At 52.7% G+C, this 135,178-nt stretch overlaps 5 protein-coding genes across 7 annotated transcripts; 3 read left to right on the top strand and 2 right to left on the bottom strand.

Annotated features, from left to right (window-relative positions):
* Positions 1-10,107: 10,107 nt before the first annotated feature.
* Positions 10,108-52,571, top strand: DOCK6 (dedicator of cytokinesis 6). 2 transcript variants are annotated; one of them, XM_065873254.1, is made up of 49 exons: positions 10,108-10,151; positions 17,277-17,364; positions 17,978-18,153; positions 18,392-18,460; positions 18,710-18,839; positions 19,793-20,005; positions 21,299-21,384; positions 23,111-23,177; positions 23,277-23,426; positions 24,346-24,426; positions 24,542-24,695; positions 24,860-24,987; positions 25,096-25,189; positions 25,702-25,864; positions 28,909-29,026; positions 29,098-29,168; positions 29,391-29,529; positions 29,624-29,725; positions 30,420-30,506; positions 30,922-31,153; positions 31,404-31,565; positions 32,253-32,416; positions 33,090-33,194; positions 35,686-35,781; positions 36,561-36,701; positions 39,662-39,775; positions 39,969-40,139; positions 40,489-40,628; positions 40,716-40,885; positions 43,035-43,195; positions 43,468-43,650; positions 43,760-43,886; positions 44,191-44,275; positions 44,440-44,536; positions 44,671-44,805; positions 45,366-45,518; positions 45,700-45,858; positions 45,974-46,074; positions 46,755-46,947; positions 47,048-47,191; positions 48,316-48,447; positions 48,544-48,558; positions 49,867-49,992; positions 50,109-50,198; positions 50,526-50,762; positions 51,128-51,271; positions 51,353-51,459; positions 51,726-51,887; positions 52,328-52,571. In XM_065873254.1, exons 1-49 carry the CDS (start codon positions 10,108-10,110, stop codon positions 52,368-52,370), a joined length of 6,249 nt encoding a protein of 2,082 aa, XP_065729326.1. In that variant the 3' UTR covers positions 52,371-52,571. The 2 variants fall into 2 exon arrangements, with proteins under 2 accessions (XP_065729326.1, XP_065729327.1); XM_065873255.1 differs by lacking the exon at positions 33,090-33,194.
* ANGPTL8 (angiopoietin like 8) lies at positions 25,964-27,615 on the bottom strand. The gene is made up of 4 exons (XM_065873256.1): positions 27,305-27,615; positions 26,962-27,123; positions 26,322-26,431; positions 25,964-26,240 (listed from the first exon to the last, which is right to left on the bottom strand). The coding sequence occupies exons 1-4, from the start codon at positions 27,599-27,601 to the stop codon at positions 26,213-26,215; spliced, it is 597 nt and encodes a 198-aa protein (XP_065729328.1). The 5' UTR covers positions 27,602-27,615; the 3' UTR covers positions 25,964-26,212.
* A 3,758-nt stretch (positions 52,572-56,329) lies between the features above and the next one.
* KANK2 (KN motif and ankyrin repeat domains 2) lies at positions 56,330-75,769 on the top strand. 2 transcript variants are annotated; one of them, XM_065874463.1, is made up of 11 exons: positions 56,330-56,366; positions 56,828-58,039; positions 67,210-67,410; positions 67,470-67,581; positions 68,606-68,845; positions 69,480-69,567; positions 70,121-70,340; positions 71,152-71,294; positions 73,907-74,107; positions 74,187-74,276; positions 75,716-75,769. In XM_065874463.1, the coding sequence occupies exons 1-11, from the start codon at positions 56,330-56,332 to the stop codon at positions 75,767-75,769; spliced, it is 2,598 nt and encodes an 865-aa protein (XP_065730535.1). The 2 variants fall into 2 exon arrangements, with proteins under 2 accessions (XP_065730535.1, XP_065730537.1); XM_065874465.1 differs by having other exon boundaries at positions 67,210-67,383; positions 67,479-67,581.
* Positions 75,770-84,917: 9,148 nt separating this feature from the next.
* Positions 84,918-90,094, top strand: SPC24 (SPC24 component of NDC80 kinetochore complex). Its single transcript, XM_065874695.1, has 5 exons — positions 84,918-85,099; positions 88,216-88,360; positions 88,530-88,634; positions 88,807-88,883; positions 89,872-90,094. The coding sequence occupies exons 1-5, from the start codon at positions 84,940-84,942 to the stop codon at positions 89,976-89,978; spliced, it is 594 nt and encodes a 197-aa protein (XP_065730767.1). The 5' UTR covers positions 84,918-84,939; the 3' UTR covers positions 89,979-90,094.
* A 9,118-nt stretch (positions 90,095-99,212) lies between these two features.
* LDLR (low density lipoprotein receptor) lies at positions 99,213-134,513 on the bottom strand. Its single transcript, XM_065874261.1, has 18 exons — positions 134,302-134,513; positions 123,414-123,536; positions 122,389-122,511; positions 120,385-120,771; positions 117,859-117,981; positions 115,544-115,666; positions 113,634-113,753; positions 113,051-113,176; positions 111,351-111,522; positions 111,037-111,264; positions 107,724-107,842; positions 107,271-107,410; positions 105,728-105,869; positions 105,465-105,617; positions 104,504-104,623; positions 102,093-102,170; positions 100,630-100,787; positions 99,213-99,976 (listed from the first exon to the last, which is right to left on the bottom strand). The coding sequence occupies exons 1-18, from the start codon at positions 134,366-134,368 to the stop codon at positions 99,941-99,943; spliced, it is 2,538 nt and encodes an 845-aa protein (XP_065730333.1). The 5' UTR covers positions 134,369-134,513; the 3' UTR covers positions 99,213-99,940.
* Between the last annotated feature and the right edge of the window lie 665 nt (positions 134,514-135,178).

Genomic DNA, 135,178 nt, shown 5'->3' on the forward strand with positions numbered 1-135,178 from the left:
CTTACATCTGCATCCTCACCTCGTGTTCCCGGGCCTGGCTTTCAGAGTCTGCCAGGGGTAGCCTCTGGCCCCTCATCTGCAGCCTTTCTAACACCCGAAGACCCAACAGGCATCCCTTGACACCGTTCGTGTGTTGAATATGGGCAGGTGTGACTGCTGGCACCAAGTATTTAAAAATAAAATGAAGTCTGGCCATTTTTCATCACAAAAATAATCTGTGCTTATGATGCCATTTATATGAAATATCTGGGGTGGGGGAGGGATGGACTGGGAGTTTGGGATTAGCAGGTGCAAACTATTATATATAGGATGGATAAACAACAAGGTCCCACTGTACAGCACAGGGAACTGTAGTCAATATCCTGTGATAAACTGTAATGGAAAAGAACATGAAAAGGGATGTGTACATGTGTATAACTGAATCGTTTTGCTGTATACCAGAAATTAACGCAGCATTGTAAATCAACTACACTTGAATAAAATAAATTTTAAAAAAAGAAAGAAAGAAACTAATAAGGACCTGCTATATAGCACAGGGAACTCTACTCAGTACTTTGTAATGGCCTTTATGGGAAAAGAATCTGAAAAAAGAGGGGATATATGTATACATATAGCTGATTCATTTTGCTGTACACCTGAAACTAACACAAAATTATAAATCAATTATACTCCAATAAATTTTTTTTTAAAAAAAGAGAAATACCTAGAATAGGCAAACTGACAGAGACAGAAGAGAGAATAAAAGTTACCAGGGGTGGTATCAGGGAAGTTATTCCTAATGGGTGCAGAATGTCTGTTTGGGGCGATAAAAAATTTTGGAATTAAATAGTGGTGATGGTCGCATGACATTGTGAATGTAATTAACACCACTGAACTGTACACTTGAAAATAGTTAAAATGGCAAATTTTGTGTTATATATATCCTACTACAATTTAAAAAGAGCATAAAAAAATAACCTATCCTTAGTGTAAAAACATCCAAACGCTGTAAAAATTGATAGCCACCTAGAAAAAGAGAGTCCCCCCAACTTATTTTTGGAGCTCAATAAAGACCCATCAACTCTTTATTCAAGATTCAGTGAAATGAGAAAACGCTTGTGTCTGGGGTCTAAAGATCTGGGTGCCAGACCTGGCACTGCCCCTCACTGACTGTGGGATCCTGATCCATGCTTGGCCTCAGTATACCTGAATCTTATCTGCAAAATGGGCTCAAGGAGAGTTTCCACGTGAGGATGTGCAGGAATAGATGCCCTTATACACTGCTGGTGGGAATGTACAATGGCACAGCCACCTTGGAAAACAGTCTGGCAGTTCCTCAAAAGGTTAAACATAGAATTACCATCTGACCCATTTAGATATGCACCCAAGAGACATGAAAACATACGTCCACTCGAGTACTTTGCTGACTTTTCCTTTTTGGGAGGGTGGGGTACTTCTCGCAACTTGTGGGATTTTAGTTCCCCGGACCAGGGATCGAACCTGGGTCCTTGGCAGTGAGCTCGGAGTCCTAACCACACACAAGTACCTTGTACTCGGATGTTCAGAGAAGCACTCGTTATTCACGATAGCCAAATGGTGGAAACAACCCAAAAGTTCATCCACTGATGAATGGATGAACAAATTGGGGTATATCTAAACAATGAAATACTTATTATTCAGCCACATAAGGAATGAAGTTCTGACACACGCTACAACAAGGATGGACCTTGAAAACATTATGCTAAGTGAAAGAAACCAGATGCAAAAGACCACATGTTATTTTATTCCAGTCATAGGAAGTCCAGGATAGTAGGTTAGTGGTTACACAGGGCTCAGGGGATGGGCACAGGGGACAGGAGACAAGAGGGTGAGAGGTAAGGGTACGGGAGTTTCTGAGTAATGAAAATATTTTACAACTGACCATGATGAAGTTTGCACCTATCTGTGAAAATACTAAAAACCACTGGAGTACACTTTACATGAGGCATTGTGTGGTATGTGAATTATATCTCAATAAAGCTATTTTTAAATTAATTTAATTTATTGAAGTATAATTGATTTACAATGTTGTGTTAGCTTCAGGTATACAGCAAAGTGATTCAGTTATATATATATTCTTTTTCAGATTCTTTTCCCTTATAGCGTATTACAAAATATTGAGTATAGCTCCCTGTGCTATACAGTAGCTCCTTACTGGTTATCTGTTTTATATACAGTAGTGAATTTGTTTTTTAATTTTTATTGGTGTATAGTTGATTTACAATGTTGTGTTAGTTTCAGGTGTACAGCAAAGTGAATCAGTTATACATACACATATATCTACTCAGTAGTGTGTATATGTTAATCCCAAACTCCTAATTTATCCCTCCCCCACAGTAAAGCTATTTATTTACTTACTTACTTATCTTCTCCAGGTCTTAGTTGCGGCATGCAGGTACTAGTTCCCTGACCAGGGATCAAACCCAGGCCCCCTGCATTGGGAGCATGGAGTCTTGACCACTGGACCACCAGGGAAGTCCCAAAGCTATTTTTTTTTTAAAGTATAGTTTTTGCTTCTGAGCTGGAGGTAAGGAGAAACTGCAGGCTGAGGGTAGCCCGAGGTCAGCTGTCCATCCACAGGAGTGCAGAGAGAAGCTGTGGAGAGAAGATACCCACAGCTCAGCCCGAAAGGCTGAGGTCAGGTCAGCCCATCCCTGAACTAGTAACTATTTCCTCTGTGGCCTTAAAGAATACAGGCTGAGACCTTGCTTTGTGGCTTGAACCCTTGGAGCAGGTTCTTGTCATGGACCCTTCCCTGCAACGTTGGAAGTTTTTCCTCATGGGTTTTTGGAGGAAGCACAGTGGCTTCTGTTGCTCTGAGGTCTGGCCCTGCCCCCCTGGACACGACCCCCTCTCCTGTCTGCATCGCTCCAGGTGGCCTGGTAATCCCAGGTCCTCTGAGATTCTCTTCTTTACCCATGGCACCTCTGTACCCTGGGGTGGCTTTGTCTTAACTGGACCTCTTTTTTTTTTTTTTTATTAATTTATTTTTTGTCTGTGTTGGGTCTTCATTTCTGTGTGAGGGCTTTCTCTAGTTGCGGCAAGTGGGGGCCACTCTTCATCACGGGCCTCTCACTGTTGCAGCCTCTCTTGTTGCGGGGCACAGGCTCCAGACGCTCAGGCTCAGTAGTTGTGGCTCATGGGCCTAGTTGCTCCGTGGCATGTGGGATCTTCCCACACCAGGGCTCGAACCCATGTCCCCTGCATCGGCAGGCAGATTCTCAACCACTGCGCCACCAGGGAAGCCCTGGACCTCTTTTTAACTTAACGACTTCTTTAAAGACCCTATCTCTGATTGACACATACACACTACTATATATAAAATAGATAATTAATAAGAACCTTCTGTATAGCACAGGGAACTCTACTCAATACTCTGTAATGACCTACATGGAAATAGAATCTAAAAAAGAGTGGATGTATGTATATGTGTAACTGATTCAGCTTGCTGTACAGCACAAAACTAACACAACATTGTAAATCAACTATATTCCAATAAAAATTAATTTTAAAAAACAAACAAACACCCTGTCTCCAAATACAGTCCCATTCTGAGGTCCTGGGAAGTAGGGCTTCAACATATGAATTTTGGAGGGAATTCCCTGGTGGTCCAGTGGTTAGGACTCTGCACTTTCACTGCTGAGGCTGCCAGTTCAATCCCTGGTTGGGGAGCTAAGATCCCGCCAGTCATGCTGAGCAGCCAAAAGAAAAAAGAGAAAAAAAGGATGAATCTCAAAGGAAAAAAAAAAAAAAGTCTCTATACTCAGTCACATAAACGCCACCCGGTTTCCTGAATGTCTCTCCTCTGGGCCTCTGTTCATGCTGTTCCCATGGCCTGGAAGGCCCTTCACCTGCCAGACTCCAGCACAGCCTGTTAAGTCTCAGCTCAGATACCCCCTCCTCTGAGAAGCCCTCCGGCTGGGTCAAACATTGCATCAGGGCCCCCTCAGTGCCTCAGTGCCTGGCATTCCCCCCACAACAGCTCTGATTACTGGGTCATCATTATCCGCTGTCCTGCCAGTGAGCTCCAAAACTCCGAAACAATCCCTCAGATTCCCTCATGCTGGCCTTTTGTAGTCAGCCCCAGGCAAAATACTGACCTGCTCTCTCATGCTAGAGATCTGTTTTCTGAGAATGTTATATATTTGGAATCGTACGGCATGCAGCCTTTTGAGCCTGGCCTCTTTCACTGCAACATAAAACATTTGGGCGTAAAGCTTTGCTGCCTGTATCAGTAGTTTGTTCCTTTTTGTTGCTGAAGAATATTCCATTGTACGAATGGACCCAAGTTTGTTTTATATTCACCCATCATTGAAGGACAATTGAGTGTTTCCAGCTATTGGTGATTATGAATAAAACTATTGTAAATAATGACGCACAGGTTTTTATGTGAACATAAATTTTCATTTCTAAATTCACAGCAGTGGGATTGCTGGGCCGTACAGTGATTGCATGTTTAGTGCTTTAAGAACCACCAAACTGTTTTCCAGAGTGGCTCACCATTTTGCATTCCCACTATTCCCAGCCAGGGTTCTTGGCCTCCTTAATCGATAGAAATTGATAAGAGGCCAGACAAGAAATTCAGGCAAGGCTTTATTGGGGCCCCTGTTGTAGCAGGAGGGAGCAAAAACAAGTAACAGGTTCCCTGGAGGGGTGGCTTAGGCGGTCTGTCCACCCCCATGCTGGTGCTGTGTGGGTTTTTGGCCTTTTTGTATCTTGTCCATAATTTGCCCCAACTGCCCATGCATGCAGTTATTTTTAGTCCCTTATCGTTTCTTTGTATTTTGTTGCTGGAGGAGGCGTTTGTCCAGGTGCAAGCACGGTAGCAAAGGGTCCCAGGTCCCGGCCTGTCTCACCACCAGCAGCATCTGAGAGGCCCAGTTTCTCTGCATCCTCATCTACACTTGGTATTGTCGGTATTTTTAGTTTAGCCATTCTAATAAGCGTGAAACGAGTCTTTTAAGGCTGGCATCATAGCCAAGGTGCAGGACTTGAACCCGAGCATCGGAGCCCGTAACCACTGCAAGGTGCCGTGGTAAAGATACAGGAAGTTGCTGGCCTGAGAAAACTTGTTCCACCTAGAAGATAGAGTTTTGTGGAAGTCATTGCCGCCTGCTCCAAAAAGTTGTGCTAAGGAGGAAATGCCACAGGATGGAGGGCAGGGCTTTCATGCAAGAGGTGGCTCTGGGTTCAAGTCCTAACTCCACCACTTCTCAGCTGGGTCGCCAGAGTCTTTCTGAGCCTAGTTGGCTCATCTGGTGAATGTGCCTCAGAGGTTCCATCTCACAGAGCCAAGGTGTCCCCCGGAGCCCTGGTCGGTCGGTGAGAAAGTTCTTGCAACGTGTGCCCCAGTTCCTTACAGCCAACTCACACTTGTGCTTCAATGGTGGGACAGGTGACACAGGGAACTCGAGAGGAGAAAAGGTCACTGTAGGGGCCAGTCCGGACAGGAGAATCAGATCTTCCTGAAACAAACCAGAGGGTGCCCCTGTCTTGCTATGCACCCCTCCAGGGCTCCCCACTGCCCGCTGGGCTATGCCCAGGCCCCCACTGGGAGGTCCTGCCGGACCTGATCCCACAAACTCACCACGCTTGAGTCTCATCCTCTCCTCCCTGTGCTCCACACGGGTGACTTCTACTTCTCCTCTCCATCTTTGCCTTGCTGGTCCGTCTGCCTAGAACTCCCTGCCTCCCCAACTCAGCCTGAACTTCAGGTCTCAGCACTGACATTACCTCCTTCCCATGCCTGGCATACAGCAGGCGCTCAATAAATGTTGCTGGCGTGAATGAATGAGGTGGGGAAAGGAAGGGGGAGCAGTCTTATGGGGCAGATGAGGGAGTCTGTAGGCCACAGGGAGGAGCTTGGCTCCTTCCTGCAGCAATGGGGAGCCACAGCAGGCTTTAGGCAGGGAAAGGCGTGTTGTAGGGGGACCTTTTTGTGCTGTGGGCCCTCATCAGTGGAAGTTTGTAAGTGCCTAAAATAAAACACCTCAGATGGTAAAGGAAACCCATTACAAACCCATTACATGCGATACAGTTATCAAAATATGCTTTAATTGTGATGGAATTTGTACATCTTTCCTCACACTTAAATACCGAGGCCCGGTAGCAGCTCTAATGACTGTTAATGTTAGAAGCAGGGGCAGGCGTGAGTGATGCAAGTTTTTCCCCTCCAAATTCATGGACCTCCCCCCCGACTTCTATTTGTGGACCCCTTGGGTATCTGGGACCCCTGGAGAAAAAATCCCAGACGTTGGAATGTGACAAGAGCACTGGAAATGAGCAAACTGGACAGAAGTGTCACCAGGAGGGATAAGAAGTGATTACCAGGGACGTGGATTAGCATCCACACAGAGAAGCGTCTGGAGGCTTGGCCATCTGTTCAAAGAAAAACAGGAAGCCTGTGGCCTGCCCCTCTGGCCTCTCTGGGCCCAGCCTTTGTCTTTGTGACTTAAACTCCCAAAGGCAGTCCTGGACACCCTGAGCTGGCTCCCAGCTTCCTCCCCCGGCTCCGGAAGCGGCAGGAAAAACAATAGGACAAAGGCAGCATCTCCCGGGTTCTGTGCTCTCCTGACAACATCTCATGGGCACCGAACATGGGCCCACAGGGTCGGCTCTGAAGGTAACATCCCCATTTCACAGGTGAGGAAACTGAGGTCCAGAGAGCCCCACCCCCACCCCATCCAGGCACTTAGCCTGGCTGTGGCCAAGCCAGCATTGGAATCCAGGTCTTTTTGGACTCCAAGCCCTGCCTGTGATCATTCCTACTCTGAACTCACCACCTGGACCTGTGCAGTCCCTCCTCCTAGGTCCGCAAGCTGCTGCCATCAGACCCCACAGGCTGTTCTCCCACACCAGCCAGAGGAGGCCAAAGTCCCCACCAAGCTCAGCCTCTGTTTGAGCAGCTGCTGGGGTCACCCCAGCCCCGCCTGGCTGAGTCAGGCCTGGTCGTATCCTGGAGAGGAACTGCCTTGTTAATCAAGTCTGGCGGGCACCAGGGTGGGCAGGTAGCTGGAGCAGGACCTTTATTTGGAGGGTTCCTTGAAGAAGTTTTTCCACTAAGACAGGGCTCATAGCCCCCACTGGATCCTGTGTGGAATCAGCTCCCACAAGGGCCTGGAGCTTAGTGCTGACCACACCCCTCACTGAGCAGATGAGGAAACAGAGACTCAGAGAGGTTGAGAGATTTACCCTGGGTCACACAGCCTGGTCTGGATTGGGATCCAAGTGGTATTTATTTTATTATTTTATTTTTTATTTTTGGCCATTCCTGAGTGTCACTTGGGATCTTAATTCCCCGGCCAGGGATCGAACCAGTGCCCCCTGCATTGGAAGCGCAGAGTCTTAACCACTAGACCGCCAGGGAAGTCTCCCAACTAGTATTTATTTATTTATTTTAAAATATTTATTTATTTATTTATTTGGCTGCATTGGGTCTTAGTTAAGGCACACAGGATCATTGTTGTGGCATGTGGGATCTTTCATTGCAGCGTGCGGGCTTCTCTCTAGCTGTGGCGGGTGGGCTCCAGAGCACGTGGGCTCAGTAGTAGCAGCGTGTGGGCCCTCTAGTTGTGGCCCACAGGCTTAGTTGCCCTGAAGCATGTGGGATCTTAGTTCCCCGACCAGGGATTGAACTCACGTCCCCTGCATTGGAAGGCAGATTCTTAAACAGTGGACCACCAGGGAAGTCCCCAAGCTGGTATTTAGAGACAACCACTTTGGAGTCAGGCTCCCTGGGCCACAGATCTGGAATGACAGATCTGACACTGATTCGTTGGGTAAAATGGCACAAGTCACTCTGCATCCCTGAGCCTCAGTTTCCTCATCTGTACAAGGGGTATGGTGATGGCACCCACACGTGGGAAGGAGAACAGCATGTACAAAGGCCCTGAGGTGGAGTTGCGCCCTAGTCTTTAGAGCCACATGGAAGAGGTGGGCAGCTGGAGTGGAGTGATTAAGGAAGACAATGGGAGGAGGGGATGGCAGGGAGGTGACAAGGTCAGATCATGCAGGGCCTTGTGGGCCACAGTGAGGACTTTGGCTTTTACTCTGAATGAGGTGGGAGCCATGAAGGATTCTAAGCAGAGGAGGGAGCTGATCTGCTTCGGGTGTTCCCAGGCTCCTTCTGACCATCGAGGGGAAAACAAACTGTGAGGGGTAAGGGCGGGAGCTGGGAGACCAGGTGTGATGGGGGCCGGACTGGAAATAGGCAAAGAGGAGTGGAGAAACCCGCCAGTCTTTGTTCATCTTCACGTTTCCTGCCCAGCAGCTACCAGCAGCCGGAAAGGCGAGGCAAGGACTTTAGCCTGGGAGGCTGCAGGTTGCAGCAAGGGTGACCCGGGGTGGGGCACACCAGGGCGTGATGAGCAGGGTTACACCTGGCATCTCCCGGGCCAAAGTGGCTGGACCACTCGGGAAGGTGCGTGGGCTGCTGACACACGTGTGCACATGTCCATGCCAGGCTGGGAGCCACCCTCCTGTGCCCTCAGGAGCCTGGGGCCCCACAGTCCAGGCCTCCCTCCTGTGGGCTCAGGATCTGACACTGATCTACTGGGCACCTGGGGCACGTCACTCTGCTTCTCTGGGCCTCAGTTTTCTTTCTTTTTTTTTTTTAAAGATCTTTTTTGGTGTGGACCATTTTTAAAGTCTTTATTGAATTTATTACAATATATATTTTTAAAATTTTACTTATTTATTTTTATTGTTTGCCGTGTTGGGTCTTTGTTGCTGTGTACAGGCTTTCTCTAGTTGTGCTGAGTGGGGGCAACTCTTCATTGCGGTGCATGGGCTTCTCATTGCGGTGGCTTCTCTTGTTGCGGAGCACAGGCTCTAGGAGCACAGGCTTCAGTAGTTGTGGCACGCGGGCTCAGGAGTTGTGGCTCACGGGCTCTAGAGCGCAGCCTCAATAGTTGTGGCCCACTGTCTTAGTTAGTCCGCGGTGTGTGGGAGTTTCCCGGACCAGGGCCCCGCCGTGTCTGGCAGGTGGATTCTTAACGACTGCACCACGAGGGAGGTCCAAATTTGTTACAATATTGCTTCTGTTTTATGTTTTGGTTTTTTGGCTGAGGCATGTGGGATCTTAGCTCCCCGACCAGGGATCGAACCCTCACCCCCTGCATTGGAAGGCGAAGTTGTAACCACTGGACCACCAGGGAAGTCCTGGGCCTCTGTTTCCTCATCTGTAAAAGGGGGGAATAATGACAGCACCCATACACAGGAATGGGAACAGCACATGCAAAGGCCCTGAGGTAGAGCTGAGCCCTAGCATTCTTCAGCTCCAAGTTCCTAGGACCTTTTCTAACCAGGGCTAGAAGGGCCATCAGGAGGAGGCACCTGGGCATGCAAAGCCTGGGAGGTGAGCGAGAAATTGGCATATGCAGATGCTGAGTGGGGGCTGGAGAATCCACTAAGACTGCTACCTTGGGGCTGGTAGAGGAACCTTTGGGGAGAGATTTTATACCACTTACTGGCCAAGACATCCGCACATCCTCCCTGCACTGGAGGCCAGCCTCCCAGACTGGCTCACTCAGGTCCCACCACCAGGTCCTGTGTCACATCTCCTAGCGCCTTGGAGCCCAACTGGATTCCTCTGCCCTCACCCCAGACTGGGGCACATCCCATGGAGACCCCTAGGTAAGCGCCTGAACATCCCTGTGCCTCAGTTTACTCATCTGTAAAATGGCGGAAAGGATAGGTCCTCCCACATATCAGAACTACAGGGCCGTGCTTAATAAACGCTCGAGATTATAATTATTATGGTGATTATAGTGATTGCTAGCCAAAGGGCAGAAAGAGCAGCCCCCGGGAGGAAGTCCGAGGCCCCCAGCCTCAGTCCCGTATCCTCTCCTCCCCTGCCCGCCTCAGTTTCCCCAGGCCAGCCTCGAGAGCGCAAAGGCTGCCGGGGGGACCCGCGCCCCCTCCGGCCGGCAGGGGCAGCACGGAGCGGCCCGGGACACCCGGAAGGGCCCCGCCCCCGGCCCCGCCCAGCCCGGGCTGCCCAGAACCGGGAGGCGGCGGTGGCGGCGGCCACGGCGGGGACGGTGCGCGCGGCTGCAGCGGCGGGGCCGGCGGCTGGACGCGCGGAGCGCCATGGCGGTAGCCGAGCGCCGCGCCTTCGCGCACAAGATCAACAGGTAGTGCGGCCGCCGGGCCCCCTCCCGGGCCGCCCCCACGTGTCCGAGCCCCGCCCAGGGGCGGCCCGGCCCTCCCTCTTCTGGGCGCCCCCCATTCAAGCTCCTTCCGCCTTGGCCAGCTCCGGCCCGCTTCCTCCGGCCGGGGGCGCAGGCGTGGGGAGGTGGGGAGGGCGGGGGCGTTCCGGGCTGGGGGTCGCGGAGGGGCTGCGGGCGCAGTGGTGGCTGAGGTCTTCCCTTGGAACCGGTGGGACGCGTGGGGGCGTGCCCGGGGGCCTTCCTGGAGGAGGCGGCGCGGGGAAAGCGCTGCCCGGCGCCCTCCGCGCCTCCTACCCATCTCCTGGCCCTTCCCCCGGCCCCCTAGCTCCTCAAGCGTGGGAGTTGGGGGGCTTTTTCCGTCCCATCTTCTGGGCCTGGTGTGGGGCAGGGACGCATCAGGCGCCGAGATTTGGGAACAGGGATGGTGCTCCTGGCGGCCTTTGAACCCCCTCGGGAAGTTTCCCGTGATCTTCTCCCCGCGAGGGTCCCGTGCCCAGCTGTCTGGGGGGCAGGGGACAGCTGTGAATGTCCCCCCGCCCCCAGCCCTGCTTCAGGCTCTCCCAGCACCGGCTGGACGCTCTGGAGATGGATGGTGATTGAATGGAAGGAGTGGGGGCGGGGGACGGAACCAGCTGGTGGGCAGACGGGGGGAGGGGACAGGCGCCAGGCGCTGGGGGATCCATTTCCGTGGCCACTGGTGATTGTAAGAGATTGGCCAGGGAGGGGGATGTCAGACTCTGGGGCTGAAGAGCCTTTCACCCATTCGGGTCTTTGCCTCCAATAGTGGGTTCAGAATCTGCTGGGGTGGGGGGTGTTTCTCTCGCAGCGGGGCAGGGGTGGGGTGGGGTGGGGCGGGAGGCGGGCAGGGACCTCCCCTGATCACCCCCAGGTGAAAGAGTCAGCCCTGCCCTGACGGAGACACAAGAAAAGATCCCACCCCTGGGGGCAGATACAGTGGGGGAGGCAGAGGAGAAGCTGGATAAAGTAGATTATATGTTAGTGGTAAGTGGTATCAGGACATACAAGGCAGAGAAGGGAGATGGGGAATGTAAGGACTATTTTAGATCTGGGAGGCGGGTCAGGAAGGCCTGGAGGAGAAGGTGGCATTTAAACAAAGATCTGATGGAGGTGAGGGAGGGGTCCGTGCCGGGACATGGGGGAAGAGCAGTCCAAACACAGGGAAGGGCAAATGCAAAGGCCCAGGGGCAGGAGCAGATGTTCACAGAGCATCTGAAGAAGCCAGTCAGGCTGGAGCAGAGTGAGGAGGGGGGCAGGTTGTACAGGGCTTGTGGGTTGTGGGGGAGGAGTTTAACTTTTACCCTGAGTGAGGTGGGGGCCATGAAGAGTTCTGAACAGAGGAGGGACATTGTGACCTGGTGTCTGGGGCATAGTGGTTGGGCAATTTTTATGTTCTGTTATCTCTGTGTCTCTGAATCGTTCCTCTCTCTTGGACCTTTGGTGTTTCTGAGCTTGGGGAGGTTATTGCTGTTTTTTTGCTTCTCAGTCCCTATGTCCTTGGGTCCTGGCGTCCACTCAAGTGAGAAAGAGAGGCCCTGGGTTTCATCCTGGGGAATGGATACTCTATAGAGTTCAGGGTAAGAAAAGCAGAGAAAGATCCTGGGGCCCCAGTGAACCACAAGCAAATGGCTCAAGTCTTCCAGCCACCCCCTGACAAGGTCTCCTCAGCAGACTGGTGGGCACCCAGGTATCTACATGCTCAGACCTAGGCCTGTATTCATCTGCTTGTTCATTCAACTATTCATTCCACAAACGCCATATTAATCTGAATATTAGGCAGTCCCCCAGTTTCCTAATGAACAGGTCCATTTAAAACAAAGATTTGGGGGGACAACTTAAAAATACAAACTCGGGAATTCCCTGGTGGTCCAGTGGTTAGGACTCGGCGCTTTCACTGCAGGGGCCCGGGTTCGATCCCTGGTCAGGGAACTGAGATCCTGCAAGCCGCGAGGCATGGCCAGAAGGAACAACAACAAACAAACTCTTATGAATGTACACAACACGCACAAATAGTATTGTATACAGCATAATGTTCTTTTTTTTTTTTTGACTTGTACTCTTTAAAATAAAGTCCAATCTGGAATGGTGATAAGGACCAGCACTTTTTTTTTTTTTTTTTTGGCTGTGTGGCTTGGCTTGGCTTGCGGGATCTTAGTTCCCCGACCAGGGATCAAACCCATGACCCCTGCAGTGGAAGCCTGGAGTCCTAACCACTGGACCGCCACGGAATTCCCATGACCAGCACTTCTAATGTGCTTATCGCATGCTGGTCCCCATCTGAGATGTCACTAATTGTCACCAGAGCCCGTTGACATCAGTATAACTATTGAAATGAAAACCCAAAGTGGTTAGGTCACTCTCAAGGGTCTCTTGGGGGGAAGTAGCCCAAGAGTGTGTGGCTCCAGAGTCGAGAACAGTCTTGGAAACCGTGCCTCTTCCTGCCCTCTCCTATCCGCAAGGATGTCCATTCATTCTTCCCAGCCTTCTGAGAGCAGTGTCATTATTTTGCCCCTCAGTTGTCTGATGTGGGGCAGTTTGCCGTTCTCATTTAAAGAAATGCTTTGTTGGAGGGGTGGGAGCACAACAAGACATACATTGACGAAATTCCAAAAGTACCTGTGGGATTTCCAGGAAATATCTTCCTCCCACTCCTGTCCCCAAATGTATTTGCAGACGTGAGCTTAGGCGTAGGTGATTATTTTTTACCTTTAAAAAAATTGTAACAGATGACATGTATACAGAAAAACGCTAAGTTTAAGTAAGGAGTAATCATGAAACAAGTGCCAGGGGAAAAGTCACTTGGATCAAGACGGGCTGTCTTGGGAATTCCCTGGCTGTCCAGTGGTTAGGACTCCGTGCTTCCACTGCATGGGGCACAGGTTCAATCCCTGGTCGAGGAACTAAGATCCTGCATGCTGTGTGATGCCGCCAAAAAAAAAAAAAAAAGACAGGGGCCATCTCTACCTTCCCAAGCCTCCCCACTCCAGCAGGCCCCCCTCAAGGTCATCTGCACTTGATTCTGCCCCTCAGGGAACGGCCATGCTGGTGGCAGCTACTGTTTCTTCCTCACTTACATTATGGTTTCTCCATCCAAGTTGGCTTCCTATCTGCAGTGGGTTGGCTTTGTCTGTTTAGAACATCTCATAAACGGAACCACACGGGATGTCAAGTCCTATGTGGCAGTGTAATGTCGGCAGCATCTGTGCCGCCGCCTGTAGTCCGGCTCATCCTTTTTCATTGCTGCGTACTATTCCCCCTGCTTCTTGTGCGTTCTCCATCTTTGGTCAAGGAACTTGTGAGTTGTTTCCCTTTGAGGCTGTCATGATCAGAGCTGCCATGAACATTCGGCCATGTATTTCCTCCTGAGTATCTACGCCTCAGCGTGGAATTGCTGGATTGGCATATTTTCAACTCTGCCTGTACATTTACAGATGGTTTTCCAGAGGGGTTCCCCCAGCAGTAGATGAGGGTTCCCATGGCTCCGCATCCTTGCTGGCACTCATATTATTTGCCTTTAAATTTTTCTGTCAGTCCAGGAGGGGTAGGGTGGGATATGAGGAGGAATCTCTTCATGGTTTTATATTTACTCATTTTCTTCCCTCGCTCTTTACAGAAGTGGGAACACAGCATCAAGGCTTAAGCCATTCTTCTTTCTGGTTTTGTCATCCTCCTCCCCTGTGAGGGTAGTCCTCTGTTAATCTGGCCAGCCCTTGGGGGAGGTACACAGTCTCACATGAATTCCCAGTGATGCCACTGCTTCATGTTTCCCCTCTGAGCATGTCTTTAGTATCACATAGGGTTGTGGAGTTTTCACCTTAGAAGGATTTATCTCACCAATAGCTAAAACCCACCACCTGATCTTTGCAGTTTCCCTCATTGAATGCTGAGATCCCTTCCTGAGAAAACCCACTAAATTCAGCTCAGCTGAGCATTTTAGAACATCTGAAGCAGATCTGATGTGGGAGTGAGAAAGAGAGAGGGGTTGACGATGACTCCCAGGTGCGGGTCCCAAGCATCCGAGAGTGGGGCTGCCCTTAGTGAGACAGAGAGGATGATGGGAGGGCAGGTTACTGTCATGGGGCAGATTTGAGGATCTGTTGGTGTTTAGATGGTGTTGAAGCCTCGAGACTGGATGGGACTGCTCTTCGGAGTGGGGAGCGGGTGAGTGTGGACAGGGAAGGGGCAGGTTCTGGAGCCCCTGTTCTTGGCCCTGCTCCCCATCATGGAATGCCTAGTGCTAAAGGACTTTGACCTCCAGCTGACCAGGGTTCAATTCTGGGCACCGCTGCGTTCTGCTGTGTGACCCTGGGTGCCTCACGACCCCTCTCTGAGCCTCACTCACCTTTGGTATACAGAGCAGGGTCAGAAATTCCAGTTTCCCAGGATGCTCTGTGAGGCAACGTGGTGACAGCTAGCTTTAATTGAGCACTTACTATGTGCCAGGCCCTACACTCAGAACAGCTCAATAAGTCGTGGGTACTGTCCCGAGCCCAGAGGTCCAGAGAAAAGATGTCATTCACCCCTGCTCGCCCAGCTCCAAGTGCAGAGCTCTGTGACTCAGTAAACTGGCTCCCGTGGCCACACCGTTGTGGACCCAGCCTTCTCCCACTCTGGGGGCCTCACTCTAAGGCCCGTGGCAAAATGAAGCTGGAGGCTCAGCCCTCCCCACCCCCGTCCCTGCTCTGGGGCAGCAGCTGCAGAACAGCTGGGACCAGGGCACAGACAGGTTCCCTGATACGGCATCTTTCGTAAATCACCCCCAATCCTCCTCTGTGTGCCCATGCTTCCAGAGGAAGTGGCCTGGACTTGGGGAATTTGAGGACAAATCCCTAATTTTTCCTCCCCCCAAGCATCACCTGGCTTGCAGGATCTTAGTTTCCCAACCAGGGACTGAAGCTGTGCCCTCAGCAGTGAAAGCACGGAGTCCTAACCACTGGACCGCCAGGGAATTCCACAAATCCCTAATATTTAACATTCTTTGAATTTCCTACAAGCTTCCCTTCCCCGCTTCCCTACACCTCCCGTCCAATAGAAGCAAGACTCTGAGACAGTTGACAGGGAAAAGAAATAGAATCCAGGGACAGAGAAGGAATGAGGCTGGGGTCTCAAATTGGAGGCCCCACATTGGATCAGGGTCGCGGCCAAGTTTTGTTTGACCCACACGGATTTGAGTTCGGAGGCTCACAGGCAGGGCTGAAGCTCCTAATTATCCCCACTCCACACCTGTCTTTCCTGGGCCCACCTCACACATCCGTTGCATTGGACGCTTGTGGGCCACATTTGCAATCCTCCACATAGCGCTTTATGGGGCACAACTTTTTATTTTATTTTTTTAAAATGTTTATTTATTTGGCTGCTCTGGATCTTAGTTGCAGCATGTGGGGTCTTTAGTTGCGGCATGTGGGATCTAGTTCCCTGACCAGGGATCGAACCCGGGCCCCCTGCATTGAGAGCACAGAGTCTTAGCCACCGCACCACCAGGGAAGTCCCAGGGGCACAACTTTTTATTAAGAAAATTTCCAAGCATAAGAGAAAAGAGGGAAGCAGGAGTGATTGAGGCCTGAACCCCTCAGCCATTGCCTTGCCTTCCTGATTTTAAGAGAAACTGAGGCCCAGAAAGGTTGTTCCACCTGTCCAAAGCCACACAGCTAAAAGATAAGGGGCTTACCTCCAACTGACAGTAGATTTAGCAAGTTGGACCAAGAGGGAGATTGGAAGGGATTCACTCATTCCATCAAAAAAACATTTATTGGGCTTCCCTGGTGGCGCAGCGGTTGAGAGTCTGCCTGCCGATGCAGGGGACATGGGTTCGTGCCCTGGTCTGGGAAGATCCCACATGCCGCGGAGCGGCTGGGCCCATGAGCCATGGCCGCTGAGCCTGCGCATCCGGAGCCTGTGCTCCGCAACGGGAGAGGCCACAACAGTGAGAGGCCCACGTACCGGAAAAAAAAAAAAAAAAAAAAAATTTATTGATGGGAATTCCCTGGCAGTCCAGTGGTTAGGTCTTGGCGCTTTCAGTGCCGTAGGCTGGAGTGTGATCCCTGGTCGAGGAGCTAAAATTCCACAAGCCATGTGGCAGCCAAAAAAAAAAAAATTTATTGAGCATCTACTATGTGTGGGATCCAGTGCTGGGGACAACACAGCCCTAGTCCTGTTTTCACAGAGACCCCAGGGAGCAGGGATTTCCAGGCCCAGAGAACAGAGCCCAGCCTCAGAGCCTTTGCACTCGCTGTTCCCTCTGCCTGGCACACTCTTCCCCCAGATAACTGCATGGCTCCCTCTCCTTCCAAGCTCAGCTGAGGGAATTGAGAGCTTGGGGAATCCCTGCCCCTGTAGGGTTTGTTCGAAATTCCCGTGCTGGCCCCCTCCGCTGTGGGTCTTGCCCCTTCACCCTCATCCTCTGGGACTCTGAAGGTCAGCGTAGATGCAGGTGGCCCACGAAGGCCACGGCACCGACCTTGGTGGCTGGGTTGTGCTCTCTAAGAGTCATGCTGGCCTCTTACACACAGTCAGCCTCAGTCTCAGACTCCCTGAGAAGGTGGGTGTGTGGCATGCCCACTGAATGCCAGGCCCCCTGCTCAGCTTCACTGGTCTGTGAGAGCAGGGCAGCTACAGATGGATAAACTGAGGTTCAGAGGCAGAAGTGACTTGTCCGGCAAGGGTGGAACGGTTCTTACGTTCCTGATGAGAGGCAGAGGTCCTCCAGATGAGGAAGTAGAGGCCTCTCTCCAGACCTGGAAGCCAGTCCTGGTGGGTCAGGACTCAGAGCCCGGGGGCCAGGGGGAAGAAGGACGCGCAGGAATCAGTGGCCCTCAGGCCCTGCCCAGCAGCAGCCCTCTATCTGTGCTTGCAGGAGGAAAGGGGACGATGTATGCGCCACAGCCTTGGGGCCCACACGCTGAGATCTGTGGCTCCTGAAGCCTGGGTTCTCTTGGCCCGGGGCCTGATTTTTTTTCTTTCCATAGCCTGGATTTTCCTCTCATGGAATGAATTTGTCAGCTCTGAAGCCCTGGTTCCCAGGGCCCCGCTGCCCAAGTTCTGCCCCCAACTACCCCCTTCCTGTCCCCACAGGACGGTGGCTGCCGAGGTGCGGAAGCAGGTGTCCCGGGAACGCAGTGGCTCTCCCCACTCTAGCAGGCGCTGCAGCAGCTCCCTGGGGGTGAGTGTTTGGGAGCCCCCCCCCCGCTGCTGTGGGGAACCTGAGGCTGGGAGGGACCCAGCTGTGGCAGGGAAGGGGGTCCCTGTCCTGGCCCAGCACTGTCCCCATTCCTGTCCCCAGTGAGCGTGAGTGGGAGGGTGGTGGACTCCCCCTCTCTGCAGGGAGCAGCCCTGTGGGTGGTGGTGGGGGGGGAGAAGTTCAGCCTGCTGTGGCCCGCAACTCCTGCTGCCTGGACCACCCAGCTGGGGATGGTGGGGAGGGCGGTCTGGGGGATGGGAGGTGCTTCTGGCTGCAGTGGGGAGGGGTGGGGCTCTCTCACCCCAGGGCCTGAGGAGTTGTCTCTTTCTTTGCTGCAGTCCACAAACCTTTCCTTCCACCATGAGTTTCCTGCCCCTCCAGGCACAGGGTGTGATTTCCTGCCTGGAAAGAGGGTCAGGGCCGGCCAAGCCGGGGTGGGGGTGGAGTGGCTGAGGTCACTGTCCTCCAGGGCCCCTCCAGCTCCAACACTCTCCCTGGCTCCCACTGCCCTCTTGTTTGTTCAAGGCCAGCCCAAGTCCACACTCACCCTCCAGCCCCCCGGGGCATGGGTCACAGCCACTTTGCTCCAACTCAGGTCCCACTGACTGAAGTCATTGAGCCGCTGGACTTTGAGGATGTGCTCCTGAGCCGGCCGCCAGATGCAGAGCCTGGGCCACTCCGGGACCTGGTCGAGTTTCCAGCTGATGACCTGGAGCTGCTGCTGCAGCCCCGGGAATGCCGCACCACGGAGCCTGGGATCCCCGAGGATGGGTGGGTTCAGCCCCACACCCTCCCTGTCTGTAACTCCACTTACCTCTGTGCCCCCCATGAATACCCCCTTTCAACTCTTGGCTCCACTGTGTGACCTTGGGCAAGTCCCCTGCCCTCTCTGAGCCTCTACCTCTGTATCTCTGAAACAGACAGAAGGACAGGCCCCACCTCACAGGCCACTGGAAAGATTAACACTGGGCCCTGCCTCTGTTTATTACCCTGATTGTATTTTGTGCAGAAAGCTGGATGCCCAGGTGAGGGCTGCCGTGGAGATGTACACGGAGGACTGGATCATCGCCCACAGGAGGTGGGTCTGGCTCGGGGGCAGCTCAGGGTAGAGAGGCCAGGTCTGAGCCCAGAAGAGCCCATTGTGTGCTGCCGATCCTCCTGTTTATCCACCCACCGTCCCTTTAAGGGTAGCCAGACTTCTCCGGCAGAGCGCTGGGAGGGTGGATGGCCTTGCAGGCATCATCTGGACCTTGGAGGTGTGTCAGCACATCCGGGAGCCCTGGGGAGCCCTCATTCCTGATACCCACCAAGCCCCGCCTCCTCCTAGGTACCAGCACCTGAGTACAGCATACAGCCCCATCACCCTAGAGACGCAGCGAGAGAGGCAGAAGGGCCTCACCCGCCAGGTCTTCGAGCAGGACGCTTCTGGGGATGAGAGGTCCAGCCCGGACGACTCGGTGAGGAAGCCCTGGGCAGGGGTCACTATGAGCATATGTACATGCATGGGCTGCGGCCCCAGCTCTCAAATGCATATGATGGGAAATGACCCAAACAGCCTTGAACCCAAAAGGAAATGTATCAGCCCTGTAAGTGAAAAGTTAAGGGTAACAATTATAAGCATTTATTAAGGGCTTAGTGTGTACTAAATGTTTTATACTTGTCCTTATCTTTCATCCTGTGAGATCGGGCAACACCCATTTTACAGATAAAGACAGAAGTTCCCTGGTGGTCTAGTGGTTAGGATTTGGAGCTTTCACTGCTATGGCCTGGGTTCAATCCCTGGTTGAGTCTTGAGCCTGTATTTCGTCAACCAATATTTATTGAGTGTCTACTTTTACCAGTAATAATCATGTCAAGAATTATTGTTTCCTTGTTACTATTTATAAATGTAGATGGGGAAACTGAGGCCCTTAGGGTTGGGATCAGAGACCCAGGGTCACAGAGCTGAGCTGGGATTTGAACCAAGGTAGTCTGCTTCTGACCATAGCTGAGTCTGGGAGGTCAGGCAGGGTCCTGGGCCATTGACAGCCCCAGTGAGAACTCTCCCTCCCCTGGCAACAGTGAGCAGAGTCCCAGGGAAGGCTCTCATTGGCCCAACCCAGGCATATCCTGACCTTGGAGCCAATCCCTGGGGTTGGTACCTGTTTTGTTCTGATTGGCCAGACAAGGGTCATGTGATACCCAGACTGGGACGTAACCTCCCCACAATAGTAAAGGAGGGGGCTTCCCCAGACAGAAGGTTCTAGAAAGAGAGTCAGCAGAGCCCTCAGGTGACCCTTGTAGTGGTGACCCCAGCCCCTGGCCCTCAGCTTCCCCATCTATAGGTTGGGCATGAGGACAGTCTCACCTGAGTAGGATGGAGATGCATTCAGCTGGCACTCAGCACTTGCCCATTCTCTACTGCTGGCAGGATGACCCCCGGCACTCCTCAGGCTCCCCAGACGACACCCCACGAAGCAGTGGTGCCTCTGGCATCTTCGACCTGAGGAACTTGGCAGCTGACTCATTGCTGCCCTCACTGCTGGAGCGCGCGGCCCCGGAGGATGTGGACCGGCGCAATGAGGCCCTGCGGCGGCAGCACCGGTCCCGTGCCCTGCTCACCCTCTACCCGGCGCCCGACGAGGTGGGTGCCCACTAGCCTGCACAGGCCCTGAGGTCAATACACATCCAACTGACATGTATCACAGTATATGATCCCAGCAAGATTTCCTGGGTGCCTGCTGTATACCCTGCAATGTATACTTTAATTCAATGGCTTCTATTGGGTGCCTACTATATACCCCTATATTTTTCCACCCAGCATTTATTGGGCACCTACTATATACTGCTATATTTACTTAACCAATATTTATTGTAAGCCTACTGTATAGTCTTTTCTTTAATCAAACAGCATATAATCAACCAATATTTATTGGGTACCTACCGTGTACCCTATTTTTTATTTGATGACTTATTATATATACCCCTATATCCATTCAGCATTTATTGGGCACCTACTGTGTACCCTATATTTTTATTCAATGACCTTTATTTATTATACATACCCTTATATTTATCCACCCAGCATTTATTGGGCATTTACCGTATATTCATATTTATTCAGTCAATGTTAACTGTATGCCTACTGTATAGCCTTCTATTTAATTAAACAGCATTTGAACAACTAATGTTTATCGAGCACCTACCATGTGTGTCTATATTTATCCAACTAACTTTTATTAGGCACCTAGTATATACATCTGTGTTTTATTTCAGCCATTTATTGAATGCTTGCTGTATACCCCAATATTTTGTTCAACTAGTACTTATTGGGTGTCTAGTACACGTCTCTATATATGTCCAGTCAGCATTAATCAAATACTTTCTGTATATGTCTATTCAACCACTTTTTAGTAGGTACCTACTACATACTTCTGTGTTGATCCAACCAAGATGTTTGAGTGCCAGTTATATAGCAGGCACTGGGGATACAGCCACGAACAAGATAGAGCCAGTCTTTGCTCTCTGAGTTCACAGCCTAGGGGAGGAGAGATACCAGGAAATGACAACCCAGAATAGTACCATGATGAGGTGTGTGTCATTGTCCCTCACATGGCCCACAATGTCCCAGCCATGTGGGCTGGCCCATTGCAGCAGGGCCTGTTGAGCATCTGGAACATCAAGTGGCTCTGAGTGAGGGAAGGCTTTCTGGAGGAAGTTCCAGCTAAGGTGCGACCTGACGATGAGCATGTATCGGCCAGGCAAGGAGGAAGGGAGAAGAAGGGCATTCCAGGTAGCGGGAACAGCATGTGCAAAGGCTCAGAGGCAGGGGACTGAAAGAAGTTTAGTCAGCCTGCGGGTAGAGCTGGTCTCAGGCCACACACTCCAAGCCCTTCCTGGAGGATGTGTTCCCAGCTGCCCCTTCGGCTCTTGGCAGGATGAGGCCGTGGAACGTTGCAGCCGCCCGGAGCCACCCCGAGAGCACTTCGGACAGAGGATCCTGGTCAAGTGTCTGTCGCTTAAGTGAGTGTGCTGACCCGTCCCTCCCTTCAGACATGGGAGGGGACCATGTGGCTTATGGTGTGGCACACACTTGGCGCTCACTACTCGAGCTATGCCGTTACTGTGTGCAGCCCTGAGACCTATGAGGACGCCCGTGGGCTCTCAGGCTGGAAAATAAGACTCCCTTTTTCATTATTCAAAACCGCCAATCCTAAGCTCCAGTTGTGTGTCAGGCTCAGTTCTCAGCCCTCCATGTGTATTAACACTGACCTTCACCACAACATGCGATGTGGGTGCAGGTGGGAAACGGAGGCACAGGGTGGAAAGGTCATTGTACCCAAGATCACGAGTTGTGAGGCCAGAGTCTGGCCCTCGCCCAGGCTGCTGCTAGGACCCAGGCTAGAGGGGGCGCTGGTGACCCTGGGCCTGGCTTCTAGCTGCCTAAGGCCCCCTCCACATCGCCCCCTGGGAGCAGCCAGCGTTCGTGGGAATGGAGCTGAACAGGATGTGGCCTTGGACCTGAGCCCGGCCCTGCCCCTCCCCAACTCTCAGTTCCTGCCTGGATGAGGGCAGGAAAGGGAGGTCCCATCTGGCCTGAGGCCCGGGTGGGCCTCCTGCCTCAAGCACAGGGGCTGGGAACTGGCTCTCTGAGCTCATCCAGTCATTCAACAAACACTCGTTAAGCGTCTGCTGTATGCAAGGCCGTGTAACTGTGGGATGACCACACAGGGCTCTCTAGGTGGGGGATCCAGCACAAACAGAGGCCAGGAGATGTCTGGAGAGAGGAAAATTGAGGCCAAGAAGTGGGCGGGACAGGGCCACGCAGGGCAGTGAGGAGCCTCAAGTTTTAAGTTTTGGTTTTTTTTTATTCTTACTACCTTCTTTTTTAAAAAAAATATTTATTTATTTATTTGGCTGCATCAGGTCTTAGTTGCGGCATGTGGGATCTTCTTTGCAGCATGCAGGATCTTCGTTGCAGCATGCAGGATCTTTCGTTGTGGCACACGGGTTCTTAGTTGTGGCTCACAGGTTTTAAGTTGTGGCACGCAGGCTCTCTAATGGTGGTGCGGGCTCAGTAGTTGTGGCGCGTGGGCTTAGTTGCCCCGCAGCATGTGGGATCTTAGTTCCCCGACCAGGGATCGAACCCACGTCCCCTGCATTGGAAGGCGGATTCTTAACCACTGGACCACCAGGGTAGTCCCAAATTTTAAGTTTTAAGATGTTTCCTTAGGAGGCACGTGGATGATGAGTAGAAATGAGCAGGACAGAGTAAGACAGGGAGGCAGTTATGGGGGCTGTTTAGGTGATCGAAGATGGGACTCAGCCCAGGATGGCAGAAGCCGTAGAGGACACCTCAGGGAGCGGAGGCAGGGAGGCCCAGGAGTCGAGAATTTCAAGATGGGATTCGGGGGGGAGGGATTGATGTGCCAAAAGCTGCCTCCATGCCAACCGAACAAGGGCCGTGGTTTCAGCAGGAGGGACTCTGTGTGAGTTACTTATTGAGGGAGGAAGGCGGGCGGAGGAGGTGGGGTAGGTAATCTCTTGGTGCCTTAGTTTCCCCTTTGGCAAAATGGGACAGGTCTTTCCTACAAGCCCTTGAATGGTGCTCCTCTGTGACCCAGTGGGAAACAGATGCCCCCCGCCCCCACAAAGCACCAAGGCTGGGCTGGACCTCAAGAGGGAGTGGGGTGTATGGAGGAGGGAGTGTCAAGGTCATCCTCTGCCAGAGAACCCCCGTTTACTGCAGGTTCGAGATAGAAATCGAGCCCATCTTTGGCATCTTGGCCCTGTACGACGTGCGGGAGAAGAAGAAGGTAGGAACCCCTTTCTTCCCTTTCCTCACAGTCCCCCTCCTCGCTGCAGGGTAGTGGGCTTCCTGGAAGTGGTGGCCCAGCTGCCTCTTGTGCCCCCAGATCTCGGAGAACTTCTACTTTGACCTGAACTCAGACTCCATGAAGGGGCTACTGCGGGCCCATGGCACCCATCCTGCCATCTCCACCCTGGCCCGCTCTGCCATCTTCTCCGTGACCTATCCCTCGCCCGACATCTTCTTGGTCATCAAGGTACCCACTGGGGCTGGCAAGGGGGTGATAATGGTGAAGGCTGCAGGCGAGGTCCCCACTCTCATGAAAGAAGACAGACATGTCACTAAGAAGGGTGATCAGGGCTGTCATGGGGGAAGTACAGGCAGCTGGGTGAGAGCCCAGAGGAAGCTTCTGACCCAACCCAGGTGGGGAGAAATCACCAAGGGCTTCCTTGGAGAGGTTACAGCTCAGCCGACACCCATGAGTGGGCAGCCTGGGGAGAAATGGCATCCCGGCACATGTGGGTGGATGTTTAAAATTTTTTTTAGTTGAGAGTTTTTCAGTTTATTAGAGGAAGAAAGACCTAGTTGGCACATTCGTATGGGATTTTCTTTTTCCAGGAGTGAGTTCAAATTTCCTTCCCCAAAACATTCAATTAGGTTATGTTAATGACATTAATTGAGCACCTTGAGGCAGGCACTGCTCCCAGTCGGTTAGGCTTCACAGGGGTTCTGGTCTTTGGTCCTCACAGCAGCCCCGGGAGGTGGGAGATGACATGGGGCCCATTTTACAGTTGGGGAAACTGAGGCACAGAACTGGGTAAGGAATGTGCTCAAGGTCCCATAGCCCCTGAGTGGTCAGGATTGGAGTCCAAGCTCAGAGCCATGCTTGATGTGGACTCTGTTTATACTAACAAAGAAAGATGTAAATGTGGGGGAAAAAATGGAGTCTTGGGTTTGGGGCCGGGTTTAAAAGGTGGGGAGGGTGTAGCTGGTTGCCCAGGCTGAGAGCTAGCACTCAATCCCAAGGACAGTGGGAGCCATGGTTGGTGTTGGAACCGAGAGCCCTAGCTGGATGGAACGGAATGTATGGGAGGCTGTGAGGGTCAGGGAAGTTGGGTGTGGCTTGGGGAGGTCGCAGTCCCAGCAGTGCCTCACTGGCCTTGTCTGCCCCTCAGCTGGAGAAGGTGCTGCAGCAGGGGGACATCAGCGAGTGCTGCGAGCCCTACATGGTGATGAAGGAGGTGGACACAGCCAAGGTAAGCGTGGGAAGCTGGGCCAGGTAGTGAAGGGGTCCCCAGGCAGGGCAGATCCTGGATTCAGAGGGCCTGGGGCACTGAGATTGCGGGGTGTGTTTCCGGCGTCTCCCCACAGAACAAAGAGAAGCTAGAGAAGCTGCGCCTGGCGGCTGAGCAGTTCTGCACCCGTTTGGGCCGCTACCGCATGCCCTTTGCCTGGACGGCGGTGCACCTGGCCAACATTGTGAGCAGCGCGGGCCAGTCGGACCGGGACTCGGACTCGGAGGGCGGTGAGGAGGCGGGGCCGATGGGCCAGGGGCGGAGCTACCGGGGAAGGGGAGGGGCGCCCTCTGCTGGCCGGACTTGGTACCAGACCTGAGTCCGCACCGTCTCTGCCCATCCCTGCCTCTCTCTCATTTCTGTCCCTCTCCATCACTGTCACTGTCTCCCCTAGAGCGCCGACCCACTTGGACTGACCGCCGCCGTCGGGGGCCCCAGGACCGGACGAGTAGCGGGGACGACGCCTGCAGCTTCTCCGGCTTCCGCCCAGCCACGCTAACTGTCACCAACTTCTTTAAGCAGGTGCCGTGGCTCGGGGGGCAGGGGGCTAAGGGCTACCCCCCTGTGGCTGCCCGGGCCCCGGGGACCCCAAGCCGCTCAGCCCTGGTTCACCAGGGCGGGTCCCTGCAGGAAGCTGAGCGGCTCAGTGACGAGGACCTCTTCAAGTTCCTGGCTGACATGCGGCGCCCGACATCCCTGCTGCGGCGCCTGCGGCCCGTGACCGGTGCGTGGTGCGCGCCCTAGACGAGACGTGTTACTCATACAGTCGCTCAGCAAACCCACACTTAGCACGTACTGTGCCAGGCCCTGGGGACCATGATAGGCAAAGCCCCGACTTCACTGGTGGACCTTCTAATGGGGCCCAGAGATGAGAAACAGAGTAAGATAGGACTTCCCTGTGGTGGTCCAGTGGCTAAGAATCCACGCTTCCACTACAGGGGGCACTGGTTCGATCCCTGGTTGGGGAAGATCCCACATGCCGCGGGGTGCGGCCAAAAAAAAAAAAAGAATAAATAAGACAGATAGATAGTGGGTCACACGGGGAATGTGGTGGGCAGAGCTGATCAAATATGAGGGCAAGACATGGGAGTTGAGGCCATCTTTCAGCCTTAGCACCTGAAGGATAGTGCCACCAGAGGGTGTTGTGGGAGAGTCAGAGCCCTGATCCGAAGCCCAGAGAGGTAGGGCCCGGCTCGAGGCTCCCAGGCATGTGCAAACTGACTACCCCCTCCCCAGCCCAGCTCAAGATTGACATCTCCCCAGCCCCTGAGAACCCCCACTTCTGCCTCTCCCCGGAGCTGCTTCATGTCAAGCCCTACCCAGACCCCAGGGGTCGGCCCACCAAGGAGATTCTGGAGTTCCCCGCCCGTGAGGTCTACGCCCCCCACACCAGCTACAGGTACAGCCTCTGGGGCAGCCGTGCACTTGAATAGGGGCATTCAGGCATCGTGCAAAGTGAGATGCCCTTTCCCCGACACTCACAGACACTGGCCTGAGATGCCACTGCTCTGCTTTAATGGGGGATGGATAGGAATGAAGGGGCGTGTCCTTCCTCCACCCCTCCTCGACGGTCCGTGTCCTCTGCCTGCGTCCCTGCCTGCTTTCGTTTCTGCTCCATGGCCGGAAATGGGGCCCAGCGCCCTGGCCGACCTCAGCAGACAGGCAGCTCCTCCCTGTGCAGGGGCCGCATGGGGCATGGCAGCATCCCTCGGTGCGTGACTGGTCCTCAGTTCCACCCAGACAGGTCTCAGGCTGGGAGCGCCGCCGTGTGGAGTCTGGGAGGGAGGTGAGGTTCAGCCAAGGCGCAGGGGTCCCCATCCCGCTGCCTGGCACGCCCAACCCCCCACCAGGCACACCTCTCCTGAATATCTCTCAGCCGCTGCTGCTGTGCCATCATCTCCTGCTTCTGTCGCTGCATGTGGCCCATGAGGGCCCACATGATGTGGCTCTGCTTGTCTGCATGGGCCTGTGGGTCAGGACAGAAACCTCAGCTGGGGGCCTCCTCACCTCCTGTCCCTCGACCCCACCCAGACCCCCCTGCTCCCCACTGCATCTGTGTGACCCGGCAAGTCACTGCCACTCCTTGGCCTCAACTTCCCCACCTGTAAAATGGGGATGAAGCAGGAGTCCCTTTGTGGGGTTGTTATGAGCGTGGATTTTTAGAGGGCATAAAACAGTGCCTGGATACATCATGGGCACTCAAGAAATTCTCTAAATAGTATGCATTTATTGAGTAACTCCCATGTGCCACCCCATACTGAGGATTTTATCTGCACTGAGTCCCTGGCTCTGCTTTGAGAAATCAGTTGTCGCCCTTATTTGCAAATAGGGAAACTGAGGCATGGGAAGGGACATGGGTTTTGCCCAGAGACACACAGAGTAGAGGCCAGGGTGCTGGAAGGCTGGCCTTTGGGGGGTCTCTGGGACAAAAGGTTCAGAAATGAGGTCTGGTTGTGAATCAGGGTCTTGACTCCCCCAGGGCTGGGAACCCCTTACCTTTAAGGCCTCAAATTCTTGGCGGGCATGGCCCAGCCAAGCGCCTCTCAGCTGGACTTCCATCCGCTTCATTTTCTTCCGCAGCACCTGCTGTCCTTCGGCCACTTCCCCCAGCGCCTGGGCTGTGGCTTCTGCCTGCAGCTTGAGACCATCCTCTGCCATCTGATCAGTAGATAGTGGATGTCAGTAGGATGACCTACTGGGACTGGCCTGATTTTAACACTGGAAATCCTGTATTCCAGGAACCCCCTCAGTCCTGGGAAAACCTGACAGTTGGTCACCCTAGGCATAACTCTCCCATAGACTCCTATCCACCCCACAACACCCCAACTGCAGCGTCTACCTGCATCTCCAGTAGGCTCGCACGTAGCTCCTGGGCTGCATCCTGGCCCTGGCTGACCTCCTGCCCCAGGAGCCCCAGCGCCTGGCCATAGAGGCTCAGGCTGCGCCCGGCCTCTGTAAGCTGTGCCTCGGTGGCCCTGTACACGCCGTTGAGAGCCTGGCTCAGCTGCAGGGCCCCGTGAAAGAGCAGGGTCAGCTCCTCCTGCTGTGCCGGCTCCGAGCCGCTCATGGGGGCCACCGGGGCAGGCTGGGCCACCATTGCCAGGGCGCACAGCAGACACAGCATGAGCATGGGCATGGCTGGGGGGCTGGGGGTGTGGCCACAGCAACACTGCTGCTGCCTTTTATGCCTTAACACCCCCCTTAACCTCAGGTCAATCGTTAACTGGCCAGCCGGGTGCCCCGTGTTGTGCAAGGACCTGGCGGTGGCACGAAAGTTGCATCAGGCGAATGTCCAGCTGGGCCACGCTGGCATCACACTGGCTGGGGCTCGGGGCCAGGTGTGGACTGGGGACACTAGGAGAGAACAGGCCCAGGCCCCGCTGGGAGACCCTACGGCTCCTAGCCTCAGTTTCCCCTCCTGTGGATAGGCATGACAACAATAACGGCAATAACAGTGAAGCTTTTATGAGTTCCAGTGGTTTGCCCAGAGCTGTCCCACTGCTGTTATAGTAGCTGGTCTCATAATCCTCCCATGAGCCTGTGATGCTAGAGTTTTTGTTGGCCTGGTTAAGAGCTAAGGGAGCAGGTACAGATGGTGGAGACTCTCCCAAGGCCACACAGCCTGACTCCAGGACCTCCACGTACCCTGGCTCAATGCTAACTGCCATTTGTCTGCCTGGATGACTGTGGGCAAGCGCCTCTGTTTCCCTGTGAAATGGAGTGTGATGTGAGTCCCTGCCCGCAGGCTGCTGGTGAGAAATAAATGAGTCATTTCACGTCGGGTGCTTAGAACAGAGCCCAACACACCCAGAGCCAGTCGGTGCCACATTAGTGTTTGGTGCGATTATTGACATTTTTGTAATTTTAGCATCATTGGTATTACAAAGGCTCAGCTGGGGAGGCTTGATGCCCCCATTAGACAGATAGGGAAACTGAGGCCCAGGGGGCAGTTAGGGCTTGAATGGAGTTACCCTGGGGGAGGGAGACAGAACCCTGACCCCAGCCCAGCCCTTGCCTTCAACTCCAGCCTTGGTTTCCCCACCTGAGAGACACGCCATATAATTCTAGTGGCCTCTTCTGGGGGAAGGGGTGGTCAGGCTGCTGAGCTGGGTGATGGGCAGGTCAGCCTGCGCAGGGCTCAGGCCTGGTGCTGGTTGCCTGGGCTACCTTCTCAGAAGTCTGGCCCTCAGCACTCATCTGTCTCCTGCCCTCTGCCTCACTGTGTACCCTCAGTACCCCCGAAGTCCCTCTGTTCCCACCGTCTGCCACACCGTTCCCCCGCCTGTGCTCTGAGGGTGCCCGTCTGTCCTCCATCCTCTGCCAGTCACATCTCCCGCCTGGTGCCCATACGTGTCCCTGACCCGGCTCTCAGTGCCCCAGTGGTGTGGCCACTGTCCCCCGGCTCTCTGTCCCTCTGACGTGGACGTGCCCCTGCCCCCGCAGGAACCTGCTGTACGTATACCCGCACAGCCTCAACTTCAGCAGCCGCCAGGGCTCCGTGCGTAACCTCACCGTGCGAGTGCAGTACATGGCGGGCGAGGACCCCAGCCAGGCCCTGCCGGTCAGTGGCTGGGCCCAGGGGGAGGCGGGCGGGCTGTCCCCCGCCGGCCCCTCATGCCCCCGCTCCCCCAGGTCATCTTTGGCAAATCCAGCTGCAGTGAATTCACCCGCGAGGCCTTCACACCAGTGGTCTACCATAACAAGTATGTGGGGTCGGGGTGGGGGGACTGATGGGGGTACAGTGGGGCAGGAAGGGGCGCCAGGGTCGGGGGAGGGGTGCCGTCTCCTGGAGTGCTAACGCGGGGACCCGAGGCAGAGAGCAGGGACAGCGGGGCCCAGCAGCACTGGGGAAACATGTGGCAGACGGGGCAGGGCAGGCAAGGGGGAGCCCAGCCCCCAGCAGAACCCCCAGCCGGCCCTGCCAGGTCCCCTGAGTTCTACGAGGAATTTAAGCTGCGTCTTCCGGCCTGTGTGACCGAGAACCACTACCTGCTCTTCACCTTCTACCACGTCAGCTGCCAGCCCCGGCCAGGCACAGCCCTGGAGACTCCTGTGGGCTTCACTGTGAGCTCCCCGCCACCACTGCCAGCCCACACCCCCATGCCCGGCCCTCCTGCCCCCTGTCCGGCCCCGTACCTGACCCCCAGCCTCTCCCCAGTGGATCCCACTCCTGCAGCATGGCCGCCTGAGGACCGGCCCCTTCTGCCTCCCTGTGTCCGTGGATCAGCCCCCGCCCAGCTACTCCATGCTCACACCGGACGTACGTGCTCTGGACTCCCTGCCAACTAGCACCCTGTCCCCCATCAGTGCTCCCAAGGCCCCCCTTCGTGCCCTGCTTTCCTTCCCACCAACACCCCTGGGAGCCTTGTCCTCCATTAGGGCCTCCAGGGCCCCTGCCTGCCTCGTCACACCCACCCCCCTTATTAATCCCGTGTGATCTGCTGTCCCCGTGCGTGTCCCTCCCTGTCCCCGACTAGCCCTGCCTCGTTACTGCCCCCTCCCCTGCCTCTGCACTCACTGTTCCATAGTGAGATTCCACTGCCTCTCCGCTGCAGCCCCCCACTTGCAGCCCTGCTTGCCTCCCTAATCACTGTCCCTAGAGCACCCCCTCCCCATGCGAATGTTCTGTCACCCCCCCACATAGCCTTTAATTTGCACCCCGGGGACCTGGAGTCCTCCCATCATGCTATTTCCTGTTCCTTCCCTCCAATAACAGTCACTCTGGGTTTCCATTCTCCCGTGAGCATCCCAGGCTTCCGGCCTGCCCGGTGGACCCCCGTAGCGCTCCCCTTCATCTGCCCCCATCTCTGGGTTGGGCGGGGCCCAGGGGCAGGGTGCCAGGTGGCTCCCCGGGGCGGGGCTGTGCTCAGGCCACAGTGTCGCAATGGCTGAGGCTGGTGGCCTGAGCCGTGGGGAGGGCCGGCCGGTGCCCACTTGGTGTGTCCCTCCCGCAGGTGGCGCTGCCGGGCATGCGCTGGGTGGATGGCCACAAGGGTGTGTTCAGCGTGGAACTCACGGCTGTGTCGTCTGTGCACCCCCAGGTAGGGGGTGGGGCCAGAGCCCAGGAGTCCGGCCCTGGGGTTGGGCAACAGTTTCCACTGACCAGGGAGGCCTGGCTTCGGGCCATTGGACACGACTTTGGTCAGCGGGGCCAGGCTCCAGGGAAGCTGCTGACTCAGGCGGGGGCGGCCCTGCCAGTGGCCGTCCTAGCTGGAGCTTTGGCCTTTGCATGGTCTTTCCTTCCCCCACCCGATTTGTCCCTTGTTATTTCTGTGATCACTCCCCATCTTTTCCTTTTCTTCTTGATCTACCATCTTGTCCCTTTTCTCATGTATTTTCCATTCACTGATCCCAAGCCTTGGTGTCCCAGCCTACTCAGCCTCGCACTCGATCCCCTGGGCCCTTTCTGGACTGGGGGCCCTGGCCTCGCCCTGCTCACCCCTGGTCTCCCACCAGGACCCCTACCTGGACAAATTCTTCACCCTGGTGCACGTCCTGGAGGAAGGGGCCTTTCCATTCCGGCTCAAGGATGCCGTGCTGAACGAAAGCACCGTGGAACAGGAGCTGCGGGCCAGCCTGGTGGCCCTGCGACTCGCCAGCCCTGAACCCCTTGTCGCCTTCTCCCACCACGTACTGGACAAGCTCGTACGCCTGGTCGTGCGGCCCCCGATCATCGGCGGCCAGATCGGTGCGTGGGCACAGCCTCATACCTTAGTTTCCCCATCTGGAGAATGGGCCTTGGGTCCCCTGGTCCTGGGTGACCTCCCATAGCCCATTTATCTCTCTGGTCTCAGTTTTCCAACCTGAAAAATGGCCCCTCAGTCCCCTAGTCCCCTGACTTTTTGATGGCCACGTGAGCCCCTTGGACCCTGAAGTCTCTTCCCTGGGGAAGTAGGAAGCCCTGGGACCTGGAACTTGACCTCTTTTCTGCCCGGCAGTAAACCTGGGTCGTGTAGCCTTTGAAGCAATGGCTCATGTAGTCAGCCTCGTCCACCGGAGCCTGGAGGCTGCCCAGGATGCCCGTGGTCACTGCCCACTGCTGGCTGCCTATGTCTACTATGCCTTCCGACTGCCTGGCACGGAGCCCAGCCTCCCAGGCGGTGAGTGTTGGTGGGAGACCCTGGGGCACGGGAAATACCTGGGAGCAGAGCATCCCAAGCAAAGGGAAGGGCACGTGCAAAGGTCCTGAGGCTGCACAGGCTTTGGTTGATTTGGGCAATTTACAGGAGAGAGAGAGAGAGAGAGAGAGAGAGAGAGAGAAACTTTTTGCCCCAGCCCCAGGGGTGTGGTCTTTGTACACTTGAGTGGCATGTGATTCAGCCAGTCAGCAAGCAGGGACTCAAGCAGAGCTGTCTGGGTTTGAATCTCAGTTCTGCCTACAAGCTCTGTGACTCTGGGCCAGTGACTTGACCTCTCTGGGCCTGTTTTCCCATCTATAAAACGATGATAATAATAGTGCCTCTCACAGGGGTGCTAGTAGTAGTCAGTGGCATAGTAATCCATGCAAAATGCTTGGCACACAGAGCGCTCAATAAAGTTGGGTTTTTTTTCATTTGCTAAATAATTAACGATCAGCACCAAGACTTATAACGTGCCAGGCACCGTTCTCAGTGTTTTTGATTCTCCCCAAAATTGCTGTGAGGCAGAGCCATTACCACACCCATTTTACAGGTGAAGAACCTAGAGGTTCAGAGAAAGTGACTTTGCCAAAGGCAGCTGACTGGTAAGGGGCAGGGGCTCATGAGGGCAGGTGGGCAGGGGGCTGAGCATATTCCTTCTATCATCAGGGGCCCCTCCAGTGACGCTGCAGCCTGCCACGCTGGCCCATGGCCCTGGCCGCCCCGCAAGCCTCTACCTGGCCCGCTCTAAGAGTATCAGCAGCAGCAACCCTGACCTGGCCGTGGCCCCTGGCTCCGTGGATGATGAGGTCTCCCGCATCCTGGCCAGCAAGGTAGGGCAAGGGGCCCCTGCTCTCTCCAGCCTCAGTGGTCATGGCTGCCAGGTGGGCAGGTGAAAGATCTCAGTATTGACAGAGGATAGGAAAGACAGCCAACAGCGTGGATGAAGACCCTGGGTTATTCCAGGGTCTTCCCTGGTGGTCCAGTGGTTAGGACTCCAAGCTCTCACTGCCAAGGGTGTGGGTTCAGTCCCTGGTCAGGGAACTAAGATCCTGCCAGCCACACAGACTGGCCAAAAAAAAATAGACTTGACCCTGGACATTAGGGTTGGGCCCTGGCTGTCACAGGTTGGGAGCTGTGACTCGGACTCTTAGGCTGACCCAAGGACAGGTGACTGGATCTTGAAAAAAGAGCACCATGTACATAGCGCAGTGGTGCATTTCCACGTGTACCCTATGCATGTACGTACACGGGGCACGTATATGCACGCACCCCACGCACATGGGAACGCGGGTGCATGTACTCATGCGTTCCATGCACAGACGTATGCGGGAGGCATATACGTGTGCCCCCATGCACATTTGCGCACACACACATGTTCCAGGGTTGCGTGTGGGTGTCCACGTGGGCACACGTGTGGCCCAGGACAGTGAGCACGCTTGGTGTTTCACGCTGGTTTCCCTGCCCTCTGCCCATAGATGCTACCACTTATCCGTGTATCTCCAGGGTATCGACCGCTCACACTCCTGGGTGAATTCTGCTTATGCTCCAGGAGGCAGCAAGGCGGTGCTGCGACGGGCACCCCCTTATTGTGGGGCCGACCCCAGACAGGTGCCCTCCCTGCCTGCCCCTGCACGTGTGTCACCCCACCTCAGCATGAGCTCCTCCCACCTTCCTGGCTGGGGCTGACTAACCTAGGGGGGCTGCCTGGAGGAGGCAGCGGACACCCCCCCCCCCCCCGCCTTTGTTTGGGGCTGTGAGGAGATGTTGTAGGCAACACAGGGTCATCTTAACCAGCCTTTTGCTGCCACACAGACCACAGCCTCAGGCAGAGACAGAAGGGGCAGGGTGGTATGCAAATAGCATGCAAATGATGTGCACATTCAGCCACTCTAACCTCACTGTCCCGCATGGCCTGTTTCTCTCCCTTTAATCCACTCTGTTCGGGAGACTCTCAACTGTCCCCTTGACACAGCAGCCTGAATGATGCCCAGGGGATGGAACTGAACCTCTGGGCTCCCCAACCCCGTTTCAGGCAGAGCGACCCCTGTGGGCAGCTTCCTTTGCTTTGCCCCTTCCTGGGACCTGGTGTGGGGAGGGGCTTTGCCATCAGACCCTGGATCGGGATCAAGTCCTGGTTCTGCTGTGGGCTCCTCCTGCGCCCCAGGTTCTGAATTTTCAGAAGTGAAGACTTGCTATTCAGTGCAGCGGTCCGAGCCTGGGAGGGAGTTAGGGCATCACAGGCAAGATTTTGTTGGGGAGATAGATCCTCAACCCAGCTTCATCCCTGAGTTACTGGCTAGTCGGGGAGATAGACACCCATCAAACAAACACATGAATATGTAAGTGCAGGGGGTGAAAATACCTGAAAGGAAACGAATTGAAACAGGCCACCAGCCTCCCTCTGGGTGGTCTGGGGAGCCTCTCCCGGGAGGTGACATTTTTGCTGGTACCTGAAGGGTAAGATAGAGCCAGCCAGTGAAGGGTGGGTGTTCCAGATGGAGGGAAAGGCATATGCAGAGGTTGGAACCAAGCTCAGAGGCCCCTGGGCACCAAGGACTGGATTCCCTGCATACCTGGCCCCAGGCCATGTTCCAGCTCTGTACCTGTCACCTAGGCAACCTGCACCGCATGGCAGCCAGGGAACTGTTCACAGCACGAGCAGGGGCACTTTTGGACAGTCTTCTAAGATTTGCTGGGAGTCTGGGTTCATGGGCCTTTCCAGTCCCCCCATGTTTTTAACAGGTCTCCCCACCAGTGCCCTCAGTTCTCTGGGGTGTCAGCTGGGCCTGGAAGAGCACGTAAGAGGTGACAAGGTGGCAGGAGGGCAGGCATTCCAGGCAGGAGGCGGCAGTGAGGCTGGCCTTTGCAGTAGATGGCCCATCTGATGCGGGCTGAGGAGCCCAGGGCGTGTGGCTGGGACTATGGGAGCTGGGGGGGCCCCCACGGCCAAGGCAAGGACCTGGGCAGTTTCCAGGGCCGGTCCAGCTCTGTCACTGGGTCTCCTCTCCCTGTCAGCGGCCTCACCTGACCAGCAAAGGAGGTGGGGAGAGTGGAGCTTGAGCACCTCATGCCCATTTCACAGATGGGGACACTGAGGCCTGGGAAGGCCCCAAGCAAGGCTGGAGCGGGGCCAGGCCTGGAAACTGGGGCTCTCTTGGCTGCTCCCACTGCCTCTCATCACCATCTCACCTCCTCTGTCCTTATCTTTCTTTTTCTTGTTTCTCCTCCTCCATCCTCCCTTTAATCCCTTTTGTCTATACTCTACACCCCTGTCTACACTCTTCCTCCTCCACCCTGGTGCCCTCCGCCTCCTCTGTCCATTCCTGGACTCACGGACTCACACACACTCTCCGCCCTTGTCCCCACTTGACTCACCTCCTCTGACCACGTTCTCTTCTCCGTCTACACTGATTTTACCCTCCCCACCTCCACTCCTCCCATGTCTTTTATCTTTGTCTGCTGGGTCCTGCTCCATCTGATGGGTTCCTGTCCACATTCTTGCCTGTTCCGTTCACCCTGCTTGTCCCCTCCTTACCTGTGTCTTGCTTCTTCTTGTCTCTTCCATCACATTCTTACTCTCTCCATCCGCTCCCACACACTTCTGTCTTTATTAACACGGCTCTCCCCATCCACGTCCCCGCTGTCTGTCCACACGACCATGTCTTTCCTCCATCCACGCCGACTGTCCCTCTCCTCTATCCATACCGCCTGCACCCACTCTGACCCCCCTCGCCATCCCATCCCCTCGTCATCCCATCATAGGCCATCGACCGCAGCTCTAGCCGAACCTCTTCCTACCTCGAGGGCTCCTCCTCGACCCCACCAGCCACCCAGCCGAGACCCACTGTGCAGAAGGTAGTGGGAGGCAGGGGGTGGGTGACTCCATTTTGGGGTCCAGAGCTCCCTTGCCCTCGAGCCCAGCAGGGTCTGGAGAGCCCGGGGAAAGGGCACATTGACTCCTTCTGGCCCCTTTCCTCCTGCATGGCCTCTTGCTGCTCTAATCCCAAGCCCTCCAGCTGCATCCTCCCCTGTCACGCCCTCCAGACGGGGGTACGGGGTGGGCTCCTCTGCTCTCTGTGATCCCTGCCCCTGCCCCCAGCTGCTTCACGAGGAGCTGGCCCTGCAGTGGGTGGTCAGCGGCAGTGCCGTGCGCGAGGCTGTCCTGCAGCATGCCTGGTTCTTCTTCCAGCTCATGGTGAGACGCCCTCCTCCCCGCCCAAGAACAAGGGGCCCCCAGGGGAGACTCTCCTTGGGGAGAGAAGCCCCCTGAGATTGTACCTAAGCCCCCTGAGAAGTAGCCCCAAGAGACCCGCACGTAGAGAGAGATAAGAGATAACCTAAGGGAATCTCTCCCTGGAGAGGCCCCCTGAAAGTTACCTGAAACGCCTTCCACAGTGAGAAGGATCCCCACTACCCACCTTCCCTATAAGACCATTGAGAGACCCCCAACTAGCAAGGAGGCCTCCCCTGCAAGAGAGAGAAGGAAACTGTTGGGATCAGACTTGAGACATCCCCCAAACTCTTCAAGAGGTGCCTTGAACTATTCCTCCTGACTACAGCCGTCCCCCCTCAATCTGGTGGGCCTTCAAGCCCCACCCTCCTACCTACAGTCAGACGTTGACCCCTGGAGACCTGCTCTAGCCCCACCCATACTCTCTCAGCCTCCCACCCCTCTGCCTAGCACCCACTCAAGGCCCCGCCCATGTCCTTCTCAAGCCCCACCCACAACCTGCAAAGTCCCACCCACAGTTCTTGGGCCCTCCCCACAGCTATCAGGCCCCGCTCTCACCCCATAACTACAGGGCTCAATCACCCCATAACTACAGGGCTCAAGCCACATCCAGGATCCCTCATGCCCACCTTTAGCCCACTTCAAGCCACCACTCACAGCCCACCAATCTGCTCCCTTCTGGCAGGCGGCCTCCACCCACAGCCCCTCAAGACCCAGCCCCCACCCTCTTGCCCCACCCCCAGGTGAAAAGCATGGCGCTGCACCTGCTTCTGGGCCAGAAGCTGGACACACCCCGCAAGCTTCGCTTCCCTGGGCGCTTCCTGGATGACATTGCTGCCCTGGTGGGCTCTGTGGGCCTGGAGGTCATCACCCGTGTCCACAAGGTAAGGGGGAGGGGCCTCCATGGAGGGAGAGTGGGGCAGGGGTGCTTAGGGAGGACATAGAGCCAGCCACATGAGGCATCAGTCCTGTCCAGTGCCTCCTGGCTACAAGACCACGAATCCCATTTGCTGAATCAGTCTGTTCACGCAACATCTACTTCTTAAGCACAGCCCTGCGCTGGTAACTAGAGACACAGCAGTGAACAAAACAGACCCAGTTCCTTACCCTCACGGAGCTGACTTTTAGGGGAAGACTTGAAGGACATGAGGGAACAATCTATGTGATATCTGGGGGAAGAGCATTCCAGTCAGGGGAGGAACAGCAAGTGCAAAGGCCCTGAGGCAGGACCGTGCCACTGTCAGAGGAGCAGTGAGGAGGTGAGTGGCTGGGGTGAAGTGAACAAAGTGGAGAGTGGGAGTTGGTGAAGGCAGAGAGGTGACAGGGCAGATGCATTAGCCCTTAGCACAGTATCCGTATACAGTAAGTACTCAGTAAATGGATGTTGATGTTCCGAGACCTTGATGGTTATCCAGGCCCTGGACCATTAATTCCAGTGCTCACAGAAGCTGGGCAGACAGTGATAATAGTAATAAAATTATGCATTTATTGAGCACTTACTGTGTACTTTAATACTTTATTTTTAAAATTTATTTGTTTTTATTTGTTTATTTTTGGCTGCACTGGGTCTCCATTGCTGTGCCTGGGCTTTCTCTAGTTGTGGCGAGCGGGGGCTACTCTTCGTTGCGGTGTGCGGGCTTCTCATTGCGGTGTCTTCTCTTGTTGCGGAGCACGGGCTCTAGGCACGCAGGCTTCAGTAGTTGGGGCATGCAGGCTCAGTAGTTGTGGCGCACGGGCTTAGTTGCTCCGCGGCATGTAGGATCTTCCCGGACCAGGCCTCAAACCCATGTCCCCTGCATTGGCAGGCGGATTCTTAACCACTGTGCCACCAGGGAAGCCCCTACCTAAATACTTCAGATGGATCACATTAAACTCTCGCAACAACTCCATGAAGTTAGGAGTATTGTTTCCTCCATTATACTGTTGGAGAAACGGAGGCAAAGAATGACTGAGTAACAACTTGATACCATATAAGTGGGAATGGGCAGAATGGGGATTTGAACCCCCACCACCAGCTTCAGTTGGGGGAGTAGGGCTTATGGTGGACCAGAGGGCATGTGGCCAGAATGTCTGATTTTTAAAGAGAAGGGGGACTTCGGATTTGATGGGAATTTTCCGGATTTTTGAAATGCTGGTTGGCCCAAGCTGGCCCTTGTGCAATCCCCCACGACCTCTGGGCTGGTCTCAAAGGTTTTAACCTTGTTTCACTAGAGCCTCCCCAGGGGCTGAGTTCCCGGAGGCTGATCCAGATTATGAGGAAACCCTCCTCAAAAGGGCTGCAGGAAGGGGCTTCCCTGGTGCCGTAGTGGTTGAGAATCTGCCTGCGGGGGACACGGGTTCGAGCCCTGGTCTGGGAGGATCCCACATGCCACGGAGCAACTAGGCCCGTGAGCCACAACTACTGAGCCTGCGCGTCTGGAGCCTGTGCTCCGCAACAAGAGAGGCCGCGATAGTGAGAGGCCCGCGCACCGTGATGAAGAGTGGCCCCCGCTTGCCACAACTAGAGAAAGCCCTCACACAGAAACGAAGACCCAACACAGCAAAAATAAATAAGTTAATTAATAAACTCCTAACCCCAACATCTTCTTTAAAAAAAAAAAAAGGGCTGCAGGGAAGAACAATGCCCTTGAGAAGCACCTTCATCACAGCGCTGGGGGGATATCAGTGACGGGCCACAGCGGTTTCATTCCTTCACTTGACATTTATGGAGCACCAACTGTATCAGGCTCCACGCACAAGTCTCTGCCCCACTTGAGGACTCAGAGCTCAGGTGGATTTTGTATTTTGTTTCTTTGGGTTACAGGGAACTGCGGGCCACCGAGGCTAACTTGTGAGGCCAAGAGTAGCTCCCGAAAGCAGGAGGGCAGCTGGGCCTTGAGGCCATGGGAGCCTCCTTCCTTGTTCCTCACACTTGCCAGGCGCTTCCTGCTCCAGGGCCTTTGCACTTACTGCTCCCTCTCTTCAGAACGCCTTTCTCCCCTGGGCTCTTGCTCACCCTTCAGGCTTCTCTTGAAATAGCACCCTGTTAGTTGTCTTTGAAACACATAGAGCTATCTGGAATACTCTTATCCCCCATCCCCCCCACCCCCCATGAGACTGAGAGCTGGACAATCAGCAGGGACCATGTCTATTTTTTTCACAAGACTTGGTACATAATAGATGCTTGTTAAATGATTTCTTAGGGTTTATCAGTTAGGGCAAAGGTTAATTTGCTTGAACATCATCACAAATGGTTTAAATGTGACCAAAGTTTATTTCTGAGCATAGGTGGGCTACGGGGGGCTCCACGGTGTGGGCCTGGCTGTCTCAGTTCATCATGGTACCTGCCACATCAGGCGTTACAGGCTCTGGAAACCGGAGGACCTGCCCCTTCTGTTTAAGTGGCTACATCATTCCTCTCAAATCCCATTGGCCAGAATGTGGTCACGTGATTGTTCTCAGCTGCATGGGAGACTGGGAAATGTAGTCCCTACCCAGCTCTGAACTCTGAAAAAGTGTCCCAATACCTGTGAGAGGATATGGTAGGGGGTCAGCAGCCAGTCTCTGCCATCTGTGTTGTGTTACTCAAATCTGGTGAGAGAATAAAAAAGTGTCCTCAACAGAGCCGGGTGGAGGGTAGACACTAACTGTGGGGAAGGGAAGGGCTAGTCAGAGGGAGGAGGACAACCAGGAAGCCTGGGAGTCCGGAGCCTAGAGACAAGGGCGTGTCGAGGAGACCCAAGGGTTTCGGGCAGTGACACGGCTCTTAGGGGTCACTGGTGGCCTTGGCGAGAGCCAGGCCAAGGGCAGGGATGGAGGCTTGTTGGGGTGGGTGGGCATGGGCTGACAGGCCCTGTTCCCCCAGGACGTGGAGCTGGCCGAGCACCTCAACGCCAGCCTGGCCTTCTTCCTCAGTGATCTGCTGTCCCTGGTGGACCGCGGCTTTGTCTTCAGCCTGGTCCGGGCTCACTACAAGCAGGTAGGGGTGGGCGTGGTGGGAATGGCACACCTGCAGAGACGTGGTGGGAACAACACACCTGCGGGGATGTGGTGGGGACGGCATACCTGTGGGGGACTTGGAGGGGACAGCACACCTGCGGGGATATGGCAGGGGGTGGTGTGGATTGGTGGGCAGAGCAGTATAGTGTCACCCGCTGAACCCTCCCCCGCAGGTGGCCACACGGCTGCAGTCGGCTCCCAACCCGGCGGTGCTGCTGACCCTGCGCATGGACTTCACCCGCATCCTATGCGGCCACGAGCACTACGTGACCCTCAACCTCCCTTGCTGCCCCCTGTCGCCCCCGGCCTCACCCTCGCCCTCCGTATCTTCCACCACCTCGCAGGTGGGCTGGCCTCACATCTGCTTCCTCTTCTTTACCTATGACCTCTTACCTTTCAGCCCTTCTTGTGTGGTTCCCTCATCTCTGTCCATTTTGCAATAGGCCACTGCCCAGGGGACTGACCCCTTACCTCTGACCCTTCACCTCTGACCCTGCATTCTCAGCAGTTTCCTGGGAGGACCAACTTCTGATTTCTCACCCCTAAATCCTAACTCCCAGACTGGCATTCCATCTGCCATTTCTCAAATCTCTGACTTTGGACCCTGTGCCCTGTCATCTCACAGATGAGTTAACCCTAACCTCTCACCTCTGACCCTTGGCCCCTGGTCCCTTGCTTTGTCCCCCTCTCCAGAGCTCCACCTTTTCCAGCCAGGCCCCAGACCCCAAGGTGATCAGCATGTTCGAGCTGAGTGGCTCGTTCCGGCAGCAGCACTTCCTGGCTGGGCTCCTGCTGACGGAACTGGCCCTGGCCCTGGAACCTGAGGCCGAGGGGTAAGCACAGGCCCTGCCTGGCCGTGGGGCGGGAGGAAGGTCCAGGAGCCACACCCACTCTGTCCTGAGCTCCTCACTACCCCACAGGGCGTCCCTGCTGCACAAGAAGGCCATCAGTGCTGTCCACAGCCTGCTCTGTGGCCATGATGCTGACCCCCGCTACGCCGAGGCCACTGTGAAGGCCCGGGTGGCCGAGCTATACCTGCCACTGCTGTCACTGGCGCGGGACACACTGCCACGGCTGCATGACTTTGCTGGTCAGCAGGGCAAGGAGGGGTGGGGTCCCACAATCTGGGGGCCTGATTGATCCCACAAGGCTCAGATCGGGAAAGGTGGGCGAGCATGTTAGGAGTAAAAACATGGGTGTTAGGATCAGAGGAGTGGGTTCAAGTCCTGCTGTGGGGCCCCAAGAAAGCCATTAACCTCTCTGAGCCTCAGATTTATCACCTGTAAAATGGAGACAGTGGTAGCACCAACTACTTCCTAGGATTATGTGAAAATCTGAGGACGTGTAGTACTGGGATATTGTCAGCGTGCGATAAATGGGAGATGAATTATCTTCTAGAAAGAGGTGTGAGGAGGGAAAGGTGGGGAACATCAGTTGGAGCCCTGTGTTCGTTCATTTATATGCACTTTGATTGGCACCACTGATGGACAAGTGTGTTCAGTGGTTGGAAACACAGACCTGGGATTGGTGGGTTGATCCCCTTCGTCATTCGGGGGAAACTCTCAGTTGTTATCTCTTGAATTTTTTTTTCTGCCTCGTTTTCTCTCTCCTCTCCTCCTGAGACTCCAACTACACGTATGTTAGACCTTTATGATCATGTTACAAGTGTCTGCTGTGCTCTGTTCTGGTTTTCATTCTGTTTGCTCCCTGTGCTTGAGTTGGGAAACTTTCTATTCACATGTGTTTGAGCTCACTACTTCTGTCTTCTGCTGTGTCTGGTCTTCTATTAATCCCCTCCATTGAGTTCTGAATTTCAAATTTTATATTTTCCAGTTGTAAATTTTGATTTTGTTGTTGTTGCAGATTCTAGTTCTCTGCTGAAATTCTCCATTTTTTTAACCCATATTTGTGCATCTTTTTTATTTTAAAGTTTTGCTCACTTCAACATTTGATCATTTCTGTGCCTGCTTCTATTGTCTTCTCTCCCTTATCAGTCACCTTTTCCTGCCTCTTCACATCTTCTGATTTTGTATTGTATTTTGGACATTGCATGTAAAAGGAACATCAGGACTGAAGCAATGTCATCTTTTCCCAGTGAGCATTCCCCTTTCTCTCTCTTAGGCAGCTAGGATAAGGGGCTGATCACCTCATTCCAGTCAGGAATTCAGCTAGGTTAAACTGGGCTGGAGCTTTAGTAAAACTCAGTTGACTTTGACCTTTTATTTCAAGACTCTCTGGAGTGAAACCTGTTCTGTATTTCTTGGCAGCAACTCTCTGTCTCTGATGAGACTGTTTTTTTGGGAGGGGGGAGTGGAGAGAGTACTCTTTTAAAATCAGAGATTTTTTTTTTCTTTTTTTTTTTGGCTGTGTTGTGTCTTCGTTGCTGTGCACGGGCTTTCTGTAGTTGCGGTGAGCGGGGGCCACTCTTCGTTGCGGTGCACGGGCTTCTTATTGCAGTGGCTTCTCTTGTTGCGGAGCACAGGCTTTAGGCGTGTAGGCTTCAGTAGTTATGGCATGTGGGCTCTAGAGCACAGGCTCAGTAGTTGTGGCGTACGGGCTTAGTGGCTCCGTGGCATGTTGGAATCTTCCTGGACCAGGGACTGAACCTGTGTCCCCTGCATTGGCAGGTGGATTCTTAACCACTGTGCCACCGGGGAAGTCCAAGATCAGAGATTTTGGAACCAGACTGTTTAGATTAAAATCCTAGCTCTACCATTTACCTACTGTGTGACCCCAGGAAAGTAACTTAACCTCTCTGTGCCTCAGTTTCTTCTTCCACAGAGTAAGGGTGATAAAAGGACTTATGTCATAGGGTTGTTTTGAAGAGTAAGAGTTAATATTGTTAAAGGGCTTAGAACAGTACCTGACACAGGAAATACTATGTAAGCGCCAGTTGGTGCTGTAATAATAGCAGCAGCATTTATTATTGTGGTTGTCACCATTGCCATCATCATCATCATCATCGTCATCTCTACAACGACTGCTCCGGTGCACCAGGCCACGTTCTAAGAGTGGCCAGAGCAAATATAGTCCAGGCCTTTGTGGATCTTAGAAACAGTTGCATGATGCATGTATCTAATTACAAGTACAATAAGTGAGCTCTGGGAGTCAATAACTAGAGACTCCACCCTGGTCTGGGGGGTGGAATCAGGGAAGGCTTCCCTGAGGAGGTGACCTGTGAGCTGAAATTTGAGACAGAGACAGCACTTAACCACGGTCTCATTCTTTTCTCGCCCCAGAGGGTCCAGGTCAGCGGTCAAGACTGGCCTCTATGCTCGACTCAGACACAGAAGGGGAAGGGGACATGGGAGGCACCATCAACCCCTCAGTGGCCATGGCCATCGCTGGTGGCCCCCTGGCCCCTGGCTCCCGGGCCAGCATCTCCCAGGGCCCAGCGACAGTGAGTACCAGCCTTGTCCCCAGAGACCCCATCCAACATTTGATTGTTTTTGTGCCTGCGTCTAATGTCTTTTCTCCCTTATCAATCCCATCTTCCTGCCTCTTCACATGTCTTGTGATTTTTTTTATTGTATTTTGGACATTGTGTGTCCAATAACCTGGTAATGAAATTTATGCAATGAAGTATCAATTGGCCAGTTCTCATCTTAATATGGAGAAAAATGAAAGTCCCCTCTCTCCCTTCTGAGTGCCCTGTCCCCTCTCTGTCCCCAGGCTGCTCGCTCAGGCTGTGCCCTCTCTGCCGAGTCTAGCCGGACCTTGCTGGTGTGTGTGCTGTGGGTCTTGAAGAATGCTGAGCCAGCCCTGCTGCAGCGCTGGGCTGCGGACCTGGCCCTCCCTCAGCTGGGTCGTCTCTTGGACTTGCTGTACCTCTGTCTGGCTGCCTTTGAATACAAGGTTCGAGGGGTGGGCAGGGGACTGGGGTATAGGAGGCAGAAGAAGCAGGACCAGGTTAGCCCACAGAAAAGAGCAGAGTCAACCTCGAACTTATTCTCTGTTCTTGCAGGGGAAAAAGGCCTTTGAACGTATCAACAGTCTCACGTTCAAGAAATCACTGGACATGAAGGCCCGGCTGGAGGAAGCTATCTTGGGCACCATCGGAGCCCGACAGGAGATGGTGCGACGGAGCCGTGGTGAGAGGGAGATGTACCCCATGCACGTCCCTTACCCGGTGCCTCCCAGCCTTTGTACCAGGGGCCCCAAGGCGGGGACCATCTCTGCCTCTGTTTGGCTTACTTCTCCCAGAAAGAAGTCGACGCGTTATCCCCGTACACGTGGGTGTCTATGTTCCCTGTTCACGTCTAACTGCATCCGCTCCGCAAGCATCCACATCACCCAGTGTCCTCACAGGGATCCCATGTGTGTGGGATCCATTCTCATGGTCACGTGTGTCTTTCTGTTTTTGCACATCTGTGAACATGGACCTGTGTGTCTCAGAGAGGAGCCCATTTGGGAACCAGGAGAATGTACGCTGGCGGAAGAGCGTCACACACTGGAGACAAACCTCGGACCGTGTGGACAAGTGGGTGTGGGCAGGAAGTAGTTTGCTGGGGTTAGACCAATGTCCAGAGAACTGGCACCCCCCCCCCCGCCCCCGCCCAGGGCAGCCGAGGGAGGGGAAAGACCTCAGCCGTGGGGTGAAGTCTGGCCCTGAGAGGCCCCCTCAATCCCTCCTGTCCCCTCCAGGACCAAGGATGAAATGGAACACGAGGCCTTGGTGGACGGGAACCTGGCAACCGAGGCAAGCCTGGTGGTTCTGGATACACTGGAGATCATCGTGCAGGTAGGGCTTAATCCAGCACCTCCCTCACCTCTGTCCACACCACAGGGCCTTGTGATCTCTGACTCCAGAATCCCTCTCCTTCCCTGACTCCATAACCACCCCAGTCTCTAACAGCTGGATTTCTGGCCCCCCAGACGGTGATGCTGTCAGAGGCCCGGGAGAGTATCTTGGGCGCGGTACTGAAGGTTGTGTTGTACAGTCTGGGCAGTGCCCAGAGTGCCCTCTTCTTGCAGCACGGCCTGGCCACACAGCGGGCCCTGGTATCCAAGGTGAGTACCTCTGACAGCCACGCTTCTTAAGAGTAACAGTTGGGCTTCCCTGGTGGCGCAGTGGTTGAGAGTCCACCTGCCGATGCAGGGGACACGGGTTCGTGCCCCGGTCCGGGAAGATCCCACATGCCGCGGAGCGGCTGGGCCCGTGAGCCATGGCCGCTGAACTGAGCCTGCGCGTCCAGAGCCTGTGCTCCGCAACGGGAGAGGCCACAACAGTGAGAGGCCCTCGTACCGCAAAAAAAAAAAAAAAAAGAAAAAAAAGAGTAAGAGTCACAACCCATTCATTGAGCAACTGTTGTGTGCTTAGCAGCTCCATGAGGCAGGCAGACACTCCTTAGCTACAGTTTGCGGGGGAGGGAACTGAGGATCAGAGTGGCAGAGTTACTCACCCGGAGTCACACAGTAAGGGCTTAAACCCAGCTCCGACACCAAAACCTGCTGGGCTTGGCCAGAGAAGGCAGAACACAGACCGACGCTTCTGCCCATGTCCCCATCGGGGACCTTCTGAGCCAGAACGGGGAGGGGCTGACTGGTGTCTGTCCCGCCCTGGGGGCCAGTTCCCAGAGCTGCTGTTTGAGGAGGACACAGAGCTGTGTGCCGACCTCTGCTTGAGGCTCCTGCGACACTGCGGCAGCCGCATCAGCGCCATCCGTACGCACGCCAGCGCCTCCCTCTACCTCCTCATGCGCCAGAATTTCGAGATTGGCAACGTAAGTGGGGGTGTGGCGGTGGGGGTGATCTACGGCTCTGGGGAGGGCGGCCGACTAGGGGTCTTGACGCGGTAGACGCACGGCAGGAGGGGAGAGGGGTGAAGTCAGTGGGTCGAGCAGGCTCTGGTGTGAGGGTCCGAGGTCCGCAGTCAGGCATGTTCTTCCTCCCCGGCCCACCCAGAACTTTGCCCGCGTGAAGATGCAAGTGACCATGTCGCTTTCGTCCCTGGTGGGGACAACGCAGAACTTCAGCGAAGAGCACCTGCGACGTTCACTCAAGACCATCCTCACCTATGCCGAGGAGGATGTGGGGCTGCGGGACAGCACCTTTGCTGAGCAGGTGACCCCGCCGGACCCCCGCCCCACCTTCCGCAGCCAGGGTCTTTGCCCTGCCATGCTTGACCCCTGACCCCACCACCTCGGCTCCGTCACTCTTGGCCATTCCCCCGCTCCAGGTCCAGGACCTGATGTTCAACTTGCACATGATCCTGACTGACACGGTGAAGATGAAGGAGCATCAGGAAGACCCGGAAATGCTCATTGACCTCATGTACAGGTGAGGAGGGCCGGTTGGAACCTTCAGCCATTCACAGACAGGTGAGGGGAGAGGAGGTGGTGAGAGGGACAGGTGGGGAGGGAGCAGGTGAGCGTACAGGTAATAAGAGAGACAAGTAAGGATGGACAAGTGAAGAGGGACCAGGAGAGGAGACACGTGAAGATGACCAAGTGAGAGGGCAGACAGGTGAGGGGCCAGGTGAGCAGACAGGTGAGGGCAGGTAAATGAGCAAGTAAAAATGGTGCCAGATGAACAAACAGATGAGGATGACAGAGGAGCACAAGAATAGGTGAGGGGGACAGGTGGGAGAGACAGGTGAGGTGCTAACCTATGAAGGGGTGACAGATTAGGGGAACAAGTGATTTGGAGGAGAGTGAAGGGTATTTAGTAAGAAACTGGGGAGTGGGAGATGGGGGCCCGGGTGATGGAGACAGGGAAGGCAGGGGGCATACAGAAGGGATAGGCCTGGGCAGACCCAGAGTGACACTTGTGGGGGTAATGAAGAGATGGACAGGTAAGGAGTGGGATAAGTTAGGAGACAGGTGAATGGGGTAAAGATGAGGAGATTGGCTGGGGCAGATGGGTGGGGTCACAGGTGAAGGGGATGGACAAGTGAGGGGTGAGCAGGGGGGCAAGGTGAGTCTCCATCCTCCTCACATCCCCCCTCACCTGGGTTCTAGGATTGCCCGGGGCTACCAGGGCTCCCCAGACCTGCGGCTGACATGGCTGCAGAACATGGCGGGGAAGCACGCGGAGCTGGGCAACCACGCGGAGGCTGCGCAGTGCATGGTTCACGCGGCCGCCCTGGTGGCCGAGTACCTCGCTCTGCTGGAGGACAGCCGCCACCTGCCTGTGGGCTGTGTTTCCTTCCAGGTGAGCGGCAGGGATGGGGGGATGGGGGGTGGGGTAGTGGCGGGCAGGGGGTGGCACACGTGGGCCGAGGACCAGGCTCTGATGCCACCTCCCACCCCAGAACATCTCGTCCAACGTGCTGGAGGAGTCCGCCATCTCTGACGACATCCTGTCGCCTGATGAGGAGGGCTTCTGTTCCGGGAAGCACTTCACGGAGCTGGGGCTGGTGGGGCTGCTGGAACAGGCGGCCGCCTACTTCACCATGGTGAGGCCTGGGGCTGGGGCGGCATCGTGTATCTGCTCATGGGCCCGATACCCGCTCCCAGAGACTCAAGGTGAAGCTGCTGCCCGGACCCTTTCTGGGCAGGGAATTTGTGGAGAAGGATTGGGATCCCTCAGAGGCCCCGTTACCTGCCTTTTTCCCCATAAAACCCTTGACACGTGGTCTGGATATAATAAGCCTTGAATACATTTAGTTACCATTTTAAATTCTTTTTTTTTTTTTTTGTGCCACACCCTGTGGCTTGCAGGATCTTAGTTCCCCGACTAAGGGGACTGAACCCAGGCCCCCCTGCAGTGAGAATGTGGAGTCCTAACCACTGGACCACTAGGGAATTCCCTAAAATTCTTTTTTGTTATAAAAAATTTCAAGAACACGTAAAAGAAAGTTGTATCCCCACCACCCCCCATATCCAGCACTCAAATTCAGTGACCACCTATATTTACCATCCTGTTTCAGTTCTTTGCATCAAGCTTCTTTTTTTTTTTCCTTTTTTTCTAGAGGTTTTTTTTTTTTAAATTATTGTTGTTTTTATTATGATGATCACTTTGCTGGAGTCTCAGAGACACAGGCCTTGGGAGTAAGCCAGACGGTAGACACAGATCTCTAACAGTCAGCACATAGCTCAGGATACCTGCCGTGTGCCAGACTTGATGCTGGCCCTGACTGGGGGCCAGCGGCACTCAGGAGCGGCCATTACCATGTGCCGGGAGGCAGTTGGGTGTGGAGGTTTTAGACACCATGCCAGAAGGGCCGGCCTTCAGGTCCTGGCCCCTGGGGAGCCCCTCCACGTCTCTGAAGTTCAGTTTCCCCTCTGAGGAATGGAAAAAGATGATGACTCCTCCCACCAATGAAGGAACGTGGGTAGAGTGTACATGTACACAGCACCGGGTCCATAGTAAGCATGGTGGAGACCACAGAGGATGTTTGTAGGGGCTGAGTGGAAAGGCTGGTACCCCATCTGGGGCAGGTGTGGTCAGGGTGGGCTTCCTGGAGGAAGTGATGGAAGATGGCGCCCTGGAGGGTGGGTAGGAGCATGGAAGGAGGGTTGTTCCAGGCAGGAGAGAAGATCAGGGCTGGTGCTGGAAATCCTGATGTTCCACCCCCAGGGTGGGCTCTACGAGGCAGTGAATGAGGTCTACAAGACCCTCATCCCCATCCTGGAAGCCCACCGCGACTACAAGAAGCTGGCTGCTGTGCACGGCAAACTGCAGGAGGCCTTCACCAAGATCATGCACCAGGTGGGCCCAGGATGCCCTCTCAGACCCTGCCCTCAGCCCCAGCCCCTGGCCCCTGCTGAGCTCAGCTGACCTTGACCCTTCTGTCCCCACCCACAGAGTTCCGGCTGGGAGGTGAGCGGCCACCTGCCTCTGGTCAACAGTGGTCAGGGACCACCAGGGGGCGCTGGAGGAGCACAGCTGCCTGGCCGCGGGGGCTCAGTGGGCGATGACGCACCCCACTACTTCCCCCCGGAGCCCCCCTCCCTGCCCCAGATCTCCAGGGCAGCCTGTGACTCACCCAGCTGGGAGCTCTCCAGAGACACCCCTCCCTCAGGCAGGGCCAGCTTGGTCACTGCCTGGAAGGGGGGGCCTCCAACTTCCTCTGTCTCTGTTTCTTTTTCTCTCTCTTTGTGTCTCTTGGTCTCTTTCCGTCCATCCTCTCCCTGTCTCTGCCTCTCTCCTTGATCCCTCTCTCTGTGTGTCTCTCTCGGTTTCTGTCTCTCCCTGTCTCCCCAGCTTCCCCCAGGATCTCTGCTCATTGCCATTTAATGTCCCCCCTCTCCCGCCTCTCCCCTAGTTGGGTCTATTTTTAGGCATCTCCTAGTTTGGGGAGAATTTTCTGGCCAAAGATGGCAGGAACCCAGAACCAAGGGGGGAGGACTGGGTGGGAGCTGGGCGGGGCGGGCAAGTCCTCTCCCTCCCCGGATCTCCTGTCTCTGCCCATGGAATAGTTCTCATGGGGTAGCATAACCAGGACTCTGGGGGTTGGGGGCTGTGACCTCTGACCTCACCCATGACTTTGTCTCTCTGCCCCCCACTCCCCACCTCCATCTCCTGGTGCCCATCTCACCCTGCCTGGATCTGCCTTGGTGAGTGAACATGGAGCCACCCCCATCCTTCCCGGTGAAAAGTAGCCTACCTGGAGGGAGGGGGTCCTTCTTGGCAAACTTAGATCTGGGAGGGGAGGGGAGGCACTGGAACAAGGGAACCAGAGCCTCTGTCCCAGAGCAAGAAACGGCCACGCCTTCCCTCAGTCACTCACACATATGAGCACCTACTGTATACCCAGACCTATAGGCATTGAGGACCTAGTTATGAGCAATAGAGCCCCAGTTCTCATTTCATATTGAGACCCAGACCCTGAAGAACTGCATGGGTCCTGAGGGAGAATCAGAAAATAGGGGTTTGTGTTAAATGAGAATAAAGATTTGTGGGAGGTAGGAGACAGGCTGGGGGAAAAAGAGTGAGGGTGTGGGCAATTGGCAGTCATGTGGGTCCATGCCCCTGCCTGTGCCTGTGATGTGATGTTCTTAGGGTGTCCGGGGTCCTCCGCCCATGCCCACCTCTTCTGCACGTGGGGCCTGAGGACCCATGTGTCTCTGGCGTAGGGGGACCTCCAGCAGGGCCTCCTGGGCAACAACAGCTTTCCCACAGCCCCAGCGTGTGTTCGGGACATATTTCCGCGTGGGCTTCTACGGCGCCCGCTTCGGTGACCTAGATGAACAGGAGTTCGTGTACAAGGAGCCATCCATCACGAAGCTGGCCGAGATCTCACACCGGCTGGAGGCACGTCCTGGCGGTGGAGGGGTGGACAGGGCACTGGGCTGCCCTGGGGCAGGTTGCCCTGGGACAGGGCACTGGGGCTGCAGCTGTGAGGCTGTGAGTCAGCCCCGTGTTCTCAGGAGTTCTACACGGAGAGATTTGGGGAGGACGTGGTCCAGATCATCAAAGATTCTAACCCTGTGGACAAGACCAAGCTGGACCCCCAGAAGGTGAGGACTCCTTACTATCCCCCCAGGGACCCCAAAATCCTATATTCAGGGAGACTCCAAGTACTGTAATCCTCTGGCCCCTCAAATCCTATATCTCTGGGAAACTCCGAAGCTTATCTCCCTTGGGGACCCCACGTCCTATTCCTCGTGGAATTCCCAAACATCCAAAGGAGATATAGGGAGACCTGGGAACCCCAGATCCAAAGCCCCCAGACCCAAGGAGGCCCAAATCCCCTTTCTCCAGGGATGGGGCCCCTGCGGGAGGCCAGCAAGCCCCAGGTGTGTGTATTGAGGCTGAGAGCCTCACCCCTGAGCCCCGTGCCCCAGGCCTACATCCAGATCACGTACGTGGAGCCGCACTTCGACACCTATGAGCTCAAGGACCGGGTGACCTACTTCGACCGCAACTACGGGCTGCGAACCTTCCTGTTCTGCACGCCCTTCACGCCGGACGGGCGCGCGCACGGAGAGCTGCCCGAGCAGCACAAGCGCAAGACGCTGCTCAGCACAGACCACGCCTTCCCCTACATCAAGACACGAATCCGCGTGTGCCACCGGGAGGAGGTGGGCGGGGCCCAGGCCTGGGGGAGGCCCGGGGAGGGCAGGTGCAGAGACCCCAAAACCAAGGGAGGCCAGGGGCCCCCAAACTCCAACCTCCAGACCCCAATCTGCAGACTCAAACCCCTACCTCCAGACCTTGCTGACCCAAGGCTGGACGAGAACCAGACCAGAGTTATCAGAACCAGACAAAGGCAGCTGAACCTTGACCCCCACCCTGCCAGACCCAAGCAGGCCGGAGCCCCAGACCTGGTTCCTTGCAGCCTCTTGTACCCCTGTCCACCCCCAGCTGGGGTCCAAGCTGCCGTGGGCTGGGTTGGGTCAGCACATCCTCAGGCCCCGACGTGTGCCTGCTCACCTCCACCCCGCAGACAGTGCTGACGCCAGTAGAGGTGGCCATTGAGGACATGCAGAAGAAGACTCGGGAGCTGGCCTTCGCCACCGAGCAGGACCCGCCTGATGCCAAAATGCTACAGATGGTGCTGCAGGGCTCCGTGGGGCCCACTGTAAACCAGGCACGGTCGGTGGGGTATGCAGGCTGCCTGAGGCCCCCGGGGGCCGTGCAGACGTCGTCACAAGCCCCTGTCACCCCACAGGGTCCACTGGAGGTGGCCCAGGTGTTTTTGGCCGAGATCCCGCAAGACCCTAAGCTCTTCAGACATCACAACAAGCTGCGGCTCTGCTTCAAGGACTTCTGCAAGAAGTAGGCCTGACCACCCCCCAGTCAGAGTCCCTCTAACCCCCGCATCATGGCTCTCTGCCTATCTGACTCCCCGGTACAGCCTGTCTATCAACCTGAGCCCCCATTGTAGCCTCTCTGATTTCCATTAAGTCATATCCACCTGCCGGACCCCCATCACAGGCTCCTCTGCATGCCTGACCCCAGCTCGCGAACTCCCCACCTCTGGTCTTGCTTTGTCTTCTGAGTGTCAGCCCCTGAGCATCTCCTGCCATCTGGTCCTCCCTCAGGTGCGAGGATGCACTGCGGAAGAACAAAGCCCTGATTGGGCCGGACCAGAAGGAGTACCACCGTGAGCTGGAGCGCAACTACTCCCGCCTGCGGGAGGCTCTGCAGCCTCTGCTCACCCAGCGCCTGCCTCAGCTGCTGGCGCCAAACACAGCCGGCTTCAGGTGCCTGACCCAGGCCTCCCACCCTAGAGAGGGAGAGAGGGGGCAGGCAAAGCCAGGCAGAGCGTGGGGGCCGTCATACACGTGCACATCAACACGGGTGCTCAGGGCTTTGCACAGTCATGTGACTACTCAGACACGTACACATATTCAAGCTCAGGGCAACCGTCTCTGATCATTTCCCAGGTGTGTGACTTCATTTTTCTGAGCCTCAGTTTCCACATCTGTAAAATGGGCGTGATTCACATCTCCAGTGGTGGATTCTAAGAGAGAATTTCTGATTCCATGGTCAGATCAGAACCAATGTAAAAGGAGCCAGGAAGACCATAGAAGACCTCCTTGGAGGAGGAGGGTGGAGGAAAAGGGGGAGGGGGAGGAGGCTGGGGAGCATTATGGAGTTGGGGGCCCTGTGGCCATGTTGATCCACTTCACTCCTCCCCCAGGAACTCCTTGAACAGAACAAGTTTCCGGAAGGCTGACCTCTGAGCCCACAGGGCCTGAAGCCACACCCAGAGGAACCAGCACCCTGGACTCAGCTGTCTGTGCCTTCCTGACAGTCTCCCCCACTGCCCACTCAGCCATAGGGTGACCACATCGCACATGGGTCTGGGCCCTCTGTCCCTCTGTTCTCGTCTGTGTGCACTGATGCCTCTTACCTTTTCTAATTTAAAATGGTTTTTATAAACAGCCTGTGTGGTGTGGTCCCTGGGAGCTGGGTCCCATGTGCACCCTCTACCTGCACACCCTGATTGTTGATGCACAGACACTGAGAACCAGTTGGGTGCCAGGGACACAGCAGTGACAACGGATGCAAATTTCTGCCCTTGTAGAGCTGACATTCTAGTGGGGAAGGCAACACACAAAGGACAATGTCATATGTGTGCAGGGGGAATAATAGTAACATTTATTAAACTCTCGTTAAGTGCCCAGCCCTGTATAATTGGCTCCCACAAAGACACTGCCCCGTTTATGGGCCTTTCTGCCTGAGGGACCTCTATTAGGCCCCTGCCTCATGGTTATAGAATCATCTTAACACCACTATCAGGCAGGCGGCATTCTTAGCCCCATTTTACAGATGGGGAAACTGAGGCAGCAAGTAAAGTGGAGTTAGGTGGAGTTAGGATTGGAGCCCAGGTCTGGCTGGCCATGGAACCCAGGCCTTAGCTACGGTCTGTGCAGCCTCGCGCTGACCCAGCCCTCCCTTCCCGCCCCGTGGTGGTCACGCCACCGTGTACCAGGCCTGTGCTGGGCGGCTTCCAGCCCTGAGCCGGCGGGGGGTTGGGTGACCTCCCGCAGACGCCGCCGCCACCACCGCCCTCCCTCCAGGAGCTGGATCCCGGCCAGCCCCGCCCTCTCCCGCCCCCCGCAGCGGCCCAGCGGCAGCTGTCGTGGGGAGGATAACGGTGGTGGGACCCTGCCCCGAGGACAGGAAGAGGGGGCGAGGCCGGATACCCCACGCGCGCACACACACCTGCCCGTCCAGGTGCGATCGTGTCCCCCCCCATCCCCCTCAACAGTGGCTGGGCCGCTGGCGACTAGAGGGGCGGGGCCAGCCCGGGGGCGGGGCGGGGCGGAGCTACCGCCGAGGGCCGGGCGCTCGGGCGGCGGCGCGCTGAGGACGCACGGGCGGCGGGACGCTGGGACAGCGGCGGCCGGAGCGCGCGAGGCGAGTAGGACCCGGGCTGGGTCGGGGTTCGAGTCTGGTTCGGGGTTCGAGCGTGGTCCCACCCCACCCACCCCACCCCTAACCCCGGGGCGCGATCTCGGCGGTCTCTACCAGCTGCTGCCTCCAACTCCATCATCTATGCCCAAACTTTCCGGACTTTGAGTGTCTTGGTCCCGCGCCTCTGCCCCGTCCTCATCTTTGACCCTGTCCCTGCTTCTCTCCTCCAACCCCATCCTCCATCCGTACCTCCCTGCCCCTTTGCCCCATCACTGCCTCCCCTCTGCCCCTCTCCCATGTCTCCATCCTCCTTTCTACCTCTGTCCCGCCTCCCCACTCCCCCACTCGGTCCTCCTTCGCCCTCCTCCGCGGCCGGGCCGGAGCCAGGCCCAGGCGGCGGGAAGGCGTCCGGGCGTCCGGCCGGGCTGGGCCTCGGCCTGGCGGCTGGGCCGGCGTGGGGAGCAGCAGCTGTTTGCCATTAGCTGGGGACCCCGCAGGCCCCGCCCCTACCCGGTACGGGGCGGGGTCCTCCTCGCCCCCGTCTTTGAGGCGGGGAGAGGAGCGGGAAGACCCCAGAGACGTCCAGGCTGGTCTGGGAGGGGGGCTTTAGGGAGACCCCGCCAGACATTCAGGCCTGCCCGGGACCCCCCGCCCCTTCCCTGAGCCTCCTCCCACCTGTCCCCTCTTGGAGTGTCCTGTCCCTTTCTCTCTATGTCTCTCTGTCCTATCCCGTGTCCTCCGCTTTCTCCAGGGGTCCTATAGAGGGAGAGGAGTCTCAGCCACAGACACCCACCACCATTACACTTTCCCCCACCATCTGCTTTCTCCACCTGGAGTCAGTCACCGGCCCACGTGGAAGACGGTCAGGTGGCTGGAGACCCTCAGACCTCAGTCTCTCTGCCTGGGAAATGGGCAGAGGAATGTGGCAAGGGGCTTAAGGATGGCTTGGCTGGCAGTGGGGGAATCTACCACGCTTAGGATTCAAATCCAGACCCAGCTAATTCCCCCTTCAGTGACCCTGGGCAAGTCACTGTGTATTTCTGTGTCCCCAAACACCGCATCTGTAAAACAGGGTGATAACTACCCACCTGGTAGGGTTGTCATCACGATCAAATGAGTTGCCGGGATGATGATTACCGTTATTACTGTTATTCGCCTCACACCCTCCACCTCCAGGCTTCCACACCGGGGACCGTTCCTGGTCCCTGCCTCCAGTCTCTCTCAGGTCCCCAGAAACTTTTTTTAAATTCACTTTTATTTTATCAGCTGTGCGACGCATCATGCGGGATCTTAGTTCCCCAGAGATCGAACCCATGCCCCCTGCATTGGAAGTGCAGAGTCCTAGCCACTGGACCGCCAGGGAAGTCCCTGCGGAAAATATTTTTGATCACCTCCCTGTTGTACATGGAATGGCCCTCCAGGCAGCTGGAAAACCAAATTTCCTACAATTGGGTGACTGTGTGTTCCAGGCATTGAAAGACAGAGAAGTGAGGACGGAGACGTGGAGAGACAGGGAGAGAGAAGTGAAGAGAGACACGGAGAGACAGAGACTTGGAGAGACACAGAGAGACGTGGAGAGACGAAGCAAGACGCTAAGCAAGGAGGGTGTGAGACAGGAGAAGCTTGGCTGCCCCTGGAGCCCCGGCCCCGCCTTCATGCCCCGCAGGTGGCCCACCTGGCCCATCTTCCCAGGTACCCACTGCCCCAGCACCTGCAGCTTGCAAAGGGTCCTCTCTGGTGGTGGGATGGGCCGGGACCTCTGCAGCAGGGTGGCTAGGGTTCAGACAGCAGAAAGGACTGGCCAAACTCAGGTGGAGTGTTGGGGACAAAAGTGCCCTGGCCAGCCTCCAGGGCTGGGGTGGGGGGCAGGTTAGTGAGAGGCCCTCCTTGTCCCTCCTCTTTGAAGCCTCTTACTTCCTCCCCCCACCCCCATGACTTCTTGGGCCTCCACCCGGCCTTCTATCCCCGCCACACTGCCCCCCGCACCCCCCCCCCCCCAGCCCTGAGCCGGACGCGTCCTTGGTCGGAGTGGTGGGGGGGTGGGGGCAGGAAGTTCTCGTGTAGCCCGGCAGCGAAACTGTTTATTTTTAGAGAAAATTGTTTCCATAAAGGGAAAAGGCTTTGCTCCTTGCTGCCTCTCCCCAACTTTCCCTACCGCCCCCTACCCGCACCGCCTGGCCTGACCCAGCTCTGTTTTGGGGTCCCCTACCCTGAGCTCTATTCCTCTTTGTGCCCTGTGTCTCTTGTCTCCTCGGATCCTTGCAGGAAGGCTGTCTCCCCACGAGTGCCCCAGCCCTCGGTCCACCTAAGCCCCCATCTGTCCCAGCAGCCAGCTCTTGCCTGGGCTAAGGGGAGGGGGCTCAGGAAAGGTTGGGCCTGTTAGGCTTAGGGCTCCTCCTCGGCCCGGGAGCCTTGTGGAGGCGGGGCTGTGGGAACAGCTGGAGCCTGTCCAGGGGCCGGACAGATGTGCGGGCAGACTGTGAGTTTTGGTTTCTTTGTTCCAGGCTCTGGGGGCTCCCCACCCCTTTCCACAGCCAGGCTGGGTGTGCACCTATGAGAGGGTCCCACGCCCAGGGGAAGGGGGAACTTGCGGGGGGGTGGAGGGGGCAGAGGGGAGAGGTGGCCACATCCCCTCCTCTCCCCCTGCAGATTCCCAACTCGGGGGCGGGGGGGGGGGGGCGCTTCATCACACCCTCTCCCCAGGTAAGCCTCAGCCCGTGCTGCAGGTGGTCTGATTCACAGTCCCCCAAGTGACTCTTGAGGAGCGTCTGCAGGCAGGAGGATGGCCCAAGTCCTGCACGTGCCAGCCCCCTTCCCAGGTCAGGGGTCTCACGGGGAAGAGGGCCCTGCCCTGGGGTTGGAGGTGGGGGAGGGGAGACACGGCCTCGGGGAGGGGAGAGGGCCCTACTTGAGGAGGCTGAGGGTAGGACGCAGCCCTGACCTGAGGGCCTGAAGAGGGACAACTTGGTTCTCCCCTGGAGAGTCTGATGGGAGAGACTGGGTCTTCCAGGGAAGGAGGTTGGTCTGAGTGGGGAGACAGGGTCCTGTCTTGGTTGGGAGGTTGGAGGCACAGCCCTGCCCTGGGAGGGTCTGAGGGGGTGACAGGGCCTTCTTGTCCTGGCCCGGGAAGGCTCGGAGACCGCAGACACAGCTGAGCAGTTGAGCACCCAGTGGGCTCCCATCCTTTGGGCAAATAAGCCTTGACCCTCCCAGGGGCATCAGTTTGCCCCGAGGAGGGGACCGCAGTGTTCAGAGGCGCTGGCCTTTCCTCCCACCCCAGGGACCCCCGGCCCAGCCTCCCCGCCCACCTTCCCCTCCAAGGAGCCCGACCTGCCCTACTCCGTGGAGACACCCTACGGCTACCGCCTGGACCTGGACTTCCTCAAGTACGTGGATGACATCGAGAAGGGCCACACGCTGCGGCGGGTGGCCGTGCAGCGCCGGCCCCGCCTCGGCTCCCTGCCCCGCGGCCCTGGCTCCTGGTGGACGTCCACCGAGTCTCTGTGCTCCAACGCCAGTGGGGACAGCCGCCACTCGGCCTACTCCTACTGCGGCCGAGGCTTCTACCCACAGTACGGCGCCCTGGAGACCCGCGCTGGCTTCAACCCGCGCGTGGAGCGCACGCTGCTGGACGCCCGTCGCCGCCTCGAGGACCAGGCGGCCGCCCCCACCGGCCTGGGCTCCCTGACCCCCAGCGTGGCTGGCTCGACAAGCTCACTGGTGGGCGTGGGGCTGCCACCCCCGACGCCGCGGGGATCGGGACTGTCCACCCCAGTGCCGCCCAGTGCTGGGCACCTGGCCCACGTGCGGGAGCAGATGGCGGGGGCCCTGCGGAAGCTGCGGCAGCTGGAGGAGCAGGTGAAACTGATTCCTGTGCTCCAGGTGAAGCTGTCGGTGCTGCAGGAGGAGAAGCGGCAGCTCACAGTACAGCTCAAGAGCCAGAAATTCCTGGGCCACCCGGCAGGAGCCCGGGGGCGCAGCGAGCTCTGCCTGGACCTCCCCGAGCCCCCCGAGGACCCGGTGGTGCTCGAGACCCGGAGCGTGGGCACCTGGGTCCGAGAGCGGGACTTGGGCATGCCCGACGGGGAGGCAGCCCTTGCCGCTAAGGTCGCCGTGCTGGAGACCCAGCTCAAGAAAGCGCTCCAGGAGCTGCAGGCAGCTCAGGCCCGGCAGGCCGACCTCCAGCCCCAGGCCTGGCCGCCACCAGACAGCCCAGTCCGTGTGGACACTGTCCGGGTGGTGGAGGGGCCGAGGGAGGTAGAGGTGGCGGCCAGCACAGCTGCGGGGGCCCCTGCACAGCGGGCCCAGAGTCTGGAGCCCTACGGGGCAGGGCTGCGGGCCCTGGCGACATCCGGCGGGGCCGAGAGCCCCCCTGTGTTCCGCAGCCAGGAGGTGGTAGAGACAGTGTTCCCAACACCCCCTGCATCCACCAGCAATGTCCACCTGGTAAAGAAGATCAGCATCACAGAACGCAGCTGCGATGGGGCAGCAGGTGAGCCTTAGTGGGTGGGGGCAGATGGTGGAGGGTCCCTCCTTCTTCCTCTGAATGCCGGGGTCCAGCCCCAGCCCTGTCCTTCTACCAGCTCTCAGAGCCTCGGTCTCTCCATCTGTGAAAAGGGGACACTTATGCCGCTGACTCAGTACCTCTAGGTACCATGAGAAGAAATTGGGTGTGTGTTAAGCGTGTGTGCTCATGTCTAGCACATTGTAAATGTCTGGAAAACAGGAGGTATTTGGGGGAGGGTCCCCAAGGCTGTTGGTGGCTGGGCAAAAAATCGTCCCTGATTGGCAGAAACCAATCTCAGACTATGAAAAGGAAATGTGTTGTCCGTGTAACTTAGTGACGGACGGCTTCAGGCGTAGCTGGATCCAGATACTCAAATATCCTCAGGAATCTCTAACTCCCTCTTTCTCTTCCTCTGTGAACCGTGGAGCCTTCTCTCTCAGGCAGACAAAGGTGGCCCCACCACTCCGGGCATCTGTCCTTGCAGCTCAGTGGAAAGGGAGCCCCTCAATCCAGATAGCACCAAGAAAAATCCCACGGGTGGCCCTCCTTGGCTGGCTTGGGTCACATGCCCATCACTGAGCTAATCACTGTGTATCTCACTGCCCAGGCCCAGATCCTGGGGGTAGAGGAGCCCCACCCAAGTCCTGAGGGAGGAAGGGGCTGCTCCCTGGAGGAACTGCTGAGTCCTCATTCCAAGAAAGGGGATGTGGGATGTGCAGAATGGCAGCTGTCCCACCACCGCCGTCCTGAGGCCCCTGGGAGGAGCTGCCAGAATGATTCATAATAATAACAGCTGTTCTTTATCGAATACCAGTCTGGTGCTGAGGGCTCTGATAAGTGTTTCACCTCCAGAGGAGGTTAAGACGGTGGGCTGTGCAACCAGGCAACCTGGGTTCAAATTTCACTTCTCACTGTGTGACCCTGAATGAGAAGCTTCACCTCCCTGGGCCTCAGCTTCCTTATCTGTGAAGTGGCATAATAATGACCCCCACCTCTAAGACTCTTGTGAATTAGTGCATACAGTAAGTGCTTAGCCAGTGCTTGTTACTCCATCTACTAATGATTTTCAGGTCATTTTTTGTTATAGCTGGGGAAACTGAGGCCTGGGGAGAAGCTTCACTTGCCCTGTGTCACACAGCCAGGATCTAAGCCCAGGCCATTCTGAACCTACAGCAAGGCTCAAAGGTGGGGCCCATATCCCCATCCCAGCCTTGAATGTCAGGTGGCCAGAGCCCATGGAGGGACCAGAGGGCACAAGCTGGGGGTCAGGGACCCAGCTGTGTTTTCTTGCTTCCCCGTGTTGTTCCTGGACAGCTCTGGACTCCACCCTTCTGCTCTGTCTATCCCAAACACCCAGCCCTGCGACCCTGGCCCCCAGCCAGAGGCCCCGCCCTGCCCAGCCTCGAGATCTCTTGAGAGGCAACCTCCATTCCAGACATGCCTCTCAGGGCAGCCTTGGGGCCTTCTGCCTGCAGAACACACAGACCTAGCAATGTCCCCACCCTGTGCAAGCTACCGCCCCTGAGAAAGTTCTTCTTTGTGTCTCACTTAACTCCTTCTTGCTGTAGCCAGCCCTAATCTCTGCCTTGCTTGAGTGGAACTGGTGTGTGCTAATTCATTTCGATACCTTCTCATCTGGCAGACATTTACTGAGTGCCTGCTATGTGCCAGACTCTTCTGAGGCACTGGGGACACAGCAGTGAACAAGACAGACAAAAGCCCCTGCGATAAATAAGAGACCACCAAAAACATGTGAAGAAAAATAATTTCAGAGAACACGTTTGGAGCAAATAAAATGGGCACGAGGTGGGTGGTGGTTGGATGGGGTGGCGGCCTGTGTTCAAATTCTGGTTTCCCTGCTCCCTAGCTTTGTGCCCTTGAGCAAGTTGTTTAACCTCTCTGTGTCAAATTTGCAAATTGGGGGTCCTGACAACCTGATGTCACCAGATCAGTGTGATCTTAAATGCATCAGTTGGTGTGAGTGTTCAGTATGGTACCAGGCGCTGGTAGGTTGCTCTTTGAACCAAGATGTGAAAGGAAAGAAGCAGCCGGGTGGCTGCTTGACAAGTGGTTTCTGTTTGTGTATTTGTTTTTCTATTTTTTGGCCACACCACAAGGCATGCGGGGATCTTGGTTCCCCAAGCAGGTATCAAACTCACGCCCCCTGCAGTGGAAGCGTGGCGTCTTAACCACTGGACCGCCAGGGAAGACCTTGATGAGTGTTCGGACCATGTGTTCTTTTAGGTCGGTCAGCTCAATGGGTAGGTCAGGGAGGACTCCCTGGAGGAGGAGGCAGGAAGGAGCCCAGCCTCTCTGACATCTAGAATTTGCTTGCTGCAGCCAAGGGCAGGGAAGGTGAGAGGCAGCCTCCCCCTCAGGCTGGCAAAGGTGGGTGGGGCAGGTAGACGCCTGGAGACCCCATAAAGTCTCATTCACCCCTTACCTTTCAAAGGCACCACAGAGAGATTAGTGGGAGAAGGGGTAGCCAGGCAGGTGCATCCGTGAGATCTCTCCAAGGCTTTGAAATTTCCTGTGCTCCTGTTTGAAACATAGTCCTATGAAAGCAATTCATATTGTTTGTGGAAGGTTTGGAAAGTACAGACGAATCTAGAACACAAAATATAAGCCCCATAAACCCACCACCACCCAGACACAGCTGCTGTCAACACTTTTGCTTCTTTCCTTCTGATATTTATTTATTTATTTATTTATTTTTGGCTGTGTTGGGTCTCATTTCTGTGCGAGGGCTTTCTCTAGTTGCGGCGAGTGGAGGTCACTCTTCATCGCGGCGCGCGGGCCTCTCACTGTCGCGGCCTCTCTTGTTGTGGAGCACAGGCTCCAGACGCGCAGGCTCAGTAGTTGTGGCTCACGGGCCTAGTTGCTCCGCGGCATGTGGGATCTTCCCAGACCAGAGCTCGAACCCGTGTCCCCCGCATTGGCAGGCAGATTCTCAACAACTGCGCCACCAGGGAAGCCCCCTTCTGATTTTTTTTAATGCAGAAAATAATATGTATTTTTCAAGTCTGGCAACATATAGCTGATGGAATTTGTTGTGTTGCTTTATTTTATATTTAAAAGCATTTAGGTAGCCCTTACAATGGGCCAGGGCATTATTTGATGCCCTTTTTGTATTTTAATTCATTTACACCCCCAGCAGCGCTATGAGGTGGGTAGTGTTTTTATCTCCATTTTACAGATGAGAAAACTGAGGCACTGGGAGGTAAAGGAATTTGCCCACAGTTTTCAAAGCCAGGATTTAAACTCTCTGATTTCTTTAATTTAACATTATCCCAGGGCCATTTCATCACATTGTTAAAAATTCTTGGGGGAATTCCCTGGCGGTCCAGTGGTTAGGACTCTATGCTTTCACTGCCAAGGCTGTGGGTTCAATCCCTGATCAGAGAACTAAGATCCCGAAAGCTGCAAGGCGCGGCCAAAAAAAATTCTTGGGACATGCTATTTATTTTTTAACAGCCGGGTGACTCTTTACTGTCAAAGATGCTATGCAAATGTCCTTCTATGGGAACCCTTGATCCCCCCCACCCCCTTTTTTTTGGACTCGCCAAGTGGCTTCCAGGGATCTGAGTTCCTGGAGCAGGGATCCAACTTGGGCCCTCTGGACTGCGGAAGGGCATTTTTAAGGACCATGATGTCTGTTCCCAAATTGCTTTACACACACACACAAACACACACCCTCCGTGTACAGGTTGGCCAAGTGATTTAAATGTGTTTTTTTTTTTTTTTTTTTGTGGTACGCCGGCCTCTCACTGTTGTGGTCTCTCCCGTTGCGGAGCACAGGCTCCGGATGCGCAGGCTCAGCGGCCACGGCTCACGGGCCCAGCCGCTCTGCGGCATGTGGGATCCTCCCGAACCGGAGCACGAACCCGTGTCCCCTGCATCGATAGGCGGACTCTCAACCACTGCGCCACCAGGGAAGCCCCACATTTTTAATGTATACATTTTGATGAGTTTGGCTTCTCAGTTCTGCCTTTGTAGCACTTAAGCAGGTTTAGCCAATGCATAAATGAAAGAGCATGGCTGTGTACCAATAAAACTTAACGTGTGGACACTGAAATTTCAATTTCCTATAATTTTCACGTGTCCCAAAGAGAATCCTTCTTTTGATTTTTTTTCCCAACCATTTAAAAATGTAAAAACCGTGTCCATGGGCCGTGATTCAGCCACCGCTGCTCAGTCATACACCTCCACCCCACTGTAATATCTTTCCTTGCCACCCATCTTCCAGAAGCTTATTTAGATATTTGAGTGTTCTTGAAAACTATGCCCTATGCTTGTTTAATTTCCTAAAATGGTATTGTGCTTCAGGGAAAAAAAAAATCTCATTCTGTTTCTTATTTTTTCCTCTCTACACACTATTTTGGAACTCTCCACCCTGATGTTTATAAATCTGGTTTGTCACTTTTAATGACTGCGTAGATTTCTGCCCTAGGTACGTGCTACACTTTCTTATCTGATCCCCCCCCCCCCCGCCCGCCCCCCGCTTGGTGGGCCCCTGGGTTACTTCCAGCTCCTGGCCGCTTTGAACAGTATGGCGCCATCCTCACATGTCCCCTCTGGTGGGCCTGCTGGGTCACAGGGAATGTACAACTTCACTCCAGATTTTGTCTTATCCTCTTCGGAAAAGGTCTCCCTGTCCACGTTCCCAGCGGCCATGCTTGGGCCTGAAGTGCCCACTTCCCTACATCTGCATTAACATACAGTTTTACCTATCTTTCTAATTTTTTGCCCATTTGACACTGGTGCAAGGTGGTATCTGCTTGTTTTTTTTTTCGTTTTTGTATTTTTTTTTTAATTGGGGTAGAGTTGTTTTACGATGTTGTGTTCGTTTCATATCTCCTTGTTTTAATTTGCATTCCTTTGATTTCTGGTGAGGGTGAGCATCACCATATAAGTTTAACAAGAATCCTTGGTGAGTTGCTTAGTTTTAGCCTTTGTCCATTTTTCTTTGGGTAAGTTTGAGATGTGCCTGGCATATTTCAGAATAGAGGTTGGCAAACTACAGCCTGCAGGGCCAAATCCAGCCCACTGCCTGTTTTTATATAGCCCATGAGCTAAGAATGGTTTTTATGTTTTTAAATGGTTGAACAATGTGAAAAGAAGAATAACATTGTGTGATATGAGCAAAATTATATGAAATTCTAATTTATTAGAACACAGCCACACCCACTCATTTATGTACTGTTTAGGGCTGCTTTTGTACTATTTGCAGCGGACCTTATAGCCCGCATAGCCCAAAATATTTACTATCTGGCCCTTTACAGAAAAATCTTGTTGACTCCTATTCCAGAAAGTAATCCCTTGCCTGTTTTTGGTATTATGACTATCTTCCCACAGCCTGTATTCTTCTGTAGATTAACTTTGTCTAAGAGTTTTTTTTTTTTTTAACCAAATAGAAATCTTCATGTTGATGTAGTTAAACCCATCGTATTTTTCTTTTTTTAATTTTTGATATTTTCTGCTTTATTGAGATATAATTGACATATAACATATCAGTTTAAAGTATACAAAGTAATGATTGGATATACGTACATACTGCAAAATGATTACCACAATAGGTTTAATTAACATCCATCACCTCACAGAGTTACAGGTTTTTTTTCTCGTGATGAGAACTATTAAGATCTCTCTTAGCAACTTTCAAATATACATCAGAGATATTGCGGGTTCGGTTCTAGACCCCCTGCAGTAAAGCGAGCCACACATTTTTTTGGTTTCCGAGTGCATATGAAAGTTATGTTTACACTGTAGTGTAGTCTATTAAGTGTGTGGTAGAATTATGTCTAAAAAAATAATGTACATACCTTAATTAAAAAATACTTCATTGCTAAAAAACGCTAACCATCATCTGAGCCTTCAGCGAGTCATAACATTTTTGCAATAGTCACATCAAAGATCACTGATCACAGGTCACCATAACAAATCTAATAATGATGAAAAAGCTTGAACTATTGTGAGAATTAACAAAATGTGACACAAAGATACAAAGGGAGCAGAGGCTGTTGGAAAAATTGTGCCAATAGGCTTGCTCGATGCAGGGTTGCCACAGACCTTCAGTTTGTAAAATAAATGCAGTATCTTCGAAGTACAATAAAGTGAAGCCCACTAAAAGAAGGTATGCCTGTATCTTATACCTGGAGGTTTGTACCTCTGGACCACCTTTACCCATCCCACCCATCCCCTGCTTCTGGCAGCCATCAATCTGTTCTCTGTATCTCTGAGGTTTTTCTGTTTTGTTTTTGTTTTTTTTTATTCCACATTTAAGTGAGATCACTTCATACTTTTCATATATGGTTAGTGCTCAGAGAGCTTTCTAAAGGGATCTTTCCCCTTCTTGAGGCCACTGACATTCTGCCTTCTTTTCTTCCTGTAGCTTTGTCATTGTGCCTTCCTATTAGTCCTTCGGAGTTTATTTTTTTGCATAAGGTGTGAGGTAGGGATCCAGCCTGATCTTTCTTGGGCAGAGTAAGCTGCTTTCCCTACACCACCCCACAGAGCTCACCCTTGACCACTGATTTGTGGAAAGCCCTCTGCTTTACCCCAAGTCCTTTCAGACAGGGTCTGTGCTGGAACTCCTTTCCTTTGGCCCATTTCTTCTTGCAACCATGCCCTGCTGATTTAATTATTGTGACTTTGGGAATATGTGTTACTCTCTCCTAAGCCAGCTTCCCCATCCCTGCCCATTTCTGTAAAATTAGCTGGCCATGGACTTTTGTTCTTCTTATAAATTTTGGTAACAGTTTGCTCCATCTCCCAGTAGAATAACAATAATAACTGTTAACAGTTTTGTTATTTTAGTGTTGCGGTGTCTGACCTTGAACTTCTCAAGCTGGAAGGAGCCATGCTTTTCCCTCCGGGCAGAACGGGCCATACAGCTGCACCACTTCACCTTTTTTTTTTTTTTTTTTTTCACATTTTAAAAAATTGCGGTAAAATACATATAACATAAAACTTACTCTCTTAGCCATTTTTAAGTGTCCAGTTCAGTGGCAATAAGCACATTCACACTGCTGTCCAACCATCCCCACCATCTGTGTCCAGAACTTTTCCATCTTCCCAAATTGAATCTCTGCCCCATCACACACTCACTCCCCAGCCCCTGGCACTCACCATCCTACTTTCTGTCTCTATGGATTTAACTCCTCTAGGAACCTCATATAAGTGGATTCATGCAGTATTTGTCCTTCTGTGACTGGCTTCTTTCACTGAGCATTGTCTGATTTCCTGAGTAACAAACATCCCAGGTGTTTACATCAGGAGGCCTGAGTTTGGGCAACCGTGAGACCGTGAAGTGGCCCATCTGCCTCCTGATAAATTCCACTCACATAGTGCTTTTGTTTGTTTGTTGGATGTGAATTTATTGACACGGTTTAAAAAACAATCTGGAGATTCATGTAAAAACCCGGTGTTTGCTCTTGGTTCCCCATGGGAGTTGGAGCTCCCCGCTCAGGAATCCGCCTGGCCCGACTGGGCTGGGGCGCTGTCGGAAGCATTCATGGCCAATGTCTTATCCGTTCTACGTGCTTTACTTCTGCTGAGTGTTTACTCCCCGTTCTTAGCTCAAGTTGAGTGTTGCCCATGGACTTGAGGAAGTAGTTACTGTGGATGTCAAAAAAAGTTAACCGTTAAAGGGAATTAAAATGAATTGGTCTGCAGAGCCCCCGGCCTGTTGGCAGGAAGGGGACATCCTGGAGAAGTGGTGACACAGGAGCCACACGTGGCCTGGCCGGGGCAGGGGTTGGGGGAGGAACCTGAGTGGGTTCCGAGACCCGGGCAGCCACTCCAGGTGGCAACTGGACTTTTGTTTCTAGCTCCAGGCTGGTGATCCGGGGCTGGAGCTGTCTGCCAAGCCCACTCCCGTTTGTGCAGTGGGCACCCTTGGGGCCCAGGTCCTATAATGTCACCTTTGTTCTCAGACCAAACTGGGCGGGGTTTTTTCTAATGATGAAAAAATATACATAACATAAAAGGTATCATTTTTGCCACGTTTGCGTGTCCAGCTCAGTGGCATTAAGCTCATTCACTTTGTTGTGCAACTGTCCCCACCCTCCATTCCCAGAACATTTTCATTGGCCCAAACTGAAACTCCACCTGGGGCGGGGGGGTTTAGTTTTCACTTTCTAATAGCCCTTATTGTTTCTTTTTCATGATTATTAAAAGGAACACCCGCTTAATTTCTTTTTTTTAATTTATTATTTATTTTTTGGTTACGTTGGGTCCTTGTTGCAGTGCGCGGGCTTCTCATAGCAGTGGCTTCTCTTGTTGTGGCGCATGGGCTCTAGGCGCGGGGGCTCAGTAGTTGTGGCTCGTGGGCTCTAGAGCACAGGCTCAGTAGTTGTGGCACACGGGCTTAGCTGCTCCTCAGCATGTGGGACCTTCCCGGACCAGGGCTCGAACCCGTGTCCCCTGCATTGGCAGATGGATTCTTAACCACTGCGCCACCAGGGAAATCCCCTGCTTTATATTAAGTAAAGAAGAAGGAAGTGAAATACAAAATGTTATCTACAGCACAACCCTACGTCTGTTAAAAAAAAGTATAGTATTAAATCTTATCAAAATATAGTTTACAATTCTCTTGAATTAACAAATGCTCTTCAAGTGCTCTTGATGTGCAGGTGTTGTTCTAAGCTCTCTCCCTCACATTACTGTCTTCAGTCTGCACAATGCCATGATTGTGTAGGAAATGGTGTTTGTCCAAGGCACAGAGAGGTTAAGTGACTTGCCTGAGGTCACACAGCTCTTTTGTGGGAGATATGAGTCCCGACCATGACCACTACGCTTGGCTATAGTTTCCAGACACTACTTAGTATGAAGTCGGAGGGGGTCACAAGCCAGGATTATGGGGTCTCGTAGTCTTCCCTGACCCTCACCCGCTGCGAGGCAGGCAACAAACCAGCGTTGGAATGGATTCTGCTACTTGTTTGCTGGGTGACCTCAGGCAATCTGTGTGCCTCAATTTCCTCATCGGTAAATAATCCAACTTCTGCACGGGCTGGGAAGATTTGATGAAATAATGCAAGAATTAGCCCTTGGCCTGGGGTATGTGACCCAGCCCCCCCGCCAGGAGGTAGCTGTTGTTACTGTTCTTGTTTTGCTATTGTTACCCACAGTAAGCACGTCTTTTCCTGCCCCTTCAGGTCTCCCACAGGCTCCTGCAGAGTCATCCTTGTCACACCCGGAGTCTGAGGGGGACTCCCTCGCGCAGCCAGAGAAGAACACAGGCCTGGTGCCTGCCCACGACGCCACCAACAGGGAGCCTACCAGGCAAGCAGCCCCACAGGAGTTGGAGTCAGAGGAGGCCGGGGGTGCAGGTAAATGGGGGCGGCCACCGAGAGGGTCAGGTGCCAGAGGCCCGGCATGGGGTCTGGCTTTGGGAGACCCTCACGACACCACGCTCCCCCACCAGGAGGGCCCCCGGCAGGTGTGCCATCCATCATGAAGCGGAAAGAGGAGCCCGCAGACCCCGAGACCCGCCGGAGGAGCCTCCAGTTCGTGGGGGTCAACGGCAGGTGAGAGAACCTGGTGTGAGCCCCTCACTTTATGGTTCATTCATTTAACCAAAGCACAGTAGACAGACGAGGAAACGGAGGCACAACGAGGCCCCGTGGGCTGGCTCCAGAGGCTGTGCTGCAACCACTGTACCACACTACCCCTCGGGAGGTGCCGGACTCGGCTCCCTGCCCTGATGGAGCTCCTGGTCCGCTGCGATCTTGGGCCCTAATAGGCGAGATCAACACGACATGACTGGAGCAATGATGGGGGATGCTCAGGCAGTGGGGGGACCAAGGAAATAACTGACGGAGGGGAGCACATGTGCTGCAGGACAAGCAGAAGCTTGCGAGGTGCAGAGTGGGAGGGGTGGGGTCTCCTGATGGAGGACACAGCCTGGATAAAGGCTCAGGGGTGGGAGGAAGCAGTGACGTGAAAAATGGGAGGCCTGGGGCTTCCCTGGTGGCTCAGTGGTTGAGAGTCCGCCTGCCGATGCAGGGGACACGGGTTCGTGCCCCGGTCCGGGAAGATCCCACATGCTGCGGAGCGGCTGGGCCCGTGAGCCATGGCCGCTGAGCCTGCGTGTCCGGAGTCTGTGCTCCGCGACGGGAGAGGCCACAACAGTGAGAGGCCCGCGTACCGCAAAAAAAAAAAAAAAAAAAGGGGAGGCCTAGGGAACCGGGCCAGTTGGGGGCCTTGAATGCCAGGCCCAGAAGTTTAGATGTGTTTGTAGGTAGCAAGAAGCATGAGGGTCCTATTTGCAGTGGGACAAGGGTCTGAATCAGTATAACACCTGTGTAAGGAGCAAAGTGTAAGAGGTACCAAAGGGTGGAAGGGAAAAGCAACGTCCCTCCCTGGCCCCCCCAAGCATGATCACAATCACGGCCAGTGTTTGTTGATCACTTACTGTGTGCCAGGTGCTATAAGCTGCATCCCTGGAGCCCTGTGAGCTAGATACTGCCATTACCCCCATTTAACAGATGGGGAAACTGAGGCCCAGAGAGGTCAAATGACCCTCCCCACCACCTGCAGCGTCTCCCCCAGGTATGAGTCCTCATCCGAGGATTCCAGCACAGCAGAGAACTTCTCGGACAATGACAGTACAGAGAACGAGGCCCCAGAGCCGGAGGAGAGGGTTCCGAGTGTGGTTGAAGCCCCCCAGCTCAGGCCCAAGGAGACGGCAAAGGCCAAGATCAGCCGGGAGGAGTGCCAGCTGTCCCGGGAGTCTCAGCAGGCGCCCACAGCTGAGGGGGCATCGGGATCAAGTGCGGAAGAGGAGATCCGGTCAGTTTTCTGTGTGGGAGGGATTTAGGCAGGGCCTGGGGTGACCTCAGATCCCACCATTCAAACCCTCTGAGGGAACCTCCCATTAGTCATGCCCACCTTAGTCTGAATTAGTGAACAAGCACTTTCTCCTTCTGGGCATCTGAAGGTCCGGAGGCTTTGATAAAGGGCCTGATGGGGGCAATTTGGGCTGTTCAGGTTTGGGTTTAAGGGGCAGACCAAGTTTGTCCTTAAGCAATCCACCTTCTTTGGGACATTTGCCACACCTGTCCATCCTGTGTATGTCTCTTTTTGTTTTTCCCCTGATAAAAAAAAAAAAATCTGTCCTCAGAGAAAGATTTTCCATCTGCCACTGGCCACTTGGAATAAATTTTGGCCCACGTGTCCACTTTCTCTTGTGGTCTGTGTGCTCCCCATGTCTGCCCCTTGGGGTGCTGTGTAAAATTATGTCCCCAGGGAAGGGGGTCTGAGATTCTACCACTCAGGTGAGCCCTGGCAGGACTGGGTGAGTGCCTTGGTGGAGAGTGTTGAGGGCCTCTCCGAGCACCCCAGCTGGATGTGGGGAGTAGGGGGCACCCAGGAGGCTGAGGTGGGTGCTTCCAAGATCAACTCCCCGTTTGTCTGCCACCAGCAGGATGGAGCTCAGCCCCGACCTCATCTCAGCCTGCCTGGCCCTGGAGAAGTACCTGGAGAACCCCAATGCCCTCACCGAACGGGAGCTGGTATGGTGGGGCCCTGGGCCTGAAAGCGGGGCGGGGAGGGCTTTGTCCCTTCCACCCTCACCCTGGCTTCTCCTTGTGCTTTGGATCATGGGGACCCCAGGATCCTAGCTGGGAGCTTGTGGGGGGCTCCGAGGCTTGAGTCTTGGTCTTTGGAGAGGCTCCAGGGAGGCAGGGAGGGGCCAAGGATGATTGCCCGCCGGCAAGCCCAGCCTTGGTTCCTGTTCCTTCGGGGGCTTGAGGGAAGGGGCTGCCATATTTCCCTTGATGGGTGTCTACACATGCCTTTGAAGGTCACATCCAGGGTGGAGATGCTCACACCTTCTTCTGGGGGTGTACCTGGTACTGCAGTGTCTACACTTCCCTTTAGGGTTCTTGTACAGGGCAGGGGACACTGCATTTTCCTCCAGGGGGGCTCATTGGGGTGGGGCACCCATGCTTCCCCTCAAGGCTCAGGTTCAGGGTGGGGTGTCTGCACTCCCCTTGGGGGTCTTCGTCTGGGATGGGGTGGGCTTCCGTGGCCCTCACACCCCTTTCCTTCCCAATCTGCATCCAGAAAGTGGCCTACACCACGGTGCTGCAGGAGTGGCTGCGCCTGGCCTGCCGCAGCGATGCCCACCCAGAGCTTGTGCGGCGCCACCTGGTCACCTTCCGGGCCATGTCGGCGCGGCTGCTGGACTATGTGGTCAACATCGCCGACAGCAACGGCAACACTGCACTGCACTACTCCGTGTCCCACGCCAACTTCCCCGTGGTGCGGCAGCTGCTCGACAGCGGTGAGCCAGGCGGGGCGGGGGCCGTGGAGACACTGCCCTCCTGGTCTGTGGGGGAGGCCACCCTCATAGTCTGATGGAGGAAATGCTGCCCTCCCCGTCTGATGGGGGAGACGCTGCTCTCCCAGTCTGAGGTGAAGGGGATACAGGCCCCACCTGTGGCCCCGGTGTACTGGAAAAGGCAGACATGGTCTTAGGGAAAATATGTGGCCCTTCCCTCCCCCCCCAACCAATGACCCCTGTATAATGAAAGTGACACCTCTGGAACCCTAGTCTGAGGGAAAGACGTGGATGTGGCCTCTGGCCTGGGGCTTGGAGAGAAGATGTGGTCCTCAATTCGACATGAAGAAATTTGCTTTCCCCTAGTGTAATGGGGAAGACATAGCCCCCTAGTCAGTCTGATGAAGGAGGCAGAGCCCACAGTCTCATGGAGGAAACTGACTAGGGACTCTTCCAGATCAATGGGGGAGACATAGGTTCTCCTTTCAGCCCTAAATGTGGGTGCCAGCATCCAGGGGGCCCCAGTCTGATGGACGAGGCACAGTCTACACCTTTAGGAGCCCCTCCCATAATAGAGATGGAGACCCTAGGCCAGAATGGGGTTCTCAGTCCAAGAAAAAGGAGTAATTAGGCCAGGCCTAGACTGCTGGAGGAGGCATGATTCCCAGTGCTCATTATGGTCGTGAACAAGGCTTCCAGGCTGATGGTAGAGACATGACCTGGTCCTCGGGGACTACCCCCCCAGCCTTAAGGCAGACCTGGCCAGCATCGGGTGTGTCTGAGGCCTGTTGTCCTCCCGGTCCCCTCCCCTCAGGTGTCTGCCAGGTAGACAAGCAGAACCGCGCCGGCTACAGCCCCATCATGCTCACCGCCCTGGCCACCCTGAAGACCCAGCATGACCTCGAGACTGTCCTGCAGCTCTTCCGGCTCGGAGATGTCAATGCCAGAGCCAGCCAGGTACGGGCCCTCGGCGCTGCAGACCGGGATAACTCTTCCCATTTATTAAGTCCTGGCCATACCCAAGCCCAAGGGGAGAATCCCCACTCCACAGGCAAAGAAACCAAGGCTCAGAGACGTATTCATTTCCTCAAGGTCAAACTAGAGGAGGGGGGGACTTGAACCTGGGGGTCTAGCTCCCCATTCTTTTTTTTTTTTTTTTGGCCGTGTCACATGGCATGTGGGATCTTAGTTCCCCAACCAGGGATCTAACCTGCACCCCCTGCAGTGGAAGCACAGAGTCTTAACCACTGGACCTCCAGGGAAGTCCCGAGAGCCCCATTCTTTTTTTTTTTTTTTTTTTTTTATTTATTTATTTTTGGCTGCATTGGGTCTTCGTTGCGGTGAGTGTGCTTCTCATTGTGGTGGCTTCTCTTGTTGCAGAGCATGGGCTCTAGGCATGTGGGCTTCAGTAGTTGTGTCATGTGGGCTCATAGTTGTGGCTCGCTGGCTCAGTAGTTGTGGCTCACTGGCTTCAGAGCACAGGCTCAGTAATTGTGGCGCACGGGCTTAGCTGCTCCGTGGCATGCGGGTCCTCCCGGACCAGGGATCGAACCCGTGTCCCCTGCGTTGGCAGGAGGATTCTCAACCACTGCGCCACCAGGGAAGCCCCCGAGAGCCCCATTCTTAATGACCTGCCTGCCAGGGTGCCTCTGATACAGAACCTCATGGGTGTGGGAAGACATGGGGGTCCTCAGCTTTCCTTAAGCAGACACCATCCCACATCCTGCTTGGTAATTTATTGACCAGCAACTGGATGCTGGGGACTTAAATGTTTGACAAGCAGGCACAGTCCCCACCCTCCCAAAGCTCACTAGCCAGCCAGGAGCTCCAGGAGCTCACGCATTGGAGGCTTAGCAGGGGTTTGGACCCAGGGCTGTGGGAAGCCACCAGGGCAGGGGCGAGGGCTGCTTTCTGGTTTGGAATCTCCCTTCGGCTGTATGTTGGGGAGCAGAAGCTGGGAGACTGTGGAGGTGACTGGGGCATGGATGGGTATCTGGGCAGAAGAGCAGGGCACCCAGGACCCCGTGGGAATAGCAAGGAAGGGAGAGATTAGCAGCAGCCTTACCGCAGCAAAGGAAAAGGGGGAGGTGCTGCTGTGGTGCATAACAGGCAGACCCTCCTTGCTTTTTTACTGATTTTTTTTAATTAAAATTTTTTTCTTGGTGGCTTACTTTTTTTTTAATTGAAGTATAGTTGATTTACAGCGTTGTGTTAGTTTCTGGTGTACAGCAAAGTGATTCAGTTTTACATATATGTTCTTTTTCAGATTCTTTTCCATTATAGATTATTGCCAGCTATTGAATATAGTTTCCTGTGCTATACAGTAGGACCTTGTTGTTTATCTGTTTTACATATAGTAGTTTGTATCTGTTAATCCCAAGCTCCTAATTTATCCCTCCCCCCACCTTTCCCCTTTGGTAACCATAAATTTGTTTTCTATGCCTGTGAGTCTGTTTCTGTTTTGTAAATAAGTTCATTTGTATCATTTTTTTAAATTCCACATATAAGTGGTATCATATGATAATATTTGTCTTTCTCTGACTTACTTCGCCTAGTATGGTCATCTCTAGGTCCACCCATGTTACTGCAGATGGCATTACTTCATTCTTCTTTATGGTTGAGTAATACTCCATTGTGTATATATGTACCACATCTTTATCCATTCATCTGTCGATGGACACTTAGGTTGCTTCCAAGTCTTGCCTGTTGTAAAAGTGCTGCTATGAGCATTGGGGTGCATGTATCTTTTTGAATTTGAGTTTTCGTCCTTCCAGATGTATGCCCAGGTGGTTTACTTTTCTAAAAATTGAGGTGAAGTGCACATAAGATTAACCCTTTTAAAGTGAACAAATCGATCCATAATGCTGTGCAACCCGCATCTCTGTCTACCTCCAGAACATCTTTACACCCTGATAGGAGACCCGGCACCCACAGCTGTCACTCCCATCCTCACTTCCCCAGCCCCTGGCCCCCCTCCAGTCTGCTCTCTGTCTCTATGGATTTGCCTGTTCTGGATATCTCATATAAATGGAATCATGTAGTATTGTGTCCTTTCGTGTCTGGCTCCTATCATGGAGCACAATATTTTCAAGGTTCATCCATATTGCAGTATGCTTCAGGCCTTCATTTCTTTTTAAGGATGAATAATGCTCTGTAGTATGGATATATAAATTTCTTTATCCATTCATCCGCTGATGGATGTTGATTTTTTTTTACAGTGAAGTTTAACTGGCAGACAGAAAAGTGTACAACTCTTAACACATTTTACTTACGTTTGCACCTGTGAGTTAGGAATCTGATTTAAGTGGGCATAGCCGTGGGGAGGCACAGAGCTTCTCCCCGAGGAGGAGACATTTAAGCTGAGACCTGAGGGAGGAGCCAGGAGGAGGAAGATGGATCAGCAAGTGCAAAGGCCCAGTGGTAGGAAGGATTATTTGAGATACAGAAGGAGGCCCGTGAGTGGAGGTGCTGTTAGCGCCAGAGTACTCAGGAACCATGGATGGTTCCGGAGCATGGGTGTCATGCTCTGGAGGCTGCATGATCCATAAGCTGTTCCTTGCCCTACCCAGGCGGGGCAGACAGCCCTGATGCTGGCGGTCAGCCACGGGCGGGTGGACGTGGTCAAAGCCCTGCTTGCCTGCGAGGCGGACGTCAACGTCCAAGATGATGACGGCTCCACGGCCCTCATGTGTGCCTGCGAGCACGGCCACAAGGAGATCACGGCGCTGCTGCTGGCTGTGCCCAGCTGCAACATCTCTATCACCGACCGCGTGAGTCCCCACCCAGGCGCACTCCGGGGAGGGCGGGAACATGGTGCAGGGTGTCAGCATAGCAACTGATGCTTTGCAGGACGGGAGCACGGCTTTGATGGTGGCCTTGGATGCAGGACACAGTGAAATTGCATCCATGCTGTACTCTCGCATGAACATCAAGTGCTCGGTGAGTCTCGGCCCGGGCAGGGCAGCGGGTGCGGGGCTCTGGGAAGGGATGGTGTATGGGGACCATCCCAAGGGCTGCATGGTCAGCTGCTTGTTGAACCTTCACGGTGCCCCCGCGAGGAAATAAGGCACGAGAGCTGAGACTGCATGGTTATGGTTGGCATCACGGTATTCGAACCCGGATCTGTCTAGCTCCAAATCATGCTCTTAATTACCACACAGAGGACTTTGGCATGCCTCCCAAAGCATGATTTCTGGAACCTTCCACAATAACCCAATTCAGTTGCATAAAGTACTGTTACTATTACCATTTCTCAGGTGAGGAAGCTGACGCTTTGAATGGTTACACTCCTGGCCCAAAGTCTCACAGACAGGAAGGGGCGGAGAGACCTCGGGGTCTGAATCCAGACCACGGGCAGGAGCCCTCTGCCCCCTCCTCTTCACCCCTACCTTGTACCTGCCCCGGCCTCCCCAGGCACGTCTGGGGCCAGGTTCAAGGGTGGCGTGGTGGGCGTCAACCACAGCGATTCCCCAGATGGTCTAGGAGAGAAAAGGTTGCTGAGACCAAAGCCATTTGGGTCCTGACTGGCTTCCAGCTTCTTCCTGAGGCTCCGAGTCTTTCCGCCTTCACTGCGTAGGGTGTCGTTAGGACACCTGAGCCTCAGTTGTGGTGCTTAGGGGATCCCCTTGGGATCAGCTGTGGGCCTTCATGTCCTCAGCTGGAAAATGGGGGGTGATGGGGCTGGGTGGCGTCCTGCTGTCTGATCTGTGGTCCTGCTTCCCAGGGCTCCTGAGGGATGAATCCCACTCTTCCATCACTGTTCCCCTGGACCATTGCCGCTGCCTCCACTCTGCTTCCCTGGCTCCCACCCTCACTGTCCCCTCCACTCTGTTCTCCCCACAGCGGCCAGAGGCCACTGTGAGCACCTGAGTCGGGGTACATCCCTCCTCTGCTCACAGCCCTCTGTGGCTCCCACCCCACTTAGAGAAAAAAGCAGAAGTCATCTCCAGAGCACACCAAGCCCTGCTCAACACCCCTCACCTCCCCCCACTCTCTTTCCTCTCCCCCTCGCTCACTCTGCTCCAGCCACACTGGCCTGGTCGCCGCTCCTGCCTCAGGGCTTTTGCACTTGCTGTTTTCCTCTGCCTGGAACGCCCTGCCCCTTGGCTGGACCCCTAACATCCTTCAGCTCAGACGTCACCCTCCCCAACCGCCCACTCTCCACTTTCACTGCCTTCCACCCCTTATCCCTCAGGAAAAACCCTCCACTGCATTCATCTGTGAGCTGCTCCGAAACATCTCCCCGACGTCACCTCCTTGAGGCCAAGAAACCAAGGCCTCTTGTTCACTCACGGCAGGCGCGGGGCCAGCCAACAAAGTCGGCGCCTCACAGCACAGGAAAGGATGCCAAACAAAAGGAATTCTGCCTCTCGTTTCAGTTTGCCCCGATGTCGGATGAGGAGAGTCCTGCGTCATCCTCCGCAGAAGAGTAGCCGTCAGAGGGGCCCGAGGCGCCTCTCCCGGGGGCCAGGCAGCCCCAGAGCGAACCATCCCTGGTCCCTCATCCCCTCCCTGGCCGGCCCCCACTCTACCCACCAAGGCCCAAGTCTCAAATGCAAGTGGGGTTTTCTTCGGCTTCCCCAGGGAGCCCCCGACAGCTCTGAGGCTTCAGCCGAAAGCAGGTTTTTTCCCAGTACCCCGGCTCAAAGCAGCCGCAGCGCAGACCGAAGCTAAATTCTTATATAAACTGGCGCCAGCGGCTGATGCTAGGGCGTGGGTTTGCGAAGAACGCTGAGAACAATCCACTGGCAATTAAGGATGGAGGAGGGTGAGAGGGAAAAATATTGGATTTCTGAATCATGTTCGGGGAAGGGGGGTAAAATTTGAAAGTCACTGGAATCGCATATTTTCATTTTAACTCTCAACGTGATTACGCACGGATCACGTATGGAGTGGCCTCATGCGCCCCCCGCTCGCTCCCCTACATTTAACTGTTCGGTATATAATAGCATTTTGTCCACTTCCCCCTCCCCAGACGGTTTTCTTGGTGGAATTTTCTTCTGGTCTCTTCACAAAGCAGACCCTGTCTTTGTCACCCGGGGCAGGAAGTTTAGTCGTTTCTTCTGCCTTCACGTGGCCACTGCCAGCGTCTCCCACGCCCTCATTCAGGTGGGGGGCCTCAGGACCCAGCAGCCAAGGTGTGCAAGTAGTTCATATCGAGAGATTACCCAGAAATCCGTCCCCTCCCCACGTGGGGGCCCTGGCACATACTCGTTTTCCTAGAAAATCCTTTAGATGTGGAGATGCAGGAAATGAATCCAGTCCCCAGAGTGGTCCTTGCATCCCTAGGCTTAGAACGCCAGTAGCAGGGCCATCCTTTTTCTCCCCAGACTCCAGAATTTCTCTCCTCAAAGGAAAGAAAACAGGGCATGAGATTGTTGGCAAAGCATAGGACCAGTTCCAAAAACTCCATGTGTGCTCGATTAAAAGTTGGCTGCCCCCAAGGGCTCCCAGTGCAAACTTAAAGAGACAGGGCTTTGCCGAAAACCAAACAAGGGCCAGCTGGGTTTTTTTTTTTTTTTTTAACAACGTACAGGCTTTCCAGAGCTGCCTGGAACGGAGCCTGCTGGAAACGGGGCTCTCTCAACACACGTAGTTTCCTGCATGGCCTATTTTGTCCCCAGAATCTCAACAAAGTTTTCTTTCCTGTTCCTTCCTTTTGTGACCAAAAAAAAAAAAAAAAAAAGGGAGGGGGGAAGGGGGACAGGTTCCGAGCGTCGAAAAGTGCCTTGTGACCAGGGAGTAAGATCCCTAGTTCTTAGGTGTCCTGCCCTCTCTTGTCCAGTTCTCAGCCTAGCTGCTGGGGTGGAAGCCAAAACCCCAGCAGGACAGAGCAAACCCTCGGCACTTACACGTTCATTCAATACAGCCAAGTGCTGGCTTCTCTCCTAGAAAAGTAGGTTTCCTGGCTTGATGGAGTCTGGCTTGCTTTGATTTTGATGGAAGGGATGGTACCCAAGTCAAGAGAGCTTAAATGGTCAAAGGAGAGAGACACCCCAGTGTGTGTGTGTGTGTGTGTGTGTGTGTGTGTGTGTGTGCACGCGTGTGTGTGCGTGTGTGTGTGTGTGTGTAAATGTCGAGGAAAGGAAACCCAAGCTGACTGGGGATGACCACTGACAGAAGGCCACAGCTTTGGGCAGCTTTGAGAAGCGGTACAAGCGTTGTGTGCCTGTGTGTCTGGCCCTGGAGCCGGTGGGTGTGTTTCTTTTAAGCTTTTAGAAGCAGTTCATTGACACCCCCTATAAGTCCATAGTTATCCCTGTGTTCCCTTCTCCCCAGCTTACCCACTGGACTTGGCATGGTAGGCTACAGGGGGTCCTGCCTCTGATCCCACTCTCTTCTCACGTGTATTCATGACCTTTAACTTCACTTTCCAACCACGGTACGTCCATAAAGACAGTATTACACTTAAATGAAGTATTCCTTTTTGTAATCGTTTTTTAGAAAGTAAAGGAATTTAATAAAGCTACCTTATGATTATGCCAAAGCATCTGTGTCTGGTCTTTGTTACTGTACTACTCTTGAAGTTTTAAAATAGATCTCTTTTTTATTTTTTTTTGCGGTTAGCGGGCCTCTCACTGTTGTGGTCTCTCCCGTTGCGGAGCACAGGCTCCGGACACGCAGGCTCAGCGGCCATGGCTCACGGGCCCAGCCACTCCGCGGCATGTGGGATCTTCCCGGACCAGGGCACGAACCCGTGTCGCCTGCATCGGCAGGCGGACTCTCAACCACTGCGCCACCAGGGAAGCCCTAAAATAGATCTCTCTTTTAAAATGGACTTATTTGAACAATGTTCCAAGCTACAGAAAGGTGACAAGAATATTACAATAAAGGCCCTTATGCTCTGCCCTACACTGGCACTATCCAATACTATTGCCACTAGCCACCTGTGGCAATTTCCATTTAGATGTAAATCAACTGAAATTAATTCATGGTCAGTAGCTGCATGTGGTTTGGTGGCTACCCTATTGGGCTGCAGAGATACAGAACACTGCCACTGTGGCAGAAAGTTCTAATCACACCCATTGTGGGTGGGACTCCCCTGGTGGTGCAGTGGTTAAGAATCCGCCTGCCAATGCAGGGGACATGGGTTCGAACCCTTGTCCGGGAAGATCCCACATGCCACAGAGCTACTAAGCCCATGCGCCACAACTACTGAGCCTGCGCTCTAAAGCCCACGAGCCTCAACTACTGAAACCCGTGCACCTAGAGCCCGTGCTCCGCAACAAGAGAAGCCACCGCAATGAAAAGCCCGCGCACCACAACGAAGAGTAGCCCCAGCTCACTGCAACTAGAGAAAGCCCGCGTGCAGCAAGACCCAAAGCAGCCAAAAATGAATAAATTTATTGTAAAAAAACCCACTGTGGGCAGAAAAAAATGTTTACTAATTGTTTTTTCCTCATGACAAAAGAATTTATAGTGATTGTAAAACACAAAGTTTAAGCAATACAAAAACATTTGGCATAGTGGAGGGTGCCATGGTCCTACTTGGTAGCAACGCGTGCCATTGTCAATACTTTGGAGAATCTCCTGTCAAACCTTTTTCTTTTCTTTTTTTTTTTTAGTGTTTATTTATTTTTACGTGTTGACAGTTTGCTTTATTTATTTATTTATTTATGGCTGTGTTGGGTCTTCGTTTCTGTGTGAGGGCTTTCTCTAGTTGTGGCAAGCGGGGACCACTCTTCATCGCGGTGCACGCCTCTCACTATCGCGGCCTCTCTTGTTGCAGAGCACAGGCTCCAGACGTGCAGGCTCAGTAATTGTGGCTCACGGGCCCAGTTGCTCCGCGGCATGTGGGATCTTCCCAGACCAGGGCTCGAACCCGTGTCCCCTGCATTGGCAGGCAGACTCTCGACCACTGCACCACCAGGGAAGCCCAAGCTTCTTTCTTATAGGTTGGATATTAAAATACTTTGTTTTGCTGTTTTATTTTTTATTGAGATGGCGTATACCATTTGCGTACAAGTCATGTACAAAAGTGTACAGCTCCATGGCTTTTTGAAAAGTGAACATCTATGAGTCACCAGCTCCAGGAAAGGAAGCGGAGCATCCTTAGCAACACCCCTCAGCCCCTAGGCCACTCCTCTCTCTCCCCCAAGGATGACTGATGATGGATGATTGCTCTCCTGATTCTCACTTCCTCTGTTTTTCCTCTGGACTGTTCAACCAGGAGATAATGGGTGGTTTTCAGAGGTTATAGGAAGTCCCAGAAATTTTATGCAAAGTTGTATATTTCTAAGTGGAAGGTCCACTGATCTTGTCAGTTTTCCAGAAGGGTCTGTGAGCCAAGAAGGGGCCTTTCGGAAATTAAAAGGAAAAAAATTGTTCGGACGCTCCCTGGTGGTCCAGTGGTTAGGACTCGGTGCTTTCACTGCCATGGCCCAGGTTCCATCCCTGGTTGGGGAACTAAGATCCCACACGCCACGTGGCATGGCCAAAATATAAATAAATTAAATTAAATTAAAAAAAAATTGTTTCTCACAAGCAATCACCCAGGACCATTTATTTCATCATCTTTGTTACCTTGTTCAGCTCATGCTTAAGACCCCATTCCCCACCCTCCAAACCCAGTGTCTTGCTTTGCTTTTTAAAAATACATGTCTGCAAAAAGGAATGAAATTTGAGTTATTTGTAATGAGGTAGATGGACCTAGAGTCCGTCATACAGAGCGAAGTAAGAAAGAAAGAGGAAAACAAATACCGTATGCTAACACACATATATGGAATCTAAAAAACTGGTACTGATGAACCTAGTGGCAGGGGAGGAATAAAGACGCCGACATAGGGAACGGACTTGAGGACACAGTGGGGGAAGGGGAAGCTGGGATGAAGTGAGAGAGTAGCATTGACATGTATACACTACCAAATGTAAAATGGATGGCTAGTGGGAAGCAGCTGCATAGCACAGGCAGACCAACTCAGTGCTTTGTGACCACCTAGAGGGGTGGGATAGGGAGGGTGGGAGGGAGGCTCAAGAGGGAGGGGATATGGGGATATGTGTATACATATAGCTGATTCACTTTGTTGTACAGCAGAAACTAATACAAAATTGTAAAGTAATTATACTCCAATAAAGATATTACAGGGACTTCCCTGGTGGCACGGTGGTTAAGAATCTGCCTGCCAATGCAGGGGACACGGGTTCGAGCCCTGGTCCGGGAAGATCCCACATGCCACGGAGCAACTAAGCCCGTGCATGTGCCACAACTACTGAGCCTGTGCTCTAGAGCCCGTGAGCCACAACTGCTAAGTCTGCGAGCCACAACTACTGAAGCCCTCACGCCTGGAGCCCGTGCTCCACAACAAGAGAAGCCACCACAATGAGAAGCCCGCATACCACAATGAAGAGTAGCCCCCGCTCGCCACAACTAGAGAAAGCCCGAATGCAGCAACGAAGACCAAACACAGCCAAGAGTAAATAAATAAAAAATTTTTAAAAAGATATTACAGAAAAAGAATAGAAATTGTGCATGAAAAAAATACATGTCTGAAAAAATATATATATGTCTATTTTTGTGGCAAAATATACACAACAAAACATTTACCATCTAAACTGTTTTTAACCCTGCAGTTCAGTGCCATTAAGTACATTCACATCGTTGTGCAACGATCTCCACCATCCATCTCCAGAACTCTTTTCATCTTCCCAAAGTGAAACTCTGTCCCCATGAAACACTGACATCATCACTCCCACACCCAGCCGCTGGTAACTGCCATTCTATTTTCTGTCTCTGAATTCAACTACTCTAGGGACCTCATATAAGTGGAATCGTGCAGTATTTGTCTTTTTATGGCTGGCTTATTTCACTTAGCATAATATACTCAAGATTCATCCACATTGTAGCATGTGGCAGAGTTCCCTTACTTAAAGACTGAATGCTGTTCCACTGTTTGCATGCACCACGTTTTATTTATCCATTCATCCATCAGTGGACACTTGGTTGCTTCCAACTTTTGGCTACTGTCAATCATGCTGGTTATACAAACATCTTCAAGTCCCAGCTTTCAATCTGGGGGGTATATACCTAGAAGTACAACTGCTGGGTCATACAGTAGTTCTGTTTTCAGTATTTTGAGGAATAGCCAGTGTTTTTTTCCAGGGAAGTTGCACCAATTTACATTCCCACCAACCAGTTTTTCCATGTCCTCACCAACAACTGTTATTTTCTGCTTTTTTTTTTTAAATAGTAGCCATCCTAATGGCTGTGAGTGGTTTTCTCTTTATTTTTTGGAAGTGAGGTGAGTGGCCTTTTTGACACGAGCATTTATATATTTCAGGCTCTGGTTGTGCAACCTGGAATGGCTTAACTCTTGAAAAACCTTTCCCAGCTGATAAGAGAGCTATCATTAGCCCATGACTTAGAAAGGTTAAGAACTTGCTACGGTCATAGGTGAACTGCAGAGCCAGAAACGGAACCCATGGTCTTATCTCTTCTTCACCTCACTCAGCACTGTGCCCGCCTTTAGGCACAGAGAAGGCCAGCCCCTGCCACCAAAGGTCACGTAGCTGATGGTGACAGAGCAATCTCAGCATCAAATGCTCAGCTAACGGGACGGTGAGCGATGCCATAAGCGCTGACTCTGGAGACCCAGCTCCATGCCCGGACACCGACATTTCTGCAGGAAACTAAGGTGTCATCACTTATACATCTGCTAGCCACCCTATGAGATAAAGGCTGTGGAGCTTCTTAACCTGAAAATCTGGGGATGGCCTTCTGGGGTCCTGAAATCCAAAAATGTGTGCCTGTTGGGTACGTTTTTCAAAGAAGAGCCTGTCTCATTACTCTCATTAGATTTCAAAGGAATCTGTGACCCGGGGAAGACTAAATAAATATATTAGTCTTAGGGTGTCCCCAGCTCCATGATCGCTGTAAAAATATTACAACATGAGCAGTCCCTGGGGTCTTGGCAAAAATTATCCCATGAAAGTAAGCTCTAAGGAGGAAGGTGGCTCCAGGCTTGGGCTTGGGGACCTGTCAGATTCTGGATGGTCAGTGGAAATCTTGACGCCTCTGCTGTAGTTTCTCTCCTCTCTCCCTGGCTGTGCCTTCTCAATCTGGCCGGCTTCTCCTCTCTTCTCCAACGTCTGCAATTGGTGGGTCTCAGAACTTAGTCCTCAGACCTTGTCCTCTCCATACTCTCCCCGAGGAGAGCTGTCACCTGATATTGGCTGCACCCTGACGACGCCCGGATTTTTATCTGCAGCTCAAATGTCTCTGCAGACTCATAGCCAAGCAACTACCTTTTCTTTTCTTTCTTTTTTTTTTTTTTGGCCACGCCGTGGATCATGCGAGATCTTAGTTCCCTGACCAGGGATTGAACCCACGTCCCCTGAAGTGGAAGCACGGAGTCTTAACGACTGGGCCACCAGGGAAGTCCTGCAACTACCCTCTTGGTAGCTCCACGTGGTCAGCCTCCAGGCACTGGGAACTTCCCCAAGCTTTCCATTTCATGCAGCCCTCCACCTCCAAGCCTGCTCCCTTACCCGCCTTGGCCACCAGTACCACCACCACCACCCACCACCCAACAGGTGTTTGGGCCAAACACCCAGAAGCATCCTTTCTCTTCCTCAGAGAAGGATGGAATCCAGTCTTGCGGGCAAGTTCTCTTGACTCCGGAAGATCTGGAGCCAATCCACTCCATAGCTCTCCCTGCTTAACACCTTTGAACTTACTCTTTCCTCTGCCTGGTGCTTTGTTTCCTTTTTGTTTCCTTTTCATCACTCAGGTCGCAGTTCATATGTCCCCTTCTCTGGGAGTCCATCCCCGACCACGTAACCTAAAGCCAATTCCCTCCCCTGCCCCAACTCTGGTGACTCTGTCCTATGACCCTGGTTTACTCCCTGTAGCAGGTTTACTCCCTGTAGCAGGTTTACTCCTGGCTAAAATGATTCTGTTCATCTGTTTCTTTGCTTACTGTGAGGACTTGCCACTACAGCTGTGGCTTTCAATGATTTTTTACACAACCCACAGCAAGATACAAATTTCACATGTGACCCAGTGATCCAGGTGTTATGGCTGCATCACAAATTACCCCCAAGTTTACTGGCTTTAAACAAAGGCATCGATGTTGCTCACAAACCTGCAGTTTGGGCCGGGCTTGATGGGAACAGTTCTCTCCCTGCTCCTCTTGGTGTCAGCTGGGACGGCTCAAAGCCTGGGGGCCGGAATCATCTCAATGTTCACTCACTTCTCTGGTGGTTGATGCTGGTTTCAGCTGGGACCTTATCTGGGAGACTCCTCACATGGCTTGGGCTTCCTCACAACATAGCAGCTGGGCTCAGAGTATCCTGGAATTGAGAAAGAGGGAGAGAGCGAGCTAGCACCAGGCAAAAGATGTATTCTAGTTTCTGACCTAGACTTGGAATTCACACGGCATCCCTCCTGCCACATTCTGTTTGTTAAACAAATCCTGCTCAAGTTCAAGTGAAGAATTGGAGTCTGCCTCTTGATAGGGACTGGCAAAATTGGAACTATTTCTGTAGCCATTTTTTGGAAAATACAATCTTCCACACCCAGTAGACAAATGGGGGGAGTTTCCCAAAACAATACTTAGCTTTCTGTACACAATGCACTGATTTTTTTCTCCATTGTATTTTGTTGAAAATGCTGGTCATGACCCGCTTATTTCTTCAACTCATTTTTTTTTTTTTTTGCGGTACGCGGGCCTCTCACCGTTGTGGCCTCTCCCCTTGCGGAGCACAGGCTCCGGACGCGCAGGCTCAGCGGCCATGGCTCACGGGCCCAGCCGCTCCGCGGCATGTGGGATCTTCCCGGACTGGGGCACGAACCCATGTCCTCTGCATCGGCAGGCGGACTCTCAACCACTGCGCCACCAGGGAAGCCCTCTTCACCTCATTTGAGAGACATGTCACAAAGGTGAACAGTTTGTCTTTCCTCAACCGTAACCCCGCACACAGCATGGTGTTCGGTGAGAATCAAACACCTCACCCACTAGCCTTCTACGTATTTTTTATTTAACACCTATAAAGCACGTACTGAATACCAGACACTGACCTCATTCAACTCTCACACCAACTCTGAAGTAGACACTATGATGATCCTCATTTAACTTAGGAGGAAAGTGAAGCACAGAAGGATGAAGCAATTTGCTCGGGGTAACACAGCTAGTAAGTGGCAAATCTGGGATTGAAACCCAATAAATCTGGATGCAGACTCCATTTTGCTACGCAGCCTCTTAGAGAATTTACTTATTTATGATGTTTATTGTGAGTGTCCCACACACACACCGCTGAACCTCAGCTCCACGAGAAGTAGTTCTCGGCTTCGCCCCTAGAACTGCGCGTTGCTCGCAGCAGGCACCGGACGCGGAAAGAAACAGCTTGAAGCTCTTGCAGCAGCTTTCCAGCCTGCGCAGGCGCATCAGGCAGGACTCCGGAGGCGCCCCCCACGCTCCCTACGCAGACTGGCCGTCGCCAATGGCTGACAGAGGAGCCGGCGCAGGCGCACTAGTCCGACTAGATGGGGCCTCCCTCATTGGCTGATGACTGACGTGGGCTAAACCCAATGGAAACGGGCCTCTCCGGGAAGGGGGCGGGGCCCAGCGGGCAGTTAAATTTGCGCGGGATTGGTCCTAGTGTAGTCATGGCGGCCTTCCGCGACATGGAGGAGGTGAGCCAGGGGCTGCTGAGCCTGCTGGGTGCCAACCGCGCCGAGGCGCAGCAACGGCGGCTGCTGAGGCGCCACGAGCAGGTGGTGGAGCGGCTGCTGGAGACGCAAGACGGTGCCGAACAGCGGCTGCGAGGTGAAGGCCGGGGCGGGGGCGGGGGGCGGCGGGCAGTCGGGCACGAGTGGTGGTGGTGGTGACCAGACCGGCCTCAAACCTCCTCCCTTCTGGGCGCCCTATCCGCTACTCCGTGCGACCGGCGGATGAGCATTGTCCCGTCTGAGCCTCGGTTTCCCCACCCATGAAATGGGCTTCAGGACAGCAGCCACCTCCCAGGGGTTTAGTGGTGAATGTAGGTCTGACGCGCTGTGAGCAGGAGCTGGGACTCAGGGTTTGAATTGGGGCTCAGGGGTCAAAGCGCCGAGTTTGAATCCCAGCACCGCCACTTCCCAGCTGTGAGATTTGAGGTGACTTACTTAACCTTGCTATGCCTCTGTTTCCCATGAAATGGTTGTAATAATAAATAGTCCGCATCTTCTTGCTGAGATTGTTCACATGTCTTACTGAGCACCTGCTGGGTCCAGGCATAGTGCCAGTCATGGGGTGACAGCCGGGAACAAAGCAAACAAAATCCCTGGGGTGGGGGTAGAGCTAATATTCTAGTGGGGTGAGGCAGAGGATAAACAAGAAAAATGGATTTGTCAGGAGGTGATGGGCTAAGGATTTCAGCTGTTAACTCATGAACCCTCTTGTCCCAGTCCAGTGCTTCCCTCTCAAGCCTCAGTTTCCTCATCTGTGGAATGGGGTTGCTGATAGCACCCCTTGATGGATCAAAGTGAGATTCATGGAGATGATGCTTGCACAGCACTGTGCCCTTAAAAGGGGCATAGGAGCTGCCCTTGTTGCAGCTTTTCTCAGCATCAGGGGTTTTTTGTTTTTGTCTTTTAAAGGCTTCAAACTTTTTTTTATTGTGGTAAAATTGACAAAACCTAAGATTTACCATTTTAACTATTTTCAAGTGTCCGGTTCGGTGGCATTAAGTACATTCACATTGTTGTGTGACCATCACCACCATCATCTCCAGTATTCCATTGTATGGATACGCCACATTTTGTTTATCCATTCATCCATCACTGGACACTTGGGACACTTCCACCCCTTGGCTATTGTGAATAATGCTGCTATGAGCATGAGGGTACAAATATCTCTTTGAGTCCCTGCTTTCAATTCTTTTTTGTATTTTCCCAGAAGTGGAAATACTGGATCAGATGGTAATTTGATATTTAATTTTTCTGAGGAACTGTCATCTAGTTTTCCACTGTGGTTTCAGTGCCAGGGATTTGTAATGCCTTTTGACAATTACAAGTCAGGGGCCAGACTTGCCAGCCTGTGAGCCCCCAGGAGGAGTTTGGATGTTAGGCTAAGCACAACAGATGTCCTGGTCAGGGTCTTCTGCTCTTTTCTCCTTCCTCCTTCCTTCTCTCTCCTTTCTTTCCTCCCCTCCCGCTCCATTAACTCCCCTTTCACTGATGGTTGAGGAGAAGCTCCACATCACCCAACCTGCGTGGGTTTCAGAAGAATGGAGGGATTTGGGACAGGGAGACAAGAGTCGGTGTTCTAGGGAGCTGGGGTTTCGATCAAAAGGATCCAGTTCAGATCCCAGCTTCAGAGCTAAGTGTGTGGACAAGCCACTGGACCTTGGGCTTCTGCTCATCGCCTCTCAAATCGGGGGAGGGGTTCAGCCACCCTCAGAGAGTGGTGAGAGTTCAGTGAGTTGGGGCTCCGTGGTCACCTGTGGCACTTAGCACACATTCGGGTAACGACAGCTTATAATGAACGTCCATGGGGAAGAGATCATCCCAGGAGACTTGGTTGTTGTTCGGAGGGTGAGTGGAGAAGGGGCGGGAAGGCTGCAAAAGAGAGCCAGACCCTCAGCTCTCCTAACAGGAAGTCAGCAGGCACCGTCTAACACAGACAGATCAAGAAATAGCAGCATAAGCAAATTATTTAGAAATATGAAGGTCGATGCCAGAGAAAACAGTGAAGAGTTTAAGTGGCTGCTTCAGAGGGTTGGAGAGGCTTAGAGAGGGTTATGTGTGTGTGTGTGTGTGTGTGTTTAAATTTTCACAACCATAGACATGTGGTGCTTTGATTAAAAATTAACTTAATATAAGTTTATAAACACTTAAACACTGGCCCTTTAAGAAGCATTTTCATCCGTGCCTTCTCTGAGTTGGCAGGTTTCTCTGACTCTGTGGGAAGGAACACAGTAACCTTCTTAGGGTGTTTTTGATCTTTTTGGATGTTTTGTTCAAAATGTGTTTATTCTGAGTAGGTGTTGGCGATGTACGGTGATTTTAAGATGCAATCTGTGCTTTGAAGAAGAGAGACTTGGGAATAAATAGTCCAGTGTGATAAGGGCTGTCCTGGAAGCACAGTCTCGCCCCAGGAGGGAGAAGAGAGTGTCCAGCCGCCTGAGTCAGGCGTTATCCAGAAGGCCTTAATGCTGGGAATGATGCGCCAGTGGGCAGGGACACAGGGGTCCAGGTCCCTGGAAGACCGGCAGGCAGGGGCCCAGGACTGAAAAAACATGGCGTGTCTGCACAATGACGAGGCATCTTTGCAGCCAGAGCAAAGGGAAAAGCACATGGCGGGGCAAAAAGCAGGGAGAGAGGAGGTTGGCAGGGATGCCGAAGGTGCCCAAAAAGACCTGGACGTTATCCTGGAGACCCTGGGGAGCCACGGGAGGTCTTTGATCAGGGGAGCGACTTAACATTTGGCCTCTGACACAGCTGCTCTGAAGGCAGAGAGCAGAAAGGATGGGCAACGGGAGAGACCAAAGCAGGACACGGCCGGGAGGTTTTTGGGGTGGTCCTGGAGGCATGAAGGACCAGCACGCAGAAGAAAGGGTCCTGCCAGACGGGATGGCTAACTGGATCCAGAAAGTGAGTCCCAGGCTTGTTGCTTGGACAATGGGGTCGAGAGTGCCGTCATAAATTAAGACTAGGTGTGCAAACAAGGACCAGGCTTTATTACTTTGGATGGATTCAAGTGTGATTTCGGTGAAATGGAAGCACGTGTGCCAGGTCCAGGTGGGACTCTCAGGCGGGCATTTGCAAATAGAACGATGGGTCAGGGAGCTAGAGATGGAAGTGGGAACGTGGCCATAGATGGGGGCATTGAGGCTGCCCTCTGCTCCGGGGCTCTCCTGGGGAGCCCGAGTTGAGGAGCGCAGACTTCTCCCTGCCCTGCAGAGGTCCTCACTGCGGAGAAGGAGGTGGCCCAGAGCCTCCTCAACGCGAAGGAGCAGGCACACCAGGGCGGCGCCGAGTTGCAGCAGCTTGAATCCGAGCTTCAGAGGGCCAGCGAGGAGGACGCCCGTCTGAAGGCCAGCCTCCTATATCCTTTCCTGTGTGTGCAGGACAGCCGGGCCCCAGCCTCACCCAGGATGCCCTTGTTCACTCTAGAGAGCACACCTGGAGCCAGCAGCCCCGGGCCCGATGGGGGTTGGTGTGAGCATGTGGGCAGCCCTCCCTCCAAAGCCAGGAGTCCTTAACTGCCTGTGTACTCAGCTCAGCAGGGAGCTGGAGGAGCTCAAGGAGATCGAGACTGATCTTGAAAGACAAGAGAGGGAGGTTGACGAAGACACGACAGTCACCATCCCTTCAGCCGTGTAGGTCCACAGACGCGGTGTGAGTGTGTGTGTGTGTGTGTGTGCGCGCGCGTGTGTGCACGCAGCCCACAGCTCTTTGTTGGAGTTGACGCTGGAGTAACTTCTCTCTCTCTCTCTCTCTCTCTCTCTCTCTCTCTCTCTCACTCTCTCACTGTTTTGTCTTCTCACGCAGGTATGTGGCTCAACTTTATCGCCGAATTAGTAAAATTGAGTGGGATTATGAATGTGAGCCGGGGACGATCAAAGGCAGTATCCTTTGTGGTGAAAGTGGAACCCTGTGCACTGTTGGTGGGAATCTTAAACGGTGCAGACACTATGGCAGATCCTAAAAAATCCAGAATAAACACATAACCCAGCAGGTCGACTTCTGGGGATACACACGAAGGAATTGAAAGCAGGGACTTGAGCAGATGTTTGTACATCCATGTTCACAGTAGCACTGTTCACAAAAGCCAAAAGGTGGGAGCAACCCAAGTGTCCGTCAGCAGGTGACCAGATGAACAAAATGTGGTCCATCCATACGGTGGAATATTACTCAGCCTTAAAAAGGAAAGACATTCTGGCACATGCTACAACATGGATGAACCTGGAACATAATCTGCTGGTTGAAATAAACCAGACACAAAAAGTCAGTACTGTGGGCTTCCCTGGTGGCGCAGTGGTTGAGAGTCCGCCTGCCGATGCAGGGGACACGGGTTCGTGCCCCGGTCCGGGAAGATCCCACATGCCGCGGAGCCGCTAGGCCCGTGAGCCATGGCCGCTGAGCCTGCGCGTCCGGAGCCTGTGCTCCGCAATGGGAGAGGTCACAGCAGTGAGAGGCCCGCGTACCGCAAAAAAAAAAAAGTACTGTATGATACCACCTACATGAGGTCCCTAGAGGAGTCATATTCATGGAAACAGAACGTAGGAGGGGGAGTCAGTGTTTAATGGAGACAGAGCTTTGGTTTTGCAAGATGAAAAGAGTTGTGGAGGTGGTAATGATAGTTGCACAACAACGTGAATGGGCTTAATGCCGCTGAACTGGGCACTTTCAGATGTTTAAGGTGGCAAATATAATGTTATATGTATTTTATCACAATTTAAAAAAAGACAGTTCATTATCTTAACTTTCTGTTCATGAAAATGTCTTTCAGTCTCTAATTATCTTAATAATAACAATTTAAAGGCAGTGTCCTTTCGTCGTGGGGGGAGAGGGAGGGCCACGTGTGCTGGGTTTCCCTTACATATGCACCCTCAGTCCATCATGGCCCCAGCGTTGCTCAGCCCATCCACCTGGACAGCACCCAGCTCTCCAAGAAATTCATCAGTGACTATCTCTGGAGCTTGGTGGACACAGAGTGGTAGCCAGGAGCCTCTAGGACTGCATCGTACAGTCCCACACAGTGGGAATCGGCCCGTGGTGGGTGGTCAGTGCCTCAGTGGTGAGATCAGCTTAAAATTAAATGTTTATACGTAACTGAGTTTTTTACTGGATTTCTTCCCCCGTTCCCCCATCTTGACTTTGGCCTCAAATGCTGGACTAGGTAACCAAAGAAAACTGACTTAACTGTGCCAGGCCTGTGACTTCACGTCTGTGACAACACATACAAATGACACCGTAGTATCCGATGACAAATTCCAGGTCTTCGTCATCTGTGATTCAGGTTTGGCCCTTTTTTATCCGTTCGTTCTCTGAGCGCCACTGTGTGTCGGAGCTGTGCTGGGAACCCAAGGCAAGATGAAGGATCCCTTGAGCCAGTGGAGGAGTCAAAAGTGATCAGATGACACCCTCGAGCTAGAGAGCATCCAGAGTGCTTCAGGACCCTGGCCAGGGAGGGGGCCTTCCCCAGGGGATGGCGGTGGCATTTTTGCTGGGACTGGAAAGGATGAGTCAGTCATGAAGAGATTACATTATAGGACGTATAGGGGCCCATCGCTGGCTCCAGGGTGGGCTGTGTGTCAGAGACCACTGTTTGCCTCCCTGATATTTGTTCTCCCCTCCCCCCTTGGTAAGGAAATCCTTTTAGCTGCCCAGTCAAAACACAACTTTTCCCAGCCTCCCTTGCAGTTAAGTTCAGGACAGTGAAATATAAAAAGAAGTGTTGTGTGTGACTTCTTAAAAGGCAAGGTAATATACCCTTTCCCCCTCTGCTCTGTTTTCTGGAACTTGAGTGTGATGGCTGGAGCCCTAGCAGCTGTATTGCCACACTTAAGGAGGGGTGCAATCCTCTAGGGATGATAGGAACCTGGTTCCCTGACGATGGTGTAGCTGGGTATCAATGCTGGACTTCCTTGAGGGTAGGGGCTAAACTATTATGTGTGCCTTTGTTATTTTAGTTTTTCTATCACAAACAGCCAAAATAAACCCTAACTGATTCAAGGCCTGGGCCAGCCAATTGATTTCTTCACCTAACCCCCATCCTCAGTGACTGAGGTACTACTAAGAGTGGGAAGCCTGTGGCCAGCCTGCCTGCCTGTGTGAGGGCAGAGAGTGAGAAGTAGGGTCCCTTCAATATCAAGTGCCTCTTGGATACAGCTTTGCCTGAAGCCAGTAGATTTGGTAGTTACATGAACCTCTGGGTGTTGGGTTTTGTGCACCTCTGTACCATTTACAGTAAGTACAATTTGTATTTCTTGATCAGAGAGGGACATGCTAAGCAGAGGGAGCAGTAAGTTCTAGCAGCTCCTGAGTACATCAAGTGGGCACTAAAAATAGTCCATTCCGGTGTCTCTCGGAGGCCTTAGAGCAAGGGATCCTGCCTGTCGGGCTCCAGGAGATAGACCCAAAAAAGGGGTTGTTAGTCTCCCTGAAATGTAAGCAGCCCCAGTCCTTCTGGCTCACAAAGATTCCCAGAAGAACTTCAGAGGCTGAGGGCCTGGCTTTACATATTCAAGGAAATGTTCACATAAGCCCTCCTGGGCTGTTTTCATTTTCAAGGCTGGCAGAGTTTTTTATGATGTGAAAAAGAAGCAGAGCCCTTTATTTGTACCCTTGGCCTCCAAAGGGCAAAAGACTTGATCTAGACCAGGGTTTTCCTGCCTCAGCCTTCACGATGTTCGGGCTAGGTCACTGTCTCTGGTGGGGGCTGTCCTGAACATCACAGGATATCTGGCAGCATCCCTGGCCTCCACCCACTAGATGGGAGGAGCACACCCCTGTCGCAAAAACCCCGCGGGGGCGGGGGAGGCACACTCAGGGCTGCCACCCCCTGCCTTGCAGCCTCAGCCAGGAACCAGTCAGTCTTCTGCCAAGGTCAGCTGACTAGCTGCTGTCACCTTGGTGGCTGTTCCTGCTGACACAGCGAGCTTCCACCTGCTCCCCTGCAGGAGTGCTCCCCGCCCTGAGTAGACCCGGCCTAGCTGAGGGTCCCAGGGCGGGCAGAGAGGCATATTGCTCTCTAGTTCAAACAGATTTGCAGGTGCAGAGTCCCTGGGAGAGAAAGCCAGTGTTGAGGAGCGGGTGCAGTTACAGACGCAGACTTCTCTGTACCCCGGGCCCAGGGCCTGAACCCCCCATGGGCCTGCTCCCCAACCCCTGAGCAGTGGCCTCACTTTGTTCTGGGAGGGGCCCTGGAGGCATTGCCTGCCCAGAACTCAGTTTCCCCAAGAAGAAGAAGGTGGCTCTAGGGAGGCAGTATGGACCTAGGCTTAGAGGGGCCCCATCGCCTCAGGCCTCCCCCGCAACCAGCCCAAGGAGTGAGCAAGTGGGTGAGGAACGCAGCCCAGTGGGGCCCGGCGGGCGCATTCAGGGAGGTGCCTGAGCTCACAGGGGCCGCGAGAGGCCCTGGCCCTCCACATGCCTGGGCCCTGACTCACTGCCCGGCGCTGGCTGGACGCCCGGACAGCCTCGGCCCGCGGCCTCCAGCCTGCACACCCACTCCCGCCCCTGCCTGCTCTCCCTCTGACAGCCGGCCCATGGGCAGCCAGCAACCAGCTCTCTCGGCCGGGCCTGTTGGAGTGCATGCAGGATCGGAGTCCCCCCGACCAGGCAGTGAGTGGGGAACCGAGGCCTTGCACCTGCAGAGGTGAGACTTGACCCCTCACCCCCAGCCCGTTCCTCCTGCACCCCTCAGGCCAACACCGTCCCACGCCGGTGAGGAGTATCCATTTTATAGGTGGGGGATCCGAGGCACAGCTTGGTCCAGTCGGTTGCCCGAAGTCACAGGACAGTGACACCCTGGGAGGCTGAACTCGGCAGTGGGGCCCCGGGGTCCATGGAGGAGCATCTTGGCTTTTCAGATGAGAAATGGCCTCCAAGGCATCTGCCCCTTGTCCGAGGTCACCCAGGTAGAAAGACACCAAGGACTGGAACTCAGGCCTGTACTGGGTGGAGCCCTGCTGGGTAAAGTTCTAGACGCTTAGTGATCAGTGGCTGCCGGTCAAACATCCACACACCTGGCCAACCTGTCTTATAATTGGTGTTTCTGGGGGAAATAGCCAAACCCCTCACACTGGACCTCCGGCAAGCTTGGTGGGCCGAGGCTGGTGAGAGGCCGGGAGGACTGGTCACAGGGCATCAGCACAGACATGGCAGTGCATGGACCACCCTCGGGGAGGCCCCAGGACCTCCCGGCGGCTCCCCGACTGGCTCAGAAGCGTGCACTGGGCATCTGTGACCTGCCAGGCCCCCCTTCAGGGAGCCACACTCCAGTGGAGGCCACGAGCAGGTACCGTGTGCTGGCTCCCAGTGCCCTACAGGTGGTGAAACTGAGGAACAGAGACGGCAGGCTATTCGTGGAAGGTGTCGCAGATTATGGAGACAGAGCCTGCAGGAGACCCCAGGGAGGAAGAGCCGTTTGAGCCCAGATAGACCTGAGCCCTCTGGGGATAAAGGTGTGGAGACAGTGAGCCAGGCAGAGGGAACAGCAAGTGCAAAGATGGGTGTTCAGGGACAGCAAAGAGGCCAGCATGGAGGGAACATGAGGCCGTGGGGCTGGATCATGCCAGGCCTGCAGTCTACAGTGAGGCATGGGGAGGATTTGCAGATTCCAGGGGGGCCCCAGAGTTGGGGCTTGGAAAGGGGAGCCTGACATTGGCCTCTTGACACAGGTCATGGTGCAGAGGCCCAGCCGACTAGGGGGCTGGTCTCGCTATGAACCCCCAAGCTCCCCACCTCCATCCCAGGCACAGCGTGGGAGAGGAGGCCTCTGGGGTGAGCAGAGCAGCTGTGCCGGGAGGGTGGAGCCCCTCCACCAAGGGCAGGAATCAGTGCTGAAACCTGAGCTGCCTGGAGGGGAGGCTGGACGGGACCCAGGAGTCCTGGGGGCTATCCCCCCCCATCCCACTCCACTCAGTAGGGTGGGTGATGTGACCAGTGTTCGCTCAAACTCCCAACTCTCAGCCGCTCTCTTACCCCTTCATCGTGGAGGGTATTCACTTCCTGGGGGAGAGGAAGGGGTGCTGACCCCCACTGTGGGGGCGGGGCCGGCATCAGGGACAGGGCTCCCCCCTCCCTGCCTCCTCCCTTCCCTCCCCCGGACCTGGGCTCAGCCCCGCAGGCTCCAGCCTGACTCACCACAGGCAGCTGTGGTTTCAGATGCCGGTGGGGGCAGGAGGGGGAGGCAGCAGAGGACATGAATTGGGGTGTCAGGCTTGGGGGAGCAGCTTCTTCCCACCACCCAGCCAGTCCTGGCCAGAGCCATTGAGCCCTTGGAGAGGGGGAGCCAGGGTCACGCCTGCCCACACCCTGTCCTTGGGGATGGCAGCTCCGAAGCTCCAGTCTGCCCCCCACCCCTTTGGGCAGGCTGAGCCTACAGACCAGCTCCAAGTGGCCGGCTAGCTGCGCTGCATCTTACCTGGGTGACATCCACGCCCTTCCCTAGGGGACCCCTTGTGAGCCCAGAAAGGATCACCGGGCCGCACCCCCTCCACCCCTCTGGCTGCTGGTGGGGAGGGACATCTGGGTCTCACCAGGAGCTGCGGGAGCTGAGACCGGTGACCCCAGCCTCCCCTTTCCCATCTGTAAAATGGGCTCTGGGCCTGCCCTCCCTCCCTCCCCGCCCCTTGGGTAGCCGAGGAGAGCAGACAGTTAATCCCCAAGAAGTGTTTGCTCTTATTTTTCCTGAGGCTCTAGTCCTGCGTGTCTGTGTCGTACTCAGTGCCACGGTGGGGACGCCCGAGGGAGGATTTCAGCAACTACTCACTCCCTTAATGGAAAACTGCCCAGGCCAGGGACCAGAAACTTCCATCACCTCCAGCCTCTCCCAGGCACTTCCTCTGCTCGAGGACACCTGAGTCCTGCCCACCCTCCCCTCACAGCACCCTCTGCCACCTCCCGGCCCCTCCCGCAGGCCCAGCCATTCGAGCTCATTTGTCCCATTTGCCACGCGGCTGAGCATGGAGTCAGTCAATCAACCAATTATCGACCGCCTGCCTGCAGGCCCCGGACGCTTCCTGTGCGGTCCGCTCAGCTTTCGCCCCCAGAGGCATTTTGGAACCTTCCCAAGACAAAAGGCGGAAGGAAGGAAGGAAGTGCCACCCTGTGGACACAGAAAAGATAACAGTCCCTGCGGCTCCTGGCGCTTCTCTCCACCACCACGCCGGCCACCCGTGGAGCCCGGGAGGTAGGGATCAGCATCGGCCCCGTTTTCTGTTGGGGAAACTGAGACTCTGATGGGTCCAAAGTCACCCAGCTCAACCCAGGCTGCCTGGCCCAGTCTGCGCTCTTTCCCACCTGCTGCCCTGACACTCTGGGTCCCCTGTCCCTGGGCCCATTCCTGCAGGGAACCCTGTTTCCCAGGTCCTGCTGGGTTCAGCCCATGGGGGCACTGACGGGAGGGGGGCCCGGAGGAGGGGAGAGGACGGAGTCTCTCTCCTCTCTCTCTGCCATGGAGGGGTCTCCTCCCAGGCTCCCACAGCTCCTGGGCTCCAGTAATGCCACCCCTTCTGCTGTTATTTCTAGATGCCTCATTGTCCCCATTTGTGGTTTTTTTGGTTGCGCCTTGCGGCATTTGGGATCTTAGTTCCCCGGCCAGGAATCAAACTTGTGCCCCGTGCAGTGGAAGCGTGGAGCCCTTAACCACTGGACCACGAGGGAATTCCCTGGGTTTTTGGTTTTGTTTTAATAAATTTATTTTTGGCCACGTTGGGTCTTGGTTGCTGCCCCCGGGCTTTCTCTAGTTGGGGAGAGCGGGCACTACTCTTTGTTGCGTTGCGTGGTCTCCTTATTGCAGTGGCTTCTGTTGTTGCGGTGCACGGGCTTTAGGTGCACGGGCTTCAGTAGTTGTGGCTTGCGGGCTCAGTAGTTGTGGCTTGTGGGCTCTAGAGTGCAGGCTCAGAAGTTGTGGTGCATGGGCCTAGTTGCTCCGTGGCACATGGGATCTTCCCGGACCAGGGCTCGAACCCGTGTCCCCTGCACTGGAAGGCGGATTCTTAGCCACTGCGCCACCAGGAAAGCCCCCTGGTCTTTGAAAAAAAGTATTATTTAGCATTATTTTCAGTTGTGCTCCAATACACATAACGTAAACTTCACCATCTTATCCAAGTTTAAGTGTGTAGCTCATCGGCCTTAAGCACGTTCACAGTGTTGTGCAACCAGCACCACCAGCCATCCAGCTCTTTGGTCTTGCAAAACTGAAAGGCTGTAGCGTTTAAACACCAACTCCCCAGACTCTTCGTCCAGCCCCAGGCACCCACCGTCCTACTTTCTGTCTCTAGGAATTTGACTACACTAGGGACTTCGTATAAGTGGAGCCATACAGTAGTTACCTTGTTATAACTGGCTGATTTCCCTTTAGCACAATGTCCTCGAGAGTCATCCATGTTGGAGCATGTGTCAGAATATTCTTGCTTTTTCAGGCTGAATAATATTCCATTGTATATATACACATTTTATTTATCTGTTCACCTGCAGATGGACACTTGGGTTGTTTCCACCTTTTGGCTTTTGTGAATAATGCTAAGAACATGGGTGCGCAAATATCTGTTTAAGTCCCTGATTTCAATTCTTCTGTGTATATATACCCAGAAGTAGACTTGCTAGATCACATCATAGTTCTATTTTTATTTTTATTGTTAATTTTTTTGGCCATGCCTCGCGGCTTGTGGGATCTTAGTTCCCCGACCAGAGATCGAACCCATGCCCCCTACAGTGGAAGCGTGGAGTCTTAACCACTGGACCGCCAGAGAAGTCCCAGTAGTTCTATTTTTAATTTTAAAAATTTGAGGTCCTATTTTCAATTTTTTGAGGAGCTGCCATACTGTTTTTTTCCACTGTGCCTTCACCATTTTACATTCCCACCAACAATGTACAAAGGTTCCAGTTTCTCTACACCCTCGCCAACACTTGTTGTCTTCTGTTTTTTTGTTTTTTATTACAGCCATCCTAATGGGTGTGAGGTGGCATCTCATTATGATTTGCCCATTTGGTGTGTTACGCTTAGATCCCTGTATTGTTTTTTTCTATCCAGTGACCTGCTGTGTTCCTGACTGTTCCCCAGTTGATGTGCCAGGACTATTTGTGGCTTGACCGCCATGCCCTAGGACAGGGGTCTGAAATGCCCTCAAGGCCCAGACTCAGGTAAAGCTGGGGTGCACAAGAGAATGAGGGTGTAGGGGACTGAGGTGGACTGCAGCCCACGCACCCTGACGCCCATGGCTCTGGCCAAATGTTTCCATGATGTAGCCAGATTCACCTGAATTTATAATTTGGATTTGTGTTGTGAAGTCTCTCGATTTTTTTCCATCTTAGCAACGAATTGAATAGGACTAAATTCAGGAGACTCCTTCCCCGACACCCCCCAAAATAAAAAAAGCCTCCTGCCACTCAGTTCTCTGTCTCATTATCCTTTTTAATATCCTTCCAGAATAATCTTGTAAAATATTTTTTCTATGTTTCCTCTTCTAAAATGTCATCTCCTTGAGGGCACAGACTCTTTTTTTTATTTTTTTATTTTTTTAATTTATTTATTTATTTTTGGCTGTGTTGGGTCTTCGTTTCTGTGCGAGGGCTTTCTCTAGTTGCGGCGAGCGGGGGGCCACTCTTCATCGCTGTGCGCGGGCCTCTCGCTGTCGCGGCCTCTCTTGTTGCAGAGCACAGGCTCCAGACGCGCAGGCTCAGTTGCTGTGGCGCACGGGCTCAGCCGCTCCGCGGCATGTGGGATCCTCCCAGACCAGGGCTCAAACCCGTGTCCCCTAGCATTGGCAGGCAGATTCTCAACCACTGTGCCACCAGGGAAGCCCTCTTTTTTTTATATATATATATAACTTTTTTTTTTTCTTGGCCGTGCCACACGGCATATGGGATCTTAGCTCTCCCTGACCAGGGATCGAACCCCCGCCCCTTGCATTGGAAGCGTGGAGTCTTAACCACTGGACCCTCCAGGGAAGTCCCAAGGGCACGGACTCTTATTCACTGCAGTGTCCCACATGCCTAGAACAGGACCTGGCCACGCAACAGGTGCCCATTGTTCACTGAATGAACAAGCAGGAAATTTAGCAAAACCCCAACTCAGGGAAGCACCCAGCAGAGCTGCTCCCCAGCTGAGCACAATATCGCGGAGAGCCTGCAGCCTGCTGGAGCTCTGGGGAGATGTTCCCTTTCCAGATCCTTCCCCCCGGGGAGTCTAGTCCCTCAACAGATGGAGGGAGCCAGAGAACAGAGGAAGAAAAGCACTTCTGGTTTAGCCAAATACTTTAAGAAATTTAATCGATCACAGTAAGACATTCAGGCTATAAAAACATTCTATACAGTGGTTTAAAAAGCGATACCCATCCCGGAAAAGCAACCCATATATACAACACAGACCTGATTCTCCTGAAGAGCATTGCGCACAGCACGCGCGAATAATCTTTTTGTACAGAAAGACGAGGCGTCTCAGAGACAGTTTCCCCCAATGCAGCAACCAGGGTTTGCAAAAATAAATAGATCTTTTTTTATATACATATACGTGATAAATGTTTCAACAAATATACAAAGTGCAAACATAACAAAAACCTCCCATTGTCTGCCCGGGGATCTATTTACATGCTTCAGAAAGAGAAAAGGATTCACAGCCTCCTGCAGGGCTGCCATGTTCTGTGGTTGTACAGCAGACAGTCCCCTCAGAGAGTCTCCGTGGGAGGCACCCCCCCACCCCCACTCTGTGGTCACAAATGCGATACGTGTGTCAATTTCAGAAAGCATTCTTGTTTCGTAAGTCCCGCGAAATGCTCGAGGCCAGGAGCATATCCTACAGGGCGGACCTGCCATGCACGTTTCAGATGCCCCCCCCACCCCCACCCCGCCAACCATGACCAGCTTACTGGGGAAATGAACGGCTCGGGGGGCATCTGCACAGAAGTGGAAACACTAGCCAGATAGTCTCGATCTTGATCTTGGCTTTGAAGTTGTGATCAGGCCGACCCTTTCCTCCTCACGCACGTCTCCCTACGTGCTAGGAGAGGGGCCAGGTCCGCACCATCACCGACCTGGACTCTCTCCAGCCAGAACAGAACCAGAACGGAAAGCAGTGCAAAATAATAACAGACTGTCGACTTTACACAGTGTACAACTAAACTGAAAAAGTGCAAGGGGCGGGGCTGGGGTCCAGACACCCACACCCAGAGGGACACAGTTAGAGGTCGGAGCCACCTATCTTCACGCACAAGGCAATGGGGTCTCAGGCACTTAATACATATTAAGGGTGACAGGTGGCTCAGGTTTTCCCTGGGGATGGCCGGATTTTGGTGAATGAATAGGGCTCAGCGGGTGCCACCCCCAGAAGGCTGGATCCAGCCATCACCAGGGGCCCTTCCCCAGCATAAGGGGAGGGCAAACCCAGCTTGGAAAACCCTAGTTTGATCCTAACCTGTGGGTGGCAGAGCAAAGGCCAACACTGGCCATCCCATCAGCTCGGCAGGCAGAGGTAAACACGTTCAGTCCTGAGTGTGAGGCTCGAGCTAGAGGGCACGTGAAGCAGCAGCTACCCGGGACCCTGTTGGTTGCAACTGCTCTGGTGCGTTCAAAGCCACTAGCTTTCCCGCTCCGTGTCCCTCCGTCCATCATTCCCTTGGGGGAAGAGCACGTCAAGGAGGAGAGAAGCTCAGAAACATCCCCCAGCTCGTCCGCCTTCCTCCTCTTTTCCTTTAAGCATAAAGAAAGAAAGAAAAAAATGCAACCCAAACCTGGTCCGTGGGCGCTGTCGGAAGCCTGTTCTGCCTCCCAAACAAATAAATATATAAAACAAAGCTTTGGCAGACAAGGCAGACGGGCTCCGGGGCTGCAACCACCAACACTGCTTTTGGTGCCCGAGGTCTCAGGAAGGGTTTGGGGCAGGTCAAGGGTCCGGGGAGAAAGTGTTCTTCCTGCCAGCGACTGACCAGCGGCAGGTTCCGGGAAGGGACGGGACTCACGCCACGTCATCCTCTAGGCTGACCATCTGTCTCTGTCAACAAAACGGTAAATGCCGGAAACCATCAGTCCAACATACAGTAAACATGGCTAGAGGCCACCTACGCCTCACTCCCTCCTGGCCCCTCCGGCCAACCAGCCCCCACGCATTGCCCGCTGGACCCACACAGTGGCTTCCCCCCGGGTCTCGGAGCTCCACAACTTGGTCCCAGCCTGCCCCCTCACAGCCACCAGGGAGCGCCGTGACCACCCGAGCCTGATCGTGTGGCTCCGTGTCTCCCACCTCATTCCGAGGGTGCTGCTCCATCTGCCCTGTCCCCTCCCACCCTCCCCCACTCTCTCCATTCCGGTCACACCGGTGGCCTCCTTGCTCCTCAAACACACCAGGCAGGGTTCCGCCACAGGACCTTTGCACAGGTGGTGCCTTCTGCACACCATACACTCCCTGCTCAGAGAAGCCTTCCTACCCACCTAAAGTTGCATCCCCTCCCTCCCAGACCCACAAACCACTCTCCGTCCCCCTTCTGGCTTTCACCCTCGGACCTACGATCCTTTTGCTTATCCTTTGGCCCCGTCCCCACACCGTGAGAATGTCTGCTCTCTGGGGAGGACCTGGCCCTGAGGAGGCACGACAGACACACAGACGGACACACGGGCACCAGAGAGGTCCCAAGTGGCGCGGCTCACCGACGGATAGGTGTAGCCATCCTGGCTGCGGCAGATGTGGACCTCGTCCTCCGTGGTCTTCTGGTACACAGGGTTGTCAAAGTTGATGCTGTTGATGCTCTTAAGCCGCCAGTTCTTCCAGAGGAGGAAGGTCCCGAAGCACAGGAGGATGAGGAGCGCTGCAGGGCGAGGGGAGAGATGTTGCCTTCAGCTGTCAGGCCCTTTCAACTTGTAAAGGTTTTTATTCTGCATTTAAAGCAGTACTTGCCCGTTGTAAAAAAAAAAATCTATCTATGAGCATGACAAATCTCTAGCTTGAAGACCACTGTGACTGCCTCACCCTCTTTCTTTTTTTGTTTTTTTTTTTGCAGTACACGGACCTCTCACAGTCGCGGCCCCTCCCGTTGCGGAGCACAGGCTCTGGACGCACAGGCTCAGCGGCCATGGCTCATGGGCCCAGCCGCTCCGCAGCATGTGGGATCCTCCAGGACCGGGGCACGAACCCGTGTCCCCTGCATCGGCAGGCAGACTCTCAACCACTGCGCCACCAGGGAAGCCCTGCCTCACCCTCTGAATACCCAACTATTGTCAATTCTTCCAGTTTGTTTCTGTGATTACTCACATGGGAGCCACCGCTTTTTCAGAAATAGGACTGTTCTCTACATACAGGGCCACAGTGTACTCTGGTTCTGTTTGAACTTGGGTGGGGCTGGATCCCTCTTTGCATCCTTTATGGTGGGCCTTGGGGTGGCACTTCCTGTCCCCTCCCTACCCCCTCCCCCAGATCCAGGGAACAGCCAAGGGCTCCCCTGGCCCAGGTCTGAAAAATATTCTGGTCCAGAGGATGGGAGAGGCTCAGGCTCTGCTGGGCCCCCGGCAGCCCCAAGGAAGGTAAGGGGCCCAGCCGCCAACCCACAGAGCACAGCTGTTGGGCACTTAGATCTCTCATCTCTGTGAAGGGACACCTTGAAAGGACTTTTTTCAAAAAGGAAAAATGGGTGTGATGCTGACCAAGCCATGATTGATGGGTGAGGGTGGGAAAGCAGAAATCTCCAAACTGCCCCCTGCAAGAGAACCGCTCACCAGGAGGCGCCCTTGCTGGTTGCCCTCCCATCCCTTGGGTGTTGGTGAGGCCGCCCATACTCACACCAGGGACCCTGGCCCAGCCCCACTTCCCCCATGTGACACATCGACTGCCCCACTCTGCTCACCGTCAGCTCCGAGGCGGGGGTGGGGGGTGGGGGGAGGAATATTTGTTTCTTTCAGGGCTGGGTCCCCAGTGCCCGGAAGCAATCTTGGTATACAGTAGGCGCTCAACTATAGTTGTTAAGTAAATGACGCTAGGAAGGGGGGCCCAGTGATGAACAGGATGCGCAGCAGGGCTACCCCATTCCTGGAGGAAAGGTGGACCAGACTGGCTTACTGGGCACGGAGATCATTTTGTAGGAACCCGGGAACCAGGGGAGGACCGGCCACAGGCTTACCGATTGGGAGGACGATGTACAGAGCACCCACGCCCTGGGGCCTCTCCGCATCCGCTCGGCCGGCAACATCACCCAGGACTGCGAGGGAGAAAGGAGAAAGTGAGGCCCAGTTCCCCAGTGAGGGGCGGGAAAACACAGCAGGTGTATGATGACAACCCACAAAGGAAAATGCCTGACATTTCTCAGTGTCCTCAAACATTCAAAGGAACTTGGAGCATCTCCCAGGTGTGAGAAGAGCCGGGCTGGCTTCCTCCAGGGCCTTGCTTGTTAGCAATCGGGGTTATGGGATTTGGGGCAAATTTAAGAGGGTCCTTTAGCCTCACATTACAAGGCACTGGGGAAGGGACTGCTGGTCCCTGAGACCAACGCCTACAGATACATTCCCAGTGGCTGGCGAGGTCACTGGTGGAATTTTTCAACCTGCTTCTGCATTTGATGACAAGGAGCCTTTTCTGGATGGGGCAGGGGGCAACTTCTGTCCCCGTAATACTCAGCAATCCCAGTGCCTGGGTTGCAGCGCACCAAAGCCCCACAGTCCTGCGCCAGCTGTCCCCACCTAACAAGAAATATTGGAAGCAGGGGGGCGGGGGAACCTCATTATATAACCACACCCGTGCACCTGGGCCGGACAATGTGAGGGGCCATGCACGTGAAAGTCTAAAGGCCTACAAACAGGCCAGTGAGCTGGGAAGAGTGCACAAGCCACATTCAAGCCACACATAGGCCGGTGAACAGTGATGACCGTCTGCGGTTGTGTTCAAATCCCTCTGGGTTTTAATTCAATCCGCTGTCGCACGTGTTGTGGACAGAGTTTACATGCAGTTTTACACTACGCATATTTAAGAAACCTTGTCACAAAAATAATTTTGGGCAGCAGCATCGGTGTCCTTGGAAAATTTTTCCCTTAAAAGGGCTCCTTTGCCAAATTCGAGAAGCCCTCGACGGGCCCATCCGTGAAACGGTTTTTTAAGCAGTGGTCCTTCAAGTGAGAAGGGTTCTGGGCCTCCCTCAACCATATAGTTCCTGTTTTATCTCCTTTATGGTTGAACAAAGGATTCAGCTACTCTGAGGGGCAAAAAAAAAAAAAAGTCTGAAACTTGCTGATGTGCCTTTTTTTTTTCTCCTGGCCAGAAAAGTCTGAGCTCTGTTTCCGGGCTGCTCAAAAACGGGATCGGGCGCCCTCTGCTGGACAAAGCGGCAAATGGTGGGCTCCAATTCACTGAGAGCCCAGCTTTCACCTCCTCCAGCTGGGGAGGTAGATCAGATCATGACCTTGAGGGTGGGCTAAGATGAGGAGAGAGAGGGACTCGTCCCAGGCACTAAATTTAAAGGGGTCCCCCCAAAACTCAGTAAACCAGTAATATTATAATGCATTGTTTTTTTGTTTTTCTCCTGTTTTGGCCACACCGTGCAGCATGCGGGATCTTAGATCTCCGACTGCCAGGGGAGTCCCTGCATTGTTTTTAAAAATCAAAATTAATGCCAATGGGAATTCCCTAGCGGCCCCAATGGTCAGGATTCCGCGCTCTCACTGCCGAGGGCTCAGGTTCAATCCCTGGTCGAGGAACTAAGATTCCACAAGTCACGTGGTGCGGCCAAGAAAAAAGAAAAGAAAAGAAAAATTAATGCTGATACCTCATGGTGACCAAAATAGCAAAACTTTTAGGAAAACAGGATCTGACTATACACTTTGCAAGATCCTGCCTCACTGAGACCCTGGCTCTGAGCAAACTTTATTTACTAGAACGGGTGGCTGACCCCATACGCCATAGTTTGAGGATTCGATTTTTTTAAAAAATACTGCATTAAAATATTATTTGAATCTTGGGTATTTTGGTGCCCCCTTTATTTATTTATTTTTAAAAAATATTTATTTATTTGGCTGTTCCGGGTCTTAGTTGCGGCACACGGGATCTTCGTTGCCACATGTAGGATCTTTTAGTTGCAGCATGTGAGATCTTTAGTTGTGGCATGCAGGGGTGGGTCTTTCTTTAGTTGTGGCCTGCAGGGGTCTTTAGTTGCGGCATGCGAACTCTTAGTTGTGGGATGTGGGATCTAGTTCCCTGACCAGGGATCAAACCCAGGCCCCCTGCACTGGGAGCTTGGAGTCTTACACACTGGACCACCAGGGAAGTCCCTGGTGCCCCCTTTAGATGCTGCCCCAGGGAGTGCCTGACCTGCCTCATGCTAGTCCTGGCCCTGTTGGGCAGACACCTGAAAAAGCCCATGTGATCCCCACTATTCCAGGAAGGTGGGTGGGCACTGTTATTAGCTCCATTTTATAGGTAGGGAAACTGAGGCTTCCACCATGCCAGAGACAGTGAGAAAAGGAGCCAAGACTAAATCCACTCTGTCTCTTCACCAACATGCTCATATCAATGAACCAGGGCCAGGGTGACCCCAGCCTTTACCTTGTTGGGACATCGTCACTGACTCTGCCGTGGTGAGCTCAGGACTGGCTGTGCGCTTCGGACCCACGGTTGTCGAGTTGACCGTGGAGGGCCTCCAGGTGGTCACTGCAGGTTCAGTCTCTGAAAGAATAAACGGTTCCTGAGTGCCCTGCAGCCTGAGCCCCACTGATAGCTGCGCTGCTGCTGACAATGGATAGGAAGCAAGTGCCATGGGCCACAAAGAAATAACTGAAGATAAGCGCAGTGAAAATACAAACCCACCAATATCTATGTTATTATATTACACGTTTTTCAAAAGGAAGATTCCTAAGTGTTACAGACACACTGGCCCCAAATAGAGACTTTCTCTGAGGATGAGGAGAATCAAAAGGGGGCCACCTTCTCCCTCAGTGTCTGCATCTAAAATCAGTCCCGGGCTTCCCTGGTGGCGCAGGCAGTCATTAAGAGTCCACCTGCCAATGCAGGGGACACGGGTTAGAGCCCTGGTACGGGAAGATCCCACATGCCGCGGAGCAACTAAGCCCGTGCGCCACAACTGCTGAAGCCCGCGCGCCTGGAGCCCATGCTCCGCAACAAGAGAAGCCACTGCAATGAGAAGCCCACGCACCGCAATAAAGAGTAGCCCCCGCTCGCCGCAACTAGAGAAAGCCCGCGTGCAACAGCAGAGACCCAACGCAACCAAAAATAAACAAAATAAATAAATTTATAATAAATAAATAAAATAAAATCAGTCCCTCCCCCACCCAAGAGGTCTGGGAAAGAGAGAACTAGACCTTACAGGTGAACTGAGTCCATCTCCCTGCCAGGCACAGTGCTGATGCGCCCAGCATTTGAGAAAGGCCTTACAAGGGCCTCCTGGGGCCTTGCTCTCCCATTTGATGGATGAGTAAAGTGAGGGTCAGGAAGGTCCGGCTGCTGGGCTGACCTGCAAGGGTGGCAGAAGGCAGACTGGTGCCCCCACCTGCAAGGCAGCTTCTCATGTCCTCAGCCAGCCGCGTGCCGTCGGGGCAGGCACAGGTGAACCTGGGCGAGCGGGGGTTGATCTGCGGGGCTGGCAGACACAGGTACTGGCAGCCACCGTTGCGGAGGGCAGTCCTCTCACACCAGTTCACCCCTGTGGCGGAAAAGTCAGGGAGGCAGGGTGAGAACGAGGTCAGAAGATTTCTAGAAAATTCCAGAGTGCCGGCAGGGACGTGGAGGTGGGGGTGGCCATCCCATCTTTACCTCTCGGCTGCGTGAGGTTGTGGAAAAGGACGATGTCCTCTGGAGAAAGCAGGTTTTCTGCCATCAAATTAATGTCCGAGCCCGTGAGGCGGTTGGCACTGAAAATGGCTTCATTGACAATATCCGTCCAAAATACTTTATCCTACATGGGAGTTAAGGAAGATGACAGATTCCCATCAACCATGGGGCTGGGACACAGACCACTGTGTCCACACCCCTTGAAGTTACTGGGGTTCTCTGGGGAACAAGCAGTGCTGGGTGGTAGCATCATTTCTTTTTTCTTTTTCTTAAAAAAATTTTTAATTGTGGGGACTTCCCTGGCAGTCCAGTGGTTAAGACTGCACGCTTCCAGTGCAGGGGACGTGGGTTCGATCCCTGATCAGGGAACTAAGATCTCACATGCCAAGCAGCGCGGCAAAGAAAAAAAAAAAAATTGTGTAAAATACACATTATGTAAAATTTACCATCTTAACCATTTTTAGGTGTCCAGTTCTTTGGCATTAAGTATATTCACATTGTTGTGTCACCACCATCCATCTCTAAAACTTTTTCATCTTCCCAAATTAAAACTCTGTCCCCATGAAACACTCACTCCCCATCCCCCTCCCCCAGCCCCTGGCGCCCACCATTCTACTTTCTGTCTCTATGAATCTGACTCCTCTAGGGACTCAAATGAGTGGAATCACACAGTATTTGTCTTTTTGTGCCTGGCTTATTTCACTGAGCATAATGTCCCCAAGGTTCATCCAAGTTATAGCAGGTGTCAAAATCTCCTTCCTTCTTAAGGCTGAATAATATGTCATTGGTTGGATGGACCACATTGTGTTTATCCAATCATCCACTGATGGACACTTGGGTTGCTTCCAACTCTTGGCTTTTGTGGATCGTGCTGCTTGAACATGGGTTTACGAATACAGTTGACCCTTGAACAACATGCATTTGAACTGTGTGGATTTTTTTCAATAGTAAATACACGATTTCCAGCTGGTTGAATCCACGGATGTGGAACTACAGATACCAACAAACCCTGGATACGGAGGACCGACTCTAAATTATACTCAGATTTTCGACTGTGTGAAGGGTCAGTGCCCCAAACCCCACGTTGTTCAAGGGTCAACTGTACAGCAACATTCTTTAGAGCAGAGTTTCCCCACTGGGATGCTATTTAGGGCCACATAAGCCTTCCTGATGGGCACCCCCCTTCTCTTGCAGGGTGTTGAGCAGCATCCTTTTGTTCTGGCCTTGACTCACGGCTTGCAGGGATCTTAGTTCCCCGTCAAGGGATGGAAGCCGGGTCCCCTGCAGTGGAAGTGCTAATTCCTAACCACTGGACTGCCAGGGAAATCCCTAATTCCTGGTCTAAGACCTCTTCATGGTCACCAGCAGTTTTCTGACCTAGTCTGGGCTTGAATGACTACACGATGTGTGTGGACCTGTTAGCAGGAGCGCTCGCGCCTTGTATGTAAGTGATGCTCAGTCAGCAGCACTTGACCGTGAATTCCCGCAAGCACGGAAGCAGCGACCGCTTGCCCCCAGCACCCACCTCAAAGATGGCCAAGGAGAAGGGGTGCGCAAGCTTCTTCTTGTCCTCCAGGACGGTCTTCCGGTTGCCCCCCATGACATCAATGCTGGAGATGGAGTGCAGCTTGGAGTCGACCCAGTACAGGCGGCCGCTGGAAAGATCTAGAATCCAAGATGGGGGTGGGGGGGATAAGGAGTGGTCACACGTGATGCGGGGGGCAGTGCTTGGGGCTTGGGCACGCTGCTCCCCACAGGAGGGAGACCCCCAAGGACCCAGCAGAGACGTGCCCAGGAAAGCAGTTCAGACCCTGCCCCCATCCCCATCCCCACCCCCATGTGTGAGCCTGAACTGCATGCAGGTGTGTGGGGGAATGGGAGCTGAGTTTCAGGTTATAAAATCTCAGGGAGGTCCGTGGCCATTTCCTCTCTTCCAGACTGTGCCTGACCCCCCAGGACCACTGTGCTCCCAACATACCCAGGGTGATGCCATTGGGCCACTGGATGTCCTCCGTCACCAGCGAGTAAACGTCCACGCCATTCAGGCCCCCCTTCTTGATCTTAGCGGGGGTTCCCCAGTCTGTCCAATACATGAAGCTGGTGGGACAGCGGGAAGGACAGACAGGAGGACATCAGGGAGGGAGGCTCTGCCTACCCAGAAGAGCTGCTTGCCCCTGAAGCAGCCAGGCCAGGACTCCCAGTTGGTTCTGGGGAGACCCTGGATGGGTTCTTTCTGCTTCCCTGACCTTGCTGCCCTCAAGGCCCACACACCTGGTGAGACCTGGCAGGATTTGGATGACGTTTGAGAACAAAGGGAGGCTTTCATTCCAGTGTTGGGACTGGGGCCCTGGAATCTGCACCCTGAACACTGCTTTCTAACGGCTTTTTATAAATTTGGGGGGGGTAATTTTTTGGCTTTTTAAATACAAATATATATATATATATATATATATATATATATACACACACACACACACACACACACACACACACCCCTACATATACATACATGTATATATATACACACACACAGAAAGAGAGATTTCTTTAAATTGTGGTAAAACACACATAACATAAAATTTAGCATTTAACCATTTTTAAGTATACAATTCAGTGGCATTAAATACATTCACACTGCTGTGTAGCCATCACCACCGTCCATCTCTAGAACTTTCTTTCCTCCCCAAACTGAAACTCTGTCCCCATTAAACACTGACTCCCCCTCCCCCAGCCCCTGACAGCCACTCTCCTACTTTCTGTCTCCATGGATCTGACTCCTCTAGGGACTTCGTATAAGTGGAATCATACAGTATTTATCCTTTTGTGAGTGGCTTATTTCACTAAGCGTAATGTCCTTAAGGTTCATCCATGTTGTAGCAGGTTTTTAAGGCTGAATAAAGTCTCACTGTATGCACAGGCCACATTTTGTTTATCTAATCCTCTGCAGACAGACGCTTGGCTACTGTGAGTCATGCTGCTAAGAACACGGGTGTACAAACCTCTGTTTCTGTCCCTACTTTCAATTCTTTTGGATCCATACTTACAAGTGGATCTCCAAGGGCTTTTATTTTCTTTCTTTCTTTTTTAAATCTTAATTTATCTTATTTTATTTATTTTTGCCATATCCTGCAGCATGCAGGATCCCCGACCAGGGATTGAACCCGTGCCCCCTGAAGTGGCAGCTCGGAGTCTTAACCACTGGACCTCCAGGGAAGTCGCTCCAAGGGCTTTTAAACATCTGAAGAGATGCTCAGGCTAACTCACAAGTGACCTAATACAAATTAAAACTACCCTGGAATACACCCTCCCCATCATGATTACAAAGATGGAAAACCCTTTGGTGAGAGTGTGGGGAAACGGGTCCTAGGGTGCGCCTCTGGCGAGAGGGTCAGTATCACAATGTTTGCGTGGAAGGACAATTTGAGGCTATGTCCATGGAAGTACCCTCAGACCTATTTGTAATCCAAATTCTAGAATGTTATCCTGCAGATAAACTGCAGCGACTCACCTTCAAAGGCATTCAAAGGTATTCATGGCTACTTTGTATGAGGCAGGGGGTAAAAACCTAAATTTCCAGGGGCTGGATAGCAGTTTAAATAAATCATGGCCCATTGGGTTGGCAGGGAAGGAAACCCATAGGCCAAATGAAAGAGCCAGGTCGGGCAGAGAATTCCATGCTATTGGGGGTGGGGGAAAGAAACACAAAAGCAGAGCACTTGGGGACTCCCTGGCGGTCCAGTGCTTAAGACTCTGAGCTTCCAGGCACGGGTTTGACCCCTGGTTGAGGGAACTACGATCCTACAAGCCATGCAGCGAGGCAATCAATCAATCAATCGATAGCAGAGCACACAACACGCATCTAAGTGAAGCGTGTGGGACTTCCCTGGTGGTCCGATGGGTAAGACTACCCGCTCCCAATGCAGGGGGCCCGGGTTCAGTCCCTGGTCAGGGAACTAGATCCCACATGCATGCTGCAACTAAGAAGTCCGCGTGCTGGAACTAAGACCTGGCGCAGCCAAATAAATATTTAAAAATAAATAATAATAAGTGGAGTGTGTCAGGGAGGGTGTCTCTCTCTGCTGGCAGTAGGGTGGACCGGGTGACCCTCCACCAAATGAGAGCATTAGTCTTGATTGACGAGGACCTGACATGCCCACCTTCACCCCAAGGGGGGTCTGTCCGTTCTGAGCCACGGACACCATGCAAGGACAGCCAAGTGCGCCTTTGCCAACATTTTCTCCCTGAGGCCCAATGCTCCCTTTTCTCCAGTTATTGCAGCCAGAACATCCTGCCCATCCTGGGGTTGTGAAATGCCACACATGATGTACCGGGGCAGCTGGTGTGTGCTGCAGGTGCAGGGTACGTGTGACAGAGGACAGAGGCTTTCCGCCAGGGGACACGGGTCCCTGGGGACACTGGAGCTGCTGAGTCAGCCATGGGGCCTGCGGACCCCGAGGAGGGTGATCCACGGGCGGTGATCTGTCAGTCGGCTAACATTGACCCAGAGCGTTTTTAAACATCTCTGCAATCCTGTCTCAGTGTAGGATACTCTGCCGTATAATACTACATTGGAATTTAAATTTCTAACTTCTAACAAGTGTTCATTTCTAATATAAATTTTTTTTTTTGCCGCACCTCCCGGCACTGGGATCTTAGTTCCCCTACCAGGGATTGAACCCACGGCCCCTGCAGTGGAAGCATGGAATCCCAACCACTGGACCACCTGGAAGTCCCTCTAATATCAATTTAAATCAGTATTTAATCTCTGATTTTGGATTCTATTCCATAGGGCAGGGCTTTTCAGGGTCTGATTCCACCTCAGGTGACACAGAAGACATGGTGGGGCATCGACCCCCAGGGCCCCCATAGGATGGGTGGGGAGGCCCACATTCTGGGCCTTGTTCTTTTATTTATTTTATTTATTTTTTTTTTTTTGCGGTATGCGGGCCTCTCACTGTTGTGGCCTCTCCCATTGCAGAGCACAGGCTCTGGACGTGCAGGCTCAGCGGCCATGGCTCACAGTCCCAGCCGCTCCGCGGCATGTGGGATCTTCCTGGACCAGGGCACAAACCTGTGTCCCCTGCATTGGCAGGCGGACTCCCAACCACTGCGCCACCAGGGAAGCCCTGGGCCTTGTTCTTTTCTGACATTGAGAGCATCCCGGGGTTCGGGACAGCCCACATCCAACTCAGTCTGGTCTACCTCAGCACAAACCTCCCCCCACCTGGAGCCCTAATCGGTTCATGAACCCCACCCGTGTTCTTTGTGCCCCCAGCCCTGGGAATACCCACCCGTGGATGGGATCCACCACAATGGCCCGTGGCTTGGAGCCTTTCTCTTGGAAGAGCGTCTTCCTCTTCACACCCTTGGTGTCAGCCACTGAGACGGTGCCCAGGATGGAGTCAGTCCAGTATATGTTGCTGTGGATCCAATCCACTGCCAGCCCATCGGGGGCCTGGAGATCCTCGCTGATGACAGTGTCATAGGAAGAGAAGCTGGAGGCTCTGTTGATCTGGGCGCTGAGGGGAGAGGAGGAGAGTGTCAGCTCCAGGGGCCCTCAGTCTACTCAGGGACTGGGGCTGCACGGGGCGGGGCCCAGGCTCACCTGTAGATCTTCCTCTGGGACAGGTCGGACCAGTAGATTCTGTTGCTGGCCACCTCCGTGTCCAGGGCGACCACGTTCTTCAGGTTGGGAATGACGCTGGCGTACTCGCTGCGGTCCAGAGTCATCTTCCTCACTTCGTGGCGGTTGGTGAAGAAGAGGTAGGCGATGGTGCCTGGGGAGCCAGGAAGGGGAGTTCAGGAGAGTGAAAGGGACCCTGGCCTCCACTGTCACCCTGCAGGGTCTGACTGAATCAGGGGAGACACCAGGATGCCTGCCTGGGGTATTAACAAAGTGGTTCTGATGTGGATCGGGGAGGACACGGTAAATGACTCACTTCAAATGCAAACTAACCAGCCCACACCCCGCCACATCCTTTATTGGGGTCTCACACTCTTGCCCACTATCCACCTTCCCTAGTCACCCCAGGGACAGGTGCCAGACAACAAGGGCCAGCGTCTATTCCCCAGAGACCACTGAAATTATTCAAACTCGCCTGTTCCTTCCCACAGAAACCACAATAAAGCCTCTCCCACAACCCCGGTTTGGTCTGTTGGCCTCACCATAGCTGAATAATAGTAAAACCTACATTTGAAAACATCTGGGCCCCAGCATTTTACATTGAAGAACGTAAAGATGAAGAAATGATAACAGCAAATGTAAACAAAGTGATTCCTAATGTCAGGGAATTCTGCTTAGTGCTTTTCCTACGTTTTTCTCTCATTGACCCTCACCCTCCTAACAGGCAGCGGCTGTTGTCAACTCCCTGTACAGATAAGGGAATTAAGGCTCAGAGAGAAGTGACTTGCCCAAGGTCACACAGCTAGTGGGTGGTAGAGCTGGGATTCGAACCTGGTTCACTTTGACTCTGGGGGCTGTGCTATAACCATGACATCAATATCCACCAACACACCGAGCCTTCTACAACTGACCCCCCTCAGAATATCCCTTCCCACGACACCATTCCAGCTGGGATGGCATCTGTAGGGACCTGACCCTACAGAATGGGATGAAAATGAAATCTCAAATCCTGGAGGGCTTCACACATGGGGATGTAACAGAGGGAAGCCAGGGAGCTGTCAAAGGGATGATGACTGAGAGGCCCTAGGGGAAACAGCTCTAAAATATTTCTGCAAAACTGGCCCTCATTTGGAATCACACTGCAAGAGCAGAACATGACAGAAGACAAAGGATGTTTGGGTGACCTGTCAACTTCACCAGGACAGCTATGCCTCCAAAACCATGGGATCCCTCGATCTAGGTGATTCTAAGAATTAGTGCATGGTTGCAGTTCTAACCTAAACGTCAGGTAGAAGAAACTCAGTGATTTGTACTATTTTGTTTCATTATGAACAATTATATTTTGGTCTCTTTTCAATGGATTTACTTTTTTTGATATAAGTTCCTTTAGCTGGAGGGGGTGCAGGCTGTTCAGGCCATGGCTTTCCACTTTTTGTGCCCTGAAGCCCCTCATGGGACTGGGGGCTACAAACCATCCCCCACGGGATTGATCTGCGTCTTCAGAGAAGCCGGACAGGTGTGGGCAGCTCCCTAGCCCGATTCCTAACTAGGCTGTGGTGTTCACCTACCAGAGGCCTCCGGAGCAGATGGTCTACCCCTAGGTCACTGCAGTCGGTGCAAAGTTCAGATGATAAAATTCCCCACCACGTTCGTTCCCCATCCCGCCACCTCCCTGCACTCACCCACGGCCTTGCAGGCCTTGGTGTGGGGCTCCAGCTGGAAGCCCTCCTCACACTGGCACTTGTAGCTGCCCTCGAGGTTCACGCAGAGCTGGCTGCAGGCGTCTGGGTCCTGACACTCGTCGATGTCTGCAGGATGGGACACAGAGAGATTTGGGGCATCTTCCCCACGGGGTGCAGATGGAGCCATGGGCTCTGACCAAAGGCCGTGCATCCCAGTGGCAAATGGGGGACAGCTCATCCCCTCTGGGGAAGACCTCCAGGGCCGGGGACTCTGACCAACAAAATCTTGGAAACAGCCAAGTGTCACCTCTAACAGTGACCCCGACCTCACCATTCACCTCAGGGCACAGCCAGCAGGGTCAAGCTGAGTCAGCTGAGATTTCTTTCTTAATTATTAATCCCCAAAGGCCAGAAGCAAGTCCTCCCTGAGAGCCAAGCTGGCGACAGTTGGCCCGTGCACCTGGCCTCCTACCAGCCCTGTACAGAGGGGACAGTGCCCACGCCCACTTAATGGATGGGAAAACTGAGGCTGAGGGCTTGACCTTCCCCATGTCCAGGGAAAGGGCCAGGGCTCGGGAATCACCTTCACATCTGTGCTTGTCCACCAGCTGGAAGCCCTCAGGACACAGGCACTCGTAGCCGATCTTGAGGTCGTTGCAGATGTGGGAGCAGCCGCCCTTGTTGTCCAGACACTCGTTGGTCCCTGTGCCAGGTGGGGGATGGGGACCGGTCACACTCTGGCCTCCAGCCACCACTCTCCCGCCACCCTGTGCTATTTCGCCGTCATCATTATAATCACCACAATGACTGTGCAGCTGCAGTACCATGACTCCTAAGAGGACTCAGTCACTGTCACATGGGACGCCATGGATGAACCACGAGGATGTTATACTGAGTGAAATAAGCCAGGTATAGAAGGACAAATACTGCACTATTCCACCTCGAGGCCCCTGTTGGAGTAAAATTCATAGGGACAGAAGGTAGGATGGTGGGTGCAGAGGCTGGGGGAGGGGGAGGGGGAGATAGTGTTTAACGGGGACAGAGTCTCAGTTCTGCAAGATGAAATAGTTCTGGAGATGGATGGTGGTGATGGTTGCACGACAACGTGAATGTACTTAAAACACTACTGAACTTCACTAAAAATGGTTAAGATGGTAAATTTTTATGTTTTTTTAACCGTAATTACAATTTTTTTAATTATAAAAAATAAAAGCCGGGGCTTCCCGGGTGGCGCAGTGGTTGAGAGTCGGCCTGCTAATGCAGGGAATACGGGTTCGAGCCCTGGTCTGGGAAGATCCCACATGCCGTGGAGCAACTAGGCCCGTGAGCCACAACTACTGAGCCTGCGCGTCTGGAGCCTGTGCTCTGCAACAAGAGAGGCCGCGATGGTGAGAGGCCCGCGCACCGTGATGAAGAGTGGCCCCCACTTGCCACAACTGGAGAAAGCCTTCGCATAGAAACGAAGACCCAATGCAGCAAAAATAAATTAAATAAAAATTAATAAACTCCTAACCCCAACATAAAAAAAAATAAATAAATAAAATAAAAGCCGGGGCTTCCCTGGTGGCGCAGTGGTTGAGAGTCCGCCTGCCGATGCAGGGGACCCAGATTCATGCCCCGGTCTGAGAGGATCCCACATGCCGTGGGGCGGCTAGGCCCGTGAGCCATGGCCGCTGAGCCTGCGCGTCCGGAGCCTGTGCTCCGCAACAGGAGAGGCCACAGCAGTGAGAGGTCCGTGTATCGCAAAAAAAATAAGAAATAAAAGCCACATACAACTTCCTACAGTTACATATATTAACCCATTTAATCCTCCCTACAACCCTAAAGGCAAGGGAACTACAGCTGGGGAAACTGAGGCACGGCCAGATTAAATGACCTGCCCAAGATCACAGCACTGGACTCGAACCCAGGGCACTCGGCTCCAGAATCTATGCTCTTACCCTCTGTACCAGGCATGGGCCAAATCCAGCCCTCCACCTGCTCTTACACAGCTAAGAAGGGCTTTTACATTTAAAAATAGTTGAAAAGAAAAATAAGAATCGAAAGCAAAATGGTATTTCATGAAAAAGTTCTATGAAATTCAAGTTTCTGTATCCATAATAAAAGATTCCTTGGAGCACGGCCCCAAGCTTTCATATGCACGTGTATGCATTTGTATGGCTGCTTTTCTGCTACAATGGCCAAGTTGAAGAGCTGTGACACAGACCTTATGGCCTATAAAGTCCAAAATATGGGTCATAGCACTGCTAAAACTACACGCATTGCATCATTTGATCCCCAGCAGCCCTAGGATGTGGGAGCAGTTACTGTCCCATTTTACAGCTGGGAAAACTAAGGCTTAGAAGCCAATCCACTTATCCCCAGCACCCCCTCTACCATCTGTCTCACCCCACAGCACTTGTGGGCCTGGGTGGGCCAGCCCCTCGCAGCACCGCAGCACCCACGTCTGGGTCCCACCCCTGCTCTGCCAGCTGCCCGCACCCCAGGGCTCACCACACTCCTTGAGGGGTTCGTCCGACCAGTCTCGGCAGTCCCTGACGGAGTCGCACACTTTGTCCAGGGAGATGCACTCGCCGCTTTGGCACTTGAACTTGTTGGGTCCCTCACACAGAGTCACTGTGAGAGCCACAGAGGAGGATCAGGTGCTTCTGAACAGCAGGAGCCCACTTAGTGCTTTTTATTAATATGATAGCTTATTCATGCAAGAATTGATGCAAACGTATTTGGTAATAAAACAGAATAATTATTGAACACCTGTGAAGCCTCCACTCAGCTTAAGAATTAGAATGTCACCAAGAGCAGGGGCTGGGAAACTCTGGCCCACTGCCTGTTGGTTTAAATAAAGTTTTATTGGCACACAGCCCTGGCCATTCATTTACATACCGTCAGCGGTGGATTTCATGCTATAATAGCAGAGTCCAGTAGTTGTAATTGAGACTATGGCCCACAAAGCTGAAAATACTTACTATCTAGCCTGTACCATTGGGCCCTGACAGAGACTATCATAGTGGTCTTTGCCATCCCATCCCCCTACTCTCTGCTACCCCCAGAGGTAATGATAGTCTTGAATTATGGGTTTACCATTTCCTTATTTTTTCATTAATCATTCTATCAAACATGTATGAATGAACAATATATTGTTGAATTTTGCTTGTTTTTGAGTATGATATAATAACTGTACCCAGTAAATTCCTACAACTTCCTTCTTGCTCCCAACCACAAGATTATGAGGTTTGCCTGGGCTGCAGACAAGGGCTGGAGCCTCATTTTCTCAGCTGTATGGTATTCCACTATGTGCCATTTAAAATTATTTCCATATACCCCTGTTCACAGCAGCACTATTCACAACAGCCAAGGGGTGGAAGCAACCCAAGTATCCATCCACAGATGACTGGATAAACAAAATGTGGTCCATCCATACAATAGAATGTTATTCAGCCTGAAAAAGGGAGGAAATTCTAACACCTGCTACAACATGGATGTACATTGAAGACATCATGCTCAGTGAAATAAGCCAGTCACACAAAGACAAAAACTGTGTGATTCCACTTACATGAGGTCCCTAGAGGAGTCAAATTCATAGAGACAGAAAGTAGAATGGTGGGTGCCAGGGGCTGGGGGAGGAGGAGGGGGAATGAGTGTTTCACGAGGACAGAGTTTCAATTTGGGAAGATGAAAAGAGTTCTGGCAATGGATGGTAGTGACGGTTACTTAGCACTACTGAACTTGACCCTTAAAAATGGCTACGATATAAAAAAAATAAGGTTAAGATGGTAAGTTTTATGTTATAGGTATTTTACCACAATTAAAAAAATATTTTGGGACTTCCTGGGTGGCACAGTGGTTAAGAATCCACCTGCCAGGCTTCCCTGGTGGCGCAGTGGTTGAGAGTCCGCCTGCCGATGCACGGGACACAGGTTCATGCCCCGGTCCGGGAAGATCCCACATGCCGCGGCTGGGCCCATGAGCCATGGCCGCTGAGCCTGCGCGTCTGGAGCCTGTGCTCCACAACGGGAGAGGCCACAACAGTGAGAGGCCCGCATACAGCAAAAAAAAAAAAAAAACAGAATCCACCTGCCAATGCAGGGAACATGGGTTCAATCCCTGGTCTGGGAAGATCCACATGCTGCAGAGCAGCCAAGCCTGCGAGCCACAGCTACTGAGCCTGTGCTCTAGAGCCTGCGAGCCGCAACTACTGAGCCCCTGTGCCATAACTACAGAAGCCAGTGCGCCTAGAGCCCATGCTCCGCAACAAGAGAGGCCTCCGTAATGAGAAGCCTGCGCACCACAACAAAGAGTAGCCCCCACTGGCTGTACCTAGAGAAAGCCCACGCACAGCAACGAAGATCCAACGCAGCCACAAATAAATAAATAGATAGATAAATAAATGAATACGTATATATATTTTTAATTAATTCTACTGCTGATGAACATTTGGGTTTCTTCCAGTGTTTTGCTGTTAGGACAGTGCTGCTCTGCCTGTTCTAGAGCTTCTCTCCCAGTGCAAGTTTCCCAGGAGCAGAACTGCTATGTTGTAAATTCAGCAAAGTGCTTTACATGGAATCGTACTGTGCATGTAACTCTGAGCTCAGGGACATGAGCTCTGTACACTCTGACCGCATTAAATCTCACAGTCCTGAAGTAGGTGCTTACTTTTTGCCCATTTGGCAGATAAGTGGACATGAGGCTCAGAGAGGTCAAGTAACTTGCCCAAGGACACACAGGAGGCTCCTCACTTGTCTGGGATGCACCATGCTCATCCCCCTACATCTCCCCATGGCCCTGGACCCTGGCGGGACAGAGCTTACCATTGATGCAGCCCAGCTCGTCGCTCAGGTCCTTACAGTCATACTCCCTGTCGCACTGCCGGCTGCCGTGGATGCAGGTTCCATCCGAGCACTGGAACTCGTCAGGCCGGCAGGTGGCCACGGCTGGGAAAGACAGAGCCAGGTGTGGAAAATAAGAAAGTGGGCAGGAAAGCACCCTAACACAACCGGTTTCTTAGACTTTTCTCCAGTCTGTCCTCGTATGCAGGAAATTCATTAAAAAGCTGGCAGACCCAACAGGCCATTCTCTGCAGAAAAGCAGTGATGTGGTCCCAACCCAGACAGAGGCACGGCCAGGTAAGCTATGATAAATCATATCAATACCACTGAGTATCATACAGCCCTTCAAATGACTCACACCGCAAACGTAAATCATGTTTCAGTTGACACTACCTAAAAAGGCCATTACAATGAAATCTTGGCGGACACACGTGATGACTAGAATAGGGTCATTCTAACCACGGTCCAGACCTTGACCTCCAACAGGTTTTTGCTTTACCCTAATTCATTAAGCTCTAAGCTTAAGTTTTCTGCACTTTCCCATGGGTTACATTTCACTATCAAAATGTTTACAATTTGAAAATTCGATTTCAGGAGGTCAGTGAAAAAAGATGATAAATCTATGGGCAGAATGATCCTCCCCATCCACCTTTTTAAAAATATGCAAATGGACTTCCCTGGTGGCGCAGTGGTTGAGAGTCTGCCTGCCGATGCAGGGGACACGGGTTCGTGCCCCGGTCCGGGAAGATCCCACATGCCGCGGAGTGGCTGGGCCCGTGAGCCATGGCCGCTGAGCCTGCGCGTCCGGAGCCTGTGCTCCGCAACGGGAGAGGCCACAACAGTGAGTGGCACGTGTACCGCAAAAAAATATATATAAAATAAATAAAATAAAATAAAAATATGCAAATGTCTGGAGCTCATTATTTTCAAGTGGATACTTGCTCTGCTGTGACCTAGGTAAAAGAGGAGAATGATCCTATTTTTTGTTTTGCTTTGTGTATTTAGAATGATCCTATTTTTAACCCCTGTGTCTATCTTTGCATTAAGGAAAAAAATACAACTGAACATAACTCTCGCAAAACATGCTCTCTGATGAGAGTTCACATGGTGGGGTGATCAGGGATGGGTTTGGGTTCACAGGTGTGTGTCCTCAGAGGGTTACTCTGCCTTTCTGTGCCTCAGTCTCCTCATCTGTAAAGAATGAGGGAAGCATGCTCTCACAAGTCATGGGGATTAAATGAGTTTGTGTTTAGTTTTATTTGTTTATTTACTTATTTATTTTTTATTTTTGGCCTCGCCGTGGGGCTTGTGGGATCTTAGTTCCCCAACCAGGGATTGAACCCCGGCCCTTGGCAGTGAAAGAGCGGAGTCCTAACCACTGGACTGCCAGGGTGTTCAGTTTTAGAACCGATCGATCACATACAAAGTCTTCAACTGTTTTGTTTTGCCTTATTTATTTTTTGGCTGCGCCAGGTCTTAGTTGTGGCATGTGGGATCTTCACTGCCGCAGGTGGGATCATGCGGGATCTTCATTGCAACATGTGGGGTCTTTAGTTGCGGCATGCAGGATCTAGTTCCCTGTCCAGGGACTGAACCCGGCCGGGTGCACTGGACTCCACATGCTGGAAGTCCCTTCAATCGTTTTTAAAAGGTGTAAGAAGTTTTTAAAAAGTCTAATTACGGGACTTCCCTGGCAGTCCAGTGGTTGAGACTCCACGCTTCAAATGCAGGGGGCACAGGTTCGATCCCTGGTTGGAGACTAAGATCCCGCATGCCATGTGGGGCGGCCAAAAAGGAAAACAATAATAATAAAAAAATAAAATGTCTAATTACACCTATACAGCGATTGCAACTCTGAACACTGTGCACGTGGGCAAAGATGCCAAAGAAACAGAAAGACGAAAACGACCTACATCACTAGCCGTGCAAGAATGGCCCTGATTCAGGGTGCACTGACTCGGGGCCACGTCTTCATCACAGTCGCCACTAACCACCTGTGGCTATTTAAGTTTCAATGAGTTAAAATGAAAGCAACCTAAGAATTCCATCTTTCAGTGGCATCAGCTACACTGGCCAGCACTCGTGCACTGGGCAGCATCACAGCAAGTTCGATTGGATGGCACTGGATTCTAACCGAGGTCCGCAAAGGCCGATGCTGTTGCCCCATCTGCAGGGGAGGAGACCACAGCACAGTGGTCCCTGGCCAAAGGTCACACAGCACAGATGACACCAGCCAGGCCCGGAGCCCAGGATCCTTTCTGGACCCAAATTATACTGCAGGTTGCAGTTTGCTCCCCTGGGCAAAAGAGATTAATTAAATAGGTGTTCCAGACTGAGCACCCTTTGGAGGATAGCTTGTCCTCCATGTGACTGGAAAGACTCGAACATGAAATGGGACCGATTTTCTTGCTATGAGATGTGAAACCATTCAACCACCTAAAGGCACTGCCCCTGCCCCGACTTGGGGGAGCCTGGGGACAGATGAGGGGACCCGTGCGGTGACCCTACCACAGTTCTCCTCGTCAGACTTGTCCTTGCAGTCGGGGTCGTCGTCGCAGTGCCAGCTGGAGTGGATGCATTCGCCGCTGCGACAATGGAACTCGAGGGCCGAGCAGGGGTTGTTGCCCTGTGCGGGGTCCGACGGCTGGGGGCTCCCGCAGCGCTGCGGCCACTCGTCCGAGCCGTCTTCGCAGTCGGGGTCGCCGTCACAGGCCCAGAGCTCAGGGATGCAGGTGGCACTGTTGCACTGGAAGCTGGCAGGGCCGCAGGTGGGCGCAGGGCAGGACACCTCGTCTGAGCCATCTAAGCAGTCCAGGTCCGAGTCGCAGACGAACTTTGGGGCGATGCACTTGCCGTCATTGCAGCGGAACTCGTCCTGGGAGCACGTCTTGGGGGCTGCGGGGACGGACGGGAGACGACAGCCCAGTCAGCAGGGAGCCTCCCACCACATCCTGACACAAGCCCATTGCACAGATGCAGACACTGAGCCGAGGAGAGGCCAGAGCCCAGTGGTCAGGAGCTCAAGGCAGTGGTCAGGAACCCTGAACACGGAACCGCTGCCCTGGCCGGAAGACTGTCCAGCTCCTGGGCCCCCTCTGTGCTTCAGTTCCCTCATCTGTTCGTGCCTTAAGGCATTGCTGAGGACTTGGGGTATAAAGCTCTCACGTTGGGCTGGGTACATGGGAAGCAGTATGAGTCTGCACAACGGACTTCCCTGGTGGTCCAGTGGTAAAGAATCCACCTTCCAATGCAGGAGATGCGGGTTCAATCACTGGTTGGGGAACTGAGATCCCGCAGGCCGGGGTGGGGGCAACTAAACCTCCGCACCACAACTACTGAGTTCGTGAGCCTCAACTAGAGAGCCGGTGTGCTGCAAACTACGGAGCCCACGCACTCTGGAGTCCGCGTGCCACAAGTAGAGAGAGAAAACCCACACGCCACAACTAGAGAGAAGCCTGTGCCCTACAACTACAGAGAAAGAAGCCCCAGTGAGGAAATGAAAGATCCCACATGCTTCAACAAAGATCCTGCATGCCTCAACTAATACCCAATGCAGTCAAAAAAATAGTGTGCACAGGGAATATAGTCAATATCATATAATAAATTATAATGGAAAAGAATATGAAAAAGAATATATGGGGGCTTCCCTGGTGGCGCAGTGGTTGAGAGTCTGCCTGCCACTGCAGGGGACATGGTTCGAGCCCTGGTCTGGGAAGATCCCACATGCCGTGGAGCAACAAAGCCTGTGCACCACAACTACTGAGCCTGTGCTCTAGAGCCTGCAAGCCACAACTATGGAAGCCCACATGCCTAGAGCCTGTGCTTTGCAACAAGAGAAGCCACTGCAATGAGAAGCCCACACTCCGCAACGAAGAGTAGCCCCTGCACGCCACAACTAGAGAAAGCCTGCGCCCAGCAACGAAGACCCAACGCAGCCAAAAATAAATAAATAAAATTTATTAAAATGTTCCCCAGGGAGCTGTTTCATCAGATGACCACTAACCAAGGTTAGACGTGCATTTCTAAGGTAAATGTAAGCAAACACTCACTTTTTGGGTCTTATGGCTTGTGGGATCTCAGTTCCCCAACTAGGGATTGAACCCTGGCCATGGCAGTGAAAGCCCAGAATCCTAACCACCTGGCCACCAGGGAACTCCCCGTTTTTAGTTTTTTTTAAGACTCTCTTAAGGGTTTTTATATTTTGTGAACTTGAAGATTTGATGTGATCTCAGTTATTTAAATTTTCCCCAGGATTTTTTGTTTTTTAAAGGGCCTTATTTTGTTAAAAAAAAAAAAAACCTATGCAATTGAAAATGAAATTATAAACAATGAATAAAATCAAAGAGACAAGACAGAACCAGCTGCAAAGTGCCTTCCCCTCCAAGACTCTCGGCCTGTTTCTTCACAGAAACCTCAGTTTGGGGAACAAACTCCGACCTTAGCCAGGAACCCAGTCAGGTCACTTGGACTAAGCCAGGACCCACGGGCCACCAGGCCAGTGACTCCACTTACGACAGCCTTCCTCGTCTGAGCCGTTCTCGCAGTCCGGCTGGCCGTCGCATCTCCAGGACTCAGGAATGCAGCGATTGACATGGCCCCCACAGTTGAAGTCCCCCATCTTGCAGGTGACAGACACTATGGGAGAAACAGGATTCAGCCTTAACCCAGAGGGAAGACCAACCTGCCTCGCCAGTCCGAGCTTTGCAAGGGAAAAACCCAGGGTTTTCTGACAGGGAGTGCCGAGCCCACTTTTCTGAGTCAAAATGAAGGACATTTAATGGAGCTTGTTTAAAATTAGAAGCTAGGTGCTGCAAAGGTTTTGGAACAAGATGGAGGTGGTGGTTGTACCGCACTGTGAATGTATTCATGCTACTGAACTTTACTTTTTTCACTTTTTAAATTTTTTTGGCTTTTTAAAAATTGAAGTATAGTTGATTTACAATGTTGTGTTAGTTTCAGGTGTACAGCAAAGTGATTCATATATACATATATATTTTTTTCCATTACGGTTTATCACAGGATATTAAATATAGTTCCCTGTGCTATACAGTAGGACCTTGTTAATCTATTTTTTATATAGCAGTGTGTATATGTTAATCGCAAACGTCTAATTTATCCCTACCCCCTCCGTCTCAAACTGATCACTTGAAAATGGCTAATTTCTGTTATGTGAATTTCACTTCGATTTACAAAAAAAAAAGAGGCTTTAAAGGAAAGTTTCAGTTCCAGTAATATCTTCTGTCTCCATTTCCCAATTCACAGCTGAATACATCAATACACTGGCCAATTTCCACCGAGTCTGTCATCCAGTATCATCAAATCACTTTGCCGTACAGCAGAAATGTTTATTTATTTATTTTTTAAAAAGTGGTTTTTGTTGTGTCATGGCTTGCCATGGCCAGAGAGTAACCACTGGGCCGCCAGGGAAATCCCTGTACAGCAGAAATTAACACAACGTTGTAAATCAACTATACTTAAATTTTGAAAAAAGAGTGAAAAAAAGGTTAGGACGCGTGTCACGCCCAAAGGGGACTCACTGCACGTCTCCTGGGACTCATCGGAGCCATCCTGGCACTCAGCGCTCCCGTCGCAAACCCACTTGTAGGAGATGCATGTCCCATCTCGGCACTGGAACTCATTTCTCCCACATTTGTCTTCCACTGAGAGAGAAAGAAAGGAGAAGGAAGGATCAGGGTCAGGATTAGAAACGACCATGCTCCCTGTGTCTATTTCCTGCCAACTGAAGAACAAACCAGAAATACAACCTTACTATAACAGTCAAGTTCCCAGGAAATGAAACAGGCACAACAAATTAAATTTCATGAACTGAAATGTAAGTATTGTGGAGGATGCAAATAACACATCCAAAAGAGAGATTTGTCCCCAATATGAGATTTTGGCATCATGGTTGTTGAGACCAAAGTATGGATCCATTGGTCTATGGGAATAAAATATTAGAAACTGGGTGTACATTAACAAAGAAAAGAAAATTATTTCGCATATTACAAATCTGTATTGGAAACAGTACCAAGGAAAATTGAGGCTATAAAAGCATTAAGCTGGAGGAAAACTTGAAAAGCTTTCTCCAGTAGGTAGAAAGGAACTATAAAGAGATAAAAATTATGAGAAATTATTAATGTAGAGGTCAGTGAGCAGAGATCCAGCAGAAAAGATAATCATATAACTAAAAGTCAGATCAAAAGAAATGGGACAGACACAGTAACAAAAGATCTAATCAAGAGAAAACTTTCCTTAGGAAAACGAAGACTTGGATTTTGAGATAAAAATGAGGACAGCGGGGCTTCCCTGGTGGCGCAGTGGTTGAGAGTCCGCCTGCCGATGCAGGGGACGCGGGTTCGTGCCCCGGTCCGGGAAGATCCCACATGCCGCGGAGCAGCTGGGCCCGTGAGCCATGGCCGCTGAGCCTGTGCGTCCTGAGCCTGTGCTCCGCAACGGGAGAGGCCACAACTGTGAGAGGCCCGCGTACCGCAAAAAAAAAAAAAAATGAGGACAAAGTAAGTGTTTGGGAAGTTTTCTAAAATATATGATTTTTGCACTTTGGAAAAGAGAACAAAATAATATTGACTGCATTTAGTTTTAGGTATCATGCTTTGATTTAGAATGCATTGTTATTTGTGAACTACGATCAAAGCAAACTTTTATTGGTTGGTAAAACCTAGTACTAATCCTTTAATCTCTAAATATAAACTTTGATCCCCTTTGTAATCTAAAGTAATGCGGCCAATAAAAATTATGATCTGGTTCATCTTAGGATAAGGAAATAAGATCAAAAAAAAAAAAAGAAGCTAGCAGGATTTTCCTGATTAGTCAGATGTTCTGAAGGCAAATGGTATGTAAAATAGAAGTTTTAACTGATGGCTACATTTCTTATATTTTTCATTACCTTTGTAAGAAGATTAAGAATGTCTTTTCTTTTATTAATTTATTTTGAATGTTAGCCATAACCAAATCAAGAGTTTAATGGTTTGTGCAAAACTTATTCATGAGCTCATCTTGCACAAAGGCAATTAATGAATGCATTGTCTGGGAGAAAACTCCAGACAAAAAGAACAGAAGACAGTAGATCCTTTAATGATTCTTCTCATGGGAGAAGTCTCTCCTTCCTTCATTCTGGATATGGGAGAAGAAGATTCAAGATCTTACACACTTTGGGGCTTTTTATGTATTTAGATTTTTTTTCCTTTGATATTCTCTTTAAACACCCAAAATTTGTTTTTATCCATGGTGGTATTGCCTAGAAAACGTGAATCATCTACACTTAGTCTAGTAAACGGTTACAGGTAAATTAAAATTTTGTTGCCTGGAAAAGAAAAAAAAAAAAAAGAATTTCCATGAATAATTCTTTAGCTCTGAGACTACTGAAGAATGTTTCCAAGTATCTGTTCTCCTCCTCCTTCTCCATATTATAAAGACCTTCAAGTTTTAGCTGGGCACACGACCCAAAAGAGGATCTATAATTTCCCAATTTTCCTTGCAGCTAGGTGTGGCCATGGGACTGAGTTTAAGCTAATGAGTGGATGTAAATGAGCAAACTTCCCGACCTTAGATGGCAGCATTGACAAGTCTATTCCTATTTTTTTTAAGTCTTTACTGAATTTGTTACAATAATGCTTCTGTTTTATGTTTTGGTCACGAGGCATGTGGGATCCTAGCTCCACGACCAGGAATTGAACCCACACCCCCTGCACTGGAAGGCAAAGTCTTAACCACTGGACCACCAGGGAAGTCCCAAGTTTATTCCTATTAATGAGCATTTTGCCCCTCCTACCCTCAACGTACAAGATAAAAAGAGACCTAATCAGATATGATAGAAGGTCAAGCCAAAAAATCAAAATGATCAAGGACGCCCTTTGAAATGTGGCCTTCTGTGCCCAATTGCTAATGATTAACCTTGCCCTTAATACTCAGCCATAAAAAAGAATGAAATAATGCCACTTGCAGCAACATGGATGGACCTAGAGGTTATCATACTAAGTGAAGTAAACCAGACAGAGAAAAACAAATATCATACAATATTGCTTATATGTGGAATCTTAAAAAAAAAGATACAAATGAACTTATTTACAAAACAGAAAGAGACCCATAGACACAGAGAACAGTCTTATGGTTACCAAAGAGGAAAGGGGTGAGGGACAGATAAATTAGGAGGTTGAGATTAACATATACACACTACTATATATAAAATAGATAACCAACAAGGACCTACTGTATAGCACAGGGAACTATACACCTAATATCTTGTAATAATCTATAAGAGAAAAGAAATTGAAAAAGAATCTGAATCACTTTTGCAAAAAAACACTTGCTCTGACTACATCATGATTTCAGATTTTAACTAACTATAGCAGGAAGCCATCACGAATAACAAGATATTTTTAAATGTTGTGTGTCTGATTTTTAATCTCACCTTTTTAACATTTCTGCTTTTCTGTATATTTATGGTTTGTAAGGTACATCATACACTAGTACAGTATATGATAAATAATTATATTAGGGAGGACTTCCTCAAAATTTTTTTAACCAATGAGGGTATGAGATTAAAAGAGTTGGGAGACCAACTGGTTAAGACTAGGATCAAAGACTTTAGGGCCCAAATGTGATGTGAAATACTGGATTGGATCTTGGAAGAGGAAAGGGTCATTAAAGAAAAAAATGGATGAAATCCAAAGAAAGTCTGGAATTCATAGTAATATACAAATGTTAATCTCTTAGTCTTGACATGTACTGTAGTATGTAAGACGTTAATATTGGGGGAAAATGTATGAGGGGTATGAGAATTCTCTGTAATAACTTTGCAACTTTTTTACATTGAATATAATCCCAAAATAAGAAGGTAATTTTTTTCCCAAGTCATTGAGGTGAAAGATGACATACATTAGATGACTGCAGTTCATTCTTTCTTTCTTTCTTCCTTTGTTTCTTTCTTCCTTCCTTCTTACCTTTCTTCATTAAATATTTTTGGCTGTGTTGGGTCTTCATTGCCGTGTGCGGGCTTTCTCTAGTTGCAGCGAGCGGGGGCTGCTCTTCGATGCGGTGCATGGGCTTCTCATTGCGGTGGCTTCTCTTGTTGCGGAGCACAGACTCTAGGCATGCAGGCTCAGTAGTTGTGACCCCCGGGCTTAGTTGCTCCGTGGCATGTGGGATTGTCCCGGGCCAGGGATCGAACCCGTGTCCCCTGCACTGGCAGGAGGATTCTTAACCACTGTGCCACCAGGGAAGTCCCCACTGCAGTTCCTTAAAATGAACAATGAATGTGAATAAAGATTTGGGGAGCATCAGTGGGGAAAAAGTCTTTAGGGCTGGAAGGCATGTGAAAGCCAGACCTTATCATGATGAAGGAAGAGCTATGAGTCTCCAACTCATCCCATTCTTGACCAAAATGGAAGTGTGGTCTCCATCTAAGTTAAAGTCAAGACATAAGGTGGCAGAGAGGTGAAGGTGGCCCACAGCCGGAAGGAAACAAAAGAACATGCCTGGATACTTCTTTTCCAAGCTCACGGATGTATGGCCGGTGTTCCCTACACACATCCCATTTCCTTTCACACACACCCATCTGCAAGACATCTGTTTTCCCCATAAAATGCCATCCTGAAACCTCTATAAACAAGGAAGAGGGAGGCCCTGAGGTCACCAGATTTCACCAACTGTCCCCACTCCAAAGCAGTGTGAATTACAGTCTTATGGAAATGGCATTCTCTGCCTCCGTACTGGATCTGGTAAAAATTTCACAACCTCAGATCCCAAATCCCTGCAGTTCCCTCTACTGCAAAGCCCCCTCCCAACTCCCACCTGTTTGTTTGGCTAACAGTTCAACTTTGAATACTTATTTATTTATTTTATTATTTATTTATGTATTTTGGCTTTGCCAGGTCTGAGTTGTGGCATGCAGGACCTTTTAGTTGCAGCATGAGGGCTTCTTAGTTGCAGCATGCGGGATCTAGTTCCCTGACCAGGGATTGAACCTGGGCCCCCTTCATTGGGATTGCCGAGTCTTACCCGCTGAACTACCAGGGAAGTCCCTAACAGTTCAACTTTGAAGCTGATCTTCCCCAAAACTGGGTTTGGCACCGCCGTGAGCCCCTAAAACACCCATTTCTCATTCCTAACACACAGTATCGAAAGCACCTGTTTATTGTGTATCCCCCAGCCTAGACTTAAACTCCTTGAGAGTAAGGAATGTCTTTTTCATCGTTTCAGCATGAAACCATCAGAGCCCAAGGCCTGACACAGTCACAGTAAGATTTGTTCAATAGGTATGCCAAAAATCAGGGCCGGGTCCATCATCTTTGCCAGGGAAAGATTTTGGAAAAGTGGAACTCTTCCACATTCCACCTCTTAGGAGGGCAACAGGGCAGAATCTGTCAAAATTTAAAGTGCAAAGTCCCTGGGACCCAGAAGAAATATTAACACAGGTGTATAACAATGTCAAGTTCAAAAGAGGTCCAAAGCTTTTTCTGTTTATTTTGGCAGTGCCCGGCGGCATGCGTGATCTTACTTCCCCCACCAGGGATTGAACTCATGCCCCCTGCAGTGGAAGCTCAGAGTCCTAACCACTGGACCGCCAGGGGAGTCCCTAAAACTTTTCTTATAATAGAGAAAAGGGGGGAACAATTGGTGGTATTATTTATGTATTTAATTTATTTTTGGCTGCATTGGGTCTTCATTGTTGCGTGAGTGCTTTCTCTAGTTGCTGCGAGTGGGGGCTACTCTTCGTTGTGGTGCACGGGCTTCTCATTGTGGTGACTTCTCTTGTTGCGGAGCACAGGCTCTAGGTGTGCAGGCTTCAGTACTTGTGGCACGCGGGCTCTAGAGCGCAGGCTCAGTAGTCGTGGCACACAGACTTAGTTGCTCCATGGCATGTGGGATCTTCCCTGACCAGGGCGCGAACCGGTGTCCCCTGCATTGGCAGGAGGATTCTTAACCACTGCGTCACCAGGGAAGCCCAGTGGTATTTTAAAATATGACCACAAATTCCATGACACTCCCTCCAAAAGGTGAGCCTAATTCCCCACGCCTGGCGTGTACTCAGGACTTGTTTCTAATATATAGAAAAAGGCAGACGTGATGAGGTGTGCCTTCTGACCCTACATCATGAAGCCACCACAGCCTCCTCCAGAATCTCTTGGATTGCTTACTTATCTGGGGGAAGCCCTTTGCACACGCTGAGGTGCTCCATGCAGTGAGTGCCTGAGGCCTTCTGGGAAAAGCCACTGAGGACACCATCTTGGAAGGGAAGCTTCAGCCCCCATAGAGCCCTCAGATGACTGCAGCCCCTGCAAATATATTTTTTCCTGGGGTATCTAGATGGCAACTTCATGTGAGATCCTGAGCCAGAACCATCTGGCTATGCTGCTTCCAAATTCCTGACCCACAGAAACTTGGAGATAATAAATGTGTATTGTTTTCAGCCACTAAGTTTTGGGGTAATTTGATATGCAATAGATAATTAATACATAACCTAATTTAAGAAGGTATTGCCTATATTCAAATGGAACTATGTAGCCACACATGCAAAATCGATACCTAATTATAATGGAGATCCTTCAGAAGCACTGAAAAAGGTGATGTCAATCATCCTACGTTGTGACACTGTGGAAAGCTGTCCACGGTATTTTGCTAAATGGGGAAAAAAGCAAGGGGCAGAAGAGTTTGTAATCATTTTCCGTGTGATCCTACTTTTGGAAGAAACAAAGTCTTATCTGTGCTTCTGCATAGGAAACAGTGGCAAGGGGCCTTCTTTAATTCATTTCAGGTTGTTTGGTTTTCTTCTAAGAATGCTTTACTCTTGAGATTCTTTTTTTTTTTTTTTAAACAAAGGAAGAAAATGATTAAGTGAAAGAACTAAGATATCAGTCAGTGCCTATCCCTGGCATTAGCCCTAATTCCCCTGATTCAATAAACCTCCCTTTTTGTCAGCTCTTGGTGGCTTTGGTCATTCCAATGGGGGTTGACAAGGCCAGAGACCTCTGGAGGCCCCTGAACATTTCACTCAGCCTTGAACCCAATCCTGAGCCTGGGTTGAGGGCTATGGGGGTCAGGGGCTCTGGGACCCAGTTTGAAAACCACCTTCCTGGAGAAATGGGACACCATATGCTGTACTTTATCACTCTCCTCTGGCTTCCTTTGGTAAACAGTTCCACTACCCAGATGAGTGTATTACATTTATACAAGAGGGAGGAAACCTTTTACTGCAGCCGCAGAATGCCAGGAAAAGGTAAGATGATGGTGGATGACTTTCCATGGCCTGATTCCAGCTGTCAAGGAATGTTCTGCATTTTTAGGACTTTTGGAGAGCCTTGCAAAAAGATCATCTTTCACTGCCCTGGAGTCTATGGAGCACAATGAAACTAACGTTTGGGTTGCTTTTCCTTGTAAAAGCTATTCTTTAAAAAACAGCTACTTACTTATTTATGTATATGTACATGTGTGTATATGTATGTATTTGAGTTCTCAAATATGCACGCACGGATGGAGAAACTTGATTTGGCATTTCTGGTAAAGGGATCCATGGGAGAATAATGTATCCCTTCATCCATTTCTACTTTGCTGGTTCACCCAGCACTTTTGTGTAGACTCCCTGAGAGGCAGTGTAGTGAGGTGCTCAGACAGACAGGCTTGGGTGTAAATGGCTTTCTGGGAACTTTCTGGGAGGTGAGTATTTCTCTAGATCCTAATGAGAGGTGGTTACATAGAAGTAAATGTTTATCACAACTCACTGAACTCTTTACTTATCTGTCCATTTTATAGTATGTCAATTACACCTCAATTTCAAAAGGGAAACTCTAAGTCTTCAAAGATCACGTCCAAGGTTCCTGCCAGAGGTTAGGAAACCAGTCAGGTGAGATTAGGAGGGCCACAAGGAGGCTACAGGTGATGAAGATAGAAATACAAAGAGCGTTGACAAGCATCAACAGAACTTGGTAACTGAACTACAAGGAGGCCAGGCTGGAGGTGGCCCCAGTGGAGCCCATTCATTCAAGAGAAGTGAATGAGCTGAACTTTGGAATCTACTGCTATCAGAACACAGACTGATAAATACATTGCCCAGCTACGGAGCCAAAGAGGATATCTCCCTCAGAGTTGCCTCTACAATACACCCCACACCCCACTGACTCACAACCGAACTGTGATCATGCCTGAAAAAGGAAATGACTCACTTCTAGATCCTGGCACACAGGGTAGGCAACAAGCAATCGGAATTCCAGGACTCTCAGAAAAAAGTAAAAAAGGAAGTTCAGGCAAGGGGCATTCTCAGTGAGGATCCCGGAGGAGGAGGACCTTCTGTCATCCCCTTTCCCAACCAGGCGAATGCAGTTTTGATTACCACTACTAATCCACTTTGCACAAGGAATCATCTTACACACAAAATGTGCTCCTGGAAAGGTTAGAACTATTAAAACATCTTAAGGCCCTTTAAAGAACAATAACCCCCTTCCCTGGATAACAAGCCTTCCCCTGGCAACAGTTAATCAAATATTTGCTTGTCATAGACACCTGAAGACCCCACCAACAGGAAGACCCCACTACTACCTATTTCTATCTGAACAGCTGGCCGACAGCTCCAGACAGTGTTTAAATGAAAAGTGAATGGATTTCACCATTACAGGGAATGGTCAGCTGGGAAATCAATCCCATAGCCTTGCTCATGGGGACGGGGATGAGGAACAGTGAGCACCAAGGGACAGCACATCAGATGGGTGTCTCCACAGCAGGCAACACAGTCCTGAACAATGGGTCAGAACTAGGCCTGTTTCAAACACCACAGCCCAAAGAAATCACACCTCTTTCTTGTTTTCTCCCTGTTCCAGAAGCAAGATTTGGGTTTTCCATGTCAGTTTCATTTGAATTTCAGCAAAAGCAAACTGGAGCTCCCAATCCCTTATCTCTGGAGATGCCTAAAATTACATAAGCACTGCACCCTCCCTTAGGAAAAAAAACCAAAAAAACTAAACTCTAGCCCTTAGACCTCTCCTGTCACGAATGACAAGTCAGGAACAACATTATCGAAACAGAAAAGGGGAATACACATTTCTGCTTTTTCTCCAGCACACAAATGAGGTGGTAAACACTTTCGATGTTTTCCTTCCTGTTACTGAAGACAGCGGTTGTGCAGGGAAATCAAAATAATACATGGAATCATTTTCTTGAGAAAGAAATGGCGGGAGCTAACAGACTCAGCGGAAAACGAACGAGACATCCTTTTACCAGTGCTCTTTTCCACAGGAGGTGTCGCCAAGGTATTTTCTCCAAGGGTGATCTCGATGGTAGATTTTGTTGCCTTTGGGGAGGGGTAGCCTGTTTCTATCACTGTTCACTGCTGGCTACTTCCACAGTGTCTTAGCAACACATGGTCTCTTTCCTGACAGCGGGGCAGAGTATGGATGCTGTTAATGTACTTAGTGTGGAACATGAAAGGCCATCCAAGCACTGAGCAAAAAAGGCATCTAGAACTGGGTCTTGTCAGGGGAGGAACCCTACAGATAAGAGCAGGAATACTGTGGAAAGACAGAATGAGGCACATATTTCTCTTAAAGATTTGCAGTGCCCTGGAAGACAAATATGCTTGGCAATGATCAATGAATAACCCTGGGGCCTGCTGCCAAAGCAGACACAACTCTTAGCGGGACCACTCTACTTTCTGAGTTTGGATGTGTCCTTGGCATATTTGAGGTTCCACACACAGCTGTTAACTGATTTGGATCTGGCTAAGGGAAAGCATGCCGTTAAGATCCCAATTACTTCCATTCCCAAAGGAAACAGACAAGAAATTCCCTCCCCCTCGGGGGCAAACTGCTACAAATGTATGTGGTTGTGTTAACACCAGAGAAGATACTTAGTAGCTGCCAGCTCTCGGGAGCCTGGGGAACACACCAGACGATCAGCCTCCTTGAGACCCAAAATACACCAGATCCTCCGCCACCCAGTGAAAGAGGAAACTGAAGCAAGCGACACATCTTGCTCGAGACTTCACTGCCATCATTTCCTCTTAGGAATGGAGTGGATCGCGTGTGAAATACAGGCTAATCAAGTGTCTCTTGACCAAGCCACGCTCCCTTTGCTTCACACAACTGAATGGCCGAATTATTACAGTAATCCTCTACCATGTGCAACCTCCCTTCCTCTCCTCCCAGAGGACACCGATGTGTCACAGGTACTGATTCCAAGAGTTCAAAGCCACCTCCCTGCCAATAAAAAGGAAAAGCTTCCTGCATCCTGTTAATCAGACAATCCCAATCCTTTTCTAGGCCCAGCTGGTCGTAAGTAGGAAAAGGACCATTTCTCTATTTTCCAGAGCGAGGTCAAATGCCTCTGGGAGCCAGCAGACAACTCAGGATGGTGCATCAACTAGCCTCTTGCCCAAATCTAAATTTCAAACCCTCTAAAACGAAATGCTGTCATGTGGGCAGCACAGCTGAACCCATTCAGCGCCTCTGAACAAACACGTTAACCCGACGGCCATGAGGGTGGCCTGGGGGGCACGTCTGCGAACATGTCCCGGGCGGGGTGGGTGAGGGCGGCCCCCGAGGACAAAGCGGGGACGAAGGCCTCGCCACAGAGGGGAAAACTGAGGCCTTCGCCGAGGGGGCCGCGGCGCTCGGCGGGCGCCTCGGCCACGCTAGCAGAGCTTCTCCAGGGGCCCGGGACGTGACGCCTCCTTTGTGACAGAAGCTGGGACCAACCTGAGGAATCTCCTTGGACGTCCTCACCGAGAACGAGGTGCGCCGCTAGTCTTGAGCCTGCCCCGCCCGGCGCCGCGCGCGCCTCCGCAGCCACCGCTTCCCATTGGCCAAGGGGAGTGGCTCGAGGCTCGCCTGTTCCAATGGCGCCCTATGGGAGCTCGGGGGCGGGGCTGAAGGCGGTGGCCTTGGGAGGAAGTGTGGTGCGGGGTCCGCGCTGGACGCGTTCCTCTCCGTTCCGGGAGCCAGCAGCGCCCTTGAGTCGCACAAAGCCAACTTGCCCGCCGCCGTAACCTCTGAGGGTGAACCGGCGCAGGGGCGCGCCCGCAGACTACCCTGAGCGTGCAGCCAGGGACCAGGCTGAGCAGCCGGGTTTCGGGTCACTCTCACCCCTAGAATAACTCTGGGAGGGGGTCCCTCCCCCCATTGGTGGAGACCCGCGTACCCGGCTCTAAGACAAGAGGGTCTGCAATCGGGTGGAGACTTGTGGGGAAAGTCGCATCCCGCATTCCCCTGACTCCCCAGACCCCTCAGACCCTCCCAACCCTCGCGCTCCCCTTAGTGCTCCCTGCAGCCATTTGAGAAGGATTTCATGCCATTTTCCCACAAGTCTTCCAAGGGTGGAATGATTTTTCGTTCTCTTACCCTGCAAAAAGAAATTACCAAGGGGCTCTCCTAGTTCGCAGGCTCACCCCTACCCCGCGCGAGCTTCTGGAGCCAGCCTTACCTGCACCCGCAGTCGCAGCGATGAGCAGGGCGACGGCCCAGCGCAGTCCGCAGCCCGCAAGCCTCATGTTCCCAGCCTCTGCCTGTCACGCCCCGGGCCGGGCTGCTGTCCGCTGTGTCCGCTCTGTAAACCCGGGCTTCGCGCGGCCCTGACGCGACTGCACGCGGGGCCCCAGTCATTTGCAGCATTTCAATGTGAGGTTTCCCATAGAGGGAGGAGTTTGCAGTGGGGTGATTTTCAAACATCTTCACCTCACTGCGAGAGGAGGAGTTTCGAGAGGAGGAGTTTGGAACGGCCGATGTGACATGGGCTCCTTAACCCGTGAAGCCCTGACTCGGATTCCAGTCCTTTCCAAAGCCGCTTCGGGACAGGCTGCCGGATGTGTCCCATTTGGGTAGCCCCTGAAGAGAGGAGTCGCCGCCACGCCCACCCCCAAATGGAAATGCGCGTCTCCTGAAGGATCTCCCTTACATTTCACTCCACTTTTAATTGTTACGTTCTCTTTGGTGCCCAAAGGAGATTAGCAACCACCTGTCCTTCTAAATCGTCTAATTGGCCAATGACATCTCCCCTCTGACTCAAAAGGAAAAAAACTAGAGATGCTGGAAACTACAACCCCCTACCTCTGTCTCTCCTTGCCTTTTCCTTTGTAGGAATTGTTTATAGATTTTAACTGTTTTGTCATATATAGTCTTAGAGGGTTCTTCCAAATCACCCCATAAACAGTTATTAATGAGGCATTTAAATAAAATCGTCACGAAAGTACAGCCAAAGACTGATTTTGTTTTGTGGAATCCAGCACTTGGATGAATTATGAGCAAAAACATCTCTAAAATCAATTGACCCAATACCTGGGGTCTGGACATAAATATTGATT

The sequence above is a fragment of the Phocoena phocoena genome, chromosome 3 (genome assembly GCF_963924675.1).
Source record: "Phocoena phocoena chromosome 3, mPhoPho1.1, whole genome shotgun sequence".
Lineage (NCBI taxonomy): Eukaryota > Metazoa > Chordata > Mammalia > Artiodactyla > Phocoenidae > Phocoena > Phocoena phocoena.

Coding starts and splice junctions, on each gene's coding strand:
- SPC24 (XM_065874695.1), top strand. CDS start 84,940: ATGGCGGCCTTCCGCGACATGGAGGAGGTGAGCCAGGGGCTGCTGAGC. Junction 85,100..88,215: donor TGCCGAACAGCGGCTGCGAG/GTGAAGGCCGGG, acceptor CCTGCCCTGCAG/AGGTCCTCACTGCGGAGAAG. Junction 88,635..88,806: donor GTCACCATCCCTTCAGCCGT/GTAGGTCCACAG, acceptor CTTCTCACGCAG/GTATGTGGCTCAACTTTATC.
- KANK2 (XM_065874463.1), top strand. CDS start 56,330: ATGGCCCAAGTCCTGCACGTGCCAGCCCCCTTCCCAG. Junction 58,040..67,209: donor CAGCTGCGATGGGGCAGCAG/GTGAGCCTTAGT, acceptor CTGCCCCTTCAG/GTCTCCCACAGGCTCCTGCA. Junction 68,846..69,479: donor AGTGCGGAAGAGGAGATCCG/GTCAGTTTTCTG, acceptor TGCCACCAGCAG/GATGGAGCTCAGCCCCGACC.
- LDLR (XM_065874261.1), bottom strand. CDS start 134,368: ATGAGGCTTGCGGGCTGCGGACTGCGCTGGGCCGTCGCCCTGCTCATC. Junction 117,982..120,384: donor GTCTGACGAGGAGAACTGTG/GTAGGGTCACCG, acceptor TGTCTTTCCCAG/CCGTGGCCACCTGCCGGCCT. Junction 113,754..115,543: donor CGAACCCCTCAAGGAGTGTG/GTGAGCCCTGGG, acceptor CACCTGGCACAG/GGACCAACGAGTGTCTGGAC.
- ANGPTL8 (XM_065873256.1), bottom strand. CDS start 27,601: ATGCCCATGCTCATGCTGTGTCTGCTGTGCGCCCTGGCAATGGTGGCC. Junction 27,124..27,304: donor CGAGCCTACTGGAGATGCAG/GTAGACGCTGCA, acceptor TCTACTGATCAG/ATGGCAGAGGATGGTCTCAA. Junction 26,241..26,321: donor CTGAGAGATATTCAGGAGAG/GTGTGCCTGGTG, acceptor CCTCCCTCCCAG/ACTCCACACGGCGGCGCTCC.
- DOCK6 (XM_065873254.1), top strand. CDS start 10,108: ATGGCGGTAGCCGAGCGCCGCGCCTTCGCGCACAAGATCAACAG. Junction 20,006..21,298: donor TCTACCCGGCGCCCGACGAG/GTGGGTGCCCAC, acceptor GGCTCTTGGCAG/GATGAGGCCGTGGAACGTTG. Junction 24,988..25,095: donor TCACCAACTTCTTTAAGCAG/GTGCCGTGGCTC, acceptor GGGTCCCTGCAG/GAAGCTGAGCGGCTCAGTGA.